The sequence below is a fragment of the Manis javanica genome, chromosome 7 (assembly GCF_040802235.1).
Source record: "Manis javanica isolate MJ-LG chromosome 7, MJ_LKY, whole genome shotgun sequence".
Classification (NCBI taxonomy): Eukaryota; Metazoa; Chordata; class Mammalia; order Pholidota; family Manidae; genus Manis; species Manis javanica.
In genome coordinates, this window is record NC_133162.1 from 27,026,305 (window position 1) to 27,169,686 (window position 143,382).

The 143,382-nt window shown below is 49.0% G+C and overlaps 1 protein-coding gene across 5 annotated transcripts; it reads right to left on the minus strand.

Moving 5' to 3' along the window:
• Nucleotides 1–23,259: 23,259 nt before the first annotated feature.
• On the minus strand, nt 23,260–109,424 carry PAX2 (paired box 2). 5 transcript variants are annotated; one of them, XM_017680230.3, is made up of 13 exons: nt 109,312–109,424; nt 104,313–104,387; nt 98,803–98,913; nt 95,196–95,364; nt 94,224–94,421; nt 67,981–68,066; nt 66,325–66,444; nt 60,887–60,955; nt 42,605–42,780; nt 40,236–40,362; nt 26,600–26,701; nt 24,282–24,368; nt 23,260–23,835 (listed from the first exon to the last, which is right to left on the minus strand). In XM_017680230.3, the coding sequence occupies exons 1-13, from the start codon at nt 109,334–109,336 to the stop codon at nt 23,714–23,716; spliced, it is 1,467 nt and encodes a 488-aa protein (XP_017535719.2). In that variant the 5' UTR covers nt 109,337–109,424; the 3' UTR covers nt 23,260–23,713. The 5 variants fall into 5 exon arrangements, with proteins under 5 accessions (XP_017535719.2, XP_036857269.1, XP_017535718.2 ...); XM_037001374.2 differs by lacking the exon at nt 60,887–60,955 and having other exon boundaries at nt 95,196–95,361; XM_017680229.3 differs by lacking the exon at nt 60,887–60,955 and having other exon boundaries at nt 23,260–23,854; nt 95,196–95,361.
• Between the last annotated feature and the right edge of the window lie 33,958 nt (nt 109,425–143,382).

Genomic DNA, 143,382 nt, shown 5'->3' on the forward strand with positions numbered 1-143,382 from the left:
TTAGGCAGAGGGAAATATGAACCTAAAGTGTGAGAGTGACCCGTGCTGAAGATAACAGATCGGGAGTTGTCAGTGTGCACATATGGCCACCGCAGCTCTAGAAAGGGCCACAATGCCTGGAGGAGGGGTCAGGGCTAAGGGCTAAGGGTGAAGCCCTGGAAAACACCAGTACCTGAGGGCCCGGTGGAGTTAGGGGAGCCAGTGATGAAGCCTAAAATCACCATCAGAAACTATGGAAGGAAATCAGGGGAGGTTGTCACCAGGAAGCCAAGGGAAGAAAGAGTTCCAAGAAGGTGGGGGAGTGGGGGGGCAGCAGGGTGACACGCTGCAGGGATGTCACTTGGGAGAAACCTCCTCAGAGAGAGCCATGGGATTGGCAATGGGAGGATGTGAGGATCTTGGCTGGAGCGTTTCCCTGAGGCAGTGGTGACAAGAGCCAGGTGACAGTGGGAATAGGGCTGGAGGTGGAGGAGGAAAGCAGCAGAAGTGAGTGCTCTTCCAGAAAGCATGGGATGGGAAAGGAGACTGGGTCCTGGCCTGCAGGAGGCAGTGTTCAGGGAAGGTGAGCATGTGTGTAGGCTTCGAGGAGTGGAGTTGGGGGAGGAGACACTGGCGAGAGAGAGGAGAATAAAGCCACTATAAAGCCCCACTTATGATTTATAAAACATCTCTGGATCTTCCACAGGTCTGTTGAGGATATTGTCTATTATGTAGCTCCGTTTCTCCGTCACAAGGAACCAGGTGAGAGGCCTGAAGGTGTATGGTTAGGAGCCAAGTGCTGCAGTTTGCAGGCCTGTGTTTGAGCCAAGGCTCAGCCACTTACTTGTTATGGGCGTTTGGGCAACCTCTCTGATCCTAGGGTTCTTCACATGTAAGATGGGAAAATAATGTCCAGTTTACATAATTGCTCTGTGAATTAGGTGAGGTGACGGATGTTAGCCTTTCCTGTAGTGTCAGGCCCCCAGAGCTCAGAAGGGGAAGCTCTTACTGTTACTGCTATCATTAATGGGTCACTGAGAGTTCAGTTGCAGGAAACAGAAAGCCACTTTATACTAAGCATAAAGGGATTTAACATTGGAAACCAGGGTGGGGGGGCTCCAGGCTGCTTCTCAGGAATGACTCTCAGGACCCTGGAGCAGGGAAGTGGGAGGGATAAGAGCTTGTGCTTCCCTGACTGAGGGGGCCATTAGCTCTGGGTGCTGAAAGTGCAAACTGGTGTTTATCAGAGAAGGTAAAAGGGTAAAGGCCATCACACTGCATTCTGTCTCCCTAGGAAAAAAGAAGGAAGGAAAAACCTGGTTATGAACAAATTCTGAAAGGGATGCAGGGAGGGAGAGCCAGGGTGAGGGAGACAACAAAGAGGAAATAGCCTGCACTGCCATAACCACACAGGGCCTCGGAGAGGAAGGGCCAGGCTGTCTCAGGTAGGGAGGCAAAGGCACAAAGTGGGAAGAATCCTGCCTCAGGTAGGTGATGAATGACATCCTGAAAAGTCCCTGACAGAGACCCCGGGACCTTCAGTGGTTTGCATCAACGTGTGGCAGCACCCTGCCCAGGCCTGGTCCAACTCCCAGATGCTGTTTGCAGGACTTTGGGTCAACTGAAGAAATCCGTGGACCCTGGGGTGTGTGGGAATGAGTGTCACTTCTGCATTTGGAGTTCAAGTTTCTGGAGGGAAGGATGAAGAGGGATGTGAACAGCGAGCTTAAGGATGGTGTCAAAGACTGAAGACTGGGATTTGCTTTGGATACTGTGCTGGGGTAGTCAGGGAAGTTTCAGGAAGAGACATGCTGCCCTGATTAAAAGAGCTGTAAACTTTAAGTTGATGGTATGGCATCAGGAAAAGCAAAGTCTAGATAAAATTAGTAAAAATGGATGCTATGGGGACCCATAAAGGAAGAAGGATTTGGGGTTGGGCAGAACTCGCTTTGACTTTTGCTTTAGTTATATAATATCTCTATGGTTGAAGGTGGTTATTTATCATTTCAGAGCCCCAGTTTTTTTCCTCTATAAATAGGGCCTAATAATATCTACCCCTTCTCTATTGTGGGAATTAAAGTCAATGATGGAGACCATGCCCCAACCCAAGGCTTGTCACTGTGCCTATAAATGATAGCCTTACCTCCTTTTCCCCTCCCCTCCTTCCTTCTGGAGGAAACAGAAACTTCCAGGGATAAAAAGAATAGTATAAGGAATGTTATTTGTGCTCTAAAATAGCTCCATACAATTACCAGCGTCAGGGATGTCAACCTTGGCTTTTAAAAAAAGCTATTTTCTCACATGAGTTATGATTGTTAATTAAAGAAAAACTGGAAAATTCAGCTGTTAAAAATGAAATATCACCTGTCATCCTAGCACCCAGATTATACCACTATTCACATTTTGTGACTTGATTTTTATATACCTAATTAATTTTTTAATGTAAATGACATTGTATAATGCATATTGTTTTAAAAACTTTTTTTTCACTTAACAATTGGAGGCTATTTTTCATGTCAATAAATACAGTTTTATAGTCTATATCAACATTGCTAATGGTTGCATAGTAACCCACTATAAGAATAACTTTATTGAATAATCTTATTGATGGACACTTTGGTACTTTCTGCTTTTATAAACAGTAATGCAAGGGACATCTCTGAGAGTGTATCTCTCAATCCAAGAAAGGCATGAGAGAATATCAGTGTGACTAAGTTCTCTAATGAGGCCACATTGACCAAATCCTTGCACAGTCTGAAGGAGGGAGGTAGAGTGACTACCAGAGGGATGCCAGATTGACAACACACTGTGAGAAGCACTTGAAAGGCTAGAACTCCAAAAAGAGTGGAGGCCAGTAAAGACTGCCTGGCAAGACAGTGGCCAAGTTAACCCCATGTACATCTGTCCTCCACAAGACTCTGCAACAATTACAGGGTGGGATACTGCCAGCTACGGACCCAGGGATTCTCCAATGTATATTGAAAGAGAAAAGCAAGCTACAGAACAAAGTATTTGTCATTCGTATATATTAGGCATCTTACTCTTTTTTTCAGGGAGAGTAAAATAAAATCTTAAGATAAAAAACAAGATTCCCTCCAAATTTCTCCATATGTATATTAATCTTTGTAGGACTGAATGTAAATAAGAATCTCAGTGCTAAAAAGTTTTTTTTTAAATGCACAATACTTTTCCTTTTAAGTGTGGTAAAATATGTAAACATTTCACCATTCAATTTAGGGGTATTAATTATATTCACAATGTTGTACAGCCATCACCACTATTTCTAAAATTTCTCATCATCTCAGAGAGAAAGTCTGTGCCCATGTTCCCCATTTCCCCCTCCCATAAGCTCCTGGCAACCTCTAATCTACTTTCTGTCTCTATGATTTTGCCTATAAGATATGTCATATAAATGGAATCATACAATATTGTCTTTTTGTGCCAGGCTTCTTCACTTAGCATAATGTTTTCAAGATTCATCCGTGTTGTAGCATGTATCAGAACTTCATTCCTTTTCATGACTGAATAATATTGTACTGTATGTATTTATGTATATATAACACATTTTATCTCTTCATTTGTTGATGGACAAGCATTTTCTCTCTTAATGTCAGAAATCTTTTCCTTCAAATCAAATATTCTTTTTGAAAACACTAACTGGAAACCTGTGTCCATAATTTTAAATGCAAAAAATGATAACAGGTTATGTGTTAACTTGAATCCTTCAACCAATTTCCTAAAATATAACTAAATCCAAGTAAAATGCCTATATATAAATGAATTATTATGTTAGGATGTAAGATGCTGAAAGCATTGTTTCCTGGTTACCAAACAAAGAATATGATTGTGACAAATGGCTGCTTTGTTAGCAATAATAAGACCTTTCAGCATCAGCCACTCTCCAGACTCACATCCCTTTTGTTGACACTTTTCAAAATGTCTACACATGATTCTGACACCCTACCAATTCTATCTGAAATGTAGCTTGGGGTTTTTCCTGTATGTCATTATGTTTAGAATGCCATATTGAGTTTTGGAGATGCAAATACTGTATATATATTTTCCTATATAAACAACAACTGAAAAACATTGCTGTGAGACACGTGTTCTATGAAGTTTGGGTACTAAAAACCTTAAGATGTTCTGCCAGGAAAATGTTAATGGGGAAATATGCTCTACAGGGTATGTCAATATAGTTAAACAAAAAACCAAAGCATATTCTTTTATGTATATATATATGTGTATAAAGGAATAGAAGAATATACACCAAGCTAGTAATGATAAAGAGTGGACTAGAGCTAGAAGGACTGGTCAATGAGAGCTTTAGCTTTATCTGTTATATTTGTATTTTAATGAGTATGTATTACTTGTATGATTAAATGTAAATGAATGAATGGATGGATGGATGAATAAATGAATGAATAAATAAATAAGTAAATAAAATGTGTTTAATACACAGGACAACTTTTGGGGTAGAAGGCATGGTGTGGTGTTAACCAAAGAAGAGAGAAGGGCTGCTACCTTTCTTTTTCCTTTCCAGAGTGCTGAGGAGAATGACTTCAAGTTAGAAATCGAATGAAAAATAATGATGAAAAGATCCAGGTCCAAACAGGTGTCAAAATCATATGTGATCAGGAATCTGCTTTCAGTGACCCTTGGGGAATCATGGAGGATGGGAGGGGAGCTACGGATTGAAATGGACAAATACTGCCATTATACCCAGAAAGGAGTAGACAATGGATTTGGAAATTAAAGATTGTCAAGATTGGTGTTGATTACTGGCAAAATTCTAGAAGTGATTATTATCTACGGGGTCTGGCAATGTTTAGCAAGAGGTCTGTCTTTTGGCGGAAGCCAGCATGAGTTCTCTAAGAACACATACCAATAGGCAGAATATCTTGCTCCTTTTGTTGATAAGATACTGAACTAGGAGTTTAGGGGACTGCTGAAGATGCTGCTTTTTGCATTATTAGGACATGAAGCAGTTTGTCATATAATCCTTGTCGATACAATGAGGAAAAGTGGGCCGCGTGATGGCCCTGCTTGGAGGATTCACAGCTGGTGACTCATTGTGCCAGGAGAGGTATGATGGTGATAGGGTTTATGTCTTGCCTGCGGGAGGTCTTTGAGCCCGTGACTCAGTCCTGGACACGCGATGTTTTATCAGTGACTCACATGAAGATGTAGGCATCCAGTTCATCATACTTCCAGGTGACACACAGAGGAACAGGATCGCTAACAGGTTGGGTGACAGGATTGAAATTCAAAATGATTTTGACAGGCTGCAAAGATGATCCTACATGAACAAATGACATTTGGAGGAGAGTGGATGCTGAGTCCTGCAGGCAGGTTAAAAAGAGCAGAGGCACAAACATGGGACTAGGAGCCCTGGCCTAAGAATGAATCACTTGAAGGAGAACAAGCTTATTTGACAGCTAATTCATTGCAAATCACTGCCAGGGGTATGATGATTCTCAGGCTCCCAAGCCACCTTAGTAGAATGCAGAAAGCTTGGAATAAAAAACCTCAATGGTCCCACCAGGTTCCATATTTTACTAAGTGCAGGGCTGAGGGAGCTTCTTAAGAGTGATGTCCAGGAAGGGCAACCCCCAAGGTAAAGGATATAATCACCAAGTCCTACAAGTAGAGTGCCCATAAAATTTATTACCTAAACTGGCACACATCTGAGAGTGAAAGAAAGTGTTATTAATAACTGCAATGTGCAATTCTACCTCTGAGGCATCATTTTAAGAATGGGGACTTTTTATACTGGGGAAGAAAAGAATTCAAATAACCAAATGGTTGTCATATGAGAAAGGGAATAGACTTCTATGGCCCATTATTTTTATTTTATTTTATTCATTCATTCATTCATTTTTTATTAAGGTATCATTGATATACAATCTTATGAAGATTTCACAAGAAAAACAATGTGATTACTACATTCACCCTTATTATTGAGTTCCCCCCATACCCCATTGCAGTCACTGTCCATCAGTGTAGTAAGATGCCACAGAGTCCCTATTTGTCTTCTCTGTGCTACAATGTCTTCCCGTGACCCCACACACACCATGTGCACTACTCATGATACCCCTTAATCCCCTTCTCTCTCCCTCCCCACCCGCCCTCCCCCACCCCTCACCTTTGGTAACTACTAGTCCCTTCTTAGAGTCTGTGAGTCTGCTGCTATTTTCTTCTTTCAGTTTTGCTTCATTGTTATACTTCACAAATGATGGAAATCATTTGGTATTTGTCTTTCTCTGCCTGACTTATTTCACTGAGCATAATATCCTCTAGTTCCATCCATGTTGTTGCAAATGGTAGGATTTGTTTCTTTCTTGTGGTTGAATAGTATTCCATTGTGTATATGTACCACATCTTCTTTATCCATTCATCTACTGATGGACACTTAGGTTGCTTCCATATCATGGCTATTGTAAATAGTGCTGCAGTAAACATAGGGGTGCAGATCTCTTTTTGAATCTGAGAACTTGTTTTCTTTGGGTAAATTCCTAGGAGTGGAATGTCCCGGTCAAATGGCATTTTTAGTTTCAGTTTTTTGAGGAACCTCCATATTGCTTTCCACAATGGTTGAACTAGTTTATATTCCCACCAGCAGTGTAAGAGGGTTCCCCTTTCTCTGCATCCTCACCAGCAATTGTTGTTCCTAGTCTTTTTGATGTTTGGCTCATTATTTTAAAAATATATATTTAAAAAGGAACATCTGATCATTGAAAAAACCTCAAACAATAGCCAACTCTCTTTTGTAAAACAGGAATGATTCTAGTACCCATCTAAATTTGTTATGAGGATTAAACCAGTGTAAAGTGTTTAGAATGGTGCATGGCATAAGAATTTGTAAGATAAAAATAAAAATAAAATTAAAACTATTTAAAAGAAAAAAGTTCTCCCTTTTCCCATTACTTCTGATTCCCTATATCAGTCATTTATCTTAGAGGTATTTCTAAATATTTTTTCATTAAAAAAGTTTAAACTAATATGCTTACATGAAGCAAGTGTATCAAAATCTTGATAATGGCTAATTCTAAGTGATTAGAATACAGGAGTTCATTGAACTTTTTCTCTATTTTTATGTATCTTTCACATTTTCATTAAAAATAGTCATTTACATAGCTTAAAAAGCAAACTAAACCAAGGTTATAGCTATCCCTAAGTAGCTCTCCATAGGCTACCATTTTTAGATTGTTTAGCTATGTCTTCTGATATTTATTTCCCTATTTCTATTGAAATAATGCTATTTGTGACTTAATTTTTTTGATATTATCTATTGATTATATATTTATGGAAGATGAGGATTGGGCTCTCTTATACAACCATCTGTATTCACTTTGTTTTTTGTTCATTCTCTCAATATACTCATATCACAGTTTGGACTGAAATCAATATTTTGTGTTCATGTATAAAAATGTGTAACTATTCCTTTTTTTTTTTTTTTTACAGCTGAGTCATGTTGTGACTTTCATCATATTTTATTTCTTGTATAACTGTTTTTCCTGGAGTTAATAATTGCCTCAGCTAGTTATTAATTACTAACTCATGTCTAAATACCTAAAAGAAATATGAAATATTTATTTTCATCCAGCATATATTGTAATATATCAGTACCATATTTTTATTGGTTGCATCCTTTTTGGACCTACAACTTTTCAATGCAGGGCTATCAGTAACATAAATGGCAATTTTGAGTCAAATTTTTAATAAAAGGCAGACCCTCTGTATACATGGTTTATAAAAAGGAGTTTCCTAGGATGCCAATTACATACTAGTGCTCTTTGTGAAGACTGATTAGTAAGAATGCCTTCTTCCTTTAGGTTTGGTACAACCTTTCACCAGGAATGTGATGTGAGAAGCAGAATGCAAGATGGATTTTGTCTCTTATATATGACTCTCAAGTTAGACATCTTTGGTCAAAGAGCAACCAATGCAATTTATGTGGTGTAACCATTCCTGTTCCATTCTATAATGGTTACTCCATGGATATGTTGCACAACTGCTATTATGGGATTATCTTGTTCCATCATTTTGGGAATTCCCTTCACCCCCTCCTTTTGTTCACTGGTTCCCAAGTATTCTTCTTCTTTTTTTGATGCAGAGCATTCTCCAGTAATTTGTTTAGAAAGGATGCATGGGAATTTGGGGGGACTTGGAAGTATAAGAAAAACTTTATTTCAGTCTCATATTTAACTGATATTTTAGCTGGATATAGAATTCTAGACTTGAAATCATCTTCCCTAAGAATTTTGAAGGTATTTTTCCAGTGTCCAATAGTTTCCATTGTTGCTGTTGAGAAGTTTGCTGCCATTCTTATTTCCAAACTGTTATGTTTAGCTTTTCTTTCCCCTCTGTCTCTCATTCTGGAAGCTTCTCTTTATCCTTTGGTGTTCTAAAATTTAATGATTATGCATTTTGGTGTGGGAATTTGTAAATCCATTGTGCTGGGTATTTGGCAGGCTGTTTCAATCTAGAACTTCATATACATTTTTAGAAAGTTCATGGTATTATTTTTAACAATGATCTCAACTCTATTTTCTTTGTCCCCTTTTTCTGATACTCCTGTTAGCCAGATGTTTATACTTTCTGTATTTACCACTAATTTTCTTTATTTTTTCTTTCCTAATTTCATCTCTGTGGTTATTCCTTTTACTTTCTGGATATTTTCTCAACTTTACCTTGAAAGCCTTCTATTAAATATTTTTACTTCTGATATTATAAATGCATATATACATACTACATTTACACACATATAAATACAGGTTAACTTCCAGGGGTTTAAAAGTTACTATTATTCTCTGAATGTACCTTAAAAAACACATCCTATTATTGTTTCTGGCTTTGAGTTTATTTTACCTCTCTGATGCTATTAATTATAGGTGGTTTTTGGTTTTAAGTTCTCTTCTCTGAATTGTCTTTGATTATTTCAAGTTCTTTTCCTTGTGGGAGTTAATTATGGTCTTTATCTCTCATATTACAAGCTTATTTAAAACCATTAATATCTTTCGCTGTCCATCAATACACAGAAGTAAGGCAGCAAAAGACTGCTTTGAAAAGTTGTATGCATGTTTGGGAACTGTTGATTAATACACATCATTGAAAAGTAGTAAGGTGGGGACCCAGAGATTTTTTTGGATATACCAAATGCCAGAATCTAGAGGTATTTTATTTTGGCTAGTCAGTTTCTTCAGAATGTCTAGCTTGGAAAACTAAGCAATTAAGACAGCTGTCAGCTTTCTGAAAGTCAAGATGAAGGAGATGGTTACCTCCAGATTTAGCTAGTTTGTTTTAATATAACAATGGTTTTTAAATCTGTGTTATTGAAAATTTCAAATTTGTATAGAAATGATAGTAGAACATACCCAGCTCCAACAATTACCAATTTATAGCCATTTTGATCCATATAGTCCCAAACCAATCCACCATCCAGATTATTTTATAGCAAATCCCAAACATTATGTCATTTGATCTATAAATATATTAGTTTGTATTTCTAAAATAAAAGGACTTTTTAAATGACCATAATATTACTAGCACATGTAAAAACTTTATAATGTGCAATTAATGCAGTGTCTACATTTCCCTGATTACTCATAACTTGTCTTCTGCTCTTCCTCCTTCTCCTCTTTTTAACTACTAGCAAGTTTCAAATATGTTGCAATTAGTTGGTATGTCTCTTAAGTCTCTTTTAGTCTATCCATTTTTCTCCTGTGCAACTTTTTTTTTTATTGAAGAAGCCAAATTATTTGCACTGAAGTTTCTCATAGTCTGGGGAAACTATACAAACAAAAGCCTAAATCAGATTGCATTCTGTGGTTCCTCTGTTCATAGTATTTTCTGTAAAATGGTAGCTACATCTAGCAGCTTGATCAGATGCAGGTTTGATTTTTTATAAATACCACTTAATGGGGCTTTTTGTTTTTTGTTTGTATTTTCATCAAGAGGCAGTTAATGTTCTGTTGTTTCTCTTTTTGTGAAATTAACAGACATTGATGATCATTATCTAGATCTATTATTCCAGTAGGGGTTGCAAAATGGTAATCTTCTAATTCTATTCATTCCTTCTCCATTTGTTAGCTGGAAAACTTCTATAAAAAACAAACTTCCCCCAACCATTTGATTTTTCTGAGGTATTTTATTTTGGCTAGTCAAACTCATTTCAAACTTAATGAGAGAAAGAAAAGGCAGTAGAAATGTTTGATTCTTTCTCTTCATTTATCAGTTTCCCAAATAATGAGTTGGTTCTCTAGTATCCTCCAAAGAAGATCAGTAAGGTTTTTCTTTTAAGTATAATTATACACTCATGAATTTAAATATAGTTGATGAGCTTCAATCAATTACAGTTATTATTCTCATTGATGCTCAATTATCTTGTTGTTTGTCAATGGGAGCCTCTAATTGGCACCTAGGTTCTTTTGACATGTCTCTAGTAGTCCTTACTAACTTCCTTACTTTTGGTTATGACAGAATTTCTAAAATCATCTTGTACATTTCCCCTTTCAGACTTGGCATCTTCTACTTCCCCAAAGAGTCCTGGTTCCTTTTAGTGACAAGTGGTATTTAAAAACCACAATCTAGTGACTAGAGGTGCTTATTGCTACTGAGTCAGTCAGTCTTTTGTCCTTTTCAGTGGACAGAGCCAGGAAATAAAAATTTTAAAAGGGAAAATGCATCAAGAATTATCACTAGTACATCCAGTTAAATCCAGCACCACAGGGATTTTACTTATTTTCATTGATCTTTCATCTGGTTTTGTTTCTTGCACACCAAAAAACTCCAAGAAGATCAATATCATCACTTATTTGCTTTATTAGTGTATGTCCCACTAGGGAATGTATATACAGTCAATTACTAGGTTTCAAATTACTTGAAATAGTTTCTCTCTATGTGGTTATGATACAAACTCAATAAATAGTTAGGTTCACTTGTTTCATTTTGCTTTGCTTTTGTTGTGATTGCTTACTTATTTACTTAGTTTTGTTATGTTATGTAAAATACATGATTCTACAGTCAAATTTGTAAAATAAGATATAATCAGTGATGTCTACCTTCTATCCTATTATACATATTTTTATCCACCTTAACATTGGTCTTTTAATAAAATTTATGTCTAGTAATACATTACATATTTATGTTGTGGCTCAACCTACTCTCTGGTTTGCTTCTTACCTAGGAACACACACTTAAAGCAGATACCCAAGGATAAGGGCATGGATATGCTTTAAAGGGAAATGGACCTGGGTTTAAATTCCAACTCTACCTCTAACTTGTTGTGTGACTTTGGGAAAATATGGTAACCTGTGTGGGACTCATTAGTCTTATCTGTAAAATAGAAATAGTAAAGCTTTCTTAAGGGTTACTGTGGATAATGCAGGAAGAGCACTGAGCAGAGTGTGCTTAGTCCATGCTAAAGGTTGGATACATGTAAGTTGTTTTCAATTGTGTTATTATTAGCTCTGGGTTTTCCTTGACATTCTTGTCAGTTTGATGATTCCCAGGACCTTACAAGTACTAAATGTGATTTACCACCCCTTTTTAGCTCCTGAAGGAGCAGACATCTCTTGGGCCATGTGAGCACTGAGAACACTGAATGCTGTCAGGGCTGCTAGATACTACTCTGCAGTCAGGGGCTGCCTGCTTCTGACCCCAGCCCAGTCCCATCCATTCTGGCCAGCTCCACAGAGCTGTGTCCTATCCTACAAAGCCACCACCTTTTGCCTTCCCAATTTCCCTTCTTGGCTCAGCTCTTTCCTGTTATAGGCTGTATGATCCCTCCAGAAATTGCTTCCAGACTGCTGCTGCAGCCTGAAGACGCTTCATTTCAAACTTAAAAAGGGCTCTCTCAATCCATTCTTAGGGCCCTGGGATCCAGTCTGAGTTCCATCCTCTTCCCTTCCACTGTCCTTGAGGCTTTATTATTGTGTGATATCATCACCACTCTGCCATTAAGTCATGGCATCATTATTATCAGTACATCATTACTGAGTTAACATGATTACACTGTCAGGTTGTCATTTCAGCACTACAGTGTCACTGATTACATGGTTACCTCATTACCACAATACAGTCTCATATTACTAACCAATACATTGACCCATCACTTCCTGGTTGATATTAGTAAATTGTCATATAGTTATCCTACTTCTGGAATACATCCTTACAACCCTACACTATCACTTATACCTGGAGACACATCTTTACTGCATGATATTATTGTAGGACTACTTTGTTTCAGTACTATGCTATGACTTTGTCACAAAATTACACAGGCCCATCCAAATTGAAATGCAAATTTGAAGGGTAGAGGAGTGGAGGCAGGAAGGCATATATATTGATATATCCCAAAACCAACTCACTGCCCTGAGTTACTGCCCTGTAATTCTGTCTGTTGGACATCATGCCCAGGCATGTCAAACTCAGGCATGTATACTCACTATACAAAGTCATGATCACTGTTTCCAGGTCCAAGCAGGCCTCTCTTTTTACCTCTGCTCATGGCTCCACCAGCCATCCAGCCTCTCTTAACACAAACTTTGGAGGCTGTCATCTTTGCTCTATTTATCTTCCTTACCTTCGGATCTGATTGGCAGCCAAGTCCAGATATGCCATCTCACGGAGTCTGCCGTGAGCCCCCCTGTGGCTTCTTGGATCTCACTCTCTCTCTCTGTTTTTCTCCTAACTGTACCAGTCTTCTAACAGTTTCTCTGCTTCAACCTTTCCCTTCAACCACCCTGTCTGGCAGCCAGAATTAACTTTGCAGATAAAACTTTGCATTTGGCCATCTTTAGAAGCAGCCAACAACCCCCACCAAGGGCAAGAAAAAGGCCAAACTTGGCCTGGCACTCATCGCCCTTTATGAACTGGTCTCCCCCTCCCTCATTCCTCTCATCCAATCAGTCTCCAAGTCCTGTCAGTTCAACCTCAGGGAGATATGTCAAAATCAGTTTTGGAAAGTCCCCTTTCCAACTGCCTCTCCCTCTCCTCCTCTCATCAGCCCCATGCTTCAGCCAACCCACTTCCTGGTGCAGAGTACGCTTCTTCCAGACTTGGGTTGTGCTCTTCTAGGAAGTCCTTCCCGCCATTCTCTCTTCTAATATAATCTCCAGCTCTCAGAAGCCTTGGCTGAATCCACCCAGTGCAGCTGGTTTGGGTCACTCTGATGGGTTCCCAAGTTGACTGAGCGTTCCCTGAGGTCTTCCGATCTCCTCACCCAGCCCAGCATGTCTTGGGCTGCAGGAGAGGTCTGACTCTGGGGAACTTGGCCCCAGAGTCAGGCCAGGGATAGAACCAAGATGAGGGAAGGCCTTTATCCATTCATTCATTCATTCGACAAATATTTTCTGGTATCCATTTTAAGTGCCATGCTCAAAGGATAAAGACATGGACTTCATTCTTGTGAAACTTAACATTTTGGTGGAAAGACAGAATGCCCAAGTATGGTGACACATTAACGAATGGGGAGAGGACATCAAGGGGTCAGGGAAGGCTTCCTGGAGGGAGGGACATTTAATCCAAGATCTCAAAGATGAATAGGAGTTAGTCAAGTGAAGAATGGTGGGGGTTGCAGGAGAGAAAGAGGTTTTCAGGCAGAGAGAAAAACAGCGTGTGAAAAGGCCAGAGGAAGTCAATGGGGCTGGAGCAGAGAGAGCAGGGAAGCATGCTTGAGGGTGTGGCTTTGTCATCTGTGAGTCAAGTTAGGAGTTTGGACTTGACCCCCTGCAGGCTCGTGGTGGTCCACCAAAGTGCTAAACTGGAAGTTAGTGTATATGTGTGTGGGGGGGGGAAGGGAGCACAGCAAGCTGTTATTTGCATTTTTAGATAGCACTAGCTACAAGCAAGAGCCTCAATCAGGAGAGCAGGCAGAGTTGCTGATGGCTCAGCCTCTGGTGGTAGCATGGAGCTAGAAGCAAATGGCCCAGATTTGGTACGTTTACCAGTGGTTGAATTGACAGGACTTGGATTCTGACTGGATGAGAGGGGTGAGGGAGAGGGAGGAGTCAAGGATGACTGGTATGATTCTGAGTTGAGCATTTGAGTGTGAGATGGTGCCATTCCCTCAGATTAGTATCAATGGGTGGGACAATCACACGTTGGGCTCCACAAACAGTCACCTATGATGGTGGAGGGCATTGATAGGGGAGTACACAGAGTTACGGGGCCTAACCCAGTCAAGGGGTCAAAGGCTTCCTGGCGGGGCTAGCTGATGGCAAGACCTGCCTAAATGGTAGCTTAGGGTCTAAGATATGAAGTTGGATCTAGGATTGGGATCTGGGGGGACCTGGAAGCTGAGGGAGCAGGAGGTCTGGAGACTTGGAAGTGGACTCAGGGTGGCCCAAGTCCTGGGTGACTCTAGCCTTGGTTGGTGACAGATGGCTGGGCGGGGCTGGGCTGCCCTCGCCTCCTCTGATAATTAATCCCACGCGGGGGCCGCGGGCAATGACAGGGCTGTCTAGCGTGCACTTAAGCATTAAATGACCAATTTCTGTCAGACTAACTTCCCCAGCCTCCCTGTCTTCTCCTCTGCCACCCACCCCCCGCCTGCGCTCCCTCCCTCCTCTCCCTGCATTCTGAGTTTTTCAGCAACTGATGGCTCCTGGTTCATTTCTGTGGAATTAATTGGTCCCTGAATGAATTCTGTTGACAGGGCAATTTATCATGTGTTTGGGCTGACAGTGCGGGTGTCGGTGGGTAGGGAGGTGGGGAGATGAATGGGGGGCTGAGATGAAGGGGAGGGGTGGTCAGGTTGGGATGAATATCGACCATAGGTGGTGGCCTGAGAGTTGCCACCCCAAGGTCTTGGGGTACCATAGAGCACTCCCGGTCATGGTCATGGTTTCATCCTGTGCCATGCATTCATGATCCCATAAGTTTGAGAGAAAACCTCAAACTGGAAAGGATCCTCCAACTTTGTCTAGCTTCTCTCCAACTCTTCAGTTGTTTCAAATGGGGGTGTCTTCATTGGGGGAATTCAGTACCTCCCTAAATTAATTCTCTGAAGGCTTGAATGGGGCCTGGGGCTCTGGGAGAGGATGAGGGAGTGTGTGTGTGTTGTGTGAGTGCCTGCATGCACGCACACACGGATATGCATACATGTGCACATACTCATGCTCTGAAGGAGCATAGGACTGATTAGTCTGGGGGGGAAGGGGGCTGGTCCCCAGAGAGATGGGCGCTCAGCCGGCCTGGCTAACAGGGGCCTAAGGGACTGACTAATTAGGGTATTGGGATGGTTTGGGCAGGCGGGGGTGTGGGGGAAGGCAGGAAATGTAGTTGGCCCTAAATAGCTGCTTCCTTTGTCTCCCTCCCCTAGTCCTCTACCCTGCACCCTCAGTGGGCCCCACCATTCTCCTTCCTTGATGCTTGCAGCCCCTACTCTTAGAGACCTCTGGCAGACAGTGGGGAGGGACGTAGGAAAAGGCAATACTAATTCCAAGGTGGGAGAGATGGCAACAAACAAACCCATGCCTCCTCTTGCTTAAAAAGCCCCTCATCCCCCTCCTCATCTGAATGTACCCACTCCATGTCCACAGAGCTTTATTGAACTTCTCCTGGCCACAGAGATTATCTGAACACCTATAGCCTACAACTACAGAAGCCTGGAATGTCAAAGTGGGAAGGGGTCCTAGAGGTCATCTGGTTTTACAAATGAGGGAACTGAGGCACAGAGAGAGGGAGGGGCCTGTTGAAGGTCACACAGTGATCTTTGAGCCAACTTTTGGGTCTCTTCTGCTCTCAGCTTGGAGATGCCTTCAGACACACATGCTTTTGTTTTGCTCTAGGCTGCATGTGGGGCTACAGTGGGCAGTCACAAAAGACCGTGAGAACAGGATTGAGGCAATGCTGGAGTTCAACCACACAAGGAGGTGACACAGAGGAGGGGGATTTAGATTGGGTTGGGGAGGGAACAGCAATGTAATCTTGGAGGCCCAGATGCTGTGCCCTGAGAGATGGAACCAACCAGGGCAAAGGGAGCCAAGGACCCACCACCATTTGTGCTCTCCCTGCTGCTGGCTGGCAACAGTCTCCTTCTGCTCTCACAGATTTCCTTCTGAATCCCCAAGAAAGATTCTTCCCACACTCTCTACCCTTCTCAAGGGTGGATCCAGCCTTGCTCCCCCAACTCTCAGCAGCCACCAGTTGTTTCTCCTGCAATCTCCCTGAGCAGCCCTCATGACCTTCCTCTCCCCAGCAGAATTCTGTGGTTCCTCCCCACCGCTTGCCTCTGTCTTCTGCCCCATTCTTTCAGGCCTCCTCCCATAAGCCCCTCACACCCATTTCTGAACAGCCTCCTCCCAGTGCCTCACACCCTCTGCCTGTCAGCAGGCTTCCATAGCCTGGAAGTTCACCAACCCCACCATCTTCCTTCCCTCCCTTCTAAGCATTTCAAAAGCAGTGTTTACACTCTTCCTCATCCCACTTCTCCGGTTCTTAGCCATCCCTCCCCCACCTTCGGAAAGCTTCAGAAAGCCCCACCACATATCCTCAGTTCACCAAATCCAACGGCCTTTCCCTCCTTCCTACCACAAGAAACACAAAATTTGTGTTTTTTTTCATTAAGCAATTATGTTTATATGCATCAAGGACCTGGTTGTCCTGTTACTTTTGTTTTTGTTTTTGTTTTTCCATAAAGTAAAAATTACATTAAGAGAATATACTCATAGAAATCTTACTCTTACCTGGTCCCCATCCAAACTGTTTCCCACTCAGAGACAACCCTTTTTATTAGAATGCTGTTTATCTTTCCAATGTTTTTTATCTATCTATATGAACTTATTTTTATTTTCTCTCTTTTTTATACAATGTGTCCACTTTTCTGCACATTTATTTTTTAGTGAAAAAAATAACCTTGTCATTTTCTACCTCAGTGTCCTTCCTGAGCCAGTCTGTAGGGCAGACCCACATCATCTCTGTGTGGACCACCACAGTAGGTTCAGAGGTCTCTCTGCACCCTGTCTCTCCTTGTGTCCTACTCCTCACATTATGAACAGAGAGCTTTCCAAAAATGCAGATGTTAGGCCATTTTCTCTTGCTCAAAAACTTTCCATGGCTGCTGTTGCTTATAGAAGAAAATACAAAGTCCTTAACAGGACACTCAGGCCCTCCAGAACTGTTTAAAGTCAGAACCTTTTTGGTTGTTGTTGATAGTCATTCAACATTGCTTAAGTGATAAAAAGGAGAATGTATTGGCTAGTGACCCTGGAAGTCCAAAAACAAGCTTCAGGCCTAGCTGGCTCCAGAGGCTCCAATACCACCAGAGCTCTTTTTCTCTTTGCTTCTCAGCTCTGGGCATCCCTGCCTGACTTTGAGTGTGACTGCACTCCCAGACAGACCCTCTCCACATGTAGGGGCTGGTCCTTAGGGGCCCAAAGCTCTCATCATTTCAACACACAGTCCAAAGGAAAAAGAGGTCCTCCCTTTCCCAGTCCCCACTAACAAACCTTCTGAGAGGACTCTGCTCCTAACTTGTGGCCTATGTGTTTTAGACAGGGAATTGGGGTCCCCACTGGCCAGATGCAGGTCTCAGGCCCACAGCTGCAGTCAGGTGCTGCTGTGGCCATCTGATAGGTCCACAGAACTACACAGGATGGTGGAGGGGCAGTTTCCCATGGAAGAAGGGGTACAACCCTGATGGCCCCTGGGGGAAGATGGCAGGTGATTTGGGTTGTAAGGAACATGGAGTCACCCACTGTAATGGTAGGAATTATTGGAAGAGTTCTGAGATCACGAGTCTTGGGCCACCGAGCTGCAGAAGTAGGACCACCATGTGCCCTCTTTGGCTTCCTGGTGAGTCACTCAGCTACTTTCTGGAGGGTCATTCTCCTCCTCAAAGTGATTGAGAGTTCCTATCATCTCTTACCCGCTACTTGTGGGTCTCTCCCCTGCCTCAGCCTCCCGTTTCTTCTTCCTCATTATCACTTCATTTGTTTATTTGTCCATCATATATTTGTCGAACATCTGTTGTGTGTCAAATACTGTCCCAGGCATTGATGATGCAGTGATAAACAGAACAAACATCTGCCCTCATGGAGCTCCCACTCTGATGGGAAAGGAAAAGACATAAACCAATAAAACATCATCTGTCAGGTGGTGGTAAAGGCTCTAGAGAGGAAGGGAAGGGCATAGGGGACAATGGGGAGGGGTGTTCTGTTTTATTTAAGGTGATCAAGGAAGGCCTTGTGGATGAGTAACCCTGGAGCAGAGATCTTAAGGAAGTGGGGGAACCAGTCACAGGGCCATCTGGGGGGAAACACATCAAGTGCAAATGTCTTGAGAAGGCTCATTCTTGGAAATAATTGAAGCACAGCCTGGAGGTCAGCAGACAAAGAAGCCAGCCAACTGGGGGGAGGGGAGCAAGTAATGGGTGGTGAGTTACCAGAGGTGGTGGCCTTGGAAGGGCAACAGCCAGAACACCAAAGGCCTCCTAGGCCAGAGTTAAGGTTCCAACCGACTCTGAAGGGGAAGGGGAGCCACTGGAGGGCTCTGAGTGGAGGAGGCACGTGGTCTGCTTTACATTTGGGGGGATCACTCTGGCTGCTGGGTGGGTGGGGCAAGAAATGGAAGCAGGAAAACCAATTAGAACTTTTTGGGCAAGTCCAGGTGAAGGATCACAGTGGCTTGGACCAGATGGTACAGCGCAGGTAGCCGTAAGTGCTCAAATCCTGCGGATATTTTAAAGGCAGAGCAGTCTGGTTGTGTTGGTGGACCAGGTGCAGGCTGGATACAGCAGGAGGAGTCAAGGAAGATTTGGGTTTTGGGCTTGAGCAACTGGGAGACTGAAACTGCCTTTTACTGAAATGAGGAAGACTGGGTAATCCCTGGCCAGGGCCTCCACTGGGGGTTTGCTCTCATGGCCAATGGCCTCGCACTCCCCCTATTTCCTAGTTTTGTGTCCTGAAGAGAGGATTGATTGGTTCAGCTTGTTTTGTGCAAGAGTCCAATTCTAACAGAGTCATTAGTACAAATACGGTGTCTACTTGGGCAAGAGGAGCTGTGAGTGGGACAGCCTCCTTACAGCAGCCATGTGCATGATGGATACCATTTTGATGTTTCCAGTACAGTGTCCCAGCTCTCAGTCACTTTTAAGCTTCATCTCCTGCCATCTCCCCAGCCAGCCCCTGTCTTTCCCCAGGTACCTGACACTCCAGTCACATTTTATCTGGTATATCACCATGCCTCCATGCCCTTGCTTATACTGTTCCCTCCACCCAGGACACCTTTTTTCATCTGTTTCTGTCATCCTTGGTATACCTCAGCTGGGAAATCTGTGGGGGGCAGGATGGAGACAGGACTAGCAGAGGTTAGAATTAGGTGAGTTCTAGGCAACACTGAAGCTGGAGAACAGGCCCAATTTGTATTTGGGATGGGTAAATAGGGCTGCAAGTAGAACAGGAAACTGGTCAAGAAGTATAGAACATGTTCTGAGGGCCCACAGGCTGATTCCAAGCAGAAATCAATACCTCAGGAGGGACAGAGCATGAAAACTTCTGGGCTTAGGTGGTCACTGTAGACAGCAGGATCCTCAAGGAAAGAGACCAGAAATAGAACAGAAGGTGAAAAGTTCTACCCAGGTAAGAGGCCCTGGCTCCCAACTGGATGGGTTGTACAGGGCAGGGCTCCCAGTCTGTGGGCCCCTGTAGGCAGACAGGCACTGGGGGCCAGGTAACCTGCTACATATGATGAAGGCAGCACTGACTGGGCCAACCCAGTGCCCTGACAACTTTCAGGAACTCACCCACTGGGCATCAGGCAGTAGTCAGGAGTTCTGCCATGCTGGGTTTTGATGGGTTCTGATTAAGAACTCCAAAGTGGAATGTACATCTTCCAGGGGGTGTAAAATATAATCCATTTAGGAATGAGAAGAGGACATTAGAATTTCTATTTCTATGTATTCCAATCTCATTCTTTTTCTATTTTGTCTTATAAAATCCATGATATTATAGTCCAGTAGTATATTTATAGAATTTGTAAATAAGTAAATATACTTACATTGAGAGTACACATTCAGAATTCTTTTTACTGATATGGTGTATGATCAAAGAAGTTTGAAGACCACTTTCCAGTAGACTTGTGATGGAGAAGAGCAGCACCAGGCAGGGTGGCCTGTGGGCCTGTGGGCCTGTCATTTACTGAAATGGGGAATAGGGAGGAGACAGGTAAGGAGGGAGAAGGAAAGAGATGGACTCAACTAGGAGCTTACTGACTTGTTGGGGATCCTGCATATCCTCCTGAAGTGGCATGATGTAGGTGGAGCTGGGCAATGGGCTAGGGGAAATGGGTCTCTGGGGTCCTGGTGGGAAGTAGATGTGCGGGAGAACTGCCCCCAGCCATAGGAGAAGCTCACTCCTTAGTGTGTGTCTCCAGGCTATGTCAGAAGCCCCCCAGACTTCTCTGGCAGCTCAGAGCTTCAAGAACCTTTCCAGTGGAGGAAGGCAGAGATAGGAGCTGAGCTGGGAAGGTTTTCTGGGGACAGAGAAGAAAAGTCCCCAATGGCGGAGACTGAGTCAAAGCTGGGTGGGAGGGCTGGAATCAGGAGGCTGATGAAAGGATGGAGAAGGAACCCCTCCCAAGTATCTCAGCCTGGACAACCTGGACAATCCCTCCATAACTCCACCAAAGAGGAACAGAGACACAGGGACAGACACACAGATCCTTCACTGGACACTCGGGCACAAGAACAGTGAATGTCTGAAAAAACAAGCAGCACTCCCACCTTCCCACTCCCAGACCCACCCAGGGACAGAGAGGCACAGGAGACAACAGAAAGAGAAGCCACCCACGGACCAACAGAGCAACAGACAAGGCGCCTGAGCGCCCTCTTCGGGACGCACCCTGGGGCGGGCAAGATCCCGCGAGCCGGCAGGTTCTCCCCGATCTCCGTGGGGCTGGGCCCTATTCAGGCCCAGAAGTAAATGCGCAGCGAGAAAACTTGGGGCCAGTGCCTGCAGTCTCCGCGGTCTCTGTGCGAGACTCGGGATAAAATTGCGGCTGCGCGGATGAGTGGAGGGAGTAGACAGGAGGGCAGGCAATCCTGGAGCATCCATAGTTGGACAATCCTCGACCAACGTCAAGTTCTGAGAGCTTGATCCTTAAATCTGGGTACGGGTGGAGAGGCAGGGCAACAGAATCGACCTGGTATCGATGAGTAATTCCAATTTATCCTGAAGTTTTGGAAAGCGAAAACTCCTAGCCCAAGGACGGGGTGGGTGGGGAAAGGTGGCTACTTAAGTACAGACTCATATGGGCCTTTGCCTGCCTTCAATTGAGGCTCTCGAGAGGGTCTTAGCAAAAGGGTGGGAGGGGGTCGCAATGAGAATGTAGTTGGCAGGATCATTGAAGGGGTTATTTTCGCATCATGAGGGGAGGCCTGTCCCAGACAGGAGAGACAAACTTGGAGCCATGGGGAGTGACATACAAAATTTTATTTTTATTATTATTATTTATTATTATTATTTATTTCTCATGTGCACAAAAAAAAAGAAGAAAAAGAAAAAGAAAGAAAGAAAAGAAAAGAAAAAAGAAAGAAAGAAAGAAGAAAGAATTGAAACCAACCGAAGCGCTGAAAGTGGCTAAGGAGACCAGAGCTATCGGAGATCTCTGGAGGGTTCGGCTGGTCCTGGTTATGGGGCCCTGCCCGGCCAGCTCCACAAGGACTGGAATGGACCGGGCCTCGGAGTTCGAACCTTGGCGCCCTCGCCGCCCCGCTCGGGCCACAGGAAACCTGGCTGGGCGCCGGCTGTTCCCTTAAATCAGTCTCTTTTCTCGTTTTCCTTTTCAAATAAAAAAAGGCTCGAAGGGGAGAGAGATCTGGGCGAGAACTCCAAGCCTTTTCGGATTTGTTCAAGGATTTTTATTTATTTATTTATTTATTTATTTATTTATTTTTTATTTAATTTCACTTTTATTGACTTTGTTTCTGTTATTTCGAGTCGTCACGATCCACGGGTGAGGAGACATGCAGGGCGCATTTGCCGCTACCGAGAGAGAGCAACTACGGGGCGGGGCGGGCGGCCCAGGGCGCGCGGGCGCGGCCGCGAGGGGGCAGCCCCGGGCGGAGCGGCCCCCTCGGAGCTAGCCTGCGAGGGCCAGGCGGCCGGAGCAGGGCTGGGGGGAGAGGCCGACGGAGGGACAGAGACAGAGAGACGAGAGGGACAGAGGCGGAGAGAGGCAGAGGGGGAGAGAAGCGAAGAGAGGGATGGAGAGAGGGCAGAGATGCGGGGGAGACCGAAAACACGGAATCACAGAGAAATAGCCGACAAAACAGAGACGAGAGGAGTCCACAGGACCATGTTTGTCATTTTGCATAGAGATTTCTTTTCTTTCGTAATTTTTTTTGTAAGATAAAAAAATGCCCCCCTCCCCCAGGACGTGCTGTGCTTTAGTGGGCGTGTAGTTGTGTTCTCCCTCTTTCCCCCAGCGAGCGGCGACTCTCACAGCACGGACAGAGGGGCGTATCTACAGGCAAGGCGGGCGGGCAGCGGGAACTCTACCGGGCGGGGCGGGGCGGGGTTATGTACACGGGTTTTCGCCTTCACACGGCACACCGTCTTCCTATAAAGCAGCAGCCTGTTGGGTTTTTGTATTGTCTTTTTCCCCCCTTTTTTCAAAGACCATCATATTAAATAAATGTACTTTTTGCGGTTCTGTTCGGTTCCTGCTGGAGGAGGAGGCTGGGGGTTGGTGTGTGAGGGTGGGGTGGGGCAGCCCCCCACTTCCATCTCGCCGCAGCTCAGACGCCGGCTCAGAACCTGCTCCTACCACTGGCGGATCGAGAGGCTGTCGGGAGAGGGGACATCAAGTAACTGTTCGGGGAAGACCAACGCCCCGCGGCCTACGGAAATTGGTTCTGCAGCAGGCAAGGGAGAGAGCCTCGCATAGGGCGACGAGTTAGGGAGGAGAGATGCAGAGCGTCGTGGGATGGGAAAAGGAGGGGAAACGGGGAGGTCAGCGGACTGTTGAGACACTGAGGTAGGGGCAGGATGGGGCTGAGAGTCTGGTCACTAGCAGAGATGCCTGGGCCCTGGGGAACCGTGCAGTTCAGGTGGCGCAGGGAAGAGCCAGGAGTCGGACTTGGTGGGCGCGAGCTGCTGGGACTTGCGTGTCTTTGGTCCCAACTTTGGAAAGACCTGACGACCCCAACCCGCGATCCTAACGCCCGGCCCCCATGCCATTCCACCTGCTGGAGTAGGGCACATTGGAAGGTGGGGGCAGTCCGGCTGGCCCGGGGGTTAAGGACTTTTCTCCGAGGGTTAGGCAGGAGATTCTTCCTCCTTCTGCAGAAAACCGTTTTATTTCCTTTGCCCAGTCCCTCCAGCGAAGCCTCCCGGCGCCGGGGCGGCCGAGGAGAGCTGCTCCGGGGCTGGGCCGCGCTGCAGTCCGTGCTGATTGTGTGTCACAGAAACGTGTCCCCCGAGGCAGCGGCCGGCCTGGCCAGAGTCCGACGGTGCGGCTGGTCCCCTTCGGGACTGACTCGGGCGAGGCCGAGGCGTTGGGTTCGGCCCTCCCGGCGGAACGGCGCAGTCCCGGCAGGCGGGGAGGGGCGGCGGGCGGGGCTGGGGGGCGGCAGGCCCGGCCCTGAGGGTCCCGCCCGCGGCTCCACGCTTCCTGTTCGGCCCTGGACGGGGTGACGTGAAGGGCTGCAGGGGTCCTGGTATAGGGGTGGGGCTGGGGCGGTGGCCCGGGGGCGTCGCGTCGCGTCGGTGCGCCGTCCCTCCGGGGCTGGCGGTCAGACAGGGACGATGTGGAGGCCGAAGCTGTCGGCCTGCAGCTTGATGTGGTCCCCGCGGTAACTAGTGGCGGTCATAGGCAGCGGCAGCAGCGGCAGGGGCGGAGCCCCGGGGGGCGGCACTATAATAATAAGGGGAACCTGGAAGTTAACACAGGAGAAGAATGGGATGGGTGAGAGCACAACAGGAGAACAAAAAAGGAAAGAAAAGACCTCCCGGGGCTGGGGCCGGCGGGATGGGGCAGGGAGACCTCGGCTGGCGTGTGGGGCCGGTCGTCCCCGGGAGAGCTTCATTCACCGCGTGGGAGAGGGGCCGCCGCCCGACTGCGGACCTTCCGGGGGGCCCAGAGCCTTCCAGCGGCCGGGGAAAGAGGCGTCGGGAGGGAAGCGCGGGAGGCGCGGGAGTCCTCAATGGGGCCGGGGCCTCAGGCCGCACTAACGACCCTGCCCGGCCCGGCCCCCAAAGGTCGGGCCGCAGGGAGTGGGACCCGCGTCTGGAAGCAGCGCGGCTGAGCGGGTCGGCGGGCGGACGCGCCAAGCCGCCGGCCAGCCAGGTGGCGTTACTCACTTAGTAAGGCGGGGTTGCTGAATCTCCAAGCCTCGTTGTAGGCCGTGTACTGGGGGTGGCTGTACGGGTTGCCGGAGAACTCACTCCCTGCGGGAGGGTGGGGGAGTGGGGATCAGACGCGCACAACGCCTGGGCGCGCTCCGCGGGCCTCCCCCGGGTCCAAGGTGCAGGTGCAGCAGGCAGGGCAAATCTCGCTGCTGGCGGGCAGGCCCGGCAGGGGCAGAGCAATCCACCCGGTCCGCGTGGGCAAAGCCGGGGTCGGAATGGGATGCAGAAGCACTGATGCGCCTCGCACGCGGGCATGGAGGGACCTACTAGACAGACCCCGCCCGGGGCTCCCCCAGAGGAGGGGCTTCAGACCTCCCAGGAAGGGTTTGTTCTTGGTCCAGGCGTGCCTACCCCGCTGCGTTGGGGGCTAGGGCCTTTTTAGTGGAGACTGGTTCTAGGAGCCTTAGCCCCAAGGGGTGGAAGAAGGGGAGGGTGTTGACGAAAGGCCCTCGGGACACTTCGTCCCAGAAAGTCCTAAGAATGGCATCTCAGCACAGTGCCAATGCAAGGGGTGGGGGCTCTGCTGGGAAATACCCCCCTGCGCTTTTCCCTCGAGAGATTCGGTACATGGGCCACGCAGCAGGGGAAGGAGGCGGCGGGAAGCAGGTGGACTGCCTGCCGGTCTGGGGCGGTGAATGGAGGGCCCCGTGGGCTGGGAGCCGTCGGAAGCTACTTCCCTCCCTCCGCGGGAGAAAGGCCAGGCCTCCGGGTTTCCCCCTAGCCCTTTCTCCTGTGTGATGACCCCAGACTGTTTACAGTGATCCCTAACCGCGGGTTAAGTAGAGGAGAAGGGGCCCCTCTCAGAGAGGGAGCTGGGGTGGGGGTGGGGGATGCAGCCACTGGAAAGCCTGTTTATTGACGAGGAGGGAAAGCATGCGTGCAGCAGGATAATGAGCTTCTGAGCTCAACTGTGACCAAGAGGAACTGAGCTATCTCCTTCCCCATCGCTAATGAAACAAGTGTAATTTCCTCATCAGCACTAGATTCTGTTTAACGACTCCCCCCTTGCCACCATGAGCTCTCTGCAGCTCTCCTCATCCCCACCTCCTTGCAAACTCCCCTCTCCCGCACCCCCACCTCTCTAAGACCTTCTCCAGCCTCCACCTGCCCACTGCTGGGACCTCCCTGGAAGAATCTCCTTGTCCCCAACACTTCTAGTCCTATGCCAAATCTGGGCAGGAATCCCCTTGCCCACAACTCCCAGCTCTCCTTACCCAGTTCCTCTAATTCCCCTCAGCCCTTATTCTACAACACCCTGCAGCGACCTCCCCCTTTGCCATTGCTCCCTACCCCCAAGCTCTGCTTAACCAGGGCTGTGCCTAGATGGATGGCCCAGGAATAGGACCAGTCACCCTCTTCTATCTCCACAACCTCCGATGTGAGAGGAGCTTTCAGGGAGAGGGGCACACAAGAGGGCAGCCAGCAGGAGTAGGGTGCAGGCCCAGTGAGACTCACCCTTTTTAAGACATGAGTTTTTTGGTGTTTATGCAAAGAGGAGCTTCAACTCTCTTTGGCTTCAAGCCTGGCTCCCAATCTGGGGTGGGGTTTGGGAAGAGCACACGTTCCAACTTCAGTCACCAGACGCTAAATACAGCCTCTGCCTCTCTGGTGCACACAGCCCAAACACAGCTCCTCTCAACCAGGGGATGGGCCTGAGCTCCAGAGAAGCAATGAGAACCCAAGTTCCTCTGAAGAGAACTGGGGGTGCTCTAGCTTGTCTCTGAAGCCAAAGTCTCTCTGGTTCCTACCATAGCCTGCCCTCTCTCTGCTCCTCTTTGATTAGGGACTAGCTCCCTCCGGCCTGGGGTGGGGTCTTCCTTTGGGTTGGTGTGGACCACATTGGCTTTGTTTGAGTGACTGACATGCCCCTGGAAATGGTTCTTGGCTCCAAGTTTCCATGGAAACCAGGGCAGGCTCTTCCAAGCAGTGTCAGCTGGCTGGGGGTGGGCTGGGGCCCTGAGGGCAGAGCTGAGGCTCAGTGCTCCTGGAGCACAGGTCGGGTGGCTGGGCACTGTGGAGGGGCCATGACGTACAGTGGGGTGCGCACAAGGGGACATTTCTGCAAACTTCCTTTCTGGTTTGCGCCTGAGGAAGGATAAGGAACTAATCGCAGCCTCTGGGGAGAAAGAGGGAGAGAATAGCAGTGGTTTGGGGGGAGGGTGTGCTGGGTCTCCCCACCACCCCCAGCCTCAGACTGCAGACCATTCAGAATCTCGCCCGCAATTTAGTTCCCCCCACCTAAATCAGGCAGCTGCAGCACTGTCACCTACCAGGCACCATTCCTGCCAGGGTGGAGGTGGGGTAGCTTCCCTGGCCAGTGGGGGGCACGTGAGGGGGGTAACCAGGCAGGGTGGTGCTCGCCATGTCACGACCTGGAAAAACACAAAGGGGAAGGGGTGAGGCCTGGAAGAGAGGGGCGTGCCTCTAAGCATACCAGGGTACTCCATGGAAAGGAAATTCTGGAAGGAGGAGGAGATGTGTGCAGTTATGTGGGGGTATGTCTGACTGAGCAGGTTCAGGTGTGCCTTCACATGTGTCTAAACTTGTTACCTAACTGTGTGACCTATGATCAGCTGTGTGTATGCACCTATACTGTAGGCCTTCTCTCTGTCTGCACTTGTATATGTGTTTACCTTTGCTTGTCTCTTTGTAGCCCAAACCCAGAGGGAGAAAGGAGGGTGCTGGCCTGGTTTTCCTCCTCCTTCCCAGCATATTTGGCTGTGGTCTCTCCAGTAGCTCAGTGGACCTCTATCCTCTTGCTTCCCTCTCCCCTCATTAATATCCCATCCTTCCTTCAAGCTTGGAGGACACCCTACTACCACCATATTGATTGACTGATGGTCCTCTCCAAATGGAGCTGCAGACTGGGCCTGCCAGGTGTGGAGAGCAGGGGCCAGTTAGTGGGCTATTGTGCTGTTTGTGTTTATGGCATTTAAATGATAGAAAACCATCCCAGAATAGAATCAGGAGTTTTGAGCCAACAATGCAAATAGATCAGATCAAGTTCCAATGAGCAAACCTGCTCCCCCAACCAGCTGCTGGACTCCTGTCCCTGGAGGCCTCTATTAGCTAGAGTGTGGAGGGTGGGAGGCAGGGCTTCCTTAGCAGTGCCCTGGAGTGAAGGCAAAGCAAGCCAGTATTAGGGAGACACCCATGGTCCACAGACATCTCCTCGGGAACACAGCTGCCCCTGAGTGGCCTCCCTCCCTTGCCTGTCCCCTCCATTGCCACGTAGGGGTCACCACCTCCCTTTGCAATGTAGCATGTTCCAATCTCTAGTGACAATTATTTGCCCTCTCCCCTCTCCCATGTTCCCATGCGCTAGAGACTACTTTCTGCTCTCCTGAGTCTCCTGGGTCCCATTTATCCTCCCTAGATTCCCTTATCCTTTTCTTCAGCCAGTGCCACTCTCTCAGTTTAGTCCCTCTGTCCAATGGCAGAAAGGCAAGGTGTGGCTGGAGAAAGTCAGAGACCTATGCATTCTGGCCCAGTTTACTTTCTTTTCACCAGTTGTCCTAGTCTTCATCCTCCTGATGGCTATCCAAAGCACCTCTCTCTTTCCTTGCCACTCTCCCCTTGAAGTTGACTTCACCTCCCACTTCTGAGACGTCTGACTTCCTCACCCTACCTTAACATATCTGAGTGATTCATCCTCTCCTAAGCATACAGAGATACAGCTCAGGTGTTTGCATTTCCAGTTACTTGCAGCACATTTTCATTTGCTGTCCCACTGTCACCTCAAGACTAACAGGAATAAAAGCAGACTCATTTTCCCTTTAGTCACTCTTGAAGACCAGCAGACAAAACCTTTGTATTCCTTTCTGATATAGCCTTTTCCCTCCCCCTTTATATGAAGTCTGTCACCAAGTGCTGTCAGTTCTCCTTCGCAACATCTGTTGGATTTGTTGCATCATTTTATTCCTCTCCCTCAGTTTCCTTAAAATCCCTACCATTCTACTCACCAAGGAAGTTTTTCTCTTCTACGCTATAATGTCTGTGCTCCATGGTTTACCAGGTTTATAATGTGTAGGTTTATATATTCCAGGTTTATTTTATAATGTCATTACAGGTCATAATGCATCAGCTCTGCTGTGTCATTTTATGGCTTCCTCAAAAGATCAAATCAAACTGAGGGCAGGGCCCTGTCTTCTGCTTGCCTATCTTGCATAGTTGGGAACATGGTAGATGCGAAATAAGTACTTGTTGGGTAATTCTCTATCACTCTATTGCACTTATAGCCAATTCCAGGTAGGTTACATTATTTTCTAATCATTTCATATGTGTTGTTCTCCTTTGAAGCAGTAGTAAAGGCTGGGACAAAATGTAAATGTTAGAATCTGCTTTTTCTCTAAAAATAGTTTGACAATGGAATATGGATTTTTATAGGATGATGAAAGATTTACAGTGAAGGACTCATGTATTGTGACTTAGTTTACTCATGCAATAGAATGACCACCCTCTATACCTATCTACTATAGCTAATATCTTATATTTCCTAAAACTCAAGAACAAACAATGGAGTACAATGTCAGACAAGAGATCACTTCAGACTCGCGGAGAGATATAAGAAACAATCTGTTGCTTTGTTGTGGGTTTTTTTCATTGATTTCTGTTGTCAATAAAGGTTACACGCCTCCCAGCCATCTCTCAGTGGAGTGGATCTGAAATGGACAAGGGCTGCAATATCTATCAATTCCTTGAGAGATTAATAATATGGCATTTATTGGTTAAAAAAAAACATCCCAAGACAGAGGAGGCTTAGGGAAGATGTAGAAGTTTTGAAATTGGAAAGAAAGAAAGAGAACCCAATGCTTCCTGGTCTTGCAATCTTAATGTCAACAAAGCAGCCAGGAAAAGAAGTATGCTTCATTCTTAATAAACAGGAATTTAAATGCATCAGAATTCTAATTTTCAGCTGCATAGTTCCAACAACCTGTCAGATATGAATTCCTTGAAATCTAAGGTTTTATCACACAACCCCTGACTTATCTTCAGGAGAGAGGAAGAGAGTCTGGATGAGTAGATAGGTGTTTCTAGCTAACCTGGAGTCACCCTTCTTGCAATGTTTATTGCCACTGGCTTTTTCTCTTACAAAATGGTAAGACCAACTTCCAGCATACAGAAACTTTTGCATGTTAAGAGTCCCCCACAGAACCATTGATTGAAAGACACATTTCTAAATTCTGTTTTAAACACTGAACCAGGGAAGTGCTTTTCAGACATTATTAAAGAAGAGGCCCATGAGGAGCAAAAGGCATACAAGCTTCCTGATGTTATGAATACAGCTGTGCTTTTATTGCAGATTCTGTAACATCAGTAGCACCACCAAGAGGTGCTCATTCAGGACCCCCAAACCAACAAAGGTGCAAGCTACTACATATAAAGCACTCTCAATGGCTTCATTAGTACACAGGTGGTACTGAAGAGCAGGAAAAAATTGAACAAACTCTTGCTAGAGTCATATATTTTTCTGGAACACCATTGTCAATAATGGAAAACACACACTGCAGGAAGTTTTCAAATTATTAAGACCATCATGCCATTTGCCCAGCAGCATTCTCTGAGCAAAGCTCTTCTGGTGAGAGAATACGAATGGGTAATGGGATCTGTGCAAGGAGGTATTAACAGAGTGCTGGGACTTGCATTACTACAGACAGATGGACAAATGGAAGCAGAGACAGACTCTAAAATTGTAAGACAGCACAGCCACCTCCTTAAGACAAACAAAAGCACAGAATGGAGAAAACAGCTACATGGCAAAATACATAAGTTATAAAATATGCGCCATCCAACAGAAGATAGAAAGCAGTAAAGTACTTGTTTTGCTCACTGACAACGTCAGTAGCATGAAAACAGCACCAAGAATCACAAATGGATAAAAGCCCACATGTTACAAACGGATGGACATTTCATGTGGCTCCTTGCTTCCTGAGATGACAGCTTTAAAGGAGGGAGAGAGCCTTAGAGATGACCAGTCTAACTTCCTTGTTTTAAAGTTGAGAAAATGGAGGCATAATGACTTTCCTATGGCTACGGAGCTAGAAGATGAGAAAGCCAATGTTTGAAGCTGTCTATACCACACTGTCTTTTAATGATAACATTAAGCCAGATAATCCCCAGAAGAGCTAAAGAAAATGAAAAGAAGTCATCCAACAAGCAAAACTCATATTGTCACCACGGTCATTAAGATAAGGCAAGAAAAACAGGACACAAAGAATAAAATACTGACACCAAAAGTCTGTAGTAAAACTCCATGGGGTGGAGTATTAATCTCCTTTGAGAGTTTTCTAAAAAACAAACAGGCTCTTCAAGAAACCGTAGTAGTTGGGAATCTTAAAGTACCCAGAAGTGTTAGAAGCACTGTACTTGATGAGGACGTCTTCTCAGTTCAACTGCAGAAGTCCCTGAAGATTCTAAAGCCAATTTCTACAGCAATCACTACATGGGAATCAGACAGGGCACTTTTGTCAGACATTCCTTACCAAATGGGCCAGATCAAATCAATTGTTTTGGAGAATCTAAGTGCAGTTGCTCTAACAAGTACAGAGAAAAGCAAAGTGAAGGACTTTATTAAGAAATTGGCAAATTTCAGTTGCCAGATAATTTATGCTATTTTGTCAGGTCTAAGAGTTGTGTTTCTACTTGCACCTAGACTAGCTAGCAGTCATTGAGCACCTACTATATGCTAGGAACTGTCCTAAATATTTTCTATCTATTATCTCATTTAATCCTCATAATCTGTTTTTAATCCCCATTTTATAGATGAGAAACTAAAGCTTAGAAGGGCTAAGTATTATGTCCAAGGTTTCACACTGAGTAGATGGCAGAACATGAACAAGCAGTATACTTGGGAATTCATTCTAGAATGACATTCTCAAATATTGTAGACCCAGAAAAATAGGTATTTGGTCCAGGAAAGGAACCTGGGATTATGCTAAGCAAATCCTTCCTATAACAGAACATCGTGTCATTTCTTGTTTGTTGTGCATTTCAGTTTTTTCCATTTTCTATAGCAAGGGTTTTAAATTGGGGTTCACTGATCCTGTAGAACTCCATAGATACACTTTAGGGAGCTGACATAAAGCTATACATAAAATGTTATAGACACACACATATGATATCTAGATGGCTTTTACCATATTCTCAAAAGCATTTGTGACTCAAAGATTAACTGTTTTTAAAAGACTTTATAAAAGACTGAAAGAACATCTATTTTTTGGCATAAGAAAGATACTGGTTTGTTTGAAACTACTTAAATTGTACCAATAAACAAGATCATACAAAGAACAGCAAAATAACATGTGAAGAAGCAGAGAGGTTTATATCTAAAGTCAGGAAAATGTCAGCATTTGGAAGGCCAAGGACATCATAGAAGGGACATTGCCAAAGCCACAGAGATGTGCTGGCTCAGTGATGGCTCAGACTGCAAGACTTATTAGACATAGATTTATACAGCAAAAGTTATATTCAATGAGTTGAGAGATGCTTTGCCTCAGCATCGTTCTCTGAAAATGAGCACTTTTGCTATCTTCTTGACACTCTGGAGGACCCTAAGGCCAGAAAACATAACTCTTGTTTTACTATCCTTTCCTCAAGTTTTGTCTGTGTCTCATAAGGTAGCGAAAATGAAGACATTATATTGCTTCAAGGTTGGCAGTCTCTGCCTGCATTTGACACAAGCATTTATAATACTTCCAAGAATACACAGTTATTAAATTAGTAATTACTGCCTAAAATACACTGTACATTTATACTTACTATGCCAATTATGACCACTTTATAACAATTAAGCTATACATAATACACTAAAGTAACAAGCTTTAAGTCAGTCAAAGATTCTTTAAAAGGAGAGGGAAAGAGTTTCCCACATACTTCATTTTGTTTCTTATTTCCCAGGTTTCCAAGTCCTCCCGAAGTTTTCTTCTCTAGGGCCAGAGGTGCCTGGGTGAGGGCCCCCAGCCCCAGGTACTGTCTTGGCCCCACAGCATCCTGAGGCTTGCCTGCTCTGGGTGCCAGCAGAGGGGGCTGCTCTCCTCGCTGAGCTTGCTTCCCACCAACAGCTAGAACTTTAGTCCCTGGTGTGTCCTAGACAGGGATGCTGTCCAGACCCGTGTGAGCTCAGTGAAGTCTGCAACTCGACAGCCAACCTGCTGGACACACCTGTCCTGCTGTTCCCACCTGTCCTCCTAGCACACTGCCCACATCTGGACAGTGATAGCATATGGCTTAGCGCCCCACCAGAGGCAGCTGCCTTCCAACTCAGCTGGACCATGGATGGAGCTGCAGCCTCAGGATCCTGGGAAAACACTAAGGAGTGTTGGGGAGAATCACGTTTTCAAAAGGCTGAAAGGGAACTTGGCTCTCTTCTAGTCCAACTCCCTCATATTACAGAGGAGGAAACTGAGGCCCAGGGAGAGGGGAAGACATCCCAGTCTTCTCCCGGTTTAATTTCCCCATTCGGCTTTCTCTGGCTCCATTAGCAAATTGCAAATGAAGATTGGAGTTGGGCAGGTGCTAGTGCTTCGGAAGCTGGGCCCAGGCTCACCGATGGGCTCAGAGCAAGAGAGACCCTCTTGCTGGGTGGGCAGAGGTTAAGCTTGTTTGCACAGTCTCACGATACTCCGGGTCTCCCAGTTCCTCTCCGGCTTTATTTTGTTCTCTGAGAGCACTGAATTGTCAGCTCTAATCCTTCCGAAAGCGCAGTGTTTTTCAGGCGCTGTGTGTAAGTGAAACCCTAATCCCAAGGAAAACGGCCACTTAAGCTGCTGGAGCATTAGGCTGCTCTCAGAGCCAGCCGCAGATACCCTCTCTCCCTGCCTGCCAGCACGGAGGAGGAGAGGGGAGGATTCCAGACTGAAGGCATGCAAAGCCCTCTCAGAAGTAACAATAGTGGTAGGGCTTGCATCCAAAAGCTCAGGGTTGAAAAAGTGCTGGCTCATTTGCCCTGAGGCTACAGGTAATAGTAGGAGAAGGAACGATTCTGATCACCCTGGGGAGAGAGAGGGGGGTCTTCCTGTCACCTTGGGGGTGGCTGGCTCTCTGGGAGAACAGGCTTTCAGACCTTGCCTAAGCTGCTTTGGGGCCAGCAGGACGTTTCTGAGCCCTTGGTCCCAAAACATACCTGTAACATTCATTGGGATACCACTATTTAAGATTTCTGATCATTCTGGAAAGGTTGGGTTGACTGATTTTACTTTTACTTAGCCAACTTTTTCTTCTTAGAAGGTGCCAAACAATGGAGCAAACAGGCTTAGTGCAGGAGCATTCAACTTTTTGAGGATTCTTCTTTGAGACATCCCAAGCATCTCTAAACATTTATAGCAGCTGAAAGGTTTCCTACAACCTAACTTATCATGAAAGCAGTGCCCAGTGTTTTCTACAGGGCAACCTTTTATTAGCCTGAGTTGGCTACTATAGGCCCTTGAAATAAAGATCATTGCTTTCTTGAAAATACTTTGATTCAGATTCAAACTGGCCTCTCTCCCTGGTCTCTAAACAAATTAGCAGTACCGTGCTGTGGAGTACCGGACACAGTCCATTTGGTATGCTCGGATTTTGGTTCTCCTGGATGGAGGGCAGAGATGAACTGAAGAGTGGAGAGGAACACCCAAGGTGTTGGGCCAAATGTGTTAGGCCAAAGGTTGGCTAGGAAGACCATCGAACTACATCTTTACAAAGACTCCTGGAAAACTTCATACCATCATCCTCCCTCCCACTCTCCTCCCCTCTGCAGCTCTATTAGAAGCCCCCTGTGCTTCTGCCAGTGCACCCCACGGGGGAGGACAGCCCAGCACTACTGGGATGCCTGGGCCGCACAGATGTGATGTTGGATTGAGCTGAGGCTGGGTGGGTATAGTTTTCATTCTGCTCAAATGTGACTTGACTCTCTCAGTTCTAGAATGAATTAGTACCTCTTCTTTTCAATATCCTTTCCCTCTGGAGGTAGATTGGATAAAGGAGGAAGGGAAAGAGCTCTGATCCAATGACTCCCTAGACTGCAGGCCCAGGGCACCGGCAGTATCTGTCAATGTCTCATTGCTATGGAAATGCCCCTGTAATTAAATCAGAGCTGAGGTCTGGGGGCTGGAGGTCCTTGGGGATGTGGCTGGAGGCCTCAGGGATGTTTGGAGGAGGCTAGTTTCTTACTGCTGGGACTTCTCAGCCTAATGAAGGGTCTAGGGCCCATGGATGCTGAGGGGAAGCCCTCAGTTTGGTTTGGCCTCCATGGTAAAGGACTCTGACTTGCTGCTTGTCCAAAGTCGCCCTGGCCCTCTCCTTTCAAGGTTGGAGGGGAACTCTGATGTCTGTGCCCTAAATTCCTCTAGCTAATCAGGGGCTTTGAGCTGACAGACAAGGCTGGGAGATGCCCAGCCTCCTTCAGAAACATTTCTCAGCCTTTATTGCCCTGTCCTCCCCCAGAGGGGGCTGGCAGAGGGCTGAGCTGTTTGTTTTATGGAGGGAAATGCACTTACATTGGAAGGGGGTTGTTAACTACAGGAAAGAAACAGTTTCTGGAGGTCCTCAGGGCTCCCTAAGCAGGAGGAGGGAGGGTTTTCCAGGGTCCACACCTCTTTCTACTAAAAAGCCACTTTGCTGACCATCCCAGATGTGGGCAGGGAGTCTGGGCTCCTAAGCATTTGCAGCCCTTTCGCAGAGTCTGCTCACTGCTGCTCTCACAAGCCTCCAGACTTGGTGGTGGGATGGAGGGGGAGGCAGCCTCTGCTTTTCAGCATTGAACTTCACTTAGTGGCCTCCCCTACCTCTGCTCAAATATGCCCCTACAAGAATCTACTGGTCCCTTTCCCTGCCCTGGGCACTTCCCTCTGTGGCAGCATCTGCATCTCATACAGATCTTAGCCATAGATTCCTCAGAGCTTCAGTCTCTAGGCATCAAGAGAAGTTCTCTCCCGAACTCTTGAATAAAATCACCTTCTCCCTTTCCCCTACTCCTCAAGGTTTGGGAGGCTAACAAGGCTCTTTTCTCACTGGGGAGAAGTGTACTGTCCTTGTCCATAGCTCTCCAATGTTCAGACATTTTTCCAGAGAAAAAGGGCAATTCTTTGTTGAGACTTGGCAGTCTGGGAGCTTGGATAAGCAGGGGACAGGTTCTACTTCCAGGAAGCCTGAAAGCTCCCTCCATGACTCCTGGACCCCAAAGCAATAGTGTGGTCTTCATTCTTTGACCTTTTTGATTTCTGTTACCTGAGGATTTGCTGAGCAGTGGTGGGGAAGGGGACATGGGACCTAGAACTGTGATACATGCAAAACTGATATTTTTTAGGATCTTTTTTAAAAAGTATATTAAGTATGCTTATTTGATAGCTGCTTTTGGATTTTTCTATGATCTCCAGTTCTTGGGGGTGTTGATTGTCCTGTTTACTGCTTCTGTGAACTATCCCTTCATGACAGTTTGTATTCACATAAGGTATGTCAGTTTTTTGTAGTGAGCTCATTTTTAGTGGCAGAAATTTTTCTGCAGGAGGCGGATGTGCCCTGGATTGTGGAGTGTCTCTACAGAGAAGGTTTGCCCTTGTTCCTGCTGGGGTTTCTCAGTCGGTTACTATCCTGGACACGTTTTTATGTAAGTTCTTGACTGGGGTTCCTGCCATGTACTCATGGCAAAAATTTAAACTCTGAACTAGGGTCAGGCTTGGGGTCTCCATTTCTCATGGAGACATTTTTTTTTTTTTCCTCACTTGCATCCCTGGACCATTGGAAAATTTTCTGTATTTCCCTCCCATGGACAGTGTTAACCTGCTCTGTTCCTGGCTTTGTCAGGGTAATGCTCAGTTCTAGATTCTTGCCTTTCTTGGGCCCAAGGTCATGTCTCCTGCCTGGTGTGTTACAACCCCAGCCTCCCCCAGTAAGAGCAGACCTCCACCGAGATACCAATAGTCTCTCACATGCCACTCTGGCTTTGAGTTTCTATTTCTGGCACCAGAGACTGAGGTCTGGTTGTGTATTAACAATTCTTGTTACTCTATTTTATCCAGCTGTATTTTGGTGATTTAGCCTGCCTTGTTTCTGGATGTCAATCTCATTCTTCCATTAAAGCTCTGGGACTAAAAAGAGGGTGGTGAGAATTACTCTTGCACAAAGCTCTCCTGGTGCATGGCAGTGATGCCCCTGAGAAGCCAGCGAAGCCTGCTTGGTGCAGTGGCAATGGGGACTGGTAGGTTGCCTGGCTTCTAGAGCAAGCAAGGAGAACCGCTACACAATCCCTGACTTCCTAGGTCACCATCGCCCTCCACATGGCTCCAGGGTAGGGGACCTGCTCTCACCTTCAGGATGGACTTTTACCAGGCCAAGGGACTCTCTAAATGCTCAGAAACATTTCCAGCTGACTTTGGGAATCTTGAAACTAATACTTATCTTCTCCTCCCAGATCAACATTACTGCCAGTGTCCCCCTCATGCTCTGTTATGGCTGCAAACCTGGACAGGCATATAGGTAGGGGGTATCATGGTGATAGGGGGTCATGGGAAAGAGGCTCTTTTCTATCAGTGATGGGAGACTTGAAAGTATGAAGACATCACGCAGTTGAAATCAGAGCCTTCACTGAAGAGGCCTCAACCCAGAGGCTCTGGGAGTACTTGGGGCAGGAGTGGGGAATGGTTTGATGGCAGTCCCCATGGAGTCATTTGGATGGGTAAGAAATTGGTAGAAGGTAACAGCCACAGCCAGCCAACCCGAGGAAACCTGGGGCCAGAGTGCCCCCACCCACAACTCACTGTCTCACCTAGCTGGTCCCCTTTTCCTTATCACTTAGGAAAGACTCGGCTCGGTTCCAGACCAGCAGCCTAGAGCAGTGGGCTGGAGAGAAGAGATGCCGCTGAGCTAGAGCAGCCCAGCGGCGGAAGGGAAAGTGGGTGATAAATTTAAATAACCAGCTTGACTTGGCAGCTTGCTGAGTTGTGATGCAGTGAAATTAAAATCTCGGCAGAACTTGCAAACACTACCCAGAAAAATTGGTCTCTCTCCTTGGTTCCATGGTGGAAGGTGGGGGTGGCAGTGGTAATGGACTGAGCCCCAGCCTCTGGCAGCCACCCTTGCTTGCAATGTGATTAGCTGTGTCCTGGCCCACTAGGCCCCTCTCTACCCTCCACACAATAGTCCAGGCTCGTCTCTCCTCTCAGTCCTGACCTTGTGGAACAGCTGTATCAAGTGGCTGGTGAAGTTTGAAATCAGCCTCCAGTGCCAGGAGGTGGCAGGAATATCAATAAGGTTGGCTCTTCAGGTTGGGCTAGGGCATTCCTGGGCCAGATTCCTCAGGACTCAGCCCCAAAGGTTTGCAGCCTCAGCCTCCTGTCCCTGGGGAAGGACTGCTGAGTGCTAAGCTGAGGGGGATGAAGAGGGATCCTTGAACACCTCAGGGCACCCAAGCAAGGCTGTGGGCATGGATGACCTCAGTGCTCTCTCACTCTTAGCACACACCTGGCAGAATACCTTAACTTTTCTTCCTCTACCAAAGCCCTTCATATTCTCCAACAAAGTAAGCTTTTTAAGAATCTTTGAGGGGAATTTCTACAAATACACCAAAAGCCTCTCCTGTATCTCATCCCATGCCAGAGCCCACTTCTCACAGATGCCAACATCTTTCTAGAAGAGTTCCCTGAAGTCCACCTCTCCTGGGTCTGCTCCCCTTGCATCACCGCTCACTGCTACCCACAAAGTTCTGGCCCGAAGGCTAGCATGCTGGACCCACTCCTGCGACAGCCCGTGAAGTCTCTGGGCACTGCCCCTTTTCTCACCTTGATAGTGCCTTCAGCGAATTCTGTTTGTCCCCGTAATAAACACATCATGAATCATTCATCTTTAATAGATTATGCAAATTAGGAGGACATAAAATCAACAAAGATCAATAACTGCAGCCGTTTTAATTGCCAGCAAAAACATTTTAAGAATGAGCATAATCTGCAGCCCTTTCTTGGGTAATGGCACCATTAATCCAAATACTGGATCTTGGCCTAAGTGTAGAAAAATCATTCCCTGCCCCCAACCCTTCCCACCTCCCCTCCCCCACCTCTCCACACACTTCTCTCTTTTCGGTAATTTCCAGTTTCTGAGTGAGTTTCCCATCATTACCACTGGTGAACAGCTCCGAATGTTAATGGTTCTGCTTTTGTTACTCCTCGCTTGATTGAAATGTCGCATACAGATTGAGATGTTAGTGCTAACTTGCCACCTGGGAATGTCAAGCTGGGTCTGAAATGAACTTTTCTCACACTTGGATCCAGATGGATCAGTCGGAGATGTTCCCAGGCTGAGCTGGGACCGTTCCAGGGCCATGGGGGGGAGGCGGGTGGGGGATGCTCAAGGTGGAGGCACTTTACTGCACCAGCCCAAGTTCTGCACAAGGAACCCTACCTTGATGATCCATCTCTCCACCCTAGGAAGCCTCTGCCTTATGGACTGTGGCCCCAGGCACAGGGAAGCACAGCTGGGATTAGAGAAAAATCCTGGGTTCTTTTTCACCAGCTGCCTGGGGTGGGCCACCTTTGGGAAGTGACCACTGTAACTCTGAGCAGATCAGGAGAAAGGCGGCCTGACCTGGGCCATCTGTCTTGGGTCAGAAAACCCAGCAGCTCAGAGAGGTCTGAGTTCTAAGGAGGGCCCAGGCTGAGGTCAGTTGATAACAGGCTGTATCCTGACCCAGCTAAGGTTGTCACTCCCAGAAGCCTCATCCAGTTCTCTGACACTTCCAGAACTCAACCTCTGATTGCCTAGCCAAAGAGCTCAACTCTGTCCAGGCCAGAAACAGTCGGACCAGGACACCCCTAAGGAGAACGTGGGCAAGTAAACAACAGGGTTCTCCTAGGCCTCCTAGGAGGGGTACTCACAGCCATCTCAGGCCCGAGCCCTACTTGGACCAGCTCCAAGTCAGAACCAAGGCCTGTCCTACAGTGGGGCCATGGCTGCTCCCTGCCTGCCTCTGGTTGCTTGCAACTCCGCTGCTAGGTTCCCAGGCTGCCTCTGTTTGCCTTGCTCGGCAGGTAACGCCTCAGTGTCTCCCCATCCCCACTGAGACCCTTCTCTATTATTCCGTCTCCTGAGGAACAAACGGCACATTGGCTTTAGTGTCTTCAGAATAATTAGGTGAATTTTAATAACACCTCAATGTGTGTCTTTCCCACTTGGGCTCTTTTCTGGCCTGGAAACCCTTCTGCAGTGCCAGGCGCCCTCCTCAGCCAGCAGCTCTATGGCCTGGACCTCCATCATCTGGGGCCTTCACTGGGCCACACCTCAGCCTTCCTCTGCTCAGGCTTCCTCTGCTGTTCCTAATCCATGGGAGCGCCTGGCTTGGGTGCCCTCTTACCCTGCATTTGACTGCAACAGGCCTGAGCCTGTCTGGCCTTGATATCAAGCTTTGGTCTCAGTGATTTCTCTGGGAAGCAGGAGAAGGGCTGGGATAATTGTGCTTATCTGTAACTACCGATTTGGATGTGATATGCGGAAGTCAAAAGCCACAAGTACCCAGGCTGTCCAGAGGAAGAGGCTGTCCTAGGGACACAGGAGTGTGGAGGCTGTATACAAGGCACACTGCATTCTCACCAGCCTGGCCTAGTTACCCTCGGCATTCTTCTGCACGCATCCTAGCAAGAGCCTTATAATTCTGGGCACCTTGGTGGAGGCAAGAAAAGGCAAGGAGAGAAGCAAGAGGCTGGGCAGAAAGGACCAGCAACAAACAGCTCCTCCTGGCTTCAGTCTTCCCAGGCTGAAGCATGCAGAGACACTGACCACAGTTCTTTCTCTCGCATCTGTTCAGGAAGCACCCTGGTTTTTGGAGGCTCACTCTCTCTTTAGATATCATGGCAGGGGGCCCACGTGTTACATTAGGCCCCAGATGGCATGGGCTGAGGCACCCCCACTGAAAGCAGTATTCCCCCCTTCTGGAAGCCTCCTTACCAGTTACAACAGGGTATGTCTGTGTGCCTGACACGTTGCTGCCCAGCTCGGGGTTGGTGGATGCAGATAGACTCGACTTGACTTCATCAAGCCCAGGGGTCAGGGCTGGGAGGGAGTATTCGTTCCCCTGGGAGGAGAGAGAAAAGCGACAGCTTTCTATTGATGCACACACACGGAGAAAGGGCTTAGTGTGCAGATGGGGAGGAGGAACGGGGAGCCTTCCCAGATGGGATGGAAGGAGATGGCCCAGCAGAGGGAGGGGAGAGAGGGCGAGGGAGGGGCAGGCAGTGGATGGGATGATGGAGACTTTTGCATGGGGGTGGGGGTGGTAGACCTGACAGGCTTGTGCAGCCTGTACATTATGGTGTGTATCCCAGCACCTTTTACATTTCTGCAGCATTTCATCTCCTGCCTAAGAAGCTCCAAGGGTGGAGTGTAGCAGTGGGGATCCCCTGCTAAGAGACAAGGGTTGTTTTAAGGTCCCTCTGGAGTAGGGAGCCTGGGGGAGGAGGGGTGAACCATGACATTATGGCGAGGAAGTAGCTAGGGGAAGGGCCTAGAGGGGCCTTCAGCCTGGCACTGCTGGGTGGGCTGATTGGGTGCTGGTGCCCCTTTTTTAAAAACAAACAAAGACAGCCCCACGGGCCCCTTGTTCTCTGCCTGTGCACTGGGGTATGAAATTGGGGAGGGGGAGAGTCCACATGGCTAACAGAAGGGTGGGAGGGGGCCAGTCATTGACTCTGAAAGGGTGTCCTGCCCGAAACACTAGGGTAATTGCCTTTTTATTGCAGCCTCCACTAAGCCAGACCCTGATGCTGGGCAGACCAGGAGTCTGCACAAAGCAGGAAAAGTTGCTCTGATTAATATTACATTAAATTAAAACTGATTTTCTGCTCTTTCGGGTCCGTTTTTTTCCCTTCCGCTTCCTGGCCCCCCCAGAGGACCCCTCCCCTCCCTGGCTGGACGGGATTGCCTCGTCATTTCCAATTCCTTCTCGTATTGATCTTCCTGTAGAAATCAGTTTTGTAATTAGCTGCAAATTAGGCCTTCTACTGGGGGTGAAGCTGCCCCCTGATTTATCACCAGAGTAATTCGCTGTGATCGGAGAGAAATTAAAATGAACTCAATTAGGCTTCGGATTTGCTTTATGGGCCCTGCTCCGAGTTTCAGGGGGAAAAATGACTGTGCTGGTGTTTAATAGTCTAATGAAAGTAAATAAAGGTTATTCATTGTAATACAGCCGGGGACTCGCGGAGGGTGCACTGAGGCGCCCGCCTTGGCCAGCTCCTCCTTTGTTGGTTTATGGCTCAGGGCACCTTAAAAAGACTTTTGATTTTTGTTTTATGAAGACAAACAGCTTATGGGATAAAAGGACGGGCGGGAGAAAGGCGAGTGGCTGGAAGCTGTTGGAGTCCTAGTGTGGCCTATGCAGTGTGGAGCCTGGGGGCTATGCTGGTGTGTCTGCGAGTGAGTGTGCAAGCCCATAGACTGTGTTGTGCTGCAGCTGTGGGCCTGGGGTGGGATGAGTGTGTGCTCTGGTGCTGGAGCATGTGCCCTGGGGGGAGCTGGGTGCTGGGGGTGTGCTTGATGACAGTCTCAGGCAAGGCACACCCACTGGCTGCTGGGATCTGCTGTGAGCTCTGTGGGTTGGTGGTGGGAGGGGAGGGAGTGGGTAGGTGGTGGTGGAGTTTAAACAGGGCACATGGGTAAATGGGAGGAGTTAGGTGATGTGTCTCTATGTTGTGTATTGTGCTGGTGTGTTGGGGACCCCATCCTATGCTGTGTGTTCTGGGCTGTTCTGCATCTATAGGAAGTCTTGGGGTCTGAGGGGTGGGCTGGCAGCTTGCCTGGGGTCACACTGGACAGCTGAGGTTTAGACCAAGAAGCAGACATAGCAGGGGCTCCTGACATGGGGCAAGAAGAGTGCCACAGGCTTGCACACACTTTCTGTAGGCCCCTGGGGTATCTAGGCAAGGGACACATCAGACTGCCCAAACTCCTCCAAGGCAGGAGGGCAGTCCTGAGTACTCTGTGCCAGTAGCACAGAACGGCAGGGCTAGAAGGGACCTGTGAGACCAAAGCTAAGTCCTTCCTTCTACAGATGGGGAAACTGAGACTCTGAGAGACTTATCCTAACCATACTAGCACACAGAACTCATCAAATCTAACCCCCATACACCACAATGATTTTTCTTAACTCTCCCATAACACCCTTGTGTAAGTGTGTTCACATGGCACACACATGCTGCCCCCACATGTAGCTCACAGGATGCCAGGTGTGCATATGGCCGAACTGTGTAAACATTCTCCGGAGGCCTTGATCTGTCCAGGTTCTGTCCACTTCTGCAAACAGGAAGCTGTTTCCTCACCTGTTCTGATTTGATGTGCTCTGATGCCTGGAAGACGTCAGGGTAGGAAGGACGCTCAAAGACCCGATCCAAAGCTTCCAGCTGCTGCTGGGTGAAGGTGTCAGCTCTCAAGTGCTTCCGCAAACTGTCCACACCACTCTGGGAGTCTCCATTGGGGACTGAGCCCTCAGACACATCTGGAGAACACAAAGACACTCAGGGTATCAGCATAGGTTGCAGAGGCACAGTGCAGTGCAGCAGGCCTAGCGGACAGGCACTTGGCTCATCCCCCAGGGCTTTGCACCCTGCTGGGACCCCTTACTCCCAGTTTCCAGCCTGGAGAGGCTGGACCAGGGGCTGGCCAAGCCTCAGAGATCTGGCTGAGGAAACCAGAGCCTTGGAAGGACCTGGGAAAAGAAAGGAAAGTTGTCACAGCATGGGGGGCAGAGGTGGAGTCAGATGCTCCAGGGGCCATCTCCCCAGGGGATGTCTCCCTGAATCCTTTCTGTCCCCCACCCTGGGCCAGCCTTGGGGAGGAGAGCTGGGTGTCTCAGACAGCATTACTGAGCTTGTGGAGAATTGAACTTGGCTCTGAGATGAATATTAGTTCCACTGACTCCAAGGGTGGAAAATCATCAAATCTCTGAGGCTGAGTGTAACATGGAGACTGGGTGAAGTAATTAACTTCACCACCAAGGGAGGAGGGACTCTGAGAGCCAGGCTGAGGCATTCTACTTGCATGGGGCCAGGACTGAGATCAGACAGAAGGACAGCAGGTGGCCCATGAGCATTAAAAATGCCAACTTGGGCAGAGACTACAGACAGGATCTCTGTGGATGTCGCTGTGCCCAGGCCACCCTTCTCAGCCTCCGTCCCTAACCTGGACTCTGGCGAGGCCTTCATCAGAGGTCAGCTCCTTGGTCCCCTGGTTCCTCCTGTGGATCTCTACAGGGAACTGAGAGTCACTCCACAAAGGTAAGGCCATGGTGGTACCACACTAATCCTGGCTCCCTGGGACTGTAGGCCAATCCTGTCCATGTCCTGCCCTACCCATGCTTTCTCACCTGCCTCTCTGTGCCTGCCTTTCTGCATTGGGTCTGTTGGAGTTTTCAGAGGGTACAATGGGCTAGATACCCATCCTGCCACATCTCCCCTGGCCCAATGCTGGGTCCTCCTTGGCCACAGCTTGGCCACTCCTTGGCTTCCCTCAGCCCAAACCAGCTAGGAAGCCTTGGGCCTGGGTCCAGACCATGTTCTCGGCTCCAGGGTGTTCCTCTGGGACTGTTATATATATCAGTTTATAGGTGATTATATGATATGATATAATCAATATTGCATTATATACAGTAACACTGTACAGTATCATTCAGGAGACCATAGAAAATATTACATATTGATTAACCTCAACCAGAAACCATCCTCTCTTGCTGGGCTCCTACATGGAGCACGGGAGTCTGCTTTTCAAATGTGGCCTCCTGTATTCCCTTCACTCTATTCTGGAGCAGGTGGGAAAGCAAAGAGAGTGTGTGTGTGTGTGCGTGTATGTGTATAAGAAGGAGTGAGAAGGAAGACCAGGATCGAGTCTGAGGTGGACAGACAGACACAGGTACTCCTATGCCCCTGTGTTCTACAGACACAAAACTTGGTGGTTGTGTTTTCTTCTGCATAAGCTTCTGGAATGATTTTCTTTCTTAGAGGGTGTATGTGTCTCTCTATATGACTTAGGGTGTGGCATATTTATTTTTCCCTTTTGTGTGAATATTCTCTGTGAATATGGATTTGTATATGTATAAACATCCAGATAAATAAATGTCTGTGTATGTGTAAGTGACAGAGTAAGAACCTTTCTAAAAGGACGTGTGTGTGTGTACATGTGCAACCGCACAGGAAGCCCTTGCCCAAGTTCCCTGTGTTTCTTTTTACCCACTTGTCTTTCAAGGATGTACCATCATCCTAATTCCACCCCTTATAGCCATTTGCATGTTCCATTGTGTCCAATTTTCTCTTCCTGGAGGGCCTCCTGTCAGGGCTGAGGGAGGCAGGGAGTATCTTTACGTGTGGTTATCGCACACATAATTGGGTCCTGGGGAGTAAAGTGTGCATTTGTGTGTGAGCATGTGCTCACACACTATGTGCATGGGAGTGTGTATATGTATAGGGAGGCTCAAACCATGCATCTGTGTAGATTTGTGTATATGCCTGTATGTGTGATTTGGCTCAGCCCTGTGTGTGTGTGTGTGTGTGTGTGTAGGGGCTGAACTGAAGCTTTGTCCTCAGGTCACTGGCTGGAGGAGTCTCTTTTCCTTCATTTATTCAGGGGCCCTTCAGATCTTGACAAATCTGTCACTCTAAATTTGCGAGAGATTATGGTGCTCTCTCCCCAGCCCGCAGAGAGGTGATATATGATATCTGCTGCCCCTATTGATTGCCTGATCTGGTGGCAGAGGCCGGCGAAATGAACTTGAAATGAACATCATGCCTCAACTCATTGTGCGTATAATACACTACTTAATCCCACATTTTTCAGCTGCTATGGAATTCAATTGATCAATCATGTTCCACTGATAGTACTGTTTTAGGGGTTATTGCTGCTCCCTCCACTCACTGACCTTTTTATTTATTTATTTTTTTGGTATACTCAGGCCCTGTGATAAGACAGGCTACAGAGGCAGCAATGGGGGAGCAAGGGGGAGGGAGGAAGGAAAGGCAAAAGGAAGGCTGCTGCTGCAGAGGTGTTGGGGGGAGGCAGGGAGGAAGGGGGGAGAGGGAGAGAAGGTGCTGGAGGAGCAGGAAAGCAAAGGGTGTGATGCACACATGCAGAGAACTCCCAGGAGGGGCTAGGGGAGGCTGGGGGAAACTCTCCAAAGGAGAAGGAAGGCATTGAAGAGGCAGGAAAGGTGACAGAGCACAAAGAAAGTTCTGGGGCAGCAGTGAGGGGAGTTCAGGGGCTGGCAGAGGGCAGTGGCATTACTGCTGAGGGCTGACAGCTCTAACACATCCCTCTCCGGCGGCGGGGCAGCTGCGCTGTCCTGCAGCTGGAGAGGTAAGGGAGGGATGAGGGCAAGGAGAACGGCAGGAGGGGAGTGAGGAAAGGAGGTTGGGAGCAGCCTGGGGTCAGAGGCCCAGGGAGGAGAAGCTCAGGGAAGGAGGAAACCCAGAGGCAAAGGAAGGGCAGAGAGAGGGAGAGGCAAGAGGGGAAGCTTGCCAGGCTGGAAGCCTGGGGAAGAGCTGGCAGGCAGGGGTGAGCGCACTCACACGGGAATAAAACCAGCAGCCACTGTCAGGGAAGCCTGGGTATCCAGCTGAAGGCCTGGATGGGGTGGGCTTGGGAGGCAGGGGGAGGAGAAGGAAAAGGACAAGAGGAGGAGAAGAAGAAGAGAGAACACAGAAGAAGAGAACAGAAAAGGAAGAGAAAATGAAGTGGTTGTCAGTGCTGATCACGCCTCAGGACGGTGGGGAGAGAGCGATCTCAGGGTGGGACTTCCCAAGGCAGAGCCTCAGAGGGCACAGCAAGGGACAGGGATGGAAATGGGCTGTAAGACCACCGCTAGGCCCGGATGTTGACAGGCTCTCTGGCAGAGTTGGAGCCAAATAGAGGAGAGGGCAGAAGCAAGGCTTGATCTAGGTTTCAGAGTGAGCAGGGAAGGAAAATGTGTGAGCAGCTGGAGAGGATCCATCCCAGAGGAATTCCCCACCCTACAGCAAGAGCCCCCTTAGGCCAAGAGGCCAGGATGTACGCTACTGCAGGCGGGGCCGTGACAGATGCGTCTCTGCAGCTCCAGTGCCAGCCATGAAAGCAGGCACAGGGTAAGTGCTTGATGATGATCACATGAATGAATAAGGCTCTCTGGGTAGCACTGAAAGCCAGGTCCCTGGAAGAAGGTCTCCGGGCTGGCCACCTGACTGTGTTGGCACCCCAGGACCCCCAGTCACCTGTCAGGCAAGTCCATGCATCCCTAGCTATCAGAAGATGTTGGATGTTGGAAGACCCACAGAAGGGCCCTGGGCAGACTTATGCCCCTTCTTCACTTGTTCCCACTGACAACATCACTGTCAAGCAACACCATCCTGCCCACCTATGGAGCCTCTACCCAAGAGACAGAGAACACCGTGTTCCCAGTTAAGAGCAGAAATTAGTCTTAGAGCTGCATAACTGCCATCCAAAGGAGGTGACGGAGGTTGCTTGGGAATGGGACTGGACTCCCTGCACCCAGGCCCTGGTCACAGAGAGCAGGGTTGGGATAAAATGGGTCTGTCTTCCTGTGGTGGGAGCTGGTTCCAGGGAAGGCAATGGAAGGAGGCCCTTGGCTTTCACCTTGATAAGATTACCAGTCAACCCTCTTTCAGGGCTCCAAGAAGGAGGCGGCCACATGTCCTGGGCTTTCTAGAGCAATTCTGATTTTCAGTATTCCTTCCCACTCTCAGGCCATGTTTTTGGATTAAGGTTGGAAAATATGGTTACTACAGGTTTAGTAAGACTCCCCAGATCAAGGAAGAGACCATGTGCTAGTCAGTTTCCATATGTGGAGGATTCAGCCCTGTTCTGCTATCCCCTGCCCAGCCACTATCCACTAGCAGCTCACAGAACTGAGAGCTTATTACATGCCGTTTAATTTCCCCAACAACCCTATGAGCTAAGTACGATGATACCTATTTTAAAGATAAGGAAACTAAAGCAAAGGGCGGTTAAGGAGTGTATCCAAGGCCATGCAGCTAGCTGGTAAATGATAGCCAAGATTTGAATTCAGGTCTGTTTGACTCCAGAGCCTGCCCTCTACATCATTTCACTCTGCTGTCCAGAAACCAAACCCAGCAGGCCCAGCTGAGGGCCATTTGGCCCCACTGGTGACATGGGCGCCCTCTCAGCATCCCCACTTCTGTGCCTTGCACCCTCCCTACACTGAGGCTACAGCCTGTGGCCCCAGTGCTGGCTGAGCACAGACTGTGCCCAGAATGATTAGGAGACACCTGGTCCAAAGTCCTCATTTAATAGAAAGTAAGATTGGTGGAGGTGAGCAGCGGTGTGGCAGAGGGGGTGGCCAGCTAGGTCACATACTAGGTAGTCGGGCTCTCAGGACAGGAGCCCATTCCAGGTGCCTTGTCCACTGCGGCGTGAGCACTCTCAAGGAGAGTGAGTTCCCACAAGTCCTTTTTGGGACGAGGCAGGATATAAATAAATTAATTTAATTAAACAAACTGCTGAGTTAAACCTTTGACATCTATTATTCTTTCAAGGGGAACAAAGGCTCATATTGTCTTCTCTGACCGTTTCATATTTGCTTAGCAGTTAACGAAAAGCTTTCACAGACTTTAGGTCATTTGGGCTTCCTAATCATTTGCCAAGGTAGGTAGGAATTATTATCCTCTTTACTGGTGGGGAAACTGAGGCTCAGAGAAAATGAAGTACAGATGAAAGGAGTAAGTGGCTAGCTCAAGGGCATATCCACCAGGGAGCCTGGCAGAGGGGAAGTGGGAGCCTGGCACAGGGGAAGTGCTCCATGGACAGCTGCGGACTGAGCAGCGAAGAGCCGGAAGAGCCGAAGAGCCGCAGCAGCTGCCTGCCCAACCAAACTCCAGAGGCTGGGCTCCAGCAGTGGGGCCCTATCCTCCATGCAAATGAAGAGAACTGCAAAACCAAGGATCATGGCTGGAAGGGGAGTCACCAAAATATAACACTGGTTACTTCCTGATCAGGGGAAAATTATTTTCTTCTTGTGTAAGTTTTCCCATATTGTCCAGGCTTTGCATGATAAGCATGTACCACTTCTAGAATCATTAATAAAAATATCTTTTACTCCTCAACAAAAATATCTGATCTCCTCATTCATTTAGCCTCATCACTCCCTACTTCCCACCTCTCTGACCCCAGGCAACAACCTTCTTGCTGGTCAATCACAAACAGGGTTGTCCAGTGAGGTCTCAGCATCCTGGGGAGGGGGCCGGTCACTGAACACCATATCTTAGGGATGAGGGCTGGGGATAAAGGACAAAACAAAACAATTCTGTACTCCTTGAGTGTTGACATTCTCCTTGAATCCCCACAGTAGTCACCTCAAGGGACAAGAGAAATTCTGGGACACTGACCAAAAGGTAGATGGCTGATTGGCAATAGACAAAATGAAATAATGCCATTTCCTTGGTCAGAAAGCACCAAGGCTCCTCGAAGTCTATGAAAATAGGATGGATGAACCAGGGCTGCCCCAAATCCCAAGAAGTGGGAATTAGGCATTTGAGAGGAATTCTTTTAAGTATCATAAAGGACTATACTGACTTCAGTTTTCTAAGAGCAAGTACTATATTCACCTGTCTATGGGGAAACTGACAATATTAGGGCTTTCACATACACATTAAATCCATTCAACTTTATGAGGTGCTTATTATTATTCTCATGTTTCAGATGAGAGGCAAAATTATTTGTTCAACCTGATACAACTAGTAAGTAGCAATGGCTGGATTTGAATTGAGGGATGTCTGACTCCAAAGTCCTCCCCACTATACCAAATTTTCCTTCTTTGTTAAAAGATCATCCTCATCATCACTTACTGAGCACCAACTATGTACTAAGCAGGCTTGAGGCATTTTGCATACCTTATCTCTAATCATCATATAACACTTGCAAAAAATATACCATGTAGCTCAATTTTACAAATGAGGATAAGCTGAGGTAGAGTAAAAGACATGTACAAGATCATGTAGTCTTGGGGAAAGTAAGTCCTATTTCCTCTATAGACAGGAAATGACCAGAGAAAGTGATGCAGGAAGAAAAGAGAAAAGCATGGAGAAGTGGGAACAGCAGGTAAAGGGCCCCAGTCCCCGCAGCAGGTGGGGCAAGAGGAACCAGGCCCCTGAGGTTGGGGTGGGAACTCTGTGCAAATGTTTGCCCAGACCATTCTGCCCTGTGGCCTCTGCCCCTCTCTCTCTCTCGCAGGAGCTCCCCCAACACAACCTTCCCCCTCTGAGGGGTTCACCCCCAGCTGCCAGTTGTTGCAGTTTCAAACTCAATTGTTCTCTGTACTGAGGCAAATGGAGTCATTAATTACCTTCTATCGGCTGGGCTGAGTTCAGAATGCGATCAATATCACCGCTTGTCATTCAGGGCAGCCCGCCCGGTGCAGCCCCAGCCCCACCCCCACGGCTGCAACAGGACCGCTGGGGTCTGGACTGCGCCTGGCCCTCCATCTGATGGGGAACAGGGAGTGAGGTTTGGGACTGTGAGGCAGGGAAGGCTTTCCAGACTGGGAGAAGAGCAAGGATCGATGGAATGGGGAGGAATAGGGGCAGAGGCGAAAGGGAAGGGGTAGCAGGAATGAGGAGAGAAGGGCAGGACATAGGGAAAAGGAAGGGAGGAAGGAGGGGTGGAAGAGAGGCTGAAGGGGAGCATGGCAGAAAGGAGAGATGGAGGGGCAGAGGAGGAGGGAGGAGGAAAGATGGCACTGGATGTGCTGCCAGGGCGCTGCCAAGGGCCAGGCTGGAGAACTGCTGGTGTTTGCCCAAGGGGGTGGGATGACATTCCCCATTGCCTCCCATCCTTCAGCTGAACGATCTGTGAGTCTATACTGGCCAGGAACCCCAAGATAAGCTCAAGAGAAGGGCACAAAAAAGCTCTTGAAAATGTGGCCCAAAGCTTAAGCTCTAAGCAAGACCAGGTTCTGTTCAGCCTTCCAGCCCTGGCAAACCCCACGCTATCCTTGATCAAGCCTGGCTTCCAAACACTCAGTGAGTTCTGATAGGGTGAAAGGCAGTGGGTGGCTGCCTGGCCTGCCTGACCTCAGTCTTGCTGTGCCCGTGTATACCCATGTGCCTCTAGGGACACTAACTGCATTAGTGGTCCTACATAATGCTGGACTAGGAGTAACATCTCCTGTGTTGAATTCTGGTTTTGTTGCTCACATGCTATGTGACCTTGGCCAAGTCCTTTGAGCTTTTCTGGATTGAGTTTCCTCATATGTACACCAGAGGGTTGCTAGCTCCTCGCTTGGCAGTGTTAACTTCTCCTTTCTCTGAGTTCCAATAGTCGTCTATTCAAACCTCTACTATAGAAATAATAATAATAACTAAAATTGATCCAGTTCTTATTATAGTAGCAGACACTATGCTTAACATACACATTCCTGATTTAATCCTTACAATAACAGCAACTAACATTAAGTGCTTACTATATATTAGGCACTCATCTAAGAGTTGTACATATATTAACTCATTTAATTTTCACAAGAACTTAAGCAGGACGTTTCTCTTATTATTCCCATTTGGTAGACAAGGAAATGGCCGTGCAGAGGTTCAGGAACTTGCTCGAAGTTACATAACTGACAAGTGATGGAGGAGGTAGAAGCAGAGTCAGGCAATATATCTGTGGCAGCTAGGTTCAAAACCTGGAGAAACCTATGGATAGAAAGGTTAGGTAACTTGCCCCAAATTACCTACTATAGCCAGTAAGTGGCAGAGCCAAATGTATTGTTATTTTTTAATGTTTGTTTTCTCCACTAAGCTGTGACTTTTTTGAAGTCAGGGACCCATCTTTTTCATCTTTGTAAACCTAGCATAGGGCCTGAAGTGATTAAAAAAAAAATGCTGGCTGCTTTGTCCAATAGAATTACAAAAGCAAAGGTTGATAAATTCTTAACTTGCCTTGCTTAACAATTTATCTTTTAGAAGGAAAGAGAAGCAACAAAAGAAACTGCTACTCTGGATTTAGCGTCATCACAATTTATAGTGGGAAAGTATTGTGGAGGTCATTTAATCTGATTCCCTCTTAGAAATTAAAAAAAAAATAAAAGTCTCTGAAAGGTTGAGGAATTTTCCCAAGTCACACAGCTGGTCAGCGTTGTGTGATGAGAACAGAGTTTCTCAGCCCAGTGTGCTTTCCACTATTCCAGGCTGCTTAATTCTGACCAAGAAAAAGAAACTGTTAAAAGGGAAGTGATTGGAATCTGGGGAGAAAGCAACCAGGTCTAGAGTTGACAGAAGCAAAGGAAGGACGCATTGGACAGAATTTGACTTAAGAAAGGCAAACACGTTGAAGGAAAGAATGGCGCTGTGATCCATGGCAAGAGATTCTAGAAGGGAATGTAATTCCATAAGGATAGGGTGCTCTAAAAATGAAATTCCACCTCTACAAGCTCAAACAATCAACCTGACAAAGTAGAGGAAGTGGGATTGGGGGAGGGGTGGAAAGAGGACATTAAAGGAAAATCATAAGCTTCAAAATATGATGAGCCTAGATTTTAAAAGGACATGCACACTGGATAGCGGAAGATTATGCAGCCATTAAAAATCATGTTTTCAAAGAATATTTAATGATATGTGAAAATGATCCTATATAGTGGTAAGTGAAAATATAGCAAGACACCAGCTGTATATACAGTATCATCCTAATTTTGGTTCAAAAAAATTTATATATGCACAGAAAAAAAAGACTAAAAAAAAATACCAAATTTCAACAGTGAGTTATCTCTCAGTGTTGAGATTATGGGTGACTTTTTAAAAATTTTACTATCTTCCAAATATTTAACAATGAGCATGTGTTACACTATAGACAAAAGTTTTTTTCCCTCTTATAAAGGACACACAACAGATGGAAGGAGGAGACCATAACCGAGGATGGATACGAGAGCAGCATGAGCCTGTCAGGAAGACAAAAGCTCAGAACAAGCTGAGACAACAAAAAAAGGGTCTTGGTAGCTATGTTTGGAGAAAGAACAAAAAGGAAGGCAGGGTTAGGCTCAGTACTTGGGAAAAGGAGGTAATACTGAGAGAAAAGAGCAAGAAGGCAAAACTTCTCAACCCTCAGCTTGCCTTTGTCCTCTCCACCAAAGAAAAGAACCTTCAAATGGGCCCAGCGGGAGTTGCCCAGGTCAGCACCGGACCAGGCAGGTAACGGGTAACCATTTCAATTGAATTAACTTTCCCAGGCCCAGACGAGTCATATCAGGACCTTGGGAGAAAAAGTGGGTTAGGATCCTGTCTTTTGTTAATTATCCTTGACAGGTCCCAGTGAAAGACTGGGGCAGTAACAAAGGCCAACACCATCCTCCTTGCAAAAAAGGGAGATAGGCATGCTTACGTGAATAATGCTAATTAACTTCATATTAGGGTCTGGAAATCTTATAGAAGAAATTATTATACAGTTAATTTATGGGCTCTAGGAGAGAAAATGGTGGTGCCCTGGAGCCTGCATGCTCACCAAGAATAAGTGGTAGCTCGTTAGTTAGATACCAATGCTTAAATCCAACACCGTCCCCACATCCCCACTAAGACTTCTTCAATTGCCCAGGCTGGAAGCAACTGCTCTTTTTTCTTGAACAATTGTCATAGCATTTTATACCTTGATCATAGCACACATTCTTGCTTACATAATGATGTGCACATCCATCTCCATATTAGATCAGGAGCTTCTTGAGGTCAAGGACTGTGTCCTGTTTACCTCTGTGAATCAGTCCTGCCATGCTTTATATAGCAGACACTCAATCTGCTTGTCAACTTAAACTGGATATATATATTTTTTTATTAACTAAGGGAATGTTATGGATGAAGTGAATGCTAACATTTCACAAAGAATCACTTTCCTAACTTTAGGGATAAGATGAAGAAAAGTGAAATTGTTGATGGCTCCTGGGCTCAATAGTACCTAAAGTATTCATTTATTGCAACCAGGAAGGAGATCTCCACTGGTGGGCCATGTGGCTTTTCTTTAAAGAAAAGTAACTCTTTAAGAAAAGATTACTAGGATGATGATATAGAAGACATCCTTATGATCTTAATCTGGTGGAATTAAGAACCAAAACCAACAAGATGAAATTCAATAGGGATAAACAGAATGCCCTATGTTTAGGTTAAAAAAATCAATTACATAAGTGCAGAATAGGGGGCACCTGGCTTGATAGCAATTGATGTGAAAAAGAGGTCCAGGTTTTAGTTGACCATGAACTCAATATGGTCTTGAGTCTGACACAGCTGCTAAAAAAGTCAAATGTAATCTTAGTCTACATTATGGATGTAGAATCTCCAAATGGAGAGTGGCAATGGTTCTACTGTATTTGGTGTTGGCTAGATGATCTTCAGAGTTTAGCATTCATTTAAGGGGGCCTTTAACTGTCAAGAATGAATTCAGAGATGGGTGACCAGGATGGTGAGGGACCTCCCTCAAGTGCAGGAAACACATCATGTGAAATCCACCCAGGGTTCAACCCAGTGTTTTTCCAGGCACTCAGTAAATCAGGTGGAATGAATGAAAGGAAGGGGGGGTGTCAAAGGGAGACCTTTACCATCACTCTATGTGGTTAAAGTTGTTCTCTATTTTAAAGATGAGGAAACAGATTCCAAGAGCAAAGGTCCCAGAGCAAGTAAGAGTGGAGATGGAGCTCACCTCCAGACATTTGGATTCCAAGTCCCATGTTCTTCCTCAGCACCACACTGACTCAGTATAAAGGCAGTGTTGTCAACATTGACAACTGTCTATCTATGCCTTATACCCAGGTAGGAGCTGTAGCTTGTCATGCAGAAGTTCTGGTGGGAGAGTTCTATGTGAGTGGCAGATAAGACTGGGTGACCTTTAAGAATCTGAGACAATGCCTTTTCACCACTTTCAGTCCAGCCACTGGCCTCCCTCCCCATGGAAGGTGGCTCTGGAGATGGTTTCTCTAAATCTTACTCATTCCCAGGCTCAAGTCCCATTTCCTGCTTGCTCTTCTGGCTGCTTCCCTGGAGTCTGTTGAATGCTCAGCCACAGGGTTCAGCATTTAACAACTTATTGTCTGATGTGTGACAGCCTTGCCTCCCCCATCCTTGAGATTCACATTCTGATTATTTATTCTCCTCATATGTCCCAACACTGGGCACTTGGACCCACATTGATATAAAGCTCCCCAGAGAAGTAAAAGTAAGTTTTCTCAATATTCCACCTACTTACAGCCAGAGCATAGACTTTCTGATCTCTGAAATGCTATATAGGAAATCTGTCCAAGGACAGAGGGATGACCTGAATGATCATTTGGGGCCTTGATATTTCCTACTCAGCCAGTAGAGAAGAGGAGGGATGTATGGGGGAGACCCAGAACCCCAGAGAATTAAACAGTTACTTCCCAGTTTTGCATAAGTTAGCCCCCTCCCTTCCACCAAAAGCTCACAGGTTATCTGTAGGAAAGAAGGGTATGGGCACCCACTGCCCTTCCATGCTGGCTTGAGCATGTGTGACCACCTGATGAAGTGGACAAAGGGTGAGCAGGTACAGACTGGGGAGGAGGGAAGGGAAGGCCAGACGCAGTGGGAGGGAGCACACAGGTGGTGGAGAGAGAAGACAGAGGCTCAGAGAAAGGGGAGGAGTGAGCACTGGGCATTTCCCAGAGTGATCAATCTCCCTGCCGGAGAGCATGTGCTGTGCCTTTCTGCTGGCCTGCCGGAAGAGGCTGGGACTCCAGTCTCACTGGCTGCAGGTGGGGAAGGAGGGCTGCCTGGCTGTCTGTCTGTGTGGGGCCTGAGCCCTCCTTCAGCACCCTCTGGGTTCTCAGGGAGGGGGTTGGGCCTTCTGCCTGGTGCTGGGCTCCAGCCGCGGCCAGAACCAGTTAGAAACCTCTCTGGAGCCAGGAGAGAAGGGGGCTTTGTTAGCTCAAAGGACACAAGCAAGGCGAAAAATTACATACCAGGCCGCCCTAAGTATGCTTGTTTAGAGAAACTGCTTGCATTTATGAAGTCTTTGGTGCGGAAAGCAGGGTTGCAAATGACTGCATCAGAGCGACAGTAAAGGCCATTAATTTCCTGTTATGTTTTCCTGTGTTGGGGGCTTTATTAATTTAATTTTACACTGTCGAACAACAGCGAGAGCTGACACTGCCACACCGCCATGGCTGGGGTTTTCTTTTTGTGTGTGTAGCAAGGCTTTGCCTGACATGCAAATCAACACTATTACCGGAACCAATAAAGATGATCGGTGGGAAGAGGGGAGGGATGGAGAGGGAGGGATGGAAGGACAGAGGATTAAGGAGAGAGAGGGGAAGAGAAAGGGTGAAAGCCATCCTTGGCCAATTCCTGCCTCCTTCCATGCCCAGCCTCTGCTGGTTCCCAGAGCATCCTCCACAATCAGCAGTTTCTGCCTCTCTTCACTTGCCCTTTCCCTCTCTTCTTCCCTCGACTCTCTGCCTTCCAATGACTCTCCGTCTGTTGTCCTCCTCTGTCCCTGCTCCTGGCAGAACTCAAGTAGGGACACAAAGTTCCCAGGAAGAGGTGGGAGACAGCTTCTCCCCTCTGCCCATCCCCAGGTGAGATGTGCCGGGAAGCACGGGGGCAAGAGACTGGACGTTATCTACCCACAGGCCTGAGTGAAGGCCTCTGATACACACTGCCCTGCCCTTTCATTTCTCTCCCTCACACCCCCTTTCCTCATAAGTCAAGGATCCTGGACCACTTACATATTATTAGTGCACACACACATGAACCCATGTGCATGTACACATGAAGAAGAGTCTAGAACGGCAGACATTCCACCTTACTTATAAATCCCTGTGAGTGCTCCCATAGCCTACCCTTGTCAACCATGTTTCCTTTGAATTCCCAGAAAAAAAAAATACAATCTCTAATTGTTTCTCCTTAAGAGACTCCAGCAGCTGTCCTCCTTAGCTGCAAGGGAGTCCCACTTGTCTAGACCAAGGTGTTGGAGAAGAATGGATCCCAGCATCAGAAAAAAGGCAGGCTCCTGGGACACCACATTCTGGTCCCTTTCACTACTTGGACCTCATACCTACCACCTAGGACTGCCCTCATTTCCTCTCACCCAGAGCTTCTCCCACAAGTTGCTTGCCCCAGTGACTCACACTGTCCTCAGCCCACCTCACCAGACCACCAGCTCACCCAGGTGTCCACACTTCTTATGTATCTGGGTTGACCACACAACCAAAGGAGATGGGAGATGGGATGTGGGGAGATAAGAGACAAGGAAAGGGAAGCTCTTGGAGATGCTTCCACCAGACACACCTGTCTGCACCCCTCCATCCCAGGCTTCACAGTCTGCAGACGCCCAGGGAGCGTGAGGGAGGTCTGTGTGAGCCAGCGAGAGAGAGAGAGAGGAGACAATGTCTGCATGTGTGTGTCCCTGTGCATCTCTCCCTCTGTCACTGGCTTGCTCACACTTCTGCCCACACTTTCTGCTTCAGGAGCCGTTTGGCAGGCTCTGAGAGGCTGTTGGATAGAATCCAGCTCTCCCTAGGAGGAGAGCATAAACTTCATAAACTGCGTTTACTTTAATGCACGCTCCTGGAGTGGCTTTCCTCCCCTTGTCTGCTCTGTCTGGATCACATTTTATCCCTGCCCCTGTGTGTACCCAGACCACCCACACCCACACCCACACACCCACACACACACCCCCCCACACACACACACACACACACACACACACTCTCTCTCTCTCTAGCCAGTTCTTCTGAAAAAGATGAAGCCTGGGGCTGGGGGCAAATAGGCAAGGTGTAAGAGCCCTGTTTGAAGGAGAAAGCCTCAGCCCAGCCCCGGTAAGTCCCCACGATGGCCGTGCACTTGTCTCTAGTGGAGATGAGCACAAAGGGTGCTTTGAGGCAGGCAGGCGCCTCAGAGAGGGAGGGATGCTGACATTTCAGGGGGATAGCTGAATTAGGAGCCACCTGGAGGCTGGGCCACAGGGCTCCCAGGAAGGGAGGGAGAGAGAAGGCGAGGCCTCCAGGGCAGGTTGAGGTTTGTGAGGCCTCCCTTGTCTGGTGCTGTCAAGGTCAGCAGGTTCGGGTTCACTGAAGGGTCAGGATGGTTTGAATTACTGGCTCTGCAGCAACTCAGCTCTGAGGCTCATGATCTGTTGCCCAGCCCCAAGCCAGGCCCAGCCCTCCCCCAGCCCTTCCCCAGCCCTCCTTGCTTTTCTACCACATGGGGCAGAATGGGGAGGGTCCTGGAGACCCCTAAGGCCATCCGGGTTCCAGGGCTCCGTCCCGGCCACCAGCTGCCAGCAACGGTCAAGGAGGCTGCTGGGATCCGTTCCTCTGTCAGGCAGCAATCCTCCACTCTCCCTTCCCTCCAAACCCTTTTGCTGAGGGGACCCCATGCCCCAGCCCTTCTTAGTTGCCGGCTGGCCTGCTGAGGACGAGGTGCCTGGGGAGGCGAGCCCAGGAGCAGCAGGGCCTGGCTCCTCCTTCCTGCATCCAGACCCTGTGCTGGGGTAAGAAAGGCAGAGCTGAGGCAGCGGACTTCTCACGCTGCCCTTGCCAGATGGAGGAAGGAAAAGGATGCCTACCTGCAGGGCTGGAAGGTAGCTGCCAAGTGGAAGACTAGGAGGTGAAGGTGCACCTGATGAGATACGTGTGCACAGGCGTGTATAGACATGGGGGAGGGGAGGACTGGAAGCCTTTGCTGAGGAAGTTGTAATACCTTGCTACACACACCCCAATTTCCAGCGGTGGAGGGACACATACAGACCCCTCTACAGCAAATCTGTATGTTCTGTCCTCGGGGGTGAGGTGGACCTATGTATTCTGACTTTCTGGCACCTTATAAAAAAGATACTCTTTTGTGCTAAATCTCAACATACTTCTCAAGCAACCAAATATAACTTTATCTACAATGGCATGAACTGGCTGGGGAACTATGGTTGTGATTTGGCTGCAGTCTCTGGTATAAACACAGGGACTGCTGTACAAATTCATGACTTGTGTCAGCTACACACACCATGGCTAATCCCTGGTCCTTCCCCACAGAAAAAAACATAAGTCCACATGTGCACAGGGGCCAGGGTAAAGGTCTTAATGAAGCATTGACATAACCTATAGCTATGCATGGTCAGTGTTCAATAGGCTTTTGGCCAACATTACTTAGAGTTTGGCTAAAATATGTGATCCAACTAAGATAGAAAAACTTTCCCCCTCAGGTATGAACGGTCTAATTTTCCAGGGTACTAAGAAGATAAAATCACAACAATGAACGTGTGTTCATAAATGGGGGAGATTTTTTTTTGGTGGCTTAATGAATGCTGACCTTTGGATCTTAGCCCTTTCTTGAACTGGAGTGGACATTAGCCAGGTTTTGAATATTTGCTGGAAAATGAACATAGGGTGAGCTTTGTTGACGCAGCCAAACTCAGACACTTGTCTAGACGGGTGATGAACTTGGTTTCTGGACTTTCATAGAACCTGCCTCATGAGGGGTAGTATAGTGTGTGTGAAGTCATATAATTCCAGCAACACTCCATAGAGTATGCTCCTTAGAGAAGCTCAAGCTCTGCTCTGCTTCCCTCTGCCAATGTAACGTCTTCTCACAGGGCCAGGGCATGAACGCACAAACTCCTCACAGAAAGGAGTGAATGCACAAAGTGGCTCAGCCTTTCCCAGCCCACAGTGTAAGCTCACTGCAGGGCTCTGAGAACACACCGCCCTCTCCAGCTCTTGGGTGGGTATTCTCTAAGGAGGGCACTGGATGGCTGGGTGTGTGTAAGGATCAGGTGGTAAACAGACATAACTATGCTCAAACGCTGGGCTCGGACTAAGGAGTCAGCACAACATAGTGCAACCTCACTGTGTCTCCTGGGCCTCCTCGGCATCCAGCCCAACTCTTTCAGGCTGAATCCTGTCCCATTCAAATGATGTGTGTATAGTGAAACTTCCCTAAGATCTTCTGTGCAGGAAGTGCTCAGATTCCTCTCTGCTTCTGCCAGTTCCCTGCATCTGGACCAAAACGCCTCAGAGAACAGGGCTGTGGGCCTGAGAGAGTTAGGCTCTGGCTCCTGCCTCTGCCTACAAATGTCTGCCCATGGAAGCCTACCGAGGAGCATTCACCTGTAGATGCCCCCATCACCTTCTCTAGGACCGCAGGTCAGCACCCCAAGTCCCAGGGTCTGGCAGCTGGCAGCGGCAGCCTCTCTCTTCCCCAGGGTCCTCCTTACCTATCTTTTCTGACACCAGCACTCCTCCTGCTGCCCCTCTAGAAAGAGAGCAGGGAAGGGAGAAGGGAGACCAGGGCACGCCTGGTTTACATTAATGAGATACACCGAGTGTAATCCAGCCGTGGAGCCAGCCTGCAAAAGGAGGCGATCGCAGGCGGCCAGGAGCAGAGCTGCTCAGGTAATTGGTTTATCTATCTGGAAGCAGGGGGAGCAATCTCAGCACAGACAGACTAGCAGTAAAGTCTCTTCCTTAAGGCTATTTCCTTTGTCTTTTCAATTGCTTGCACATCCATGTGAGAGAGGGAGAGAGTGTTAAAGAGAGAGGGAGAGGGAGAAATGTTAATTTGTGAATTAATGGCTTTTCTCAGCGGAATTGTAAATTCAAATGTCACCTCACACGGTGACACCACTGGCTGGTCTGCTGAAGAAGCAATGATAAGATCCCCCACCTCCCTCGGTGCCCCTCCCTCCCCAAAGATAGCTGTGGAGTGGAACATGCTACTTTTAATTTGCAATAACAACACAACAGAGGTATGCAGTAATGACCGCCTTCTTCCACCCTCCTCCTGGCTTCCTTCCCCCCAGTCCGTTGGCTCCCCATTTCCTCTCTCCCCACCCCTTTGCTATTCTGAAACAACACCTCACCTCACCCTGCTGGCCCCCCACCCTACACAGCCAGGGCCTGATCACATGGGGGGGGTGCCTTTGGAATTGACGATGCTGCAACCCTCTCTTCTCCTTCAATAATCAGGGAATTAATGACCCTGAAGTTAAAGTGAGGCTGATACCGAGGCCCTGCCCAGTGCTGGGAAAAAGCCTTCATTGTTTTCAAGCAGGAGGCGGGCAGCAGTGAGGGAGATTCATGGATGGAGATTGAATATGCAATTTTCTTTCACCTTGCCAAGAGCTGCCCCTGGGCTGTGCCTGGCCTAAATTTTTCCTTTTACCATCTCTGCCTTATCCGGCCCTCCCACCTCCCTTCCATTCTTTCCAGAAAATTACCTTCAAAATTGATTTCCACTTTTACAAACAAATATAATGGGAACACAGGAAAAAACTTGGGCCGTGATGAATTAGGGCTGTCAGGTGCTTCCAGGTCTCCTTTGCTTTTGTTTTACTACCCGATCTGTTCTTTGTTTTTCCAAGGGCTGGAAAAAGTGCCCCCCATTCACGGAGTGCCTGACCCTCCAGGCCACCGGGGCCTCAGCCCCCAAAAGCCAGCAGTGGCCCACGGTGGAAGTGATCCAGGCCCTGAGACTCTGTTAGCCTCTGGGTTTCCCAGTGGGAGCCTGAGCTACCTCCTCCTTTTCTGCTCTCTGACCCTTAGGAACCCACTCTTTTCGGAACAGTCTCTAACCACACCCCCTCCCCAGCTACTTCCCTTGACCCCCACACCATGTTCCCTCTGGCCCCCATACCTCTTAAAGTCCAGACCAGATGCAAACCTCCACCTCCTCTAATGTGGGCAGGATCAGTGTATACCTCGACTGGAGCAAATGAGAGACAGACAGACACTGAGAGATCCCGAAAGACAGGCAGGTAGAAGACTGGGGGCAGGATCCCAAGATTGGGAGACCAGACTCCTCTTCAAAGGGCTACAAGGCTTCTGAGCGGCAATTCCCACATGGCTGAGGGTGTAAGGGTTCCCAGCTTCAGTCTCCCTAGCCTTGGGCCTCAGGCCACCCCTGGAGGCAGGCTCAGGACAGTCCATCCATTTGCCAACAAAATGCAGGGTGATTCCTATAGGGCTATTTGGGCAAAATTATATGCACATCTGTGCCTCAGGACCATGGGCCTCACCATGCTCAGGCCTGGTCTAGAGCTCTGCCTGCTCAGTGGGGCTCATGGACATGCACCTGCTCACGTCTGCTTGTCTCAAATATACACACTACCCGGAAAACTGCGTCCCTGTCCAATGCAGGGTATTTCATGTCCCTTTTCACCCAAAGATCTCAGAATGGTAAAAAACACACACATACACACATTTGCAAAAACCTTGCGAAGAACTGCACATGTATCCATAACACAAACATATGTTTCCCAAGGTAAATAAGCAAACTCGCATGGGGGAGCAGAAATGCAGAGCGATGGATAGAGCAATAGATAGAGTGATGCCTCCCTGTTAGAAAAGAAGAGATCGTATATTTTTTGACACACATCTAAAATGCTTGTGGATGCCAAGAGATGATGGTGGCCCATTCAGATAACCTCAGAGAAAGCAGAGGTGGACAAGGTCCTCCCAGTCACACCTGGGAGGCCGACATCTTTCCCCTGTCCCATTCAGGTTAGAGTATTCCAGCATCAGCTTGCCTAGGCTGCCCTACTTCAGAGGAGTGGCACCAGGATTGGGAAGCCTGTGCCCACATCAATTTCTTTCTGACATGACTTCACTTTCCCTCGAAACATAACCTGACAATTAGGCCTTCCCTCCCAGACACACAGTGACCCATCTTCCAAGACAGAGTTGGCTCCACACTCTATGATCTCAGTCATGATCTAGGGCCTCTCCACAGTGCCTGTGCAGTAAGTGCTGTTACCATTCCATTTCACAGAGGAGAAGACTGAGCTGATGAACTTTCAGTGACTTGCCCAGGGTGCACACCCTTCCCCACTGAGCCACACTGCCCTTCCATACCGTGCCCCAGGGACTAGCTGCTGGCCTCCACCAGCATCCTCTTGCCTGGTGGGGGCTTCCCAAACGAGGCATTTTCATAGCCTAATCCCCTCCTTTGCTCCAAGTCTAACCTGAGCAACATACTTGGGAACTTCTAGGAGGGAAACTAAGAAAATAAAGTGCTTCTTCCAGTTATGGCTTCATCTAAAGAAGAAGGGAGCTATTACAGGTGGTGACAGGATGCAGCTGTTTGTAGCTGTGCAACCTGGCCTGTCTGCAAATGCGCAACTGCACAGGCTTGGCCCCGCTCAGCTGTACAATTCACTGTGCACCCAATTAATGGGATGCAAAACCATGACCCCCTGCCATTCCACACATCAAAGGGTAAAACCAACACACCTCCCCTCACACAGAGCAACAGACTCATACCATATGACCTCATTTGGATTTTTGGACAATTTATGTAGTTGCTCTGGGCTTCAACACCAATGGACAGCAATGCTTTGGGCCACAGCTGAAAGTAACTGGGTAAAGGCAAGGACTTTGGTTTTTCAGTCTGAAAAAATACAAGAGCCTCTATCCTCCAGCAGGGTTAAGCCAGAATATGCAACATTCAGGGAAGTGGTGTCCCCAAAGCCCCAAAGAGGTAAAGATTTTATCAGGGTATTATCTTCTCAGACTGACAGACAGCCTGTCTTCTGAATGCTTCGTGATATTATGTTCTCATTTAGCCCCAGTCTGTCTACCTGTCTCACTCTGAGAGCTTCTGGACTCTTGGGTGGGGTCGGGGGAGTGGTCAAACTTCTCGATCAGCACATTTCTCAAGATCCTTCCATACCTCCAAAGGCCAAGGCTTGGCTTGAGAAGGTGTCTTAAACAGGCTCACAGTCACTGTCAGTTTCCTTTTCCCCAGAGTCACAGATGATCGGCCCATTACTAATATCCCCAGAGATGTGATTGCTGCAGATACTAATAACGCTGTCCATATTCCGAGTGCCAATGCCAATAATGCTCTGGGTTTTATCACTGTGAACACCAATAACTACTGCTGAGATTGTCTCCAATAATGCCAGCACATGCTGCAGTGATTGTCCTCGTTAATGCCCACCACCGGGACATTGTTAGAGCTGAAGAATAGGTTGAACTGTACCCAGAGGCAGGAGCTGGAGAGGCTTCCTTGAGCACACAAAAGCTCACAAGTTGCCCTTGGAGTATGATGCTTCTAGGGAGATGCACCAGCACTTGGGGCCAAAGGAGGGCCAGCTTGAGGGTCCTCCTGGAGGGAGCTGTGTCTCTCCACCCCCTCAAGGTCTAGTCTCCTAGTTTCCACCCCAAAGCCCCTCATTCCCAAGTCAGTTTTGTCTTTCACCTGCAGTGTTGACCTGGGGCTGAAGGACACACCTGGGTGTCTGGGTAGCTCCCGCCTGAGCGGCCTGCCAGCTGTTGTGTTACCTTGGCCTGACTGCAGAGTTGGGCTACATCATCTTGACACATAATTATCTCCCCTATTCTTAATCATCTGAGCTGCTCCCTGATGCAAACTGGGCCTGGCTGCTTGGAAGCACCCTGTTTGGGGGTGCGGGGGTGGCTGTGAAAGGTCTGCCATTGCTCTTGCTTCTCCCTGCCCACCTGGGTAGACGGGTCAAGTGTGAGTGTGTGTGTGGAGGGGGTTGAGGGGGAGGATCAGGGAGAACTGGCCTCCCTCATAGCTCTGGCCTCTACCAGGGAAAGGACAGCTCCGTCTGGTCTGAGGTTGGCCCAGATAAAGGAGGATTCAGGGCAAGAAAACCCCTCCCCACCAAAAAGAAGTAGGGCCTCTGATCTTTTGTGCCACCTGGCTAGGCCCAAGAGCTAAGTAGTAAGAGGAGACTTAGAGGCCCCCATTATCCCTCACCTATTCCTGAGATGTCTCCCCACTGCCAATATCATTACCCTGCTGGGGGATGGTCTTCCAAAATCCAGCCTTGCTCTTCTCCCTGCCTGCTCGGACATGTTTGGTGGCTACTCATGCCTGCAGAAAAAAGTTCAAACTCCTTATATGGTCCAGTCTTGGCCTGATCTCCAAGACCCTAACCCATCTCCTTAGCCTTACCTCCCCTAGCATTCCCTCATGCCCTTTCACCCCAGCCAAAGAGCCTCTGCATTGCCTCACCACAGCACCTTCTGGTCACAAGGCTCAGTCTACCAGACAGATTTCACACTCCATTGTCTTTAAACATGCCCCTCATTCATCCATCAGACCCCTCCTCAAAGATAGGCGTCCCTGGCAGTTTACTCCCTCCCCCTTGGGAACTCCATGGCCTGTAACCCAGACCTCCATCGCAGCAGATATCTGATGGGCCTTTCTGCTCTCTGAGCTCACATATTTTACACGCCCCACTAGACTATAAGCTCCTTAAGGACAAAAATCATATCTTGTTCTGCTTTGGGATCCTCTAGCACCAAGCCTTTCTTACAACTGATGCACAGGAAAGGTTCACTGAATTGAATTGACTTGAAACAATGAATGTGATCAATCGCTCAGAGGAGAGCACTCTGTTCTGGGCCAGCCGGGCCCGACCCTGGGTGGCCACAGTCTCGTGCCAGTGCTTCCCTACCCCCAGCCTCCTTTCATGTACCATAGGAAGCCAGGAAGCAGAAGGCATGCTTGGCCCCAACCACAGACCAATGGGGGAGAGTACAGTGGGGATCCTGTGGCCTCCCTTGGCCCCCTGGGTATCTCACACTCTAAAAAATGCACAGGCCAGTGGTTAAAGGAGAAACCCTCAGGGTCTAAGGCAGACTCTTCCAAACCATTAAGAGTGCCAGGGCATTTGTATAAAGCCTGAGTGTGGGAAACCCCCAGGGAGAAATGGGACTTAGGGCCTTTCACAAAGCCTCCCCCTGCCCATCAGGGGCTGCCGCCAAAACAACCACAATGAAATTTAGTGAGTGGCAAAGGCCGTGGCAGCCAAATGGATTTGGATATTTTGGAAGAAGGAGAAATAGAGCCAGACAAGCTGTTTCCCTGTGAAACGAGGCCATTAGGGCTTCTGGAAGGAGGCCAGCACCAGGTCATCACTCTCTTGCCAGACCTAGGCCTCTCTACACTCTGTCCCTTCTGCTGGAGGCCAGGCCTAGGGACTCTCATTTGTCCCTTTCCTCTATTCCTTACCCACTGAAGTTGCCCCAGCCAAGAGCTTGCATCCCAAATCATGCTTGGGATGCCCATGATTTACTGTCCAAACAGGACATGTTTGAGAGAAAAAGGAGATGCTGACTGAACAAGATGCAGGGACAAAAGGCATAAACTGGGACTGTCCTAGACTAATAGGATATATGGTCATTCCCTTTAAGCTCATCTTTAGAGGGTCCTGTCTATTTCATGGAAAGTACCCTTAAAATCACATGCCCTCCCTAGACTGGGAAGTCTCTGCTTCTGAGGCAGGGACCATGAGATTGGGGCAAGAAGCAGGCTCCATAATCTAGTGTTTCCTTTTGTCTGGGCCTGCCAGCCCTGTGCCCTGGCCCTGTGCATCAGAAGAGAACCAGACGGTCACCAAGGGACCCCTAATGTCACAAGATTTGAAAAACACCTTCTCCCAGGCTCATTGACACCACCCTCTCCTTTTCCTTTCCCCTCTCTTCCTCCTCTTCATTTCACGCCGCCTTTAACTCCCTGCCTAACAGCCTGGCTGCACTTTGAGGTATTATAGGGGCAAGGAAAAGGGTCAGAAAGACTGAGTGGCATCTTCTCCCACAGAGAAGAGTACTGAGGGGCCCATGGCCAGCTCTCAGAATGGTTTAATGGGGGCAGTGTCCGTGTGTCACAGAGAAAGGACACCAGGTCAGCGGCACGTGATATTGCTGCCCCATCTCCTGACAGGCTGGGATCAGGTGAGGATATGGCAGGTCAGCCTTTCATCCTCAGGTCAGAGACCAGCTATCCCCCAACCTCCAAAATGTTTCCAAGATACATGGGCCATGGTTCTCCTCCTGGCATCCCACTGGGATATTCGGGGTGAGACCCAGTGGAAGGCGAGGCGGTCAGGGCTGCTGAGCAGATGGTGAAGCCAATGCACCCTCCCCACCAGCAGCCTGCCTCCCTCTCACCAGGAGCCAGCAGGGCAGTGGGGGGACCTGGGCTTTGCTACTAAAACTGATCTCACAGCAGAGCAGCTGTGAGGCCAGCCCGAAACCGGAGCTCTGTGTCCGAGGACAAAGCATGCGCGGGGGCAGCCAAGCCTCTTCCCTCCTCCCTACCTTCATCACGTTTCCTCTTCTCGCCATTGGAGCGAGGGATCCCCAGGATCCCGTTGATGGAGTAGGATCCCACTGGATCGTTGGAGGCGCTGGAAACAGGAGGGGAGGCCGTACTGGGAACTGAACGAAAGTAAGGAGGAAATGCCATCAGGATAGCAGTTGTGAGCACAGGTCAAAGCCCCAAGGCTGGGGGCAGAGGAAATAAAGAGGGATGGGGAGTCATATTCCCATTCTTCATTCCCCTGAGGAGGAATTTCAGGTTCCCTGAATCTGAGGTTTAAGGGGGAACGCATGGCTACATACAGCCCATATGCAGGCCATTCACTGTCCAGCCCTGGGCTAAGTAGTGACCAGTTAACCCTAGGCCTCTGAAAATCTACAGATTTCACTGGGTCCCTTAAACTCACTTCCCTGAAGATGGATGGAAACCCAAAGCTAACTCTACCTAGAAAACTCCTCGGCGGTCCTGTAGAGAGCACAGCTCCTAGGATGCCTCCTTGCACAGGTTGTCCAGGCCCTGGGGCCAGGCAAATCCTTCTAAACAAACCCCAGCTTGTCTCTGGTCTCTTGAGCTGAGTCTACTAATCTCAGTTTGTGTCTGTGGCTTTCTAAGATCCGTCTGGGATTCTCCAGAAGACACAGAATGGTCCTGATATTCCCTGGGGGTGCACTGCTTATCCTTTCCATTTGCTCTGGTCTTGAAATCACTTGAGAAGGTCCTAATTTCCCCCTCAGGCTACAAACTAGTGAACACATTCACTCCATGGTGATCAACTCAGGTACAGCCCGGCCCAACCCTCTCTCCAGCACATGCTGTAACACAGGCCTGGTAAACAACAGCTCCTGCCAACTCCAGGAGGCCTGGGACCAGCCAGTTCTACTTTCTGCTGGTCAAGAGAGAAGAAGACAACTGCTGAGAGTGGCAGTAGGAAAAGTCTGACCACATCCCAGCCCCGCAAATACCGGGCCTCATCTATACTACAGTAGTACCAAGTGCCCTTGGGCCCAAGGGGAGACAGCAGTGAAGGGTGGGCTATTAGCAGGTGCTCTGGTAGGCCTGGGCCATGTCTGTGAGGGACCATGAGCCAGGACCGGTAAATCAGGAGGTTGGCAAGAGGTAGAGAGTCACACAGGGGTTGAGGGAGAGACAGAGCTCAACAGAGACAGGCCAAGAGGAAAGAGGCCACGTGGAGGGAGGGAGAGGGACAGAGGAACAGATTTAGAGATACACACATGAAGAGGAGAAAAGAAAAGAGAAAGAGAAAAGCAGGGGTGGTGGGTGGAGAAGAATAATTTTAAAAATAAACAAAATAAAAAAGGAGTAAGAGAGTAGATATGAAAGAAAGAGGGGCATGTAGAGAGACAGAGTCAGACAAAGACAAAAGAGGGAGAAGAAGGAGGAAGGGAAGGAGAAGAAAAGCTAAAGGAAAAATAATGATTTAAAGAGAGAGGAAGGAAAGGCAGTGGCCAAGGCAAGGTGGCTGCAGGGAGGCGTGGGCGGGCGGTGGACAGTCCCCCGGGAGATCCTGAGTCTCCAGAGCTGGGCAAGTGGCCCGGTCTTGGGCCTTAGGTGGGTAGCAGGTGGGCAGTTCCCAGAGAGCATACCCCGGCTCTCCTGGCTGGGACCCAGCTCCCCCCTTCCCTCAGCCCTCTTACCGATGGTGTGGCCAGGTGCAGTCACTCCTGTCCCAGCCCCATCTGGCGTTGGGTGGAAAGGCTGCTGAACTTTGGTCCGGATGATCCTGCAACAGCATGACAACAGCATCGCATCACATGCCCTCTCCTCCTGGGCCACCTCCGGCCCAGTCCTGCAGAGGAGCACTCTCAAGCTCCTCGGCTCCTCCGTTGTCCATCTGCAACCTGTGCTCCTGCCCTCACTGACTACTGCAAGGTACGAACTTTCCCTCCTGTGGGCTCTGCGAATCCACGCTGGTACAACTCTGGACAGAGGCAGTTGGCATTCTGTCTGGCCATGAGCATCATCTGAATTGCAGCTTGACTTTTAATAGCAAGGATCAGGGCAGCAGAGTGGAGCACAGTTTCCTTCCATTTTCAGGGGGTGGGTGGGGCATGTCCCCTGGTGGCTTACTGTCCACCCTTCTCTAACCACATGCAAATCCCCTCCTGGAAACAGGACTCCCTGTGTCTGGAGATACTTTTGGAGCTGGTTTTCCTATTGGAACTATATCACAGTCCTCCAGAGCCAGGGGAGGGGGTGAGATTACCCCCTTTATTGAGCTAAGGAGAGGCAGCCAGAGAGGGCTGAATTACAGGGGACCCTTTCTTCCCCAAGATTCCAAAACAGCACATGGTCCCTTTGACAGATGTCAGGCTCTGAACAACTTCTTGAGCCCTTTGACTACTCTTAAACCAGTCGAAGCCCTGTCCCTGTACATCTTGGTGGCCTGAAGGCCTTTTCTAAGGTCCTACCTGGAGTATAGCCTCTTTACCAATCTCACTAAAAAGCCTGGTGTCTACCCTGTGCCCTCCAGGGTTGGGAGACCACTTCAAACACCCCAGGGCTGGAGACTGGCCTGCTTGTTAGTGATCTGAAAGGCACAGGGCTCAGTGATGCAAAAAAGCAACCTTAGGGACAGCACTGAGAAATGCTCCCCTCCATCCACTGGTCAAATCAGATGTCCTTGGGAGCAACTTTTCCTATGGCATTGCTCCTCCCCACAGAAATGTGTGTGAGCCAACTTCACCAAAACCGGCCAGGTAAGTCACAGGCCATGAGTGGACTCCACTCCAAGCAGCTTTTATGAGCACTCACAGGCAACAGAGATAAGTCCCGGCCTCACAGTGCTGGGAGTGACGTTGGAGAGCCAAGATACACACCCCAAAAAAGCTAAGTAATCTCAAGGGGGCCAGGCAAGTACCAGAGGAAGCAGAGGAGGAATCACCCCCTTGGAGGGGGGAGAACTGGGAAAGAAGTCACTGAGGAGGTAGAACCTGATGTCAATATCAAAGCAGAGAAGGGCTGGACAGATGCAGGGGCCGGAGGCATGGAGGCTAGTGGGAAGGGCGCTGAGTCCTGCTGCTGACTCTGCCATTAAGTGGCCCTGCAGCTTTGGGCTCCTCATTCTACTTCCCCAGGCCTTAGTTTCTTTAGCTATTAAGTGAAAAACTAAAAGCTGTATAAGACCTCTAAGATCTTTTTCTCCAATGAAAAATAATATGATTTTAAGATGAACAAAGAAGCAGAGAAGGAGGCATTATAAGCAGGTGCCAGAGGATGGCAGAGGCAAAGCACAGAAGCCGAGTGAGCATGATGCTTTAGGTTAACGCCTACACCAGTCAGCCAGGAACAGCGGAGGTACATAAGGGAGAGAGAGGAAAGATGGCTGCAACCGGGAGATGATGATGGTAAGATCAATTTTCCACTCATTGTGGCAACATTATATGCAACTTATATTACTTATATGTACTGCTGTTAATTTTCACAACCTGCAAAGTAGATACTATTATCCTCATTTTGCAGATTGAAAACCAAAACTGACAGGGTTAGGTAGCTAACTCAAAAACATACTGCCAGGGGCAGAGTTAGAATTCATTCTCTAAAATGTATGCTTCTTGTTACTTTGTCATACTTCCCCCAACTTACAGGAACCAGGTTTAGAGTCTCAAGCCATGAGCAATTTCTAAACTAGAGAGGGGACATGTATACAAACTGATCCCAGTAAAGCAACATACAGACACAGGGCAATGAGGCGCTGGTCTCAGGAAAGGAAGAGAAGAATTTGCAAGACATAAAACCAGAATAGCCAGGATTTGGAAATTAACTGGAGTCAACCATAGCTCTTAAACCCCAATTCTGTGTAACTGGAGGAAGGCTGGTGTTTGTACCACAGTCAGGAAGAGGAATGCAGGGAAGTGACTGGTTTTGTCCTAAACATGCAATATTTGAGGTGGTAGGGGAGAGTCCAGGAGGGCATGGCCATGCATCAGTGGGCACAGCACATATGAATATAGGAGACTGTCAAGGAAAAGAGTATTGGTGGGGACAAGAGGCCTAAGGTGTGGGTACTGGTGGGCATCTACATTCATAGGCTGAGGAAAGAACCTGACCTTGCAGAGGGGTCAGAATTGGTCAAATAGAAAATTGACAGTACCAGGATCAGGCAGTTTCACTTCAGTCAATGGAAAAGAGCATTTCCAGGAGCACCTAACCCACAGCATCAAGAGCAACATAAAGACTGAAGGGAATTGGGAATAAGAGAAGGGAAAGATTTGGGGATTTTGGTGACCAGTAGGGACCTAGGAGACAGTGGTCTCCACAAAGCAACTGAGGCAGGAGCCAGACAGAAAGAAGGTAAGGAGTGAACAGGAGGAGAGGGAAACAGCAAAAGTAAACTACAATCTGCGGAAGTTTGTAGAGTAGGAAACGAAAGGAACATGTGGAAGCCAGAGGATGGAACTGGTAGCTGAGGGGAGGGGACGCTGTTTTTAACAGGAAAGACCTGGATACGTCTGCAGGCTGAGGAGGAAGAACCAGTGAAGCGGGAGAGAATGAAGTTGCCTGAGAGAACATGTATGGTGGCAAGAGCAGGCCCAACAAGGAGGGATGGCATGGAGCCGTGGGGAGGAGTAAGCCAGAGGCCGCATATTTTGAAGTGGCCAAAGCTTTTGAAAAGGAGCTTTTACAATTTTTATCTCTCAGCAACAGAAGCTTGTAAGGTCATCTCCCAAGAGTTGGGGGAAGGTTTGGAGCAGGATCACAACGAGAAAGATGGGACAGTAGGTGAGGGCACTGTAGACTAGTCTGTAAGAAAAGTCTTGAAGGAGGCTAAGCAGCTCAGAGCAGCTGCCCCTAATTCATTGCAGCAAACGCTTCTGGGATGTCACCACGCCTGCTGCAGGTGGATCTGGCTTGAGGGCTGATGAGCTCTGGACTAAGGGAGACTGGACTAAGTGCTGAGCACAGGGCTGGGGTTGGTGGAGACTGATAACTGGATGGCCTTGTGGAGTTTGTCTTTGTTACTGAGAGCCTCAAAGCCCTGAGGCACTGTTGCAGATTTAGCTGAGGCAGCAAGTGATGGAAAATCACTACTTTCTGACAGCCGCTTGGTGGTGCATGGGAGAGGAGCTGGGCAGGGCACCCGCTGTGAGTTACTGTTGCTCCTGGTGTCCATCCATGTCCCCTGGGCAGTGGGCACTGGCCAGTCCCCAGAGCTGATCTCAGGGAATTTCAGAACTGGAATCATGGAAACCTGTTGGTCATTCATTGCCCTTCTGCATCCTATACATAACCCAATGACTCATGGAAATATCACTAGGGGTTAAAAGGATACAGTAAAGCCGCTGCTTTCGGTAACTGCATGAGACTATTTCTTCTTGTTCCACTCCTCCTCTATTTCTTTTTTATTCTTGGCCCTACAAGAAAGCCAGACACATCTATGGCCTCCATGGCCCCAGCACGTTTGGCCTGGAAAGTCAAGTCCCTGGATATGAAGGTGAAGTAGGGAGCCCTGGAGGGCACATCTCTACTTGGGACTTGGAAATCCATTTCCTATTTGCATGGAAAGACTGCCCTGTCAGGGTGCCTGCTCCCCTCCCTTCACAAGGATGCTCCTTCTTCCCCACCTTTCCTGGGACCCTCCAGGACTTTGCCTGGACCCAGCACAGGACTTCAGGTACTTGCCATCTCCCACACTCACCAGGGTGTGACCAGAACAAAGGGAATTAGGGTGTGGGCTCTGGGTTCAGTCTGCCTGAGTTTGAGTCCCAGTTCTGTTATGGCCTGTAAAACCCTTGGCAATTTCTTATTCTCTCACCTGCAATATAAGATAACACTATGTACTTCCTAGGACTGTTATAAGGATTAAATAAGGGTAATCCATATAAAATTATCAGTGTGATGCTTGGCTACTAATAACAGCTGCTAGTATTATTTTTCCTATGGGTGACCCTTAGGACTGGCTGTTTTCTATGCAGGGGCTGAACCAGGTATGGGCAGAAGGCCTCTCAGTCCAACATGCCCCAGACAGGTCAATGAAGCTGCTACAGAGACCCTGGGAAGAGTGCTGAGGAAACAGGGAACAGCAGCAGCAGGTGTCACAGCCTGACCCAAAAGGAGGTGCATCAGAGAGTTTCTCGGGAAGACAGACTTGGGACCTGTGCCTGGGAGCCCTGGGTAGGATTCACAGTGTGAGCAGCCACTCCTTTGTGACCCAAGAGATACCCAGGGGGTGTGGCAGAGCTTTAAAGTAAAGGATGACAAGGCAAGTGAAGTCAATCCCTCCTTAGTTAAATTCCCAGGAGGTCTCTACTTCCCACCAAGCTGGAGATCAAAACAGTCTCATCAGCTCTGTGAATTAGAATAAAAGCATGTAATGAGTCTACTATTAACAGTTTGTTTAGCTCGTGAAGAAACAGAGAAGCTCAACAATCTAAGAAAGCACTAGGGAGAGTCTCACTCCTCTTCTGGTTCTGGTCCTTTTCTCTTACTGCTCCTCCTCTCATTCCCTCCGCCAGGTTTCATCCTCTGTCTTTCTCCCATCTCTGAGTTTCTCTGCCCCTCTCCTGGTCTCTCTGCTCTTTGTCTGTCTGTCTGTCTCTGTGCACCCTGAAGTCCCACTGTGGCTCTGTGAGTTTATTGATTTCTGGGAGCTAGGGGAAAGTGGGAGGCAGGGCTGGGGTACAGGCTCAGGGATGGAAATAGAAGGCTATAAATTATTTCTGACAGGAAAGCAATAGTGGCAGAGTGCTGAGCACAAGTCCTGTGTCACTATTAGATTCCTTTTAGCCTGATGACACTGTAAAAAAGGTTAAGTGTCTGCTGGAATCATACACCTGGGGGGCCGGGGCAGCCTGGGAGCAGAACAAGCCACTGAGAGCAGGTATATCAATTCTCCAGGCCAATAATATTCCTCTCATTGATCGCCACGCAAAGTTCAAAAATCTCATTACAGCCAGGCAGACCGAGAACTTTTTACAAATCAATAGAATGATATAATGTATGTATACTTAGTACAAATGTATCTATTCATCTATCCATCTATCCATGGTCCGCCTCAGGGTTTCCAAGTTAACCTACCCATCATATTATGTTATGTTAAGTATGATATTATATTGCATTATATTATATGATAATAAACAGTATGCAAAAACTCCCTCTGAAGTGGAGACAAGAGGTCCTATTAGCACTGAACTGACCTTAGATGGCTCACCTTGGAGGGAGTTAGGTACAGCATTTCCAGAACTAGGCTGGTCAGGATTTCTAGGAGCAATCCTTCCTTAGCAGGAGCTACAGTAATATAAACTGTCTACTGAGTACTTACTATGTGCTAAGCAATGTTCTAAGTGCTTCAAATAGTTGACTTGATCCTCACGACAATCCACTTTGCAGATATGGCATATTATAATTTGCCCAAAGTCATTTACTTAATAAATGACAAATCCCGGGTTTGAATTCAGGTAGACTAAATATAGGGCCATTTCCTTAACCACCAAGCCTAGAAAAGACTGCCTTCTCCACTTTGGAATTACTTCCTGGTAGAAAGGCAGGCTGGCCCCAGGCCTGGTCACAGCACTGGCTTGCTCAAAGGGTATTTGAGCAAATATCTTTGCTCAAAGATATTTGGGAAGAAGTCAAATATCTACATATGTGTGTTGTATACATGTATAAATCCCTTTAAATTGTCCTGGGGTAGACAGCCCACTTTAGAGTTTTTGCAGGAAATATCTAAGCCCTGATATGGAGAAAGTCTTTCTTGATTTGGTAAATCACAGGAACTCCATGGTAGAAAATGTTTCATGTTAGTTGGCCCTGTAGCCCACTGAGCCAGATGAGTGGTGGGAGGGGCCTCTGCCATTGACTTTGGGCTGCCTGTATACTTCAGGCTGCATCATTCCAGAGGACATGATACTTGCTTCAGCAAAGTATATTTTGCCCAACGAATGCAGGTAATTGCTTCAACTCAAACCTTTGAGAACAGCCTACATCAGGCTTGTGTTCCTGGCTCAGCCCTGAGGCAAGTCAAAGCAATGCAAACAGCTGGATATTTTCCATGGCAGAGCCTCAAGTGAGATATCCTAGATCACCCAGGGAAGTTTCACCAATCCAACAGTTTCTACTTCTTCCTACTCCTGAGAACTCTGGAGAACTGGAATCTCCCCTATGAATGTCCCAGAAACTGAAAAACTGAAATATATTACCTCTTCCTGCAAAGGAAATAGCATCCACCCTGCCCTCCCCACTAGCTGCCCATAAGGGCTTCCCATAAACTCTGCTTACCTAGGCCCCAGATCTGCAGTTTGTGCAGAGTTTAGAGCTGTTTGCCCATGCTCACTCACAGGCCCTGCCAATTTCAGTTTGGACAGCTGACCATATGTCAGGTAGGATTCTGTGCATAAGAATGGCTGCTAATGGGACAAAAAGGCATCCTACAGTAAGGGAGAATATATTTGTAAATAACATATCCAACAAGGGGTTAACATCCAAACTATATAAGGAACTCACACACCTCAACACCCAAAAAGCAAAGAACCCTATTAAAAAATGGGCAGAGGATATGAACAGACATTTCTCCAAAGAAGAAATTCAGATGGCCAACAGGCACATGAAAAGATGCTCCACATCACTAATCATGAGGGAAATGCAAATTAAAACCACAGTGAGATATCACCTCACACCGGTTAGGATGGCCAACATAGAAAAGACTAGGAACAACAAATGCTGGTGAGTATGCCGAGAAAGGGGATCCCTCCTAGACCGCTGGTGGGAATGTAAACTAGTTCAACCATTGAGGAATGCAATACGGAGGTTCCTCAAAAAACTAAAAATAGAAATACTATTTGACCCAGGAATTCCACTCCTAGGAATTTACCCTAAGAATGTAGGATCCCAGTTTCAAAAATACATATGCATCCCTATGTTTATCGCAGCACTATTTACAATAGCCAAGAAATGGAAGCAACCTAAGTGCCCATCAGTAGATGAATGGATAAAGAAGATGTGGTACATATACACAATGGAATATTATTCAACTATAAGAAGAAAACAAATCCTACCATTTGCAACAACATGGATGGAGCTAGAGGGTATTATGCTCAGTGAAATAAACCAGGCGGAGAAAGACAAGTACCAAATGATTTCACTCATCTGTGGAGCATAACAACAAAGCAAAAACTGAAGGAACAAAACAGCAGCAGACTCACAGAACCCAAGAATGGACTAACAGTTACCAAAGTGAAAGGGACTGGGGAGGATGGGTGGGAAGGGAGGGATAAGGGGAATAAGGGGCATTACTATTAGCACACATAACTTAGCAGGGGGCATGGGGAAGGCTGTATAGCGGACAGAAGACAAGTAGTGACTCTATACCATCTTGCTATGCTGATGGACAGTGAGTGTAATGGGATATGTGGTGGGGACTTGATAATGGGGGGAATCTAGTAACCACAATGTTGCTCATGAGATTTTATATTAATGATACCAAAAAAAGAATGTCTGCTGATGAGGGGAAGCAATGGGCAGGACCTTCCATCTGGCTGTTGCAGGATAGAGCTGAAATACACAGGTGCCAAAGTTAGCAGGGTTCCCCCAAATGTGTCAGGAGCTTCTGCTTTTTTTTGGTCACTTCTCAGAAGTCAGAACTGACTCCAAGAGATGAGAGTCCCACTAAAAAGAGCTTGCAGCGGGGTTTCTTCAAACTGCTGTCCTAGAACCACCTGCATTAGAATCCCCTGAGGTGTGTGCTAAAATGCAAATCCCTGGGGCTTACTTCAGACCTCCTGATTAGACTTTCTGATGGTGGTCCCAGGAACCTGTATTTAAACAAAGTCTCCAGATTATTCTTAAACTCCCTGCTATTTGTGAAGACTAGCCTAAACCAGGTGGTGAGGAAACCATCCAAGGTTTTGCAGGAGAACCTTGAGAGAGTTGGGAGAGAGAGTCTTGTGAGTTAATAAGTTTCCTTATTCATACTCTGTCAATTGACATTTCTCTCCATCTGCTGATACTGACCCCAACTGGCACAATAACCAAAACTCAAGAAGCTTATCAATTCCTCTGTGGAGACTAAACTATAGCTTAAAAATAAAAATAATTTCAAAATAGTTTTTGGTACATTCCAGGCTGAGAGATTCCCACTGCTTTCCTTAGATAACAGGCATATTTTCTTCATCAACTTCACCTAAAACTGGCACTAAGGGCAATAATCCTTCTACCACGTGTCCCTGGGAACCCAGGCCAGATACAATTTACCAGGCTAGATGGGCCATGGGGCTGGCCCAAGGGGGCAATAGTGGTGGTTTATATGATGAATGGTAAGCATATGGATTGATTTAACCTCAAGATATGCATAGGTTTAAAAATTAAGGGGCAATGTGTTTAACTAACCATTTGGAAACCAGTCTGCGGTGCATGCCAAGCCCAGAGCGTGACCAGACTAGCTCCTTTCGCCACTGGCCCTGCCCTCCTCTGTCAGGGCTTCCAAGCCAGAGCTGGGGTTCACCAGACGCCCACCCCATGGTTCTGCTTGGGAGGGTCCAGAAGCTAGAAGACTGCCTGATACAATGGTGAAGGGGCTGCTGCTGTAGACTCATCACTGGGACTAAGTTCTCCCTGTCCATCCTTCCTGTCTGTCCCCAACTCACCCAGCTCCCTTGGCAGCAGAAGGAAGCCTGGAGGAAGGGTCCCCAGCAGCAGCAGAGGTGGGGTCGGCTAGAGACTGCCTGGCCTCCCAGCCTCTAGCCCTTCCCACCTCTCACCTAGTTACTTCAGTATTCAAAAACAATCCATGTCTCTGTCTCCTCCTGAAAGAATGTGATGTGGCTAAACTGTACAATTGCTTCCTATGGCCTACAGGATAAATGCAAAATTCCTCAACCTGCCCTTCAAAACCTTTCCCAATCTGGCTCCACCCTGGCTTTCCAATCTCTTTCTCTCTTCGCCTCTCCCTCTCAGCGTCTAGCACAAAGCTGAAGCCTGTTTCCTTGCTTACTCAATACACCTGAGTCCTCTGCTAGACTCTGGGCTCTACAAGGGCAGGTGTCATGCCTCTTTTTCCCACCATTGTATTCCCAGCACCTAGCAACAGTGCCTGGCATAACGTAAGTGCTTAAGAACTACTTGTTGAATAACAAATGAATGTTATTGTTAATAATAACAATAACATAATCTTAAGGGCTATAGTGAGCTAATATATGTTCACTATGTACCAGGCACTGTGCTAAGCACTTTACATGAATTATTTATTTCTCACGACTTCTTATAATGATTATTGTCACGATGCTACAGATGTGGAAACTGAGGCTCAGAGAAGTTAAGAAACTTGCCCAAAGTCACATATCTGCTAAGCAGCAGAGCTAGGATTTAAGCCTGGAAGCCTGACTCCAGAACCCATGCTGCTAACCACTGGGTGGAATAAGTCAGTCACACCCAGAACAGATGGCAGCATCTATGAAACACTGGGCCCAAACAGAAGAGTTGCAAAAGATAATAGTAAAAGTAATAACTAAAATTTATTTCATATTCACTATATGACAGGCATTGTAACAAATGCATTTTCTCATTAAAATCCTAACTACAACTCTATCAAATAGACATGTTCTCTGCCATACCTAGGTGACAATAGAGAGGCTGAGCAACTTGTTCAAGGTCACATGTCTAATAGCACTGGAGCCAGACTTACGGTCCAGACCTGTGACTCCAATGTCCATAGTCCAATTTTTCCAGAAAATACTACTTTTCCTGGAAACTTCTATATTAATAGTTCTTCATGTTTATTGTCTGGGTGTGAATAAAATTTCCTCTGTCTTTTCACATTTATTGTCTGGACAACTGAGCAAGTGTATATATAGGCAATTAATAGAGATTGCATGTAGCTGTGATTCTAAACACTCTTACCTTCTCCCCTGCTCACAGTTGTATTTGATAAGCATCATGTCTGTGTTACAAACAAATCACAGTTGTAGGTTAAGTGGCTGTGGGTTCAGTCTATTTTATTTGCACTGGTAAGTTTGAGGTGTGAATTTTCCAAATACTCTATATGTATCTAGTTTTCAAATTATGTACATGATTGTGTGGCAATACTGCATGCAGTTGTGTTTCTGTGTTTCTATAAACTATTTCTGTGATTAGTGTATCTTTATATTCACATCTGCTCTAACACATGGATCCAAGATTTATAATACTGGACGTATTTATCAAAACCTACTTTATGAATTTCTGACCAGTTATGCCTCTTTCTGTCAAGTATGTAAGCCACAGTCACACATGACTCCACACTCATCACTGTTCCCTTCCTAGGGTATTTGAGATGCTCAAGTCACAATGGTGCATTTATATTGGTCTGTGCACTAGTATTGATGTGCATAAATGTACATTTGTATACCTGTGTATCTTTCTGTCTATGGCCAGGATTGGTGGGGGTTGGGGGATGTGGAAATGGGAGAATTATTAAATGCCAAGTAGATGTGCAATAAATTCCATTGATTTTATAAACTCCAACTTGTCTTCAGTCTCCTTCCATTCTTTATCCTGGGGGCATTGCAACAAAAACCTATTTTAAATACCTTTACTTCCCCCTCCCCCTCCCCAAAAAAGTGTCAATATTTTATTTGGATTTTTAACTTCGCTCCATAACAGTTGTTTGACCTCCTGACTCGTGCAAGTCACATAAATTCTGGGACTTTATTCAGGAGCCATGTTCCTGCTATTGAATAAGCAATTTGGGAGGGTGAATTAATGACTTGTGCTGTTGCTGGAAAGTCCCTGAAGAAATATTAAAATTGCTTGCAGACTGAATCGATACTCAGTGAACACCCAGCAAGAGGGCTTCGGCTCTGGAATGGCCACAGAAGGCAGGGCTGGGCAGAGAAAGGGGAACTCCTGCACCCAGCTTGGCAAGCCCCCTCCAATTCCACCCCTCCTTTCCCTCCATCCCTGGAGCTCTGTCATTTTCAGTAACAGTGAAGTCTTATTAAACCCCAACCAGGATAGAGCTGATTTGTCCTGTCTCAGGAAGCAGGCTCAGGGGACAGTTTATTCTCTTACTAGCAAGGAGAGCCCAGAGGGCTTATTGGGGGTGACGGTCTGGACACATCCACCTGCTGGAGAAAGGAGATGGCGCTGCTGCTTTCTGGCAGGCTGCACTGTGCCAGGGAAGCAGGAGAGCCCAGGTTCGGGAGGCTGTAGCTCTGACAGTTTTCTCCTGGGTGTGCAGAAGGGTTGGGTGTTCCACTGCTGGCTCCATCTCTGTGTATGTCTGACCAGTGTTGACTATCACGCAGGAGGCCACATGATTGCAGCCTTTATGTATGGGTGTGCCTGGGATGGAGAGTTTGAATTGTATTGTGTGTTACCGTGCGTTGCGTTGTGCCCACACACATTCCGAAGCTGGCTTAAGGTTTGTTACTTGGTGTTTTGTGGTATTGTATCAAGGTGACTGCACTTTGTGTAACACTGAGTTGGAGGAATTTGGGTATTGTTTGGTGGCAATGTCTGTTTCAGCTTTGAATTATTGTGTTCGCTGATCATATCAGCATCTTTTTTTTCATAATGTATGTCTCAGAGATTAGGTTAATGGGTGTCTCCTTGGTGATGTGGGTTGAGTAATGATTTTGGATCTGGGTGGTGCTGTATGATTCGGTAATTGCTTTCTCGGTGTGGCTGAGGGTAAGAAGGGCCATCCTTTAGCTCTTTTAGCTTACTCAGACTTGGTCATTTGCACTGCTCTTTTCCAGAAGGAAGATTCTAGAGATGCAGGACAAATCTCTTCTTGATGACCAAGTGTACGGTTCTATTCTTCTCGCACGCAAGCTGCCCCTGCTTTATGGAACCATTCTGGAACCACACTGACACACGTCCTGGTGCCACCCTCCCTGCATTGCCTGATTCAGAGAATTAAGCCCCTAGGCCAAACCTATGCCTCTCAGAGAGCCTAGATCCCTGATGGGGCTAGAGGAGGATGGATCAGAAATAAACTCCCCCTTCCAATAGGAATAACAGCTTGGGCTCTAGCTCCTGGTCCAGTCTTCCCTGTGGCTCTCACCATCAGCATCTTCTTCCCTCCCAGATGAGGTAACTCAGCAGAGGTTTGCCCTCACGGGGCCACACACACATACACCAAAGAAGAATATAAGAACACATACTAGGCATGACTCTCTACTAGGGTTTTTGTTTTGAGCTTGTAAGTAAATGTAGAAATACATCGCTGGACATGAGACTGCAGAATACAGAGAGCTCCTGAAGAGATCACACATGCCTGCATTTTCTTTGACTAAAAGTTGGTGTGAAGTATGTAGTGGCTAGAGACATGGATTTCAGAGCCAGGGATGCCTGGGTTCAAATCCTAGTTCTGCTACTTAGCCTGTGACCTGAATGAGTTACTTAACTTCTCTCTACTCCAGTTACCTCATTCAAAAATAATCCTATGAAGCCCCATGGGGTAGTTTATGAGGCTTACATCAATTAATACATGTAACATGCTTTTAATATTTCCTACTGTAGTAATAAGCACTTATTAGCTATTATAATGATGATGATGAATATAAGGATTTACCAAGTAAAGCAGCCATAAGATCTGTCTATGCACATGTACAAACATGTACATATGTGTGCTAACGTATGTAGAATCCTAAAAAATCAAGGTGGATGTGTGATTCAAGCAGAGAAGTACAAAAACTACAGTTAGATAGCACAGAGGCAGAGGGTAGTTGCCTTCTTGGCCTTCTGGTCCATTTAGACAGCAGCAGGGGCTAGGGCCTGATAGAGTTCATCTATCCACAGGGCTGTCCATCTACATACAGATGGCTGCGTCCAGCCCTGCGGTGATGAACCGGCAGAAAGGAAAATGGTGGCCCTTATACATTTTATACTTAATGAAATTTTTCAAGGATGATTGAGCTCTTAGGATTCAAATTTAGCTCACTTAAAAGATGTGCTTTCTAGTTTTCAAAGTCAGGACCTTTACCAGGTAACAGGTGTAAATAAGGAATAGTGGAATCCAGGTATTAAATTGAGAATGAAAGGAGTAAGAAATCAGATCAGTTAATGTTAAGGCATTTGGGTGTGGATCTTCAAATCACTGAGCTGAACTTGGTTCCTCACTAGGCCACAGGGGTGGGCAGAACTTAAAGTAAGAATGGAACTGGGCCTTACCTAATTCTATGGGCTTTCCCATTAAAATGGGGAGCTAGACACATCATGGTGAGTTGGGAAACTTTGGTTTTCACCTTTGCTCTTGCTGGGCACAAAGTGAATAGGAGAATTTGTAGTTGTCCAGTAACTGAACCATTGCACTGAATACATTAAGCCCAAGTAAATTTTTTCTACTGAATTTTTTTCTTGAGATACTTAAAAGGAAATAGCTGCAATGATTATCAACCTCTCATGCTTCCCTAAAATGTCCAGTTATGCAGGACAAAAGTAGACAGATTTTGTCTGAATCTGTCCAACATTTGTTACTTTCTCCTATCTTTCTTCATCCTTTATCTTATCTCCATTTTTTCTCCTCTTTTCTCCTCTTCCTCCTCTTGTTTACATCCCTTTTCTCTCCCCTCTATGACATTTAAGAACCAGAGGAACCCTTCAAACCCATCAAAGAATGATTTTTTCCCCATTACCATTTTATCTTTTAAAAAACTACAAAATGCAAAATGCCACAACTCGTGAAAATGCCATGAAGCCCAGAAAATGCCAACCTTCAATGCCTCAAACAATAGTAGGCTCATCCCAGAGGAGTGTGCAATCATATGAAGTTCACACACACACAGGCTAGACTCTCAAACAACGTGGACAAAGGGGGCAATTTCCTGACTAATTCTGCTCAGTGGTCAGATAACTGAGTCATAGAGGTTTTTTTTTTCTGGAACGACAACAGAGCAGTCCCCCTTCCTAAATCCAGCTGGGCTCATAGTGCACCATAATTCTCATTGGCATTCATGATACACAATTCTGTTCACAGATATCCTTTTGGATCCTCAAGCTTTTTTATTTAAAGGATTTTAATGCTTAAGCACACACAAGCCAAAACTCACACACCTGGACAAAGATACATAACAAGAAATATACACTAAGATTACTGTTGCCATAAAATAACTAACACTTAATCAACTAACATTATTAGTTAATTAATAATAACTGGCATTTAATCTGCCAGGTTGCAAGTCTACCCAGGCTTACATGAATTAACTCACTTAATCCCTATCAGAACCTATGGGAGAGCTCTATGATTAAGCCCATATGGTTGAGTGAGGAAACTTGAGATCCAGAAAGGATATGAGGTTTACCTATAATCATGTAGCCAATGAGTAGAGAAGCTACACTCAAATTCTGGCAATTTCTCCCTAGAGCTTATTTCTTAAGTTTTCTATGCCATAGAGGTTTATGTGAATTGCCTGGCACATAGTAGGTGCTCAGCAGAGGGTTTCTGAATGGCTGCATGAAATAATAAATGAATGAAAGACTGTATCTACTAATAACTCTGATATTCTCCTTTAAGGTGGTGAAGTGAATTCCTTATGGAGACCAGGCCTAAAAGACAGCCTCAGTTTATTTAGACAAAGTGATTTGCCCATCAACCAACTTTTGGGGGAGTGTCCATCAGCTGAATTTGTAAGGTTCCTGAATGTTCTGAGAATCAACTTTCCACTTGACCTCCAGGCCAAGCCCACTCGTCCTTCAAGCCAGAAAATAGGTGTTTCCCAATGAAATGAAACACCAATGAAAATGGGTATTGATGCTGTGCTGGGACAAAAATTAAGAAATTCAATTATGTAGACATCTCTGAATTGCCAGCTATTTGGCATCATATTGACAACTTTTACAGATGATTGACTGAAAGTTTTGGTTTTCATCCAGTTGTTTGGGAGTTGCCACAGTCATTAACCTGTTTGTAAGCAAGTGATCCTGTATCCCTAAGAGATTTAAGAGAACACTAAAAAGAAAAAGGATAGCCCAGAATAAAACAGACTAAAGAGGACAGGGGTAGCAGCTATTCAATGCTAGTCAAGCGAATTCCGTTCTGGGGATAGGTTGCTGCCTTGGAGAGTCACTAAAATGTGGATCCAGTCACAAGAGACACACGTGCTTTAGAGACCTAAAAAAAACCTCATAAAGCTATATCCTTGACTGTCTACAGAACGGGACCCAGTCAGATCCCTGGTGATGGAGTTGATGGATGAATCCTGGTGTCCAGCACAGAGAGACACACTCTGCCCAATCCACCCTCTTCATACTGGCACGGCCTCCCCCACTCTCTGGATGTCTGCATGCCTGTGCATGCAGTATCTTTATGTGTCATCAGTCTGAGCTGTAGATTTTTCAAAGCTTGGCATAAATCTGGTTTGTGACTTTGTACATATACTCCTATTTGTGATTAAGTGCTCTGCCTTTTGTCATCTCTCCTACCTCCATTTTCTTTGCCACTCTATGTTTTGATGCTATTTACAACTTCCTTATCCATGGAGCACCACAGTGATCTTTCAGATATGCCCAAATGATTTTCTTGCCCATGTTTTTTCTTCTCTCGACTTCATTTATGGCTTGGTAAACAGGAACTTTAGATCATTCCATTCATTAGTATTTAGGGTTACCAGTTTTATCAAAGGGATCACGACACTAAAGGACTCCTGCAAAGGAACACTTGTTTATTCTTAGGAGTAACTGGCTCTCGCTGTGCACAAGAAGCCTGCGTGCATGCACAGCTTCCTCAGTTTGTGCCTCTCTGCTGCACTGCCCTGGGTTGATGCTGCTTGGCACTGGCAAGAAGAGATCAGTGAAACCATGATGTGGACAGCAGCCGACCCTTAAAGTGCTGGAGATAAATCCAGGCCCTGAGCCCTCCCTGCTGATGACCAGTCCATTCTTTTAGGATCAGGTCCACATATGCCTGGCCTGTCTGCTTCCTCCAAATTCTCCCTTCCACACTTACCCTTCATCTCAGAACTGCAGAAGAGGCTTGTGATGACATTATTCACAAGCAAGGTTCTTGGGGTCTCTTCTCCTAGAGCTGTGAGTTGGTGGGGGTAGAAATGAAGACAATGCCTCCCTATATTTCTGAGTCATCTGTTGTTTTGTCCTCATCAATTCTTTCCGTACTTTCTCCTCATTTCTAAATCTATTTGGCCTTGACCTCTGGCCTCTCCCTTCACACCAGAATGTGTCCCAAGGGGACAGCACCTCTAAAGAGGCAGTTACCTGGCCTGACAGGCCTGGAGACCAGTAGCCAGAGGGGCCAGCCCATCACTCCACTTCTGGAAATAAATCCTATTGTATTTGCATTTTAATTTTCCACATAAACAAAGGCCCAGAGTACTCGCTTGGGCAGCATCACTGGACGAATTTAATTAGAAATGAAAAGTTTATAGGGCCCTCTTTAATGCGATTAATGCTCAGTTAACATTTATCACATTCGTATGCTGGAATCGCCTTTTCTAAACAGTCACTGGCCATGAAATGAATTTCTCTCAACTTTTTTTGTATCCACCATGGGAGGTCATCTCCTAAGGCATCTACACTGCCCTCCAGGCTGTCTCCCTAGGGCCAGAATTACCTGGTTCTCAGAGCCAAGTTAAGAGGAAGTGGGGGCCGGAGGGGCAGGGGGGAGAGGCCAATATGTGCTGGGGTGGGAGGGCAGGGGCCGTAGAGAAAAGGTGGACACTATTTATAGGAGCCAGACCTGAAACAGGGCTATACCTTCTGCAAAAAGCTGAGGGCTCAGCCCAGCAGGTAAGCTAAAAGGCTTCAGAGCCTCTTCCCTAATAGAAAAAAAGGCCTCCCTCCCTTCCCAACACACACACACACACACACTTGTCCATTTATGTGGCCAAAAAATAGGCTTTAGCTGGGGCTGGTTGGTGTGAACCCCATCTGGCTCTCACTTCTCTCCTTCGGCCACCTCTCTTCTTTGTCTTCTCTCAGCCAGGGCTCTGCTAGACTGTCCCTCCCAAGCCCGTAGTGACTGAGAAAGGAACCCAAGTCTCAACCCTGGGGAACATCTCCCTTTCTAGCTCTCCCAGGGACCAGACAGTCACGGTCAGAGGGGAGGCCACCTGCCCTGGTGTCAGCTCCTTAGGGAAGCAGAGCAGAGTGGGGGAACATGAAACCTCTATTTGTCCCTAGAGGAAGGATGGCCTTCCTTATCTTATCAAATTCTCTCCACTCTTTAATTAGAGTTTACTGAGATTGGCCTCCTCACCGAAATGGCTAACCTGAGAAATGATGAGGAAGAGGACAGAAAGGAAGGAAAAGCTTAGGGGATCAGGGCGGGGAGGGGAGGGAGCCTCCCCACCTCCACTCCCCAGTCCAGCAGGCCATGTACCATCCGTTCCACCCTGCCCTCTCTGGATAACACCTGCTAACCCCCAAGCAGGCGGGCTGTCCAAGCAACTGGGACTCTCATTCTGCAACCAAACAATCCCCTCGGCGGAAAACCCTCTGAACAGCAAATCTCCAGCTCCCTGTTAGACAAGACTGGCTCCTTTTAAGAGCTCCCTGGAAAGCCAGGGCCATTTAGACAAATTTCCAGGGCATGAATGCCAGGCTCAGCTAGGTAGCACAAGCCCACATACTTTTCCCCAAACAAAGTCACACTGAGGCCCCCGACACGTAATCACCAACTTCTCTTGGAACAACGCACAAGGCAGACGTCATCTTGCCCTCTGGAATTCGGATAGAAGGTCAGGGATAAGGGGGAGAATGAAGACCCCCTCTCTGACCATTTCTGTGGCCTGTCAGGCTGGATACCACCCCCAAGGCTCCTGGGTTCTTCTGGCTTCCTTCACCAGACCAGCTGGGGAGGAACATCAAGACCAGGGAAAGCTGCCCCTAGGGCTTGTTCCCATTTGCTCAAGTTCTGGGGCCACTTTTGTTTTCCCTTCCTGCTCTTCTCCTTCACCCCCAGTCCTCTGAGTCCTTCCTCTCTCTGATTTTTGACCTTACAACATGGACGCCTTCCAGCCTGCTGCCCTGCCTTACAGCCTTTTTCCTCCTGCCAGGAGCTGCTTGTCATATCCTCTGGCTTCTGTTCCTTGGTGACTGCAGAGGTTGCTCACTGCAGAGATCAGGCAGAGCTGAAGGCCAGCAGAGGAGGAAGTCCACAGCACAGTGGCCAGAGGCTCCTGGGTGGGGGAGGCTCTAATCTGGAACACCAGGAAGTGGGGGCCTCCCTCTCTTCCTCCGGGCCTTTCTTCCACTCTCCCTTCTGCCAGGCACCAGGCTGGAGCAACCCCACTGCACAGCCCCAGCCCCCGTGGGCCTGCCTTGTGGTGTGTAGCCTGGGGCAGATGGCCGGAAGCTCCAGGTCCTGTGCCTTCACCTCCCATGCCACTTCCTTGGCTTTGCCACCTTTCTCCTCCTTGGCTAGCCTCCCCCTTTATCTTTCACCACTTTCCAAGCCTTCTCGGGCTGCTCTCAGCTTCCCAGAGCTCTGGCTCCCTTAATCACATCCAAGGTCTTGCAGGGGTACCAGAGGCCCTGGGCTGAGAGGGGCAGAATCCAGTCCCCTTTTGCTCTTTGCTGCTTCTGTCTGCTATACTCTTGCTGTACACAACCCCCGCCCCACAGCTTCGTCAGCGGCTTCCTCATTCTGACATTTGTCTCCCCACTTCCAGCCACATCTCACCCTCTCCTCACCTATCTACACAGAGTATACTCTCTCCTCTACCTACCTTCCTTTGGGGCTTCTGGATGAAGGGGCTCAGGAAATGTCCGCTGCACCCCAGCACCTGCCCTGCGGCTACTGCACTGGTCTGAAGCAAAGACATGAGTTATGTCCACTTACACAGACCAGGGGCTGTAAGACCACTGGCCCATGGACTGAATCAGGCTGGAGGATGTGTTTTGTTTGGCCAGCACAGAGTTTTTAAAAATCCTGCCTCTAGGCTGGGCCTGTGAGCCCTGCTCCTGTCTGTCCGGTACTCACTGTGTCCCATTTCCTGCGGCCTCTCCAGCACTGACCTTCCCTGCCATGGCCCCTGGAGGCACTTGGGCTGGTGACTCCTACATCCCCATTGCTGCCCCTCACCAATACATTTTTTGCTGGCCTGGACTTTAGGGCACTACTTTACTCCCTCCACATACCAATAAACCTGACCTCTCTAGAGCAACAATGACTTTCAGTGTCTCGCTGTCTCTCTCACATGAAAAATACAAGGTTATATTCTTATATTATCTCTCAAAAGCCAAAAGAAAGAATCCAGGTGTTTTCATGATGAGGATGAGCTACCAGGGAACCTGCTCCCACAGCCTCTCCCGTCTCTCCCCCCTCCCTCCTAACACCCTCCTCTCCTACCCGAGAGTTCCTGGGTCTACATGGGGCTTTGTTCCTTCTCCCCAGCACCAGCTCATTCTCCTCTTATTCCCCATGTCCCCAACAGCTACCCTGTGCCCAGCCCTCTCCGGGAGGCCAAGGCATCTGCCTCTGCCATTACACCCTGCCTGGTCTCTACACCTCTTCCAAGGTTCCTAGTGATGTGTTTCTTGCCCATAACTTCTTCCTTATTTCCCTGGCATCTAGATTACAGGGGAAGGATTTGGAGGCTGGGCCTGAGGCCTGGCCCCTGGGAGAGCTCTGCCAGAGACTGTGGCCCTGTGCTGCTGCTATGCCTCCTGCTGGGGGACCTGCACCCCTTGGTGGGTCACTACACCACAGCTCTGCAGGAAGGGGACCCTCTGGGAAGTGCATCTTTTGGGATGCTTATGCAGTTGGTCCCTAACCAGTCCTGCCAAGTGCACTGAGACTCAAGTAAAGATGGATGGTTGATCATGCAGTAATCCGTCACGAAAGTGACGTCACCATAGCAAGGCTCCTCCTATTGGGCACTAACTGGATTATGGAATGTTACAGTGAAATAAAAAATAAAGAACAATTTGACCCCAGTTTGCCCAAAGTATGAAATGAAGAATCTTCAGCTCAGCCCTATTGTCACCCAGTGGCCCAATGACTGCTTCACTGATTTACCTGATGGGCCCAAAGGTATCCAGCCTTTGCCTGTGACTGCAGTTCATGTCCTGTGGGCCTCTTCCCTTTCCTCTTCTTGGCCTCAAAGCCTTTTCACCAAAGAGCCGACACAGGTTGGCACACACACGCATACACAAATCCACACACACTGAAGATAACAACCTCTATGCCTAAAAACCATGGTAAATACATCCAGGCTGCACCTTTGTAGCACCAAAGCAACCTGCTCCACAGGAGGAAACATCTCAACCCAGTAGTTTAGTGGTAGATAAACCCAAGGTGATTTAATTTCCCACCCTGTTTATTATTTCACTTGTTATACTCGGCTTTGGTTGGGGGACACTGTTTCCCACCCATCAGATCTGTCAAGGGCCCATCTTTCTTTCCTAGACTCACCCACCTGGCTGGGTGAGCTACACTAGCCAGAGCTGCACAGGTACCTGTTTTTCTGCAAGAATCTGAACTCCAGACACCTGACTTGTCAGGGCCAGAGTGTGGCAGAAGAAACAGCAGGGATTCAAAGACCTGGTGGGCCAGTTTAGCGCCCTTTAATGCAGTCTTTTAAAGAACAGAAAGTGAAAAAGAAATTCTTCCCAGCATACAGAGTTTCCTCTTACTATAAGAACTCTAACACCAGGGAGCAACAAGGAGGGGCTGAAGCATTAGGCGGCAAAGTTGCAGACTAATTACAGCTGGTGATCTAGGAAGCTGAGCGCAGACAATGGAGCCCTTGGCTTAAGGTGTTCCTTTATCAGTCCTGTTGAGTAGACAGAAAAGCAGGACTTTACCCCATGTGGGCTTATGAGGAACCTACCCTTTAGAGTGCAGGCATTTAGTGGTAGGGGCGTGATTCATTTTCTGCACCAGTTACTACTACTGCTACTCTTTCTCTGTAAATTATAATATTCTAGACCACAAGCACATTCCATCACACATACAACCACTGTCCCATGTGTGGGAACGAGCCCATCTCCCAACTGTTCCCTCCTACCCCAACTTGCAACAGGGCCTCTCATCCCCTGGATCTGCTTTACCCAATAATTCCCCCTTGTGCCAGTATGTACACAATGCCATTCTCTCCCCTGCCACATCCTACATCCTCCCCCAAATTCCCTTCTCCAGGCACCCCGTTTCCCCTTCTCCAGGGGCTACTCCTGCATGCCCCCCTTTCTACTTGGCTAATTCCCCCCGTGGCCCCTGTATTGAACTGTTGTGTTGTCCATTTCCCTGTGACAAGGGCTCTGGTTACAGGGTTATTGATTGGTTTTCATGCAGACAGATGGGCCCTTCCCAAGGAACCATCGAAATCCCTGGCTGTATGGGCTGATTGTTGCCTCTTGGGGTGTAGGATTGCACTGGAGACCACCCTCCACGCAACCTTTGCTGTGGACGGTAATAAATGGAGGCAGCCTGAACGATAATAAAAGCAATCGAGTAGGTTACCTGTGCAGACACAAGATTTATGCCTCTTCATATTTGATGTGATTGTTTTATTGAGTTCTCAGAACAGTTGGGATACAATTTATTTATTTATGAGGGGTTTCCCTCACTATTCTTCTTTGTATCCCCCTCCAAAACCCACCTGGAGTTTTCATTAGGGACAGCCCCTCCTGTCTTTCTCTTATCAAGAGGTGCCAGCTAAGGTAAGAACTCGGGGCAGCCAGCCATTGCTCTCACCTGAAAGCCATTCTGTGGTCTGAATGCCCACTCTGAGCCAGCCAACAGGAAACAGATCGATGCAGCTGCTGGCCAAGAAGTCTAAATAATGGAGGGAACAAAAATGGCTTTTCTGGAGACAACTCCAGCTCATTTTAAGGAGTAAGGAGACCCACAGTCATGTCTATTTCATGTGTTATTCTATGATGGGCAACCTCAACAGCAGAGGACCCTCTCCGGGGAAGGACAGGTGAACAAGGCTTCTCAGAAGGAAATTGGCATGTTTATTTGCTATCTGTGGTCTAGTTTGGTAGGTTCGGGTTCAGAAGAACAGAAGGCAAGTTCTCTCCTTATTTCTCCAATCCTCTGTGAGAAGTCTTCTTAGTCCACCCAGTTGCCTTGGCTCTTTGAAGTCAACAGCCCTGACCACTAAACAGCTGCAAAGGTTTGAAGATGTAGCAGGCAAAGCTGTCCCTCTAGCCCAGCTTCATGCCAAGCCAGGTCCAAGAGTCAAGTGTGCAATGTTCTAGAACCTGAGTTTCAGAAACTCAGCCCTGCTTCAGCATTCCCTTGGCTTGGATGAGTGGCTTATTTGGAAAGGTCTTTGAGTGAACAGCTGGTGGACCACTGTCAGCCCACTGCCAGATCTCTGAGGAAGACCTGCAAGTGACAAGGGATGGAATTCTTCAACAGCACTGGGGTTGTAACCTTCTTGAAGCCAGTGTTGCCACTGCTAAGAGAATGAAAGTGTTCACTTAAGAGTGGAACAGGCCAAGAGAGAGTGTGGGTAGCAGATGATCAGTGAGAAATTGGAAGTGTCCACTCTAAAGACCTAGGGGCAGGGAGGACCCCGATCCCAGGGAGTGTAGGGTAGACTGAAAAAGGTAAGAGCCATGGCCTTTGTGTCAGCTCATTCCAAGAAAGCACCCTCAGGGGATCTTCAGTAACCCTAGTCCCTACCTGGATTTTGTGCCTGTTTTTTCACAGGAGCTATAGTCTCTGCCCAGAGCAACAGCCAAACCTAAAGACTTTAGCATATAATCAGGAAAATCATTCTGGCCTAGACAATTGCTCAGCAATGTAACTGGGTGACTTTTTCCCTTGCAGTAGCATGGATCTCTTTTCATTTCTTCCCACCTCCACACCATCTCCCATACCAGGTTTTAATCTCAAATTACCTGTTTATAAACATCTGCCCTCTACAGCAGCAGTGTACAAGCTGAAGAGTTGGCGACTCTGTGCTTAATGATCATTAACCCAATATTGAGAACGATTCAGATAAATTCCACATGCTAAGCAATCCACTCAACCCTCAGGATTTTTGACAATGTTCTCTGGGTGTGGGGCTGGGGGTGGAAGGCCTCCCTGACTTACTCCGTTGGCTCAGAGAGGTAGTTCTATGAGGACCTGCCAATGGAGAATGTGGGTTAGATGTTCAAGCCTTTATCGCGACAGGGATCAGAGAAAGCCAAAAGCAATTTTAAAGCATGAAAAGCAATTTAGTTTATAACCATAACAGCATATTTCAAGTGCAGCGACAGCATCTGTTTTGGGGAGAAGATGAAAGCCCTTACAATTTGGCTCAGGTAAGTGAGCATGTGTGGACTTCCTTTCTTGCCAACTCCCGGCACATGCACATCCTTACTCATAATGGTTACAAAGTACCCAATACAAACAGGCACTTCACCAACAGTAAAGCTCTAAACTCAAAGACCACCCATTCCCAATGCACCATACTTTCCGCATGGAGGAAAATCTCCAGACTTTTCCTACAGCAAGTGAGAATTTGCAAAGGTCATGACATCACCAGTGCCAGCAGAAACATTCCATCTTTATCAGGTTTTAGGGTAAAACAACACATCTCGACAAACGTTCCCCTTTCAGAGCAAAGCACCTTTAGGCATTGAAGCTAAGGGCAGGGCCCAGACGCATCTCTCCAGCCCCAACTCAGCAGCACACTGGGACTCCCCCAGAATTCTTTCCAAAATATGAACCGTGGTAGTAGTACTCTGTCCCAAAGCAAAATTGAAAATACCCTGGCTTTTTGATGAAGCAAACCAGGAAGCCTGTGGACCCAGGCTGGCTGCCCATGCTGTCAGTGATTTCCCCATTGCTCTCCTCCTACTCCCTCTCCAGCAACACCTGCCCACAGATGGCTACTTCTCCACACTCAAAGGAAGCCTCTGTGCCTCTTAGGTGACAGGGCTCCTCACTGAGCAGATTCTGCACTTGTCAGGGCTGTCAAGCTGAGGCCGTTCTTTCTCCCACTTTCATCCCACTTGAGCTCACTCCTCTACTTTCCCCCAGTTCTGGTGGGTGCATCAAGGCCCTCTGGAGGTTCACCCTGGGGTCACCTGTCCCTTGCTCTCCATGTCTTTTCAGGATGAGAGAATACCCAAACTTTTGCATAATTCAGTTTCCCAAATCTCAGCCAATAAAGGGTATATGTTGGGGAGATGGGAGAAAGGGGTGCTAGACAGGGTGGTAGACAAGGAGTGCTCCTACCACACCTTCCCTGATTGCCCCAATCCTCCCCCCATCAAGGAAGCAAATTGCCTTAACTGTACATGTTTGAGTTCCTCCAAAGTCTTGCAAACCCTATCACTGAAAACAAGCATTTCTCTCGAATGTTCTCCAAAATACCAGCACCCAGTCCCAGCAACACTGGGTCTCAGCAGGGCTGCTCTCCTCCCAAGACCTCAGTTCCAACTCATTCCCAGAACCAGCAGCCAGCCAAGAGGCTAAGTCTCTAGAATGGCTATGCTTTGTCCCCTTCCCTTCCCTAACTGCCACTCCTGCTCCAGCCTCCTCCTCTGGTTTTAAATGCAAAAGACTCATTCCTCTTCCAAGCCACCCCCCATTGTTCTCCAGCTCCTTTGGAAAGTGTCTGAATGTCAAACCTCTGTGCTTTCCATACCTAGCTGAGCCAGGCCCAGGGAGCTGGAGGTTTTTCGGAGGGTGTATAATTTAGCTGATCAGTATTATGTTACCCTGTTCATAACTGAATAACCATTTTAATACAGATGGCACACACTGGGATAATTTCTGGGGTCGCCTCGCAGTACGTTACAGCATGAGTGTGGCAGAGGGAATCTTCTTTAGCCAAGGTACATTCTACCAGCTAATTTTACCTGCTGTTTTCAGGATGATTTGGGATAATTCCATATCATTTGCAAAATATTTTTAAAAACCTTGATACGTGATGCCAGTTTCAGGAAAAGGCACCATCTGAATTATTAGTTGTCCTGATAATGAGCCCATGAGGAGTACAAAGAATAACAAGGATATGAAACCCTCAGCCTTCTTTTCATTTGGGGATTTGACTTAAAATAGGGGGCAGGGGTTGAAAGGCTGGCCAAGGCTGTCTGGAGTTGGTACAGTCTCTGTTGATAGGTACTCAGGTAGTGCAGTTCTGTGATGTTAAAGCCATCCTGAGTTCCTTTGCCCAACTATTGTTTTTACGTGCTATATCTAGCAAAGATAGGCACATTTGCACACTGAAGTGTACATACATGGAGTGTGCGCCTCTTCTCCCCGCAGAGAGCATGCTGGAGTAGCTTGCGTATTGGGAGACTAAGTACTTGTGCTACTATATGTGGAGCTCACTCCAGCCTGTGACATCCTCATGTGCCTGAGCCTGTCATCAGTACAGACTTAGGCCTGGACATAGGCACCTTCCGTGGTTAGAGGCATCTCCTAAAGTTCAGCCTCTGGGTCCAGAATCCTCCCTCCCTGACTGGCCTCCTGCTCCTTGTCCAACTCCTCTACTCCCTGCCAACTGCTGGCTGATGGTTGGTGTTTTTTGCTCTGCAGGCCTGGAGACTCATGCTTGTAGGCTGGAAATTTGTGCAGAGCTAGCTTGCAAGATCTGGGCTCCTGGGAGGCAAGCTTTGTGGGAGTTGGCAGGGAGGGCAAGGAAGCCAGGACAGGTGGCTGCCCCTGGGGAAGGGAGCATGCCTTTAGAAAGGAAAGTCGGTTTGGAGGCGATGAATAGACACTGGTCATTTTAAAGCCTTTGGCTGTGGGCTGTGATTGTCTCTAGATACCAAAGCACATAATCTTGGAGTCTTAATTACCACGAACACTTGGATTCATTTCCAGGATGCAGGCGGGAGAAGCCTGGCAGGGAATACCCAGCCCGGAGAGACCCAGCCCTGTCTGTCTGTCTATCTCTCTGCCTCCCAGTACCCCTCTCCTTGGCCAAAGGACTTCAGGGCTGGAAGCACAAAGCAAGGGCAGAGGCTGGAGAAAACAGAGGCCAGGTGCTGGCTAATGCTCTGCTAGCCTAGAGCTGGAAGGTGAAGTCCTGCCCTGCAGCCCAGGTGGCTTGCTCACCTGTTGATGGAAGAGACACTGGGCACTGTATCGTTGTCGCAGATGCCCTCAGCCAGGAGCCGGTCTCGGATCTCCCAGGCGAACATAGTCGGGTTCTGTCGTTTGTATTCAGCAATCTTGTCCACGACTTTGGGCGTTGCCACTTTGGGCTTGGAGCCACCGATGACTCCGGGCTTGATGCTGCCAGTCTCATAGTACCTGCGCCGGGAAGGCCGGCGGGGTCAGCGAGAAGCTGTGGCAGGGGCAGGGGGGCTAAAGGCTTCGGAGCTGCTGAGCCACACTCCCGCCCGAGGCAGTGGCTGGAGGGAAATGGCCCGGAGTGGCTGAGCGGGCTTCCCGAGGGTGCTTGACTAGGGTAAGGGACACAGCTAAGGTTGAGGGGGAGGACAACAGAGGTATGCTCCCTCCAGAGAGGCAGTCATGCTGGGGACTGCGTGCCCACCAGCCTGAACAGGCACTGCCAGGATGGAAAGCCTGGCCTTTCATTTGGGAAGAGCAGGAGGAATAGTGCTTCCAGAAGTCCAGGAAGACCAGGGCTGAGGCGCCACCTCCAGCCCTTTCCCACTGAGTGCAGAGCCCCTTTGAGAATCACCTCTTTTTCCTCCCCCATGCTGATTTCTCTCCTTTTGGGGACCCATTTTCACTCCCCTCCCTATTCTTCCAACTCTCTTGGTCCAAATTAACTGTTAGAAGAGGCATCCCGTCCTTTCTGAAGATGGGAATTGGGCTGCCTTCATGCCAGGACTCTGGAGCTGGGCAGGCGCTGATAACCCTGTGCCACTCTCCTTCGTGGGGCAGTGGCCACCACCTGAGTGCCCTCTCCAAAAGGAGCAGCTCTTCAGATACCCAAGTCGGGCACGTCCCTGCCCCTCTGGTGTCCTCGACTTTTAACCAAGTCTTCGGTCTGGAGACCCAGGGCCAGTTGGGGGAAGGAGGCAGGGAATCTCCCAGGGGTAGCTTAGAAGCCCTCACCTGCCCAGGATTTTGCTGACACAGCCGTGGCTGACCCGCAGCTGCCGGGAGATGTCGCAGGGCCGCACACCCTGGTGGGCCAGCTCCACGATGCGCTGCCTCACTACATCGGGCAGGGGCCGGCCGTTCACAAACACCCCCCCAAGCTGGTTCACACCCCCGTGCCCTGCTGGGGAGAGACAAGAAAAAAACACAACACCCCACACACAGTAGGGACCGGCCATTAGTCAGGGTCCATGGCCTAGGAGGACGTGCGAAGGGGGCAAGCAGGGTGGAGGGGCATGTTTCAGGACTCGCGGGAGAACAGTGGTCCGCCAACCACAAAGTGCAGGATTGCGGGGTTGGAACCCGCAGGGTTGTAGAGACGCGGAAGCGCAGACGGAGGGTGAAGGGCTGGGAAAGAACATGGTTCTGAAACCAGTGAAATGGCAATGAAGGGAGAGAAAGAATGGAAAAGCTGGGTGAGAGAAAAGAGGGAAGAGGGGTAGAAAAACAGCAAAGGGGGAATTAATGCCAGTAGAAAAGAAAGTAGGAGAGGAAAGGAAAGGCCCGGCAGAGCAGGGAAGCAGCTGGGAGCAGATCCCGCCTGAGCGGCAGGGAAGGGAAGTTCTTGGGGCGCTGAGGGCTAGAAAGCAGGTGATTTGGGGGAGGTCCAGGACCGGGTGACTCCTACCTGTGGTCCCTGAACACAGAGGGGGCTGAATCCCTGACATTCCCCCTTTTGCTCCCTACCTCTTTCCTTGCATTTATTTTTAATCAGAGGTGGAGTTGTCCTATCTCTTTGTTTTTCATTTTGTTTTTTGAGAGGGAGTTTTTCCTTCCTTTATGTATTCTGTCTTTAGATATTTGGGGTCTGTATTTCCCTCTTGCCTCCCTAGTGTCTAAAGTTCAAAGAAAGCCAGGTGGTGGCAGGAAGACTGAAGAGGCCCGGAATCTACTGTGCTCGGAGAAAGGGAGGCAGCAGAGAGCGATGCGGCGATCGGTGGCAGCCAGAGAGTGCAGGCTGCTTGGGCTTGTCACGCTGCGCCAGGATTGGAGCCCACCACCTCACACAGGTGGCATGGTACAGGTCGCCCAGGCGGGCTGAGAGCTCACGGGGCACCCTGTGCAGCCAGCCCGAGCCAGCTGTGTCCCTTTGACTCCGTAGACCTCCGCAGCCTCTCAGGAAACCCCACAGCAAGGGCATTTGTTCTCCTGGCAAAAGGAGGGCTCTGGGTCTCCAGTCAGACTCCAGTGCAGTCCCCAACCTCAGAGCTGAGGTGGTCACTGGATGCCAGGCCTGACGGCGCTGCACAGCGCTCCATTCTCCCCAGCCTACAGCAGTCTAGAAATCCTGCACCCAGAGCCATCAACCCGCAGCCGCAGTTACTGAGCAATCCAAGCGCCGAGAGTTCTAGCCGCCGGTCGGAGCTGGCCGGCAACCTACAGTCCCTGCCACGCGAGCTTCAGGCGAATTTCGGAGAAAGCGGGGACGTCTGCGCCTGGCTCATTTCTCTCTAGTCCCCTTCTAGGGGCACCAAGAACAAGGGCGCACTGCAACCCCTGGGGAGAAGCCTCTGATCTGGAGACTGGGGGAGGCGGGAACCTCCTATTTTACCCACATTCCCCTTAGTCTCACTACCTCTAGCCCCACTCCTCACCACTTCCCTCCCTCCAAACCCCAACCATCAATAATTTAGGCCCCGGGAGAACTCGCGTTACCGGTATGAAAAGGCGGCAGCTGCGGGCAGATTAAAGATGAATAATTCAGCCTCCCCGGGCTTCGGGCCCGGCCCCTAGTCCCCAATCTAAGTGGTGGGGATGGGAAGGGGACACGGTGGGAGTCCAGGGCGGGGGGCCGGGAGCCGCGCGCGGTCGGGCCTGGAATGCGCCAATGCTGCCGGCGCTGACTCGGGCTGCAGCTGCTTGCCGGCCAGCCCGCCAGCCCGCCGGCCCTCGCGGTGGTTTCTCCCTCCGACCACCTTTAGCTCGCCTTGCTCCCTTTGGGTTTCAAAGAGGCACCCAATGGGCAGCCGAGACTTCGCAGATCGGCCGCGGAATCAGCGAGGGAAGAGAGCAAGAGCAGAGGCAGCCTGGCGGGGAGGCCGACGGGCTGGGCAAAGGCAGCGTGTGTGAACCCGGTTCCACTCCTGCCGAAAAGGCGACCGGATTTCTTACTCGGTTCATGGAGAGTCGCCACAGCCCGAGGCCCCTGACTCGGATTTCCTGTGCTTGGGAACTATTTAGGGAAATACCTTTTATCCCAGGGGTATTTTTTAAAAGCTCCCCCTGTAAGGCTAAATATGTGCTTAAAGAAAAAAAAAAAAAAGCTCTCCCTTCTCGCATCTCTGGTCGGAAGCACAGATCCAAGCCAGATCTAAAAACTTTCCTCGTGAAAAGTTACAAATCATCCTTAATTATTAGTCTAAAAGGGAGAAGTTTTATATTTACAATCTATCTTTTTTTAAGCCTGAAAAAAATTCTCTGAATTGTTTCCCAAGTTAAAGACACATGATATGAATTAGATAAATTCAAATTTCATTAAAATATTTCTTTTCCTATTTTTTCAGTACTTTTCTCCCCTTCTGTTTTTTCCTATAGCATTCTTTCTTTTTTCTTTCTTTCATTTCCTTCCGCTTGTTTTGATTTCTCTCTCCTTTCTCTCAAGCTTTGGCATCTGCCTTTCTTTTGTTCTTTCCTCAGCATTTGCTCCCTCTTTGCCTTTTCCCTGGCCAGGTCACAGGCTGGACCATCCTCACCAGGGATCGGGAGGCCATCAAGGAGCGCCCAGAACTGCAAGCAGAGCTTTGCTATGCCCATGGGCTGCTGGAAGGCTCCTCTACACGACCTCACTGACTTTGATTCTCCTTGGAACCCCTCTTTGTTTTTAACGCATCTCCCAGGGAGAGGCAGAGAAAGATGACCACCGCATTCTGCCAATCTCAGACTCCAACTCAAGGAGAAGAGAGGGAGGAGAGGAAAGGGAGGTAAGAAAGAAAAGGAAGGAAGTATTTCAGACCAGTCCACAAGAAGCCTTGGCTGGGCTGGCAGGCCCTGGAGATGCTAGAGGCTGAGGGTCAGAAGGGGGCACCCCACCCCCACACTCTTCTGCCTGATTGTCCAGAGACAGAGGCTGCCCATCCTAGAAGTCTCCTCCTGAACAAACACACTCTAAGTTCGGGAAAGGTAGAGATGAGGGGAGGTGGGGGGAAGCAAACAGAGAAAGAAAGAAGAGAGAAAACACAACACAAAACCCTCAAAACTCCCTGCCCATTAGTCCCCCAGCCCAGAGCAAGACGGTGACCAGGCAGTAGGGTGGCTGGAGCCAGAGGCAGGGTCTATTTATCGATCACCTAAGAACGAGCAGGTGGAAGGAAGGCAGGGAGGTAATGGGCATCTGGGAAGGTAGAAGGAGTATGGGTGACACAAGGCAGAATGGAGAGAAACTGGAGGTTTTTAGAAACACTTAAGAGTTAGGGAAAGGGACAGAACGAAAGGGGTGGTCAGGAGAAGCCAGCGTGGTCTCCAAGACAGGACCTGAGAACTGGGGGCCGGGGCCGCGCCAGGACCGGATAGCGTTGGGACAGGGCGCCCCGAGCTGGGACAGGAGCCGGGCGCCGGTACTCACGGTGCATCGCGGAGAAGGGGTCTGCTTTGCAGTGCATATCCATGGGGAGGCAGAGGAGCGGGAGCAGCGCGGCCGCCGCCGCCGTGTCGCCTCTCAAACTCAACTTCAGGACTTGAGGAGAAAAAGGAGGGACGTGGAGGGGGGTGGTGGTGAGCGGACGCCCTGCTGCTGCGGGGCTCGCGCGGGCGGGTGGCGCCGCGCTGCGCTCCCCGCGGGGACTCTTTCCCGGTCGGCCGGAGCTTGCAACCGCTGAGGCCGCAACTTCCCACCGTCGGGGCGCAGGGCTCGCCGGTCAGCAGAACGGCCCCGGGGCGGTGGGCCGGGCCGGGAGGGTCTGGGGGCGCATGGCACGAGAGGCAGCTGCGGCCAGAGCTAAGGCTGGGCGGGGGAGACGGCTCGCTCAGCTCCGGTGGAACCCGGTCATCCGAAAGACAGTCGGAGAGGGCGAGGTGCGGGGCGGCCCCAGGGCGCCAGGCGGGGAGCCGGGCCGCTGCAAGTGCCGGTGAGTTGACGAAGTTGGCAGAGAAGTAGCAATCCCCGGGATGTCCGAGTGGGAGCCTTCGGGAGGGGAGAGCGCTAGCCGGGCCCCCGCCCCCAGAAAAGGCAGACGCCCGCTGCCGCGGTGAAGGGCCGGGAGGGAGGGAGGGAGGCGAACGGCGCAGCAGCACTGGGCTGGCCCCAGGTAGGTTGCGGCTGCGAGAAGACTCGGCCGGAGACTGGAGCCTTGGCTCCCCGTGTGTGTCTCTCTAAAAGCTGCAAAGCCCCCTCCAGACCCCCTCCCTCTCCCCGCGCTGGGAGATGGATGACTTGTCAGACAAAGGCAATAGATTCCACCACTCTGTGATTCGCCAACGCTGGAGCCCCGAGCTTAGGCGAGGAGGGCCCCGCGCCTGTCACTCCGGTGCCGGCGAGGGTAGGGGAGGGGAGGGAACGGGAGATGGGAGGGAGCAGCGGGCGAAGGAAGAGGGAGGGAGGGGAGAGGGCCGGGGGAGGGGAAAGGGGAGCCCAGGATTAAAACTACACTGAGAAACGAAACTCGCCGATAAGATAAACGTTAGATAAGGATAAAGAGCGCCCAGTCTAATGAATATTCAGGCAACGTCAGAGGGCCTCGGAGCGTGCCGTGCTCGGAAGCCGGGCTCGCAGTCCCAACTCACCCAGCCCTGCCATCCACCGGCCAGTGCCCGCGTGGGCCACACGGCCCCGAGCCTGGTCCGCATCCCTAGTCCTAACCCTCCTGCTCTCAGCTGAGTTCCCTTCCGTTCCTTCCTGGTTCTTCCTTCCTCTCTCTAGTCCTCCCCTTAAGCCTTTCCCTCCTGAGGTACCTCCCCATCCATGCACCCCCAATTCTCATTCCGGGGCAAGTGCCAGGCATTTAATCTTCTCCAGTCCCACGCGCGGCTGCGCATAGGGCTTCCCTTTTCCCCTTGTCCATCGGGGTCTGGGCAGCACAGAACGCCCGGTTTAGAATGAAGCTGGAGACCTCCGGCAAGAGGACCCACCTGCCTCAGTGGGACACAACGGATGGTGGGACAGCCCGGGGACTTGGCTCCTGGACCCTCGGGTGGCCAGGGAGAAGAGCTTGGGGAGGGAGACAGTTCAGAGTGACAGGTCCCTCACGGCAGAGGACAGGAGACCAAGGCTGGCTTTCCCCGGCTGGGGAGAAGAGGCTGCGAACGGGGCTGAGCGCCGCCCGCTGCCAGCTCGCCGATCGGGAGCTAGCGCAGGAGGCGCAGCGCGCTCGGCCTGGCCCCGCTCCTACCGGAGCCGTGGCCCAGCCTCCGCAGCCCGCGTCTGCACTCGCTCTCTCGCCCGCTCTGGTCCGCTCGCAAGCACCAGGCAGGAGAAGCTCTTTGTCTCCTAACTGGTTAAGTACAGAATATCCGGGAAATCTTTATGAAATATTTTCCCTCGTCTCATAAATCATCTTGGCACTTCAGCTGATGTTTTAACTCTCTCTTCCTCTTTAGCTCCCTCCTCCCGCTTCCCTGGGTCTACGAAGGGCGGCTCAGGGAAGCCCGCGCATACGCTCTTGCCACCCGGGCTCGTGGCGCCTCTGGCTCCTGGCGGCCCAGGCGTCCGCAGAAGCTCCGCGGACTCGTGCCGCTGTCCCGGTGGCGGGAGCCCAGGAGGCAGCCAGGATGGGGGCTGCACCCACCCAATTCAGCCAAGAGACTCCTAGTGGGCCTCTTGCACCCGGGTTTTAGAAGCGCCCTTAATTCTCGGCAGGGCTCGAGCCAGGCCTGGCCCTGAAGGGTTCTGAGCCTCCCACTCTTAGGGTCGGTTTGCTGGAATCCTGGCGTTTGCCCTTCTTCCTTGATCCTCCTGAGCCTGATCCGCTTAATCCACCTGCAAAGTAACTTCTGTGAGGAGGAAAAAACCCTCGCCGCCTACCCTCTTTCCCAGCCCCCACCCACCACTTCCCCTGGGCCGCCAGAGTGCTTTACTTGGGCAGGAGGCTGAAGGCTCAGGGTCCAGCCCAGAAGGTCAGTCTCTTCCTCTCATGACCTGCAGATGGCGCTCCTGGGTTTGCTTTGGGCTCACAACCCCACGAACACGCCGTAAATTCGTGTGGGGAGCGAAAGAGGAAAAGTGTGCAGCGTAAAGAGAAAGGCTCCCAGACCTGCGAGCAAGAGGCTCTTAGGTAGTCGTGGCTGGTACACCCTTGGGTTTTCTTCAGAATGTCAACCCAGAATTGAGGTGGGGAGGTGGCATTGAAGAACGGTCCTTAACTGAGAGGAGCTCAGAAAGAAAGGAGCCCTTTACCCCCAGGTCTCTCTAGTTGGATGGAAGAAGTTAAGTCTGGGGGAGTCTTAACTATTGGAGGAAGAAGACTGGGCAGAACTCCTTTCCACACACAGACTCACAGATTTTTTCTAAAACCAGCTAGACATATCCTTACACATAATATGAAGTGTGAGTAGACAACAGACATTTTCACATTATCAGGCAAGAGGGATTTCTACTTTTGTAAAGAAGGGGACTTAATGCACAAAGTGTGCTGCAAGTTAGTCACACACCTTTATTTCATATGTACCCTATGAAGAGTGAAGACCGTTTCATGATAGTCCAATTCCCAGGTAGCCCCTGAAATTCCTGAAATCCTCCTCCCCACTCCTGAGACCCCCTGCAATGCACTAAACGGACATTCACCCTCCCACCAGGTGAGCCCCTGGCAGCTTCCTTCCTTCTTAGCTCTAGCGCATTCTAGGAAGTTGAAGAATAATGCTCCCTGATGCTTAGAAACCCTTTTAGCCAAGGCTCTGCCTTCTCCTAAGGCTCCAGGTTGACGGGCTGGCCTATAGATTCTCTCCAGGTGATGGCCTTTCCCTCTAATGCCCCCTTTTCTGTTCTTTCCTTTTTCCTCCTATAGAGTCCGGTAGAGGAGAAAAAGCAAGAGAGGAAGAAAAGGGAAGAAAGAAGAGGAAAGAGGAGAAAAAAAGAGAAAGAAAGAAAACAACCCAACCCCAAACACAACCCGGGCTACGACCTGTCAGGGTTGGTTGCTTTTCCCGTCTGCCTCTAAATGAACCTTTTCTCTCTGGTGTTTTCAAAGCAGCCCTTCCACCCCCCAACCTAGGGGCATTTACACTTCAAACAAGGCTCCCGCCTCCCTGCGGAAATTTAAAGGCAAATAAACTTTTGGGGAGTTGCTCTGATACCCATCTCGGGATTTGCTTCATTAGCCGCCTCTGTGCATCTGATCTGCCCAATAAATCTTCCTTGTGGATCTCCCTTCCTTCGCCTTCTCTGCTCCCTTCCCTGCCAGGCTCTCCTGGGGCCCAGAGGTCCCCCTCCTTGCCTCCTTTCTCACTATGGAACAGCGACCAGCCTGGCTCCCCCAGTCCCCAGACTGCTTTGAGTGGGTGTAGGTGTTCAAGAGGCAGTGATCCCCAATGATCCATACCCCCACCACACACAGGTACACACTCATAGGCCCCCAAACCAAGCCAAACACTATGAGCACTCCAAGCTCAAATGCGTTTCTGGGTGACTGTGACTGAAGTGAGGTGCTCTCTAGCCCCTGTCCGCACCAGCTCCCTGCACCACCCTTCTGCTGGGTTTCTGATTTCCAGTTCTCTGGCCCAGCTCTTTCCTCCAGGAAGGCAAAGGCAGAGGCGTGGGTGCCACCCTCCACAGGCAAGGCCGTGACCCAGGGCCCAGGCCCCCGGACCGGACCTCGGCTGGGCTGCAGGGGGCCTGGTGGGGGCGCTGGAGCCTCTCAGCCATGCTCCTCCCCCATGGCTTGGGCCTGCCTTTCTCTTCCCACTCCTTCCACCTCCCGGGGAGCGGCAAGGGGAGCCAGGGCCCGGGCTCTGAGGGAGGGGATTAGAAATTCCTAAATTAAATGTATCTCCCTAGGAAATGCTCCCCACAGCGCGGACCAAATTAAACGTATTAAAGTTCGGGGCGGGGGGGGGGGCTGTTTAGAACCAAGGGGGGAAAAACTAGTCCAAAGGGAAGAGAACAGAAACGGAGGGAAAAGAGGAGGGTAGGCCAAAGCAGCAGCTCTCCAGCCGAGCTCCTTTTCTGTATTAGTCCCAGTTTTGGAAGTCACAACCACCACAAAAAGAAAAAAGAAAAGTTCGACTGACAACCCTTGCCGGGACGACAGCGGTCCATTCACCCTCAGAGGCCTGGCGCATCCTAGGGCGCAAACTCTCAGCAGATCCCAGGCCGCCAGCGCACCCCGGGTCCCTACCCGGCTCAGCCGGCCCGGCTCCTGCCCGGCCCTTTCCCCTCCTCCTCCCCATTCTTTCCCGCCCCTCCCCCCTCCTAGCCCTCTGGTCACGTTGGAGGATGGTTTTTTTTTTTTTTTGGAAGAGCTTCTGGTACAATATGGAGCACCATGGGCTGCAATTTCACACTCCACGGCACATTCCCCCTAAAGCTACTTTCTTTCTTTTTTTTTTTTCATCCGAGACCCCCCTAATTTCTGCTTCCTCACTCGCTCCCTTGCTCCCTCCCTCCCTCCTGCTCTCACTCCTCTTTTCCCGCTTTTGTTCCCAATATTTGGGCGCCCTGCGTGACGCCCGGGGGATGGGGGACCTGACTCTGGGCTGGCCCCGCCCGCTCTGTCTGTTGGTCCTGCGGAGGCCGCGCGCACGTGCTGCGCCTTTATCCTCCCCTGCCCCTCCCCCTTTAGCCCGGCTTTTCACAAGAGGTCCCAGCGACCTGCCCGGCCCTCCGCAGCCCTTTTGAGAGGACACGACAATGCAAGCCACTTGGCCACCAAAGCGGCCTCTTAGCGGCACGGGCCTGCCAGGTGGCTGCCACCAGTGGGTCACCGGACTGGGGAGCAGAAAAAATAGTCAAAGCAGGAGAAACTGGGCCAGGAGGTCTACAGTGTAGGAGTGAAGGGCCCTATCTAACAGAGAATAAGCTAGAGGAGGTGGGGGGAAGCAAGAGGCCCAGTGAAGTCCTGGCACTCCCAGTTGGGACCTGGACACAGCCTGGCCCTCCACCCCCAGACACTCATGGACTTCTGCACAGATGAAGGGGCCACTCACCCCAAAGCCCACGGGAGGAAGCAGCAGCCACCACATGCACAGTCCCTTTGCCTCTTTGAGCCTCAGTTTTCTCACCTGTAAAATAGGGATGATTACCTCTCTTGCCTACTCTGTGAAGGTAGCCAATAGGGAGGCATTTTGAAAACCAACATTTCTGTAATAGATGATGAAATAAGTGTCCGGTTTCTGGGCACTTGGGCAGGGCAAGGAGTGCTGTTTTCCAGGTAACAAGAGGATTCCTCACCACCTCATTTCCTGTGTTCCTCCCTTTCAGGATTTTTTTTTTCTTCTTTCTATTGACTGTACCGCACCCGGTCCACGTTTATCACTCTGCCTTTTATCTTTCCTGCCAATCCTCCATACCCACTTCTTCCAGCACCCTCGCCCCCACTGCACCAACGCAGCTGCTTGAGGAGCAGTTAAACCCGGCCCCCCTCCACACACACCACCACCACCAACAGCCAGGTTAATTGTGGCCTCAGGCGATGTCCCCTTCCGGCCAGTATGCCAAAACCTCTGGGAGGTGCTGGCCCATTGGCGGAGACTTGGGGAAGGAAATCCCGTCCAGTCGCTTCCAAACAAAGAATGTTGGTCCTCCTAGGACCTGCAGTCAACCTGCCAAAGCTAGAGCAGAGATGAGATGGAGGGGAGAAACCTGTTAAAGGGGAGGTGTGGTAGCGGGAAGAGAGAGGAAGAGGAGAAAAAGGATGTGAAAAGGATTCTGAGGAGACGGAGAAGACCTGAATCCTCAAGGCCTGACGAGGCTGGTTTGGGCGAAGCTAGGTTCCCACTGGGCCAACTACCCCTGTCCTTCCTCCCCAAGCCCCGGTGAGAGAATCTCAACGGGGCTGAGCATCGGTCACCAAGTAATGATTAACCCTCGTGTCAGCCAGACCCTGAGCCCGCAGCCTGACCTGGCTGTGCTGGAGGCGGACAGCGCTGGCGGGCCCGGGACCTCCCCAGCGCCATCGCCCACGGCCACCACGACGAAGGGTGCTTTGGAGGAAGGGGCTGACGGTAGCAAGGGGCAGGGGGAGCGCGACTCCAGCTGCTGGGCAGGCCGGGGGGTGGGTGGACTAAGTGGCCCCTGCCAGTGTACAAGGAAAGAATGGGGCTAAACGCGGGCCAGGGCGCGCGGCCCCGCATTGCCGAGGAAGAGTTGGAAAGGGGCGGGAGCACCCCGGCGGGCTGAGTTTTCCCGGAGTTGCGAGCAAGCACCAAATCCACTCTCTCGGATCCATCCGCGGCGCGCCCGCCCTCCCTTCCTCCTCTCACCGCAGCTGTGGATGTGAGGAGCAGGCGGAGACCGCGCCAGAGCCGGGAGCGGGTAAGGCCGGGGAGACCCGCTGGCCAGAAAGGGAAGCGAAGGGCAGGGCCACCAAGGCGGGGGACAAGCTGCTTGGCGCTGCTAAGTGGCTGGAGACAAAGGACCAGAGCGGAGGGGAGCGGGGCAAACCGCGACAGAGGGCTGGCTGAGACAGGGAGATAACCAAGGAAAAGGGGTCTCTCTGGGGACCGGCCGCGACGTTCGTAACTCCTGCCGCCTCCTCCACCCACTCCAACCTGGAGACCGGACGTCCCGGCCCACTCCAGCTCGGTGTGTGTGGGACAGGGGCCTGGGGTCTGGGGTCGGTGCAGGGGTGTGTTGTGTGTGTGTGTGGTGTGTGTGTGTGGTGTGTGTGTGTGTGTGTGTGTGTCCACGTGCCTCGGTCCAGGCAGGCAGGGAAGGAGGGGCGGTGAGGGGAGGCGAGAGCCTCTGCTGTAGGGTCAGACCCCGGCCTCGAGTACCTGCACGCTGCCGCCTTCCATCCTCCATGGTCCAGAGCTGTCCATCCCCAAACTTGGAACAAAAGGGCTGAACCGAATTTCCCAGGAGCCAGGGTAAGGGCTCTTTCTGGAAAAAGCGCTTTGGTTTGAGATTTTTAAGGGTTACCAGCATCCAGGATTATTTCTTAACTTTCTGAAACTGTTCCTGGGGGGAAAAATATGCAAAGTAAATCTCAGACAGAAAAAAGCCGGGGACCTAATAGTTGGCTCTGCCATGTCTGGCCCAGCAATGAGGTGTAGACCCGGGGCTAACGAATGTATTGAAGAAACTGACTAATGGAGGGAGAAAGCCTCTTTCAATTTCTAAATCAATTAAGGAAAATTTCTGATGTGTCTCCTTGGACGGCACTCTATCTGGGCTGAATGTCTCTTGGTGAGGGCAGTTTGTGCGTGTGTGTTGAGGGTGTGTAAAAGTGTGTGTGAGAGGGCAGGGAGCAGAGTGTGTAGGCAAACAGTTGTGTCCCAGGCCGGGCTGAGATAGGAGTCAGGACCTATGTCCAGCGCCTCGCCTCCCCCTCCTCCCTCTGACCTCCGTTGAAGCTACTCCGAGGCCAAGGCCTCCGCAGCCTCTTCAAACGGGACCACCAATCAATCCTGTAGGTCAACACAGCAATTAATAAAGGGGTGAGGAGGCCTGGCAAAGGAAGGTGGGGAGGCTGGGGCTGTGTCTCCCCCAGGCTCTGAGGCCCAGCGGCAGGATCAGGGAGTGGGTCTCCGAGGGCAGCAAGAAACCTGGGAACTTAGTGTGGGCCAGAGAGTGGGCTCAGAGCCCCAGCAAGGAGAGGAAGGGACCAGAGACAGGGAGCCAAAGAACCAGATGGAACAGGCCAGCACAGTAAAAGGAAGGACATCAAATAAATGCCTTATTTTTATGGTTCTGGGGTTACAGATGACAATGGCCAAAGACCACAATTGACCTAGTTGCTGATTCTCTCTCCTTCCTCTTTCCCTTGCTTTTTCCTGGTGGTTTTCGCTGCTCCCGAACGGGCTCGCGAGACTACAAACCCGCGTATTTCGCAAACCCGGCTGCGGCGGTTGAGTCGGGGAGTCGGCCAGGCATGCTCTCTGGCACGCGTGTATTACTGTCATTTTGAACTAGCTGGATGGGGCCAAAGGGGAGGCGGGGGCCGTCTGGGGGACACGGGGTCTCCTGGGAGCTGTGAGCCAACCAGATGTGTCTAAGGAAGAAGTGAGAGCAGAGGAGCGGCAGAGGTTAGTGAAAAGAGAAAGGGAGAAGGGTGGAAGACCCGGCGCCGGGTAGGGCTGCCTGGAAGGGAACGGAGGCTTCCCTCTCAAACACAACGCTGCCTCCTGCCCAGCCCCGCAGCTCCTCCTCACCCTTCCTCAAGCCCTGGCTGGCGGGAGTGGGATCCCGCACCTGCAAAAGAAAGAAAAGGAAGGAAGGGACACGAGTGTGGTGCGCAGCTGGTTTTCCTGGTGGCTCTGCCTTGTGCGCCTGGACAGTGGCTACTCGGCCAGGAGCAGGTAGAAGCAGGCGCCCCTGGATAAGCACCCTGGTCCCTTCTGTAGTATCATCAAGCGCCAGAAAACTTGGGATGAGGGCCCTGCCAGGAGCTCAAGGATGCCCTCCACTGCTGCGCCTTCTCTTTCCAAAGAGACGCTGGGGCGAGGCCTGGCTGCTGCTTCTGGGAGACTTGCCCGGTCAATAGCCAGGGTCCCAAACCTTACGCCTGCGAGGCAGAGAGAGCTGCCTTCAGATGGGGAAAATAGAAAAGTGGGGGTGTTGGACGCCTGAGCAGATGGGACAGGGAAGTAAGGAGGGGTGAAGGTGGGAGGCAAACTAGATTCAGAAGGAGCCAGGGAGAGAGAAGCCCTGTGCAGGAAAGGAAAAAGGGGGAGAGAGGTTCCCAGGAAGGCCCAGCCATTAGGTCTGTCCTTGGGCTGCATATTTATACGGTCGAGGGGGTGCACAGATGGGCTCTCAATTGAATTCTATCTTCAACACCATCAGAGATTGATTTTGTACTCGCTTTTAATTTTGCCATAATTAATTAGATCATTACAACTGTTTGCTATTGATCCCCCTACTTAAACCTGTGGTGCGGAGGGGTAGCCCAGAGCCCTAAAAGCCCAGGAGGCCAGAGTTGGGGCTCCTGGGGTCCCAGATTCCCTAGAGGGGACAAGGCCCTCAAGCGGGAATGAAGATAGTCCTGGACTGGGCCAAGAAACCAGAGGAAGGACAATACTGAGGGTGGAAACTGGATTATCAGCTGAAAGAACTATAACCTGAGCTGGTGGGGGGCATGGGAAGGGAGGGGAGGAAGGAGATTTAGGAAAGGTGAGGAGTGAGGCAAAAAAGAGCCTGGCATTAGTCCTTGAGCTCTGTGGAGTTATTTGGAAAACTCTTGGAAATCTGATCCAATCCCCTCCATTCCCACCAATCCAAAATTAAACGGGTCTCTGGCTTCCCGCCCCTATACTACACCAGAGCACCTAGTGGGCAGACAGCTGAGTTGGTGAGCCTGGAGGAGAGTGGGGAGGGGGGGAAAACCAGACAGAGCAGCCCTCCACTGCCTTAGCTCTTTGGGTAAACAGCTTCAGATTCTCCTTCGCTGGGTCCCTTGGGGCCTGCCAGCCCTTCCCTTGCCACAGGCCTCCCTTGAGTTGCTTATTTTGGGGACAGAGCTTCTTTTCCACATATTAGGCACATCTCCACCAGTGGTTAATGTTGATTCATAGTGCACACAGACATGTGCACACAGCGTGTCCCCATCCACTAGCACACATGCACACATACCCACCCCTTCTCCTACTAGGAACTAGGGCCTTCCCAGTACTCCCAACTTGGAAGAAGTTGTGCAAAATATTCATACATTGAGGAAAAGTGGAAAGATAAAGCCCTAAAGGCACAGCAGAAAGGAAAAGCCAGGTTCTGCACAGAAACCAAGAGAGATTCTAAAACTTCTAAAACTCACATTTTGTGGGTGGAAAGTTTTTAGAGGACACCGTTATGAAATACCACCCAGGTGGCCCCAGTGGTGGGGAGAGGCCGCAGACACCCAGTGCTCAGCCGATACAGTGCCCCCACACCCCTCAGCCCACGGCCAGTACAGAAAGAGTAATAGAGCCGGCCCTCCGCTTAGCTGCCCCCATCCCTCTCCTTTGCCGCCCCACTTGCCTGTGGCCCTAACCGGTTGCTCCTTGCTCCTACCTGCCCGGCCCTTACGCTGTTCCATGTTCAGCTCCCCGCCGCAGCCGTCTCGGCCTGGGTCTCACTTCTCGGCTCCTCCTCGGCCCGACAGCGCGTCTCGTCCTTACCGCCACCACCCCAAGATCTGGGCGCAGCCACCCAAGACCAAGCGGCTCAGATAACCCAGGCTGCCCGCCGCCGCGGCTGTGCGCTCCGCCCGCGCCGGCGCTCACACACCCGGCCGCGCCGAGGCACAGCCACGCGCAGAGGAGCCCCAAGCTCTCCGCCCTGCGCACACGCGTGCACACGCACCCAGGCCGCGCCAGCTGCAGGCAAGGCGACACCCGCGCTGCCGGAGGCACCCAAAGACCGAATCCCCAGCCTAGACGCCAGCACACCCTCTCACCCCACCCACTCTTCTTCACTGTCACACGCTCCCGTGTCAGCCTTACAGCCTCTCATGCTGGGGCGTCTTCACTCTCACGCACTATCCAACTTTGTGCGGTCCCCCTACCCCACGACTCTCAGCACCGGCCGCATACTACCTTCTCGACCTTTGGGCTCCAAAAGCTTGCTCTCAGCCTCAAATTCCAAGATACCTACAGATGCACCCCAACTTACTTGGGCCACATAGCCTCTCCCTGGAGGTCCCTGGCACCAGTACACTGTGAAACTGCTCCCTAAATCCCTCACAAGCTCTCCTGCTCTGGATTAAAACAAAACAATTTGGAATAAAAGCAGAAAGTCCTGGCTTCCCTTTCCTTACGGAGATGATGAGGGCCCAGGGAATGGGAGAATGACCAGACCCTTCCCAAACTCACAGTCAGCCACTTGAGCCACACCATTCCATGGTATTCTGGGCCTCTTGGGCCTTCCCATTCACACCCTCTCCAAGCACACTCATGCTTTCAGCCCACTCCAATGCTGACTTTTTCTTTGTCCCACATCATACCTCTCATACCTTTGTCACAAATTTTCAAACCTCTCACACCACTTTTCTCATGTGTACACCTACATCTTACACAATTGCACACTATTGAGCACTCCTGCACCTACTTCTACCCTCATATATCCCTTTCTCATTTCCCCCACTTTATAGGATAGCACACCCACCTTCCTGTATTCTCACACAGCCTTGCTCACATGTGCTGAGTAACACTGACAGGCCATCAAGGAAAGTGCTGGGTATGTCCTGTGTGCAGGCAGGGGCACATCTTATAGACACACAATTTTAGGCCCCAGGCAGAAAGGCCCCAAGGCAAGGGGCAGGGCCCAGGTCCCCCGCCCACTGAGCCCACTACAGCTAGAAACTGTAAGTTCTTCACTGGGAGTTCCATATTTCAGCTGAAGTTCCTCTAGAAAAATTGTGTAACCAAGATTGGAGGCACACAGGAACCCAGAGGCAAAACCTATATCATGTTCCCCTAACTTAGTTTCTAAAAGATCTTCCTACAGGAACATGAATTTCTACCCTTTCAGGAAAATCACGGTCAAATTATCTCCTTACCAATATTTGTTATTTGAAACATCAGACTTTGCTGGTGTTTCTTAAAAAAACAAAAAACAAAAAAAACCTAAGTGGTGATTTGCCATTCTGAGAACACAAAAACTTAAAAGCAAAAAAAAAAGTTTTGCTTTTTGTTATACACAGAGCAACATGCCTAAGGGACAAGGATGGGGAGCAAGATGCATAAATGAACCTAGTCACACACATACCCAAATCACACTTTCATGTGGTCACTATTTTACACACATGAGATGGTCACACACATAGTTAGCCTCTTGCTCCATCACCTACTCAGAACTGCACCTAGTCATACACAAGGGTCATGACCTGCTGAGTCACACCTTCACTGCATAAGCACTTTGTGCTTTTCCAACCTCTCCTCTAAAATAGTGGTAATCATCCATGCCCTGCTTAGAGGTTTCTCATGAGGTAACTGTGGGGAAGTGATTTATAAAATGTTAAGTATGACTACACACACATTCGTTGCTCTTGCTCTTGCATTATCAGAGACTGGGACTGAGACCCACCATTCCAGACACACACATAGAAGGGAGGCACCCACTGGGAAACCAGGTGTTTTGAACTAGGGACAAACACATTTGGCCCAGAGTCCCTGCCTGCTCCTGAGCCAGCTGTCACAGTTACCTGAACACAGGGCCCATGGTTGGGAGAGTGCCAGGGCTGGGGCCTAGGCCCAGGGGAAGGCAGCTGAGGCTATGGTGCTAAGCAGCCTGTCGCATATCAGAGGGACCAAGAGGAGGAAGGAGTTTTCCTAGTTCTTGTCTTTGATACTCTTAAAGCCCTGGGGATTCTGGAAGCCTGCAAAGTGATGCCAGTCAAAGGGCCCCGCTCTCATACCTTAGCCTCCCTCCAGCCTTCTCTCTTAGGCTATGCTTCTCTTTGTCTCCCAGTCCTCATCCTTGTCCCACACTGTCTCTAGGGCCCTTTTGCTCATTGCCCGCCCCATTGATTGAAAGCTCTCTCAGGTTCTCCAAGGAGTCCCAGGAAAAATGATCCGCCAGCCTATTGATTCTTCATTAGAATTACATTTTCACATGTGCTAAATTGGTTTTAAAAGCCTTTTCTGTTGTTATTGTCTTGTCAGACCCTGTGGTCCGGGGCAAACCAAGTTTAAACGTTGTGGCTTCTTAGGAAAAAAAAAATCACTGGGGCCAGGTCTGTGATTACTCGCTTTCTTGCTTTATTGTTGTCATGATGACAATTGTGATTTGGTTTAAGTATCTTGAGGAAAAGTGCTCTGCAGAAGGCTGCTCAGGTCAGGCTAGGGCTGGCTAGTGAGGTGTGTGTGTGTGTGGAGAGGCCTCTGAAGCTCCAGGGGGGCAGGGGTGGGCTGTGGTTGGTGGGGAAGGATACCAGAGCAGTTTTTCTTTCTTTGAAAATTAAATTTAGAACTTGAAGCTGTATTAATTGCTTCTCAAATAAGAAGAAAGGCAAAAGTTTTAAAAATCACTTTTATTTTCTCCCTCCCCTTCCGTACTGACTGAAGAAATAGAAAACACAACCCCACTTACTCTAGTTCTCTCCCCTTTCCCCTAGGGAAGAGGGTGTCAGTCTTTCACAAGGTGCTGAGGGAGAGGTTGCAGCCTCCTGCTTTGTAGCAGGGTGGAAGCTCAGTCACAGGGATACTTTTAATCATCACACTCAGCACTGGGGGAGGGATGAATCCAAATGAGGGGGAAGAAGTGGGAAGGGAGAGGTAGAGACTCCCATAGAGAAAGGGGGGCCTGGGAACCAGAGTAGCAGAGAGACAGACAGACACATACACAACCAGGGATAGTCCATTGGACTGTCCTTTGCAGAGAACAATGGAAGGAAGGGAAGGAGGGAGAAGGAAAGAAGGGGGAAAGAGGAGACATTGAGAAAAGGAAATGTACTTAAGGGAACAAGAAAGGAAGAGAGAAAGAAGAAAAGAGACCAACACAGGCAGAGGAGCAAGCCTGGGGGAGCTCACAGGTCTCCAGCCCCCACCCTCTTTCTGGCCTCACAGCCAGCAGGCCAAGCTGGAGAGTGGGTACAAGGCAGCCGCAGAGCCCGGGCAGGAGAGCTGAATGTCTCCGTGATGTGTTTATCCCCTAATCAGTTCATTAGTTATAAACAACATGACATTAGAAGTTAGGAGGCAGTTGATATTAATTTTTATTTAACTAGTTGATGTTTAATCCGTCACGCCAGGCTGGGTAGCAGTGAGAAAGATCTTCCTGACACAAAACCAGTTAGAACTTCATAAGGCGCAATCAGTGTCCGCATATTGAAACAAACAAGAGAGACAGAGACAGAGAGACAAGGAGAGACAGAGGCAGCCCCGCAAAAGACGCAGCTGGCAAGTTGGGCAGGGACAGAACTAACCCCCGGCCAGGGCTGGGGGAAAATAAGCTGGAAAGACTGAAAACACAGAGATGACTCCCTGAGGGGCTGGCAGCCCTAAACTGGGCTCCAAAGCCAGCGAGATCAGAAGCAATAGTGAGAGGCTGGAGCCAGCACCTGGGAAGGCCTGGCCTGGTCAACCTTGGGGCTGTCAGCCAGGGCCCTGCCAAGTCTCCCCACTTCAACCACCAGTGCCTTCCGCGGTGAACCGAGTTGGGTGTCCCGCGGCCTGGAGGGCGGCCAGGGTCTAATGTCCCAGTGAGGTGAGGCCTGGACTTGTGCAAATTGTCCTCTCCCATGTCCGGAGGCTGAGAACCCCTCCCGCCCTGCTCTAGGAAGAGCGGCCCGGGCAAGAAAGGAAAGGAGGAAAAGGCAGGAGTTTGTGCCCAGCGGCTCAAGTTTGACAAAGTTTGCAGCGGTCACAAAGCAGAGCAGGGTGTGTGTCTCTGGCAGTGGCGAAGGGGGAGGAAGTGAGGGGCAGTCTGGGAGGTTCTGCAGGCGGGAAACGGCTTTTTCTAAGTTTGCCAACGCCTCCAAGAGGGTCCCCGTGTGCGGGGCTCCCAGTAGGTATCAGGCTGTGTTGTTCGAGGGCTTCTTGGGTGGCCGTACCTAGCTGCAGTTCTGAGGTTCCCCCGGGCTTGCCCCGGTTAGGCTTTCCCCTCAACCTCGCCCCCAAACACTTGCGTTCGGCTTTTTCCACCTGCACTCCAGGTACCGGGCGGGCACTGGCTTGGTCACGGTTTCGTGCACCGGCGGGGAGGTGGACGGCGGGAGGGGCGGTGGGGCCCGGAGCTGTAGTTTTCCGTCGTCGCGAAGGACACTGTTTGGAGGGGCAGAGGCATCCTCGCCCGCGCGCAGACTCAAGCCGAACATCTCAGCATTTGCATGTTAATCTGCTTCCACTGCGAAAAGGAAATCGCTGAATTCCAATGAAAATTGCCTCTTGCCCGCGGTTAATAGTTAACTCAGACAGGAAAGTTCCCAGGGACGCGCGAAGCCGGGGCGAGAGGCACAGGGGAGGAGACCAGGGAGGCGGCCTGGGAGGGCAGCGGCCGGGCCCCGGCATCTCTGCTCGCTAGGCGCGCTCCGCCCGGTGCGCCTCCCCTCCTCAAGCGGCGCGTCCCCCATCCTGTAATTAGCATCGTTTAGTTCACAAAACCCTTCCTGGGAGAAATCTGTCCCCTCCTTCAGGGGCTCGGTTCAGCACCTGATTCCGCCGGTTGAGGCGAATAAATCACGGCGGCGGCGGCGGGGGAGCCGGATCCAAGTCCGCCAGTCTGGGGCCGCCGGGAGAACGAAAAAGTGGGAAAGAGCGGCGGAGTCAGGAAAAATGATGCAGGGAGACGGCGCAGCCCTAGCCCAGGGACGGCAAAGTGCCCGGGGGACCCAAAGAAAGCGGGACCCAGAGGCAGGCATAGAAGAGGGAGATCCGGAAAGAAGAACGGCGCAGAGGGTGAGAAAGAAAAGTGAACGAAAAGAAAGGGAAAATGAGGAGGCTGAAGAAAAGTTAAGAGAAGCAGAAAGAAGAGCAAGGAGGGAGACTAAGGAGGGGACAAAAGAATAAAGAAAGTAAAACCAAAAGAACAAACGTTCTTGTTTATCCACAAAACCTCCCCTGCGTGGCTCCGCAGTGACAGCGCGCCCTGCGGGCTCGAGCGCGAGGGCCGCAGACCTGGGAGGACCTGGCCGGGAGCGCGGCTTTCGCACTCCGGGCTCTAGGCCGGATCCGGCGCAGAACCGGATTCCAAGTTGAAGTTCCATGGTCCTGAGCATACGGAAGTATCTGCCCCCGGAAGAATGGTGTTTGTGGGGAGGGGAATGTCCTGCTGGATCCCTGCGGAGGAGGGAATGGGCAGATAAAGGCGCTCAGCTCTCCCTTGGGCGTGCATTGGGAGCAAGGGATTTCCTGGCGCGACGGGAGGCGGTGACCCGGGGAGGACGGGCTTCGGCCGCTTAGCGCAGACCCTCAGCATCCGCGTAGCTAGGACACCACCTCGTAACTCTTCAGCAGGGTCTGGGAGAATTACCCAACCCCACCCCAGCGCCCAGGCGGGTGTGTCGGGCCACAGCTGCGAAGCTGCTAGAAAAAGTGCTGCAGCGAGAACCTCGGCCCGGCGCCAGCGGAGGGCGCATTTCCTGAACTGCTTCCCCGCAGCGACTGAGAGGAGCGGCGCAGATTCCGCTCGCTCTAGGAGCCAGGCCTGGCATTGGGCTGCCTAGGCCAGAGTCGGGAGGGGAAAGGAAAGAAGCAGAGAAAGAAGCAGGGGAGGCGGCAGGAGCCGTGCAGAAGAGAAGCAGAGCGGAATGAAAAGTGGAAATTCGGATCGGAGGGAGAGGAGGGGTGCCCTTAAGTCTTATGAGGTCTCTGGGAGGACAAAGGTGCGAGCGCCCCCTCTCTGGTTTCACGCATTGCAAGCCCCTGTGCTCTGACGCCCCCAGAACTCGGCTGGAGAAACTGAGGCAACAGGGCAGCTGGTGGCCTCTGCGTACATGGGACAAGGGTGAGAAGTGAAAGGCTTCCCTGCCCCACAGGCAGCCCCTGGGATGACAAGTGGTCAGAAAATTTCTAACCTTTGGAACTTCCGGGTCGATGTGGACCAACCCACTCCACTTCTCCACCCCTTGCCTGCCTTGTTGATCAGGCGAGAGCAGCCACAGAGCTGGACTAGATGAGTGTGGACGGGCAGTGGGGCAGGGGGGCAGGGAGTGGGACAGGGGAGGTGGGGGCGGGTGGAAAGACACATACAGGAAGATGAGCAGTTCAGCCAATTCCCGTTTTTGCAGGGACACAGGAGGAAACTGAACCTAGATTAGAATAATTTGCTGGGAAAAGTCAGGAGGCAGCAGCTCAACTGGACCAGCTCAGGGGCACCAGAGTCCATGTGGCTCTGCTGTATGATGGACACTGGAGTTATAGAGGTAAATCAGACCCTGCTTTCAAGGGTGACATTAACTGGTGGCAAAGAGAGTGTTGACAAGAAACTAGAAAGTGTTAAGGTATGGGCTAGAAGGGTGAGCGAGACATAGAGGGTATCAGAGAACACTTCGTACAAGGGGCAGGATCTTGCAAGATGATTAGATATACATTAAATGCAGGGAATAGCCGGGTGGAGTATTCCCAGGCAAAGGAGTTCAGGAACACAAGCATGGGGAAGGGGCACCCATCTACCTAGTTGGGAAACTGGGATGCCAATATGGGGGTGAGAGGTGAGGCAAGGGAAACAAAGCTGGGAGGTGGGCAGGGTGTAGGTCAAAGAGCACTTTTGTTAAGGAGTTTTGATTTTCTCCTTTAGCCAGGGGATGCCATTGAAGCATTTTAAACAGGGAAGTGAAAAGATCTGATATGGAGGGGAAAGACCACTCTGCAGGTGTGGGCAGTAGGCGGGAGGCAGAGAAAGCATCAGAGACTGGGAAAACAGTCTGGGCAAGAGAAGATGGGATGTCCCAAAGCTAAAAAAAACATCTGTGGGAGATAGGAAAGAAAGGATAGATGTGAGAGATGGAGGCAGGATGTGCAGGACCAGGCATGCATTGGATGTGTGGGTGTGTTGTGGGGTGAGATGATAAATTAAGATCTAGGCCTCTGGATAGCATTAGTCTCAATTCTGACCCCTCCCATCACCCACAAATCCTGTCCACTTGCAAATCCTCTTCCCCTGTAATGGTTACAAAACTGGAAACCCATGTATCATATCTGGAGGCAACATTTTTCTCCCCACCTCATGCACATTTACCAGAGAGCCTTGTAGAACAATGTACACTACAGAAAAAGATAACTTCCCACTAAGTCCAGGACAGAGAATGTAGCACCCAAGAGGAAAAAATGGAGCCAGACAGTCCTGAGGGAGACCTCACCATTCCCAGTTCTAAAACGTACCAGTTATGTGACCTTGGGCACATCCCTTAACTCCCTGTGCCTGTGTCCACATCTGCACAACAGAAACAATAATACTTGCTTTATAGATTGTTGGGTGGTATTAAATAAAGGGCATATTAACTAATCCCTGGCACATCGATGTTTGACCACATTAGTTCATTCCCCATGCCTATCCACTCAATCTGCATGAATTGATTTGGCATTGTCTCCTGTGTAGGCAGGCACAGGTGGCAGGGGTACAAAGAGCAGCATTATAGAGATACTTTGGAGAAGATGTCAATCCAGAGAGAAGGCCAGGTGTCTTGTTGTTAATAACAACAACAAAACAACTAACATGTCTGAAGGCTTACTATATGTCAGGCATTGTTTTAAATGCTTTACAAACATCAATTCCATTAATCCTCATCTATTATCAACCCCATTTTAAAGATGAGGAAACTGAGGCACAAAGAATTTCAGTAACCTGTCCGCAATCACACATGAGTAGGTGGCAAAGGTTAAGATCTGTACGCAGACACGGCTGCTGCCATAACCTGTACTCTTAAGCACATGCTATACTAGATAGTCCTTGTCCCCAAAAGGAAGCCAGAGGGAGAAGAGACACTGTGGCTCAAAGGTTTGAGGGGTCTGAGAGGATTCCTTTAGGGGCATCAATTTGGTGAAACCAGTCCTCCTCCTCTCTCTCTTCCAGATTCTCACACAGGACCCCTTCTCTCTTCTCTGCCCAGGGCCTCTGGATCTGGAAACTCAGAGCTGGCTGCTATGACTAGGCCAGCCAAGTCTGTGAAACTGCAGGAAAGCCCCACTTTAAGAGCTTTCCTTTGTACTGTGAAACTGATTTTCCCCATCCAGGCCTTGTCCCTCTCCCTATGTTCGAAGGCTTTTCCATCTTCCAGGCCTGCAGCCTCAGTATGGGGTGGGGGACCTTCTATGCCTTACCCCTGCTGGGCTCAGCCGCTGATTAGGCCTTGGTGGATCCTGATCCTCAGCATCAGCCACAGGCAAAAACTGCCTGGACAACTCTTATGTCCCCACACAGGCCTGACCTAGGTTGTCCCATACAGACCCCATGAGCTGGGCCAAGTTACCCTGGGAACTTCAGAGAAGCATTGAGGAACTTATTCACGAGCCTATCTTCTCTACTGGCTGCCCTGGGTCCACATCATAGGCACTGTGGCTTTCCTCAGAATTGACATCACTGTGGTGAGAGCTGCCTTTCCCCATATGCTGGAACCACCCTAAGATTCTCCTTTCTCTGGGCCTACAGAGGTCTTTATTTTCCCTATTGGGTAGGCATTATCTTTGCCAAAAGACAGAAGTTGAAGTTCTGCAGTGATCCAGGTCTGTGTAGACTATCTCTAAAACTAATCCATCCAGGTAGAGCAAGGCAGGAGTGAATGTTGGGGGGTGGGGGGAAGGGTCTGGGCCTATGTTTGGAGGCATCTCATTTTTTACTGGAATTAAACCAATTCACCACCTAATACACTGAATGCCTCTAATGACCTGTGAGTTCTTTAGAATAGTCACTGTAGCCAGGCATATATTCCCAAAGTGCCAGAACCACAGAGCAAAACCATGTATGGACTTCTTTTAGGTGTCTACCTTCCCAGTTTGCAGCCTAGTCTTTTGAAAATCATCCTCCAAGATGAACAGGGTGTTAGGCAATACACCAAATCACTCAGAGCGGACACTGGGGATGAAGGTGACTGGATGGATGTAAATTAGAGAGTCTGGCTTTCTCTTTTGCTTCCCATTTCCTCCTCCTGCCCCCTGCTCTTCCTCAAGGAAAGTTGTTTGAGGAGGGGTGAGGAGGTGGGGGTGGGCTGCCTGCAGCATGCCTGAAGTAACTACATCCCCTCTCAAGGACAAGTTCTCCCTGTGTTACTTTCCTCATCTGAGAAGTGGGAGGCTCATCCCTTCTGCACTTAAGCGCCCAGCACATCTCCTCACACTCCTAAATGTCATTGCTATCATCATAGGTCTTTAAAGGAGCCCGCACTGCCTCAGCCGCAGGCTCAGGGTTCACACGCACGTCTCAACACCTGTAGGAGCTGGGAGCTGGGAGCTGGGAAGGTGCCGTTCCTCTGGCCGAGTCGTGCCTCTCAGTCCCGGGGTTGGGAACACACTTGCCTCCCGGGCACAGAGCCGGAAGCTCGGCTGCTAGGGCGCGCGGGCCAGGGAGAGAGGTTGGACGGCGGGAGGGATGGGGTAGGGGTGAGGGGTGCGGAACACGCCCAGGAGGGCTCTGCCGCCCCAGCCAGTGTTCGAAGCCGGCCTGGCCGCCGCCGCCGCGGAGCCCGCCTGGCTTGAAGCTACCCCGCGCGTCGTCCGCGCTCCCATCGCGCTCGCCCGCGGCCCTCCCAGCGCCGGCGCTCGATTAATAATCATAAACCCCCCACTCACCCTCCTCTTAAAATTAATAACTCTGTAATTAGAGTCATTTCAGAAGCCTCCTGAGCCGCCGAGGCCGGCCGGGCCGCCGGCCGCCCCGCGCTGTGGGCAGGAGGGAGGGGGCGGTGGCCGCGGCATCTGCAGGTACAGAATGAGAATTAAAATGGTTCTCAACAATCCAATACACTTTTTATCAGCCATCTATCTGAGAGCCGGGCCCATTCATCATCCGAGGCATTCTCCCTGAAAACAAGACCCATTCAGATTTTATACAAATTATCATATTTATCATCGTCTCCAACTCCGGAGTAACATCTCCGCAAAGTGTCTGCCGTCTCCCCGGGGAGCCGCGCGGCTCCAAGCGCCCGCCGCCCACCCGGCAGTTCCCCGCCGGGTTCTCCCGTTCCCCTTCCTCCCCCACCGCCCCCACGCCGCGGGCCTGTCTCTGGCCTTTGATCCACTGTCTCTGCTTTCCCCTCCGCTATCTTTTCTCCCCACTCTCATCAATCTCTCTTTCCCGCTCTCTTTTCTCTCTGATCTCTCCCTCTGGCCTTTGATCCAACTGTCTCTCTGCTTTTCTCCTCCCTGCAGCCTCTCTGTCTCTGTCTCTGTCTCTGTCTCTCTGTCTCTTTTTCTCCTGTCTCTCCCTCTGTCTCTCTACCTGGTCTCCAGAGCCTGACCATGTCTTCCCTCTCTCCTGATCTTTCTCTTTGTCTCCCTATCTGTCTCTCTGGGTCTTTGCTTTCTACCCATCCAGCACTCCCATTTCCCAGCCAGAACCAAGAAGCAAGACGGTTGGTGCGTGAGCAGCTTGAGCCTCTCCTTGTGGACTGAGGAGGTGTTTTGCAGCGGGGCTTCCCAGGTTTATTCCAGGGGTCAGTTCAGGCCCACATCAAGGACTCTGTGGAAATGAAGCAGGCCCACATGAGAGACATGTTCATGTCTATCACACACTACATCCTACTATACTACAAACACACATACAACTCACAACACATGCACACAGCCACACACAGCTCTGCCGATATATACGGATCCCGACACACACCTCCAAGAGCCCCCAACCATACTCATGTAGCCAGTCTCTCTATACACATAGCCCCCTACCCCTCATACCACACACAGCCCCCCAATACAAATACAGCTCCCTGCCACACAATATCCCCCCATATATACAAACACATAGCTGCAGGAAGACACACGTTTCAAAGACAGGTGTGCAGATATGCACACTGTCCTCTCATGTTCTCTTACCCAAATTCTCAGGCCCCCCTCACCTCTCTCTCCTTGCTTCCTCTCTCAGCACATACACTTTAGGCAGAAACAGATCAGGCACCACAGCCTCCCAAACAACTGGCTTGGATGGAGGAGTTTCCCTGTAACCAGTGAGATCTCAGCTGCCCCATCCAGCTACTCAAAGAGCCCCACGTGCTTTGCACTGACCCTTGTCTGGGTTAAGGCTTGTCTGGGTTAAGGCTGCCTAGTATTCCATTGCCTAGATTTGTCCAATGATTTCACCAGGTCCCTAATAGTGGGCCCTGAGATTAGGTCTAATCTGCCAGTAAAGCCGCCATGACCATCCCTGCACATTTATCATTTGTCATCTGCCAGGTTAGGTTTGTATTTTTAAGTTTTAGATAGTTTCTGATGAATTTCATATAAAAATCAAGGGTTAATGAGGCCTCCCCAGTTCAGGCCCACAGATACAGGCACATTTCAGAAGGGGTTTTTATTCAGATTTTAATGAGGGAGACCTCACAAAAATAACATCTGGAATTTTCAGGACACAGGTTTCTGACTCACACAAGTATCCATGGCTAACTGTTTCCTTTCTAGCCCTCAGGCCTGAGGGTGACCCTGCTGGCCTCCATGGGGGTAGCCAGGCTATGGCATTATATTGAGGCCCCTCTGATCTAGCCCATCCTCAGTTTCCCCTCAAAAGCCTGCCTCAGTGGGCTGCTGTGGAGGAGCCTGTGGCTGTGTCTCTGTGGGCTGTTGGTTGGTTGATTCATTCATTCCTCAGTCATAAATTCAACAACCATTACCAAGAGACTTCTCTGTTTAGGCTCTGTAATTGGCATGGGAATTAGAATGGTGGATGAGAGAGATGCAGGCACAGAAATTACTTTCTAGAGCAGGGCGATCCAGTAGAACTTCCTGTGATAGAGCAAATCTATCTCTGTTCAGTATGGTGACCACTAGACACATATGGCAATTAAGCACTCAAAGTATGGCGAATGTGGCTACTGTATTGGCCAGCACAGGTCTCGCTGCAAATTAGTCTTCATTTCATTGAATGGGACAGGGCATATGTGAAGGCCTCTGAGCATGGCCCCTCTTCCTGTGTGGACCACCAGTTCCCTACATGCTGTGAGAACGTAACCCATCCACACATGTGTGAGTGGAGGAACCTGTGTCCCTAAAATAGACCCCATTCTAAAGACTGTGGATGAGTAATTGTCTGCAAACGAGTAACGATAGCATTTCTGGAGTATTTCTTGGCTATTCAGACACTATTTGCATATGCTGTACCGTAAGTCTTACAAAGGTTCATAAACACAGATGGCTGTGGGGACAATAATTGTTGGGAAGACAATAGGAAGAGAGGTTCTGGGGCAACTGGAGATGGCAAGGCTCTCTAAAGGATGAGATTGTCAGGTAGAAGTAGGCCCAGTGATGCCAAGTTGTCTGATATTTTAAGGGCACCCGGGAATCTTGACTTTTATTTGAAATTCATCAGAAACTATCTAAAACTAAAAAATACAAACCTAACCTGGCAGATGACAAATGATAAATGTGCAGGGATGGTCATGGCGGCTTTGCTGGCAGAATTGACCTAATCTCAGGGCCCACTATTAAGGACCTGGTGAAGTCACTGGACAAATCTTGGCAATAGACAGCAATAACCAAGTAAGTCTTCATGTATAGATATGGAAAGATCTCCAAGATGAATTAAGTGAAAAAAGTAAGGCACAAAACAATGTGGAAGGTACCATTTATTGAGAGAAAAACAGACACAAATACATGCATGCACACATTTGTACCTATATAGACAAGCTCCAGAAAGACACACAAGGAAACTGTAGTTGCCTCAAGGAAAAGGGCAGGGGTGGAAGAAAGGCTAATTTTTCCCTGCATCCCATTGGTATATTTTGACTTTTGCACTAGTTGCGTGGTATACATATTTACAGTGTAGGCTAAGCAAACCTAGCTAAAGGGCAATTATGGCTTTTGGGCCACAAGTTTATAAACTCTGATCCTCATGGGGGTGTCTCTTTGAGGTAGGTTTTACTGACCCCATTTTACAGATAAGGATGCTGAGGCTCATTTGGATTAAAGTTGCACAGCTGTTCAAGTTTATAAAACTGGTTAGTTGTGGAGCTTTGACTTTAACCCTCTGGCTCACAGACGGCAGCACTACAGCGCCTCTCCACAGAAGAGGGGAGGAAAAGTGATGCTAATAACATCATCATTATCTACAACAATGTTATTGCAACTTGTTATGTGCCAGGCACTGTGATAAATATGTCACACAGATTTAATCCTCACAACAACCTTATGAATTAGACGTCATTATTATCCCCTTTTCCCTATGAGGAAGCTGAGGCAGAGAGGTTAATTAAGTTGCCCAGAGTTACATTGGCCAGGAAATGGTGATACCAAGATCCTTACCTGGATGTTCTAACTCCAGAGCTTAGTACTTAACCATTTCAAGACACACAGAGAACTCCCCATCCTATTTTTGTACCCCCTGTGGGCTCATACCAAGAATGCTCTATCTCCCCTTCCTAGGGCTTGCCACTGACCCCTATAGCATGGTCCTATGTACACATTTATTTGCCCAAACACATCTGCATAGCCCTTGAGCAGATGCCCCAGGGGGCAGTCTTCCTGTGTCCTCTTCTATGGTAAGAAATGGGTGTCTAACTGCTAGCAAAGATCCTTCAGATTCCTTGTAATTGCCCTTCCTTCACATACCTTTGCACTGCCCTGTGCCCAAAAGCAACTATAGTTGCCTTTTTTTCTTCAAGTAAATGTGAGTCTGGCTCTAGGGCCCCAGGTATTAACAATACCAAGTGATTGTAGAGCACAGTTCTCTCTGGAGTCTCTTACCACTCAGCAGGTAAAGAATTACTATTCCCTTTTTGTGGCAAAGAAAACTGAGGCTCACATCACACACACACATGCACATACTTGTATGAATTAGAAATGTACTGTGGTGCAAATTAATCTTCTTATTCCATTATCCTATGGTTCCAAAGTCCCTGTCCTCATCTGGGATCCATGGGAGGGGGGTATTACACAGGGGCCCCAAGCTGCAGATGGAGGAAGACAGCTAAAGAAGCAAAAGAGGTAAGGGGTGAGCCATGCCTTTGAATGAGAACTCCTTGTATTTGTCCTTAAGCCCTATGGCTGATATTGTGACTGAGTGTGACTAGGGTCTAGGGGAGCTCTCTGTGCACGAGGACATGTGTATATGCCACTGGCTTCCATGGCACCAACTTCCCACACAAGTTTCCCTTCCCCCAAACAACTGTCTTCCTGCCAAGTCTGGGCCAAAGAGCAGGTGAACTATCAGAAGATTCTCAGCCTCCTCCTCAATCTCCTCAGCCACAGGCATAGATCCCTAGTATTAGCCTGAACTCCAGTGCATGACTAAGGAAGGATAAACAGGCAGATGTTGAGGGAGCTTCCTCCAGCCTTGAATGTGCTCATGATTATACTGGCAAAACACAGGCTCTGGTAGGATTCCGAATCTTGGAGGGCCCAAGCTGCCTTAGATGGGATGGCAAATCTGGCAACTGGCTGACAATCTAGGCCTCCCCTAAGGCTTCAAGTGTCACCTCCGAGGAGTTTATTTAACAGATACTTAAAAGGCATTGGTGTGTATGTACTTGGCACTGTTGTAAGCACTTCATAAGTGTGTAAGTTTACTATAGCTGCCATAAATTGCCACAAATTTAGTGGCTTAAAACAACACACAGATTACTACGTTTTTTGAATTGCAAGTCTAAAATAGGTCAGCAGGGCCATGTTCCTTCTGCAGGTTCTAGGGGAGAATTGGTTTCCTTGACTTTTCCAGTCTAGAAGCCACACATATTCCTTGGCTCATGGCCACATCACTCTGATCTCTGCTTCTGTCCTCAATCTTCTCTGACTCTGATGATTCTGCTTCCTTCTTGTAAGAACCCTTGTGATAACATTAGTCTTGTTTGGATAATCCAGGATAATCTTATCTCAAGATCCTTTACATAATGATATCTTCAAAATCCCTTTTGCGTGTTAGGCTATCGCAATTAGGATGTGGACGTTTTGAGGGGGGGCACCCATTATTCCACCTATCACAGCAAGTATTAACTTCTTTAATCCCATTAACAGCTCTATGAAGTAGATGCTATTACTATCCCCATTTTGCAGATGGGGAAGCTAAAGCAACCAGAGGTTAAGTTTGTCCCAAGGTCATGCACTTAGTGCATGACAAAGCTATAATTCAATCCCAGGCAACTTTTCTCCAAAGTTTGTGCTCTTAACCACCACACTACAAGTATTTGGGGGCCTGATAAAAAGAGATGCTCTAGAACACCCACAGATGCTTCACATACTCAGACATCTCACATAATGTCTATGTATTTTTCATACATATATAACATATACATACACACACATGCCTTTCACTTATATGTATTCTGCTCACACACATTTGCTGTATAGATAATTGAATATACACAAATACTCAGACACACACATTCACAAACATCCCCTCTGCTCATACTCGCACTGCACACATGTACACATGCCCTGAACACACATATATACATACTGTCCCATACAAAGCCTATGCATACATATTCTGCACACATAGCAAACATTGTATTTTTTACAGTTTGCACACAAATATCTTGTTCACAACCACATAATGCCCTGTGAGATATATATATATACCTTGCACATGCATGAACATAGAACTAAGCAAACATATATACTCTTTATAAACACATCTTGCAAAGAGATATATAATGTGCCTAAAATGACATACATATCCTATACATACACCATTCACACACATATACTCAGCAAATAACTATGCTCTCTAGATACTTATCTTACCCACATATAGATTCTGTACATACACACATATACCTTACGTAGGATTCACTTGACATACATACACATTACAAACACACACACCCTGCACCCCAAAACTCTGTGCCCTGCACACCCAACATACATACGCATTTACCTACATCTTCTCAAGAACTTTGCACATACATACAGATACATCCTGCACAGGCACACATATCCCACCTGAATACATACACTCATACACACATACAAGCCCTTCTTAATATATTTTATACACACATCCTGTAGTTACTGAAATGTATACCCTATTCAGCACGACTAAATGCACGGTTAATTGTCTGCTTTAAATGGCACTTCTTACAAAAAAATAACTCATAAGTGTACAGCCCTACCCGAGGTTCTGAGGTGGTTCCTTGGGCATCTCCCATCTCTGGGTGGGGTTATCCCCATTTTCCTGGGGAGGAGGTTGAGGCTGGGAAAGGGCGGGGCTAGCCTAGGGCCGCCCCGCCCCCTCCCGCCACTGCGGAGGTGTGATCAGCCCCCGGCTCGTATCCCTCAGCTCCAACAGAAAAGTAGTTCCAATACCATGTTTGTTAACTAGGTTATCTAGGCTGTGGAAGATTTTAATGTTGAATTTTATAGCTTTACCACGCTCTGCCGTCCTTGTGAATATTGTAATATTGCATTTTTTACAAGTTACTCTTCTGTTAATGTTCCAGCTAGTAACTTTTATAATCCTCCTCAATGAAATTTTTTTGTATTCTTCCGCACCGTTAACCCCAATGGCGGCGCCTCGGCCCCTGGCAGGAGGCAGATACGAGATGAATTCCTCTTTAATCAGAAATAATAATAATAAAAACACACACGCGGCTCCGCTGCCTCTCACTCCGGCTTCCCTCACCGCCGCCGCTGCCTCTCAGGGCCGCCTGTGGGCCCTGCGGCCTAGGCTCCAGGCGGCTTCCGACCGTCGGTACCGCGGCTCAGGCAGGACCAGGCTCCGGGCGCTTCTCCCTATCTGACCCTCGCCGCGTGGCTGCCCCTCCCTGACGCTGCTGCTCCCTGAATCCGAGTCTTTTCTCTTGCTCCGACTCTTCAGTCCCCAGCGTACTCTCCCTTTTCCCCATCCTTCTTTCTGCCTGTGTTTTTCTAGACCTCTCCCTCTTCTGTCTTTACATTTGCCTCTGTCCTCTTTCTCAAGCGCTCTTTACTCGTCTCTTTGTGCCCTTCTCTGCCCCCGCTTCTGTGGTGCTCTCTTATTCCAACTGGCTAGGTTTCCTCACAGCCTTTTCTTTTTCACCTCTTTATCCTTTGCATTTCCAGTCTCCACATACTTCCCTTCCTTTTTCTCAGAAGACCAGAAGCCATCTGGGGTGGAGAGTGGGGAGTTGCGGTGATGGGAGAGACCCTCCTTAGTAAAATGGGCTTTGGACTTAGGTTGGTGCTGGCCTAGCACTGGGGGGTACATTTGAAGCCACTAGGGAAGTGGAGTGTCAGAGAGGGTTATGGTGTCAGTGGCCATGCAAAAAGAAACAGAAAACAGAAGGCCATGTCAGCAGGGGTGAGGGGGAGGGAATCCAAGAGTTGGGGATGAAGGCTAAGTTAGAGGGTCCTTTCCTGGGTCGTGGGGGAGAAGACAGCTGGCCAAAGGAGCCTGGCTTAGTGTCAGATGTACTCTTGCCCTGGGGTCCCCTTTTATCTAATGGGAATGACCCACCCTTGAGATGGGGGTAAAAAGGTTTATAAATAAGCACAGAGATGAGGGCCGCAGTTTGGGAAGAGTCTTGATGGAGGGGAATTTTGTGTGCAAGCTTAGGTGCATGGATTAAAGGGCCCATCTTCATTGATAATGCACAAGAAAACATGATCCAAGTCAACAGCAGACCACATAAGTTCCTTCATTTGAGCAACAAATATTTATTGAGCATCTATGTGCCAGGCCCTGGGCTAAGACCCAGGGAGCACAATGATGAGTGAATTCAGTCCTTGACCTCATGGAATTTACGGACTAGTGGAAGTGACAGATATTTATCAAATGATCACACAAATATATCTTTGAGAACTGGGATCATTGCTGAAGATTTTTGAGCTGGGGGAAGAGTACATCTGAAAGCCTGTGGCTTTCAGAGATCCTACGGTGACTGGGGGTAGTAAACTGGACTGAAGACTTGGTAAGTCCTCCATCTTCCGCCTCAAGTTTCTAAGAAGTGGGAGGGACTCCTGCCCCAGTTTTACATAAGCCACAACTCCCCAACCGAAGTTAGATTTTGTCAACTGGTTTTCAGACTCCAGCCCGTCAGATTTCCCTAGGGTCTTCCAGATCCGACCAGTAAAGTACCCCTCCCTCAACATGCAGAGGGGATCGTGGTCCCACACGTGAGAACAGAGGTATCCAACATCTGGAAATCTGAGCCCCAGCACAGCTGAACATCTGGAGTGCTAATCGCAGGAGCTGCCAGAGGTCCCGGAGGTGAGGTAGGAGAAGGGGATGAAGATGGGATAGTGCAGCTAGCAGGGCACTCGGTGCTCGGGCTTCGCGCCTCCCAGGCGGGGAATCCGCCTCAACGCAATAGTGAGTGCCCCCCCGCCCCCGCCCCGCCACTGCCCCTGCGTGTACACACACTAGCGGAGACCCAGGTCAGCCAGGAAGGGTTAATGGCTCTGCGCCCCTCTCCTACCTCCACTGCGGGCCAGAAGCGTGCAGGTGAGGGGGATATTGTTAAACCAGGACCAGAGGAGGGGAAAGGAAGGGGAACCAAGGGTGGGAGGCGTGGGGGCAGGCGGGGCGGGGGCGCCCGACGCGCCTGTGCGGAGCGAGGAAGCTGCGAGCGCCCGCGACAGTAAAACATCTGTAATGTGCCATTCGCCGCTGCTCGCTGATTGCTCATGGATTAAAGATTAAAATCTCGGCTTTGGCAGATGGGGAGAGAGAGGAAACTCTTACGAGCACGTTTTGCATCTGCATTTCATTCTGCTCGGTTCCGCACCACGCCTGGTGGCGCCCGCCCCACCTCGCCCACCGGGCTCTCGTTTCCCCCTGCGCGGCCTGACTGGGCCAGACCTCTTCTGTCGCGGGCCCTCTTCTCATGCTCCCTGTCGCTCCAAGCCCTAGGCACCTGGCCTCTTGTCTCGTTCTCATCAGGGGTTCTTGCCCCTGATCCAGTGTTGGTCACTCTCCCATTCCCACCTAGACTCCAGGCAGGACACAATGAACCTCCCCAGAAAAGGGGTATGCTCCATTCTACGGGCTGAGGGCGCTGGCCACACAGCCTAGGCTCCTACCCTTGGCCAGTACGGAGGCCAGGGAAGACTGGGGCATTGGAGAGTGGATCCAATGGTGGTATTCCTGGCCTTTGGAGATGGTGGAAAGTAATTGTGGCATGGCCAGGTGGGCTCCCCTGGGGGGATGTGTCCTCTCCGGGTTTTTCACACTGCACTACTGTGGAGGCAGGAAGAGAAGGAATAGGGATCAGGAGGACTCTTAGGACCAGGAGAGGTACTTCAGAAACAGGGCCTGTCTGGTTTTTGGATAATCCCTGTGAAGTATCCTGGTCCTGGGTCCTGAGGAATTGAAACGTGTTCCCCTACGCTCAGGCACCTGGGGCAGATCTGCTGGCTTTCTCATTATCCTCTCCCTCCCAGAATGCCAGAATGTGTCCCCAGCATCAAACTTTGTTGGGGAGGGAAATCTAGGCAGAGAGAACTGGAGACAAAGGCCTGTCAGAAAGACAAACAGGTATTAAGAGAAACAGAAGAAGAAACAAAAAACTGCAGAGTAGCATGGCAGATGTGAGCACCTGCATCTGGTGGGTGGGGGGAGAAGGCTGGGGAGATGGTAAGGGGGCAGCCCTGCCTCGATTCTCAGGCCCAGTTGAGAGGACAAGTTGGTTCAGGGTGAGCAGAAGAAAAGCTGAAGAAGGATGAACAATAGGAGGGTCGGTGTGGCAGATGTAATTAATTACTGCATATTAAAATGTTTGTTTACAGAGATGAACAGCGGCCGGAGGTCTGATGGTAATTAATTCACAGCTTTCCCAGCCCTCTGTGAGCCCAAACCCCTCTGAGAGGCCTGGGGGTGTACTGGGCTGGGTGAGGTGCTAGCTTGTTCTTGCCCTCCTCTCACCAGGGACCTCAGACCCCATCCCACCCTCTGGAAACCCAGGCCAGAGAGGATTTGTGATAAGTGATTTGCTCAAGGCCACTGGCTAGTCAGTGATGGAGCCAAGCCTGTATTCCCCATTTTCTTGCTTCTGGAAATATGTTCAAGGCCAAAGGGACACTGAGGGGATGGTGATCTTGATCAGAGATGATATAACAGAGAGGGCAGTAAGAGGAATTAGGACTAAAGAAAGGGCTTGGGAAGGAGATAGATTTAGCATCTGTTGTGAAGAGGGACCAGAGGACCCCTCACTGGAGAGGTTGGGTGGGCCAGCATGGTTGTCAGAAAGCAGCTCCTCCCCACCACTGCACTCCCTGCCATGAGGAGGGAGGCAGAAGCAGTTAGTATCCTCAGCCTTAGAACCTGACTGTCTGTCAAGCTCTGCCACTTCCAGCTTTGTGACCTTGGGGAAATAATATGGCTTCTCTGGACCTCTGCTTCTTTATCAAATGGTCCTGTCCTATGTAGGGCAGTTGGGAGGAGTGCACTGGTTGGCCCCAACAGAGGAACCGGGCAGTCCACTTACTCCATGGAACTGCCTCTGCTCTCAACTCCTCTTCATTTACACATAATCATACTCAACAAAGTGACAAGCCACCTTCACAATCCTTCAGCTCATTCATTCATTCATCAGGGAGTCAGCTGAGGGACTGCTAGGCAGATGAGGGGGTGGGGGCATGCACGATGAAGCAGAGATCTGCGCAATTTTGTAGGAGCTCACAGGATTTACAACCATGGAGAATGAAAGGTGAAGGTACAAAAGGAATGTTGCCTGAGTGAGGCGTGAAGTCACAGGATAGCAGTCCCAGAGGTAGCCAGGCCTACGGAGGATCCCAGGGGCTCCAGGAGGAGAGGCTTACCGGAGATTCTGGGCCCTTGTTTAGGCCACAGAGACTAGGCTAGTAGAGGAAGTGGAAGGCTCTGTGGTGAGCTGGACAGGTCAGTGGTTTACTGGAAGGCAGGAAGGGCCTTTCCCCTTCCCCTCCTCAGGGATCTCATATAGGCCTCTTACTTGGGAGGGTCTGCTAGAGGATCCCCCATTTTCTCCCTCAGGCCCTGTTCCTTCCTTACCAAATCTGGCGCTGAAGTCAGGTGGTAGAGCAGGCCAAATTTCCCTCTTACCTCGACCAAGACATGGAATGGAAATTAGGGTCCCCCAGTGAGGGTCATTTCTCAGCCTGGTCTGACACCTAGGGCCCTTCCAGAGTTCACTAGCCTCCCTACCTGTAGCTGAATCAGTCACTCTGTGCCTTTCTGGGTGCCCCTCTTGTAACGCCCCCCCAAGTCACCCCAGCTTTGAGGCCATGTAGCAATGGAGAAGGAAGCTCCTCCTCCTGTCCTCTACCCAATCTAGGACACACCGGAGGGTTGGTAGTGAGTTGTGGGGCTGGGTTGAAGGGACCAGGGTACCTGCGGGGAGCACCAGCCGGGCTGGGCCTGCTGCCAACGGGGAGTGAGGCGCTAGGGAGGAGACCCGGAGCGGCGGGAGCGAGGCGGGAGGCGGAGCGGAGCTGTCGCTTCCCATCAGGCAGAGGATTGTTCCCGACACGCGCAGGCCCCGCGGCGTTTCTGTGTCAGGGAGTTTTGCCGGCGCTGTGACCCATGCGAGGGGGGTCGGGCTGCGCGCAGGGAGCGGCCAAGAGTGACCAGCGCAGCCGGCCGCATCATCACCACCTGGCCGGGTCACTGCTTCCCTCTCCTGCTGGGAGCCCCGCCGAGCGGGGGAGGTCCTGGGGTGGGGAGGAGGCAGGTTTCTCCCAGATTCACTGCTCCTCTCTCCCCCTTGGGGAAGGTCAAGTGGAGAAGTATTTCCTACTTGGAGAGAGAAGCAGGAGAAATCACCATCCTGGACCCCAGTTTCTTCCCTTTGAACAGAGGGAGGTCTTCCCTGGTCCTGGATTGAGGATCTGCTGTTCCGTGAGAAGTGGATAAGACCGCTGGCTAGACAATTCAATGCCTGAGGGTGGGCAAGTCCCCCAAAGAGGCGAGGGGAGTAACCTTGCTAAGCCCAGGGTTGGCCCCAGAGCCTAAGCTTCTCAAATAGGACTGGAACTAGACTCAATGGAGTGAGGCCAGGGACCTGGAAAGCTGGGGGTGGGATGTCTATGCAAATTAGATGATAATAGGGGTGTGGGTGGCCAGTTTCCCAAGCCGGACTGGAGGGTAGAGGAGGGGCTGCAGGGAGGGAGGGGCAGGCTCCTGACCTCTTTCCCCAACCCACTGGTCCCATCTGAAGTCTGTGGCTCCCATCTTCAGCATTTAATGATTTTGATGGGCCCCATCCGCACACCATCGGGGCCTTTGTCTCTGCCAGACCAATGGCCCCTCTCCTGGGCCCACCCATCAGTCACCCAGAGCTCCAGCTGTTCCCAGCCTTTGGAGCAACCTCAGCCGTCACCACTACAAATTGGCTCTCAACAGCCTCTCTGAGACCCCTTCTCTGCCATTGTCTCCCGGACAAATGGCCTTTCCCTTGCACACTGCTCCACAGGCCCAGCCCAGGCTGCCTGCTGCTTCTGGGAAGGGGAGGGAGAGCCCACTGAGCTTTTCCAGGAAGCTCTCCTCTTTCTCCAACCCCAATAATACAGCCAGGCTGGGTCAGCAGACAGTCCCCACTGCCCAGTTCTGGCCCAGACCCCCATGTCCTTTCCTCAGCCAGATCTGGGCTTCATGAGGCCAAGGACTGAAACTCTTTCTGTTACTCTCACAGCCCCAAGAGCTGAAGAAGCCAGTATGTACTTGTTGACTGAGGCTACAGGGAGGGGTAAACGAGGAGGGAGAAGAGGACTGGAGGAGGAGGCCATGGAACTGGGAGCCAGGGTTCCCAGAAGCCACCTTGGCCAAGCACACAACCAAGACAATTACATGCCCAGTTTTGCTGATTGCATTAAAATCATTCAAATGAGGCATCTGAAATCATATGTTAAGGGGTAGAACTAGAAAGGGCTTTGGAGACTGGCACAGGTGTTCCCAAAGTGAATCTGGTACAATTAGCTCGAAATGTGTTAAACAAACAGATACCTCAGCATCCCATCTGAGTCACCTCACCACCCCACCCCCACCCCCACCCACCTTGCTGGCTTCCTTTTCCTCCCACTTGCAGGATCTCTGCCCAAACTCTCCTCCCTCCTCCTCTGCTCTTCTTTCTTCCTCTCCCACACTCCACCTTGCCCCTCCGGATGCCTAGGTTGTAATAACGAGTTGGCCCGAGAGGTTACAGTGGGTGGGATCTTTGGCCTTGAGGGTGGGAGACAGATGAAGACATCCCCCACAGAGCCCGCCCTTAGTCGAAATGCCCATCCTAGCATCTGTCCCAGTGTTTGTGCCAGGGCAGCAGGAGACTTCAAATGGTCTGGTTTCGGGTAGGGAGGGGGCCGGCCAGTCTGCTAGTGTCTGTGTGAGAGGTGGCTTGTGTGTCAGAGTCTGGACAAGATTAAGTCTATGGCTGCCTCTGTGGGGCTATCACTGTGTGTGTGTGTGTCCCGGCCGTGCCTTAGTGCTGTTGGTAACTAGTCTTCCTCCAGTGGCCATTGGTCAGAGTTCTGGGGAGGGAGCCAGAGTGCCTGTCTTCTGGTCTCCAGCAGTGGGGCTGGGGGCTGGGGGCTGGGCTGTCACAGGATGCACTCAGGCCTGGGTAGACTGGCTGCCACTAGGAAAGTCTGTTGTGGCACTGGCGAATGGGCTTATCTGGCTAGGGGTATGGTGGAGAAAGGATGGGGCGTGAGTGGGGGTGGAAAATGGAATTGCCAGCCTGGAATGAATGGATGGTGGAGTTTCTCTTTTGTAACTGGGAATAATTAAGATAGATGTGCGGATGGATTAGCTGTCCTGCAAGGTCAGGAGCGCATTGCCGGATCACTCTATTATTTTGCTGCGCCACAGCTACCCAGCTAACGCCTTTTTCATGATATTTTGAACATCCGCACAGAAAAAAACCAAGTGAGTGCATGAGAGATACAAATGGATCGTTTGGTGGAGAAATCTGTCTTCGTCACCACCGCCAGGCTGGGATTAATGCGATTGAAGGCTCCTCTAGGCTCTGCCAGGGAGACGGGCTCAGGAAAGCAAGAGAAATTGGTTTGTACCCCTGGGAGCACGATTGATGGGCCAACCCACCGGGCTGAGCTGGGCTACCGAGTTCTCAGGCTGGGTTAGAGGTGGGGAATGGGTCTGGGGTCTGGCCTTGGCCTGGGTGGGACCCTGGCCTGAAGGAGAGGCCTAGACTGGGCTGGAACCTACATAGGAGCTTGCTTTGGAGGCTGTAGATGTGATGGTGGGGAATATCTCAGGCTCTGATGTCCCAGCTGGGCTGAGAGAATGGGAATGGAGGGGCCTGATCCCCACTGGTGCCCCACTTTCCTGAGTGGCCATGAGGAGGCTGCTAAAGTCTAACAGGGAGTAGGATCTGGGGAGAGGGTCTAGACAATGGCAATGTGGCCCATTTACTCTCAGAGCAAATGTTTACTGAGCCTCACCTTTGTGCCAGGCACTATGTTAGGTGTGATAAACAGTATGGATCTTGTCCTCATGGATCTCGTAGTCTGACTGGGGAGGCAAACCCTGAACAAGTCATGCTGACCAAGGGTGATGGGGCTTATGACAGGGAAGCCTCTAGCAAGGGGACCGGACCTCGACCAAGACATTAGGGAGGTGTTCCTTCAGGGTGTCGTGAAAGTTGAGTCTTGAAGGATGGGTAGGAATTACCAAGTCAGGGAAGGGAGAAGAGCAGTCTTTTGTAGGCGAGGGGACAGACTGTTTGAAAATTTGGCATTCAGGGGACCAATGGAGAACTTTTTGCCTGCATGATGGAGGGGACTGAATCTGTCCTTAGAGAGTCAAATGATTTGTCTAAGGTTACACAGCTAGCAAAAAACAGAATAGGCTCGAATGAAAGTCCTTGGCCTTCAAATGACTGCAGATTCCTACCAGTCTGTGGAAGAGACAAGGTCTTCAATCTCTGAAAATGTCAATATATCAAAATCTCAATATGCCAGTATGTGAGCCTCATTTGGGAGGTCCCCTCTTCTGATGGGCACACCCATGAACCTAGTATTATATATGTACATTCACATGCAGGGAGTGAAGACGGGCTCTGTTGGATGATCAGAGAAATGTTGGGAATTTTTGTTTTTGTTTTTGCTTTTTTTTACTTATTAAAGGCATGGTTATGGTAAAAGTTTAAACATTGTACATGGGTATACAGTGAAAATGGAATCCTCTCACGCTGCATTCAGTCCCTATATTATTCCCAGAAGTAACTACTGGTGTCATTTTTTGTGTACAGAAATATAGCATACACATATTATAGAAGTATTCTCTACATTCACAAATGAGAGCAAACTATACACATTGTTACACATCTTTTTTTTAATTTACAAATTATTTTAGAGATTATTCCAGTCATATAAAAATATTTTCCTTGTTCTTTAGGGCAACAGTATAGTATTCCATTGGGAGGATGTATTATTACTTATTAAACCAGAATTGATGTACACTAAATATCTTACTGGTCTTCCACTTCTACAAAAAAATACCAAAATGGCTATCTTTGAAGTAGAATTACTGGGTTAAAGGAGAATGTCAGAAGGAGTTTGGGCTTTGGGTTGAAAGGGAGAAAGCAGCGATGTGAGAAGAGTAAGAGGAGATGGAGAGAGAGAAGGGCCTGGAAGGATGGAGAGAGCAGGGGCCCTGAGTTAGACTGAGCTTGTATCCCAGTCTCGGCTCTGTTCTTTACTAATTCTGAGTGATCTTGAGCATATTCTTGAATTTATAGGAACCATTTTTTGTGTTTTTTTTTGTAAAATGAGAACAATATGAACTTCGTTGATTTGTTGTGAAAATTTTCCACAATTATGTATGGGATAATGGGTGGACATACTGTACAATAAAAGCAGCAATTATCAATGGATAGTGGTGTTTGAAATGTTTATTTTTTCTTTTATATTTTCTGCATTATCTGTGTTAATCTAAAATTTCTATAATGTGCATGTATAACTTTTATAATAAGAATGAACTGTAACAAACTATAAATACTTTTAGTGGGGCAGGGAGGGATAGAGGTAGAAACCACTACAAGCTCACATATTGGGCAAGATGACTTGGCAGAGACTGCCAGGTGTGGGCTGGATTTACAGAAGAACAGAGTTGGCAAGAAAGCACATCAGGTGAAGGGACAGGAGTGAGCGAAGGCACGGAGACAAGAAAGCATCTGTGAGAAAAGCAATCCAGTTTAGCTGAAGCAGAATCCCTGCAGTCCTTTCATGCATTCATTCCTTAATGTGCATTTGTTGAGAATAGATTCTGGGCCAGGAACTGTGCTCTGCTCTGGGGACACGATGGTGATCAGAGACAGAAAACAGCTCCAGTCCTTGTGGAGCTTATGGCACTTGAACTAGATGGAGAGGTATAATTTACTCCTATGAAAAGTCTACAAACGGGCAGTTTGGATATTATGAGAGCCTAGTCAGGGGGTCACAGAGGGCTTCCCAGAGGAACTCGCCACTGAATCAAGGATTGAAAGGACAGATGGGTGTTAACTGGGCAAAGAGGAAAGGGAAGACGGTTCCACAAAGAGGGAGCAGCAAGGTGGATGTCCCAGTGGTACAGGGAGCCTGGTGAGTATGAGGCACAAGTGCAGAAAGCAAGAGAAGGGGCTGGGGATGTTTGGCAGGCCAGGTTGTCCAGGCCTTTGCTGGTTGTGAAGGATTTTGGACTTTATATTGAGAACAGTGGGAGCTATGGAAGGATTTAAACCCACAAGTGATATGAACAGGTTTGCATTTTCAGCAGTCCCTGCTGGCCACAGAGAATGGAGGTATGTGAGTCAGTAAGGAGACAACTGGGAATAAAAGTTATAATGTGAAGGAGAGGAGTGGTGATGAAGATGGAGGGAAAAGAACAGTATTAACAGAAGAGGAGTCAGAGAAAAAGCTGGAAAGATGTGTGTGTGTGTGCACAGCCCATAGGGGTGTGAACATAACGCCAGGCTGAAGAGTTTTATCAGCTAGCCCGGAGCCATTGGTAGTCATATACCAATAACCACCATTCAGAGTGGAGTGCCTGCCTATGCTGGGCCATGCCTGACTATTTTTTGCATGCATAGCTCATTTAATCTTTGCAACTATCCTATGAGGATGGTACTCTGACTTCCAATTTATGGATGAAGTTAAGCAACTTGATGTGGGTCATCCATTACTCAAAGATGGAGCTGAGCTTCATAGCCTACATTTTGGTTCCAGAGTATAACCACCGAGCTACACTGTTACGGAAGCTTTTTGAGCAGAAGAATGTGATCAGGGAGGGTTGTGCCTTTGGAAAATTAATCTGGTGGCAATGAGCTGTATGGACGGGTTTGCAGAGAGAGGCCCAGAGACCGAAATTTCAATTGGGCAGAAGTGAGGTCAGAGTGCCTGAGCCAGGTTGGGACCAAAGTAATGGGGAAAAAGGTTGGAAACAAGCCCACTGTGAATAAACAGAATTTAAGATTGTTCTCCATTGCTGCTGCAACAATTTACCACAAACATTAGTGACTTAAAACAACACCCATTTTTGAATCTCATGGTTCTCTATAGGTCAGAAGTCCAAGTGGGCTGAATTACTTTCTTTTTTTTAGAGTCTCACAAGGTTGAAATCAAGGGGTCAGGTGGTGTGGGTTTCTTATCTGGAGGCTCTGGGAAAGAATCTGCTTCCATGGTCACTCTTGTTAGTAGAATTTAATTCCTAGTGGTTGTAGGACTTAGGTTCCTGTTTTCTTACTGGGTGTTAGCTGGGACTCACTCTCAGCTCCTAAAAACCACTTACTGGTCCTTGCATGTGGCCCCTCCATCTTCAAAGCCAGCAACAGTGCATCATTTTTGTGCTTTGAATATCTCTAAATTCCTCTTCTGCCAGCTGCCAGAGAAAATCCTGCTTTTAAGAATCTCTGTGATTAGATTAACACACCCTACTGATAATCTACCTTTAAAAAATTGATTTGTAATTGACATGCAAAATAATATTAATTTCAGGTGTACAACATAGTGATTTGATATTTTTATGTATTACAAAATGCTCATCTCACTAGGTCTAGTTATTGTTTGTCACTATACAACATTATTACAATATTATTGACTAAGTTCCCTATGCTGTACATTACATCCCCATCACTTATTTCTTTAATAACTGGAAGTTTGTACCTCTTAATCCCCTTCACCTATTTTGATAATCTTCCCTTTGCCATATAATATAGGCACTGGAGTAACACCAAGGGGTGAAAGTCATAGTGCCATCTTAAAATTCTGCATAGCCATAGGACCTTTCGTATTTATATGTCTTGGAAAGCTGGGTGGGATGGGATAGAAGAAGGGGTGGCGTGAGGACAAGATGACTGAGGTTTGGAAACAAAATAATTAAGAGCATAGTGCTAACAGTCATAGAGATGGGTACTCAAGAGGAGAGGTAATTTTGGAGGCTGGGAAAGATCATGAGGTAGATGTCATTGTAGAAACCCAAAGCAGTTAGAAATTAGGAATTCCCTCTCAGGAGAGTGGTGATATTATAACTTTTTAACTTTTTTACTGAGTTATGCCACAGATACCATAAAGAATATCAATCCCAAGTTTATAGCTCAATGATCTTTTACGTTTGCAGCGCTTAACTCAGTGCTGGGCCCATAATGAGGGCTTGAGTTGCTGAATGAATGAACTTATGAATATAAGTCAGATGGCCTATCTTTAAGTCCTGGCTATGTGACCTTGGACAGGTGGCTTTCTTTCCCTGGGACTCAGTTTCATCATCCATAAAATGAAGGGATAGACTTTCTAAGGGCCTCTCCAGCTTGATGTCCTTCTGTGTATGCAGACACCACTCAGATCAACATTTCCAGTCCCACATGAGTTCCCTTGTGCTCCTTCCCAGTCACTATCTCTCCACAAGTAACCAGTATTCTGACACTGATCACCATAGATTCATTTTGCTTGTTCTTGAGCTTCATATAAACAGATTCATACAGTATATACTCCCATCAAATGATTTATTGGATGCCTGCTGTGTATCAGGCACTGTGACAGGCTCTGGAGATGCAACAGTGGCAAGACAAAGTCACAGCCCTTACGGAACCTATGTTCTGCCCAGAAGAAAGAGATCAATATTGGTAGAAGCAATAAGATGACCTAGGGGGAGAGTATGGACAAAGAAGAAAGAGAATGAAGATGAAACAATAAGAAATGCTTGAAATGGGGGCGGTGGGAGGGCAGAGTGGTTGAGGATGGAGAGAGGTATGAGCATGCAGCCAGACCAGAGCCAAAGAACAAACACTTCAAGAGAGAGGAAAAAATCAACAGCATCACATGCTGTTGAGAGGTTAATTAACACATATTTATGGAGCACCTGCTTCATACAAGGCTAGGCATGGAGTGAAATACAGAGTGGCATAAAACTCACTGTAATGATGATCTCTAACGTGTTATAGAGATAAGAGAAAGCCCTGGCAGGGAAAAACACCATCAAATTCATATAGAATCTTGTCATTGCTTTGCCTAAATCCTTCCTATGGTTTCCCATTGACCTTGCGATTAAGATAAAAACCTCACTGTGGCCTCCGGGGTCCTTGTTGTGCAACCTCTGTGCACTTCTGTATCTCACTCTCCCTGTTATTCTGACTCCAGGCATCCTGGACCTTTTTTTACCCTTGTTCTACTCCCTCCTGCCCCAGGGCCTTTGCATGCATCATATTTCCTTGACCTATACCACTTTTCCTTCCCCTTAGAAAGAGCAAGGTAACTCTACTCACTATTATTCACATCTCTGCTCAATGGTTGTCTCTTCAGAGAAGACTTCCCTAATTTTCCAGCTTAAAATAGTTCCCTATGTTTTGCACCCACACAGCTTGCTTTATGGAATTTTCTTTCCTGACACTTATCACAGTGAGTAATTATATATCCATGTGATTATTGCATAAATGTTTGTCTTTCTCCTACATTGGAGGCCTCGATGAGAGCAGAGACCTCATCTGCTTTTGATTGTCAGTGATTTCCCAGCACCTATCTCAGTGCTAGGCCCATAACAAGGGCTGAATGAATGAGCTTATGAATTTAGGTCAGATGGCTTGTTGCTAAGCCCTAGCTATGTGACCCTTGGATGGGTGACTTTCTTTCCCTGGGACTCAGTTTCATCATCCATAAAATGAAGGGATAGACTTTCTAAGGGCCTCTTCACCCTGAAGTCCTTGGACTCAATGACTCACACTCATAAGAATGCCACTAGACTTCCCACCAACACATTAACACTGGTATTATTGCTGAGTGAGAAGGTGCAAGACATCAAGTGCTACAGAGGCAGGACAGAGCAGTGGGATATAGGGTGATCAGAGAAGACTTCCTGGAAGAGGTGGGTAGAAATGAATTAAACAGATAGAGAGAAAAGAGATTTTCAAGACCCAGAGAAGCACAAGAGGCATGAAACTCGACAGGAGACCACTAGGAGACAGGCCCAGCCAGAGCCAATGGGAAGGATCCAGCCCCTTTAAATAGGAGAGGCCCTCCCTCTGTATTAGTTTCCTATTGCTGCTGTGACAAATTACCACAGCTTAGTGGCTTAAAACAACAAAATTTATTATTACTGTCCTGGAGGTCAGAATCCAAAATCAGTCTCCTTGGGCTAAAGTCCAGGTGTGGACAGAGCTAGCTCTTTCTGGAGGCTTTAGTGGAGAATCTGTTTCTTGGTCTTTCTCAGCCTCTAAATGCTGTCCTCATTCCTGGTTCATGGCCATGTATCACATCACCTTTCTCTTTGACTTTGACCCTGTTGTGTCCTTTTCATAAGGTCCCTTGTAATTACACTGGTCCCACTAGATAATCCAGGATAACCTCCTGATCCCAAGATCACTAACACAATCACACCTGCAAATTCCCTTTTGTCATGCAGGTAACATATCATGGGGTCCTGGGATTAGGACCAGGACTTCCTTGAGGAGTCCTTTTCAGTTTGCCATATCCTAATGTTCATCATGTGATCTCTGGAGCCAGGATGCCTCAGTTCAGGCCTTGGCTTTGTCACTCATTAGGGGTTTATTCCTAGATGATTTGTTTAATCCCTGTATTCCTCAGTGTTCTCATTGGCAAGATAAGGAAATAAGAGTACACACCTTCTGTGTGTCAGTTACCTATTGCTGTATGATAAACCACCCCAGATCTTAGTAACTAAAAGCAAACAGCAATTAAAAAAAATTTTTTTTCATAGTAGGAGGTTCTTCTGCTCTCCACAGGGCTGGCTGCATTCACTCTTGCAGCTGCTCTCATCTGGAAATGCAGCTGGCATGAGCACACCCTGCTTGGCCTCACTGACATGTCTGATGGTTGATGCTGTCTGTTGGCTGGAAAGCCTTACTCCTCCAGGGGCCCTCTCATCCTGCAAGGCCTTTCTCCCCTCACTGGCCACCCCCAGCAGGATAGTTCAGACTTCTTTATAGGGTAGCTGACTTCCAAAGAGTTGACTGTGGAAGCTACAAGTCTTCTTAAGGTAGAATCCAGAAGGCACAGAGTGTTAGTTCTGTCAAATTCTACTGGTCAAATAAATCACATGGCCAGGCCAGATTCGAAGGGAGGGGCAATAGATACCACCTCCTGAGTAAAGTCACTGCTCAAGTCCTATGGGATGCATAATTTGTGCCAGTAGTTGTGAGGGTCCCATGAATTAAAACACGTGAAAGGACTTAGAACAGTGCCTGGTACATAGTAGGTGCTCAATAGATTTTAAAAAGGGCAGGATCTAGTGTTCAGCTATCTAGATTCAAAACCCAACTCCACAGTTTATGGTTTTGTGACCTTTGGCAAATTATATAACCATTTCAAGCCACAGGATCCTCATCTGTAAGTGAGATTATTGATAAAATTTATTTTACAGGGTTGATGCAAGGATGCAATGCAATAATAGAGGCAAACTCTTAGCTCAGTGCCTAGCATATAGTTAGCCCTCAGTAAGCATTAGCATTTGATATTACCAAAATTCTGTCAGGTACAGTGCCAGAGCATTTTCTCATATATTCTTTTATTTAAGCCTATTGTCAATATGTATGTGTGTATATATACACACAGAGGCCCAAAAGACTTAAGCAACTTGGGGAAGGAAGTGGTATACTTGGAGCTGGGCCTATTTTAAGTCTTTGTGACCCTTCCCACTTTACTAATGGTTTTAAAACTTTTTTCTAGTAGAGAAGCTCCCTTCCTCCTTTTCAAACAAACCCAATGTATAAAAAATGGCGAGTATTTTACTAGCACATATTCATGAAGGCTTGAATTTTAGCATTTTAATTATTAGGAGAAAAATGTCAATTAGCATAGACATATCATGATCCTAACCTCTAAGGTGTTAACATTCCATTTTTAACATTTCTGTGAACATGTAATCTTTTATTAAGGTTTTGAAGAGTGTATCTTTATATAAAAACTCATGTCAAAACTCTGTGAACCCTCTAAATACCTCTAAGGAATTTTAGTGTTCCACAGATCCTATTTTGGAAACCCCTCCATCAGACCACATCCTTCCACAGGTGGATGGAGCATCTGGGTTCTGAGCAATAGGGGTCTCAAGGACCTGGCTAAGGAGCTTTGAGTCATTTTATAAGCCTTGGGGTATCATTTAACATCTTTTAATCTATTATTCATTAGATTTTTGAGGATTTGCAATCAAGAAGAATAAAGGCAGAGAAAAATAATAACAGCCAATAATTGTTAACTGTTTGCCGTGTACCATGTACTACTCTCTTACCTTATTTTATCTCACTGATTACCTCAGTGCTATGAGGTAGGGATTGTTATCATTCCCATTTAACAGATGATGAAACTGAAGCTCAGACTGAATAAGTAACTTATCAAGCTAGTAAATAAGGGAGCTGGATTGCAAACCTGTAAAAAGTCATTGGAACTTCTTTTTATGAGGTCATTAGTGACCTGGTGAGTGAGATCAGAGGGGTCAGGGAAGGAATAGGTGGTGGAAGGCAGGCAAATGGCTATCAGGAATTGGAGATGTTTGACAGTGATGGGAAGGGAAAAATAGGATACTAGATCCAGAAGGTAGGGCCTGGAAGGAAGACTCTCAAGGCTGAGAAGAAGGAGCTAGGAGAGAGGGCAAGATTGGAATGCTGGAGGGAAGAGAGGGTCATTGAAGGAGCATGTGCTTGGAGGATTGCCTCTTTCTGTGTTCCTGCTTCTCCTGAATTTCCAAGGGTATTGGCAGCAAGGTTGCTGAAGGCAAAGATTATTTTTGCACCAGGCCTCCTGGAGGAATGGCCTTTGGCAGCTCAGAGATGGTGGAGTACTCTTGCAGGTAGTAACCAATGTGGAACAGTTTTCACTTCCCTTTCACATACTCTATGCTCCACACAAACTAGGCTGTTCCCCTTTGCCCAAATACACCTGCCACCACAATGCAGAGGAAAGAGCATGGACACCAGAGACAACCAGACTCCACTGCTTACTAGCTGTATGATCTTGGGAAAGTTATTTAACTTGTCTGAACTTTAGTTTCTCACCTGGGTACATGGGGATAATAACACCTCTCTCTAATAATGATGGGAGAGTTTAATGAGATAATATGGATGAAAGCTTCCAGCATTTTCTTGCCACAGACTAGGTGTTCTTTAAATACTGGTTTCCTTTTCTCTGCATCTCTGTTCATGCCCCTCTCTCCTCTGGCCAAACTGTACCCCAGTCTCCA

What these genes read in the sequence shown, in the direction of transcription:
- PAX2 (XM_017680230.3), bottom strand. Translation starts at nt 109,336, where the DNA reads ATGGAACAGCGTAAGGGCCGGGCAG. An exon ending in TCTGGTCTGGACTTTAAGAG is followed by an intron (nt 42,781 to 60,886) that starts GTATGGGGGCCA and finishes TGTGTTCTCCAG; the next exon opens with ATGTGTCTGAGGGCTCAGTC. An exon ending in AGCACATCAAATCAGAACAG is followed by an intron (nt 40,363 to 42,604) that starts GTGAGGAAACAG and finishes CTCTCCTCCCAG; the next exon opens with GGGAACGAATACTCCCTCCC.